This window comes from Lichenostomus cassidix, chromosome 5 (assembly GCF_008360975.1).
Source record: "Lichenostomus cassidix isolate B80296 chromosome 5, HeHo_3.0, whole genome shotgun sequence".
In the NCBI taxonomy this organism is placed as follows: domain Eukaryota; kingdom Metazoa; phylum Chordata; class Aves; order Passeriformes; family Meliphagidae; genus Lichenostomus; species Lichenostomus cassidix.
The window spans coordinates 22985025-23125151 of NC_139486.1; the positions used below are offsets into that span (position 1 = coordinate 22985025).

General features: G+C 50.0%; 4 protein-coding genes across 11 annotated transcripts in view; 3 read left to right on the forward strand and 1 right to left on the reverse strand.

Annotated features, from left to right (window-relative positions):
* Positions 1 to 18964: 18964 nt before the first annotated feature.
* LTBP2 (latent transforming growth factor beta binding protein 2) lies at positions 18965 to 92106 on the forward strand. Of its 7 annotated transcripts, none has more exons than XM_085061782.1 (35): positions 18965 to 19754; positions 27784 to 27854; positions 33584 to 33827; positions 52187 to 52368; positions 53800 to 53970; positions 55531 to 55731; positions 56071 to 56339; positions 57875 to 57977; positions 66653 to 66727; positions 70880 to 71002; positions 71400 to 71564; positions 72365 to 72595; positions 73137 to 73159; positions 74845 to 74884; positions 75273 to 75356; positions 76385 to 76510; positions 76706 to 76834; positions 77248 to 77367; positions 78292 to 78411; positions 78620 to 78742; positions 78928 to 79053; positions 81382 to 81504; positions 81796 to 81921; positions 82018 to 82140; positions 82375 to 82506; positions 83679 to 83804; positions 84581 to 84724; positions 84999 to 85190; positions 85302 to 85382; positions 85970 to 86098; positions 86334 to 86474; positions 86717 to 86884; positions 87385 to 87648; positions 87876 to 88025; positions 91217 to 92106. In XM_085061782.1, the coding sequence occupies exons 1-35, from the start codon at positions 19303 to 19305 to the stop codon at positions 91381 to 91383; spliced, it is 5244 nt and encodes a 1747-aa protein (XP_084917908.1). In that variant the 5' UTR covers positions 18965 to 19302; the 3' UTR covers positions 91384 to 92106. The 7 variants fall into 7 exon arrangements, with proteins under 7 accessions (XP_084917908.1, XP_084917909.1, XP_084917913.1 ...); XM_085061783.1 differs by having other exon boundaries at positions 75276 to 75356; XM_085061787.1 differs by lacking the exon at positions 78928 to 79053.
* A 1204-nt stretch (positions 92107 to 93310) lies between these two features.
* Positions 93311 to 94858, reverse strand: NPC2 (NPC intracellular cholesterol transporter 2). Its single transcript, XM_085061791.1, has 4 exons — positions 94693 to 94858; positions 94504 to 94611; positions 94138 to 94310; positions 93311 to 93530 (listed from the first exon to the last, which is right to left on the reverse strand). The coding sequence occupies exons 1-4, from the start codon at positions 94775 to 94777 to the stop codon at positions 93444 to 93446; spliced, it is 453 nt and encodes a 150-aa protein (XP_084917917.1). The 5' UTR covers positions 94778 to 94858; the 3' UTR covers positions 93311 to 93443.
* Positions 94859 to 99005: 4147 nt separating this feature from the next.
* On the forward strand, positions 99006 to 100493 carry ISCA2 (iron-sulfur cluster assembly 2). Its single transcript, XM_085061790.1, has 4 exons — positions 99006 to 99157; positions 99322 to 99490; positions 99643 to 99758; positions 99949 to 100493. Exons 1-4 carry the CDS (start codon positions 99072 to 99074, stop codon positions 100121 to 100123), a joined length of 546 nt encoding a protein of 181 aa, XP_084917916.1. The 5' UTR covers positions 99006 to 99071; the 3' UTR covers positions 100124 to 100493.
* A 36362-nt stretch (positions 100494 to 136855) lies between these two features.
* Positions 136856 to 140127, forward strand: part of SYNDIG1L (synapse differentiation inducing 1 like) — an 18713-nt gene continuing 15441 nt past the window's right edge. For both annotated transcript variants that reach the window (XR_014852546.1, XM_085061792.1), the window contains exon 1: positions 136856 to 137665. The gene's annotated coding sequence lies outside the window, so the exon portion shown is untranslated. The remainder of the gene's footprint in view (positions 137666 to 140127) is intronic.

The following is a 140127-nucleotide window of genomic DNA, read 5'->3' on the forward strand; positions in this document are numbered from 1 at the left end:
TGAAGCGTGAGGTTGCCTTGAGATGAGATGGTGCTGCTTTTACAGGAGTGGGTGAAGAACTTCAAGGAAATAAAATTCCCTGCCGTCCTCTTGGAGGATGATGAAAGTAGCTGTGGGGGTTTCAGGTTTGTCTGAAGAAGTGGTTTGCTGTATAGAAGGTAACTCAGATTTGCAGAGGCCTTTACTGCTGGTATGGAACAGACTCAGAACCCCACTTAGGGAAAATTGGTGGCCTCTTCTTGTCTGTGACTAGAGCAGTCAGCAGGGGTATTCAGCCTTCTCTCTCCTAGGCCCTTTTATTTTGGGAACAACATGCAATACACTGGTAGCAATTGTCTGTATTGTTGTATCTAAAAATTATAGGCCAAAAATGTTGCTTTGGTGTCTTCTAGTGAGACTTTGAATGGTTGCCTTTGGGCTCACCCATTGAGAGCATCTCACTGACTGCTGTCTTCTATGCTCACCAATGCTATCTTGTTTCCCTCTGCTCACTCGCTTCCTGTCCATCTTCTGTTCTTTCTCTCCATCTTATTCCCCATCCCAATGAGCCTATGGACTCTCTGTGTCCAGATGGTGCATAGCTCCATGCACAATGGGGCCCTGTTTCAAGATGGAGGCTCCTAGTGCTACATAGTATTGCTATTAAAAACCGAGGGCTTAGTTATAGATAGTCCTCAAGCTGTCCAGGTGGAGGGACTGGGCAGCTGCTGGCTGACTTGTAATGAATCTTTTCGGGTTTAGAAGACTTCCATTACATCCTCCCTGGAGCCCAGGTGTGCCTCACTCCCTGACTCAGCTTCGTGCAGCTCTCCTAGCCCAGCCATGCTGCCCTGGCCCTGGGATGCTCGGGGTGCCTCCCTCGGTGCAGGAACAGTAGCCATCTGGCAACCTGTAGTACCGTCAGACCCTGACTGCGGCTGGTTGGCCACCAGAGGGGGACCGGTAGTCGACTTGAGCTGGTCCCATTTAGGAGTGGCCAACTTCAGCTCTCTTGAAACCATGCATTTAGGATTACAGTTGTCTGGGTTTGTTGGTTTGTTTTTGGTGGTTCGTTTTTGGTTTATGGTTTGTTTTTTTATTTGGCGTTTTAATTTTTGGGGTTTTTTGTGGGGTTTTTTTTGGTTGTTTTGTTTTGGGGTCTTTTTGCGTTGTTCTTCGGGGTTTTTTTGTTGTTTTTTTGTTTGTTTGTTCAGCGGACCTTTTAATCTAGCAAACAAATTGGCTGATAGAGTCACTTGCTGTGCTTCTAATCCCCGAAGTGTAGTGTGTGAGAAGTGAGCATCTAGGAAGCATCCCCTGGTTCTGCACAAATCCCTGTTGTACCAGTCCCCCTTGCCCTTTTGTTTTCCAGCAGGCAACGCATTTAAAATGCATGAAAGGAAGTTGGATTTACATATGTATGATTAACCTGTAGCATTCTCTCAGGAGACTCAGTACAAACAGCTTAGTAAGAATAATGTGCTTAATATGAACAAACAACAGCAGTAACACTAACCAGATTAGATGTGCTCCCTCAGGCTTTGAGGTTAGTCATCAGTATGTGAGGAGAGAGGGAGTTTTAATGCATGGACCAGGAAAGCAGAATTAAGATGGTGCACAGAAAGAGCTGATATATTTTTTTTAGGACTCATTATAGCATAATGGACTTTTTTTTATTAACTGCAGGCACCACTAGCCTTTCCAGAGAGCCTGGGGGAGTGGAAGTTGACATGAGCTTGGATGAATTGCAGTCAGTGACTGGAACAGTGCAGCAGCTCCAGGGACTGGAGGGAAAAAGGACCCTGTTACCACCCTCAGGGGGTAACTGTCCTGAAGTGGTCCCTGCACAGGCTAATGCCTGCCTTGAATACTCTTTGCATCAAGTTGTTTTTGAATAGAAGTGGCTTGGGTCAGCTAACCTCACACTTTGCAGTTAGTGGTGTCAGTAGCCTGTTGGCAGTGCCTTTGGAAGGTGCTCTAAGAATGCATTTCTAGGAGCTGGTTCTGCTGTGCTTCATCCCCTCTGGTTTCTCTTCCTGGGCAGGGCTGAGCTTCATTTCAAGTTTGAAGTGGCAGTGTCAGAGGAGCTGCATAACAAACACATTACTGAGGTGTAATGCACTTGATGCTGGGGAGCTAATTCAGGCCTGAGGTTCTGACCTTAACGAGGCTGCTCCCCAGCAGTGTAGGGAGCAGAGGGAAAGGCACCAAGTCGATCAACAACAGCAGAGGATAGAAAGGTGGTAAAGACTCATGGTGATGGGACTTTTGATGTTAGACTCAAGAGGCATTTTTGGATTCTAGTGCAGCAATGCTTCTGGGTCAGAAGCATCACTCTGGCTGCATTTCTCAGCTCCTTAAGTGCTCAGTTTAGTGCTGGGGATTTAGGATTGCATGAACAGGTAGCCCATGGAGATGGACACAGGAAGAGAGTTTGATATAATGTTGTGGTGTTGAACTTTATAAGAGACTGAAGGAAACACACAGCTCCTCATGCCTTTGTCATGTTGAACAAGGTCAAAGTGACAGCCGGCAGGGATTGAAAGGCAAAAAGCACGTGGCTAATCAAAGCTGTCTGCTTCACAGATGGACTGAGGAAAGCATGAGTTTTCCTGCCTATCCTCCTAAGGGCAGATAAAAGAGTGTGACATGCATGTGGATAATGAAAATATCCATGGCTAAATAAGATTTAATGCAAATAAACGTTCCTGCTTCAGGGCCAAAGCCTGTCTCTGACAGACAGGCGTTAGAAAGGAGGTTTTTTCCTGCTTTTCTTGAAGCTATCCACTATGCTGTGCTGGATGCTGACCTGGAGGAGTGTTTGGCAGCTGGTGGCCCTAGGCAGGAAGAAGAAGGTAGAATCTTCTTTAATCTTGTCATAGATATTGTGCAAATTAGGGTTGAGCCAATTTAATATGTGAGTAAGGAGCAGGCATATGCTTCACAGAACAGGGTGTTAATGTCTTTCCAGAAAACCCCCTCCCATCTAGGTGAGGGCCAACCTCAGCATCCTGCCGTGTCTCTTAAGAGGGGCTGCACGGAGAATGGGCTCTTCCTCCTGCCCTGTGGTCCCAGTGCAGTACTTACCATGTTCCCAGTGGGTGTATCAATGTAGAGCTCCACCAAATATGGTGAGAAGTCTTTGACATGTTTCCAGAGTATTTAGGAGTCTGCTGTTAGTCAAATTTCTGTACTGTTGTTCTGTTTGCTGGATAGCTAATTTCCTTTTCACCTCTCTGAGTTGTTGTATGAGTGTGAGGTGATGACAAAACCTGAGCCTGGAAGAGAACTGTGTTGGGGTATTGCATCAGGGAGCCCCACACCTGTGTTTTTACATGTCCTGGAGCTGGCAGACTCATGGCAGGCCAACATGTGCCCCATGCCCTTCTTGAGCTGTTAACCCTGCTTCTAGATACAAGAGTACCTTTTGTCCTCTCTGAACTCAGCCTAGCACAGGTTTGAGGAGAAGGAGGGTTGTCTCCTGAAACTCATCCTTGATGAGCCCCATGGGGAGGTGGATCAGCTGTAGTTTCTTCTCTGCCTCCTCACCTTTGCCCCTCTCCCTGCATTTCATCCTCTGCTTTGTTCTCTTCTGCTATTGCTCCTTCCACTGTGCCATTATGGCAGTGGAGAAGACAAAGTACCCTGATGAACTCTGGTTTGGCCTTCTCCCTTCTGCCCAGGGAGAGTGCTCTCCCCAGTTTTCTCTGGGTGCCTTTTGCCTTTCTAATCAGTCATGGTAATTTACCCTGGCACTGTTTGGCAGGGGCTGTACTTGGCATCATGAGCAGCCAGGGTCAGCTGTCAGCCTCTGAGCCATGAGCCTAATGCAACAGAACAGATGTAGGTATTTTTTCCAAATTTTTCCTGGGCAGCAGGATTAAAGTCTCTGTTCTCAGCTGGGGTCCCCGGTGTAGTCACTTCCCTCTGTGTTACACAACACCCTATTAAGAAGAACAGCACAAACATGTTCGTTGGAATCCCTTCCCCCAACCCTACAAGGCCAAGGAGCAAAAGTGAGGGAGGTTTCCAAAGGCTGAACTGTCTGTTTGGTCCAGGAACCCTGGAATAATTCTGCCCAGCTATCCCCCTGTGAGAGGGCCCTGCCGCTCTCTGCCGTTGTCCATCCTTGTGGTGCCAGGGGTAAGAGGGAGCACAGTGGGTGGTGGTGGTAAAAGAGCAGTGGGGTCATGTTGTTCTTACATCCATCTGGCTGTGTGCAAACCTGAGTGAGTACTGGTGCAGGGAGAAACTATTGTGGCAGCATCCCTGCCAGGCCTGGTGTCTACACCATCCCACTGAACTGAAGGCTTCTGAATGTGCATATGTGCATGAGCAAGCAAGCAAACAACAGCACATGATGAGAAACCCAAAGGGGTTTCTTGGTGCTAGCAAGGGAAAAGGGGTAATGTGCAGTCCATGGTCCAGACTTGCTAGAATTTAAAGATGTCATGTCCTGAGAGGATCTGTCTTCCAATTGCAAAAGTACTGAGAGAGCTTGCTGGAAATGGAGGCACTATGCTCTCCATAGATAATCCTGAAGTGGCTGGCCACAGAGGGACTGCAGGCACCCTTGGTGAGCAGGAGAGGGCTTCCCCAGCCGACTAAAGGGAGCAGTCAGGTCCATGTGAGCACACGAGGATCTGCTGCCTCTGTGCACCAATTACTTGCTTTAGTGACAAAAGACCATAAATGAACAAGGGAGTTAATTAGGTCTGCAGCAGGACAGGTCTGGAAGCCTGCAGAGCTGAGAAATTTGGAATGGGTTCAAAGGCGCAGGGGGGGGAGAAGGCTCTGGAGGTCTGGGTAGCAAAGGTTCTGCTGGTTTTCCCCCTCAGGGAGCACCGAGAAAAAACGTCTCTGACCTGAAGGATGGTCCCCAGGAGGGGGAGAGACCAGCTCCTGGCAGCATCTGTTTGTTCAGGCCTCCAATGAAAAGACTTAAACAGCTTGTTAATTCACTCCTTCATACAGCTGCAGACCCTTCGTCATTGCAAGCAAGCCTCCGGGGCAGCATGTGCAGTTGTGAGCCAGCTCTTTCACCGTGGTACTCTGTGCACTGGATGATCCAGTGAGCTGTCAGCAGGGCTGAGGGGCATACTGCAGCTGTCTGGCCCATGTCTAGTAAAATGCTTGCAGCAGGTCCTTTCCATCTGCTTTGGCCCAAGAGTGACCCTTGCAAACCTCCTCTCCCTTGCAGTCACCTCAGCAGATGGTGGGAAGGCAGATGGAAAGAGAGAAATCTCTGAAGCTGTAGCAATAGAAAAGTCTGATCCCGTGATACCTCTCACCCCACTACCCACAGGCACTGGGTTCTTGCAATGCCACCTTAACCCCCTGAGCCATGATCTCTGTTTCCGTTCTCCTACCCCTTCAGCTCCCTTCCCTGGACCTCAGTGGAAGCTCTGGATGGCATCCAGTTGGAAGAAAGCCTGCCCCAGCTCCACAAGCAGAGTGAGAAGGGGAAGCCATGTTATGAGGGGAACTCACAGCATGACAAGAGCTGAGGAACACTTATGCTCTAGATGATGTCTTGGGGTCTTGGAACCTATGAGTTTGGGGCTGGGGGTGTTCAGCTGTGGTGAATTGTTGCAAACCACTTTGAGCAGCTGCTCTCTTGACTACCCCCTCTTGTACCCTGGATACATAAATTCTGCTTTGGGAGGGGGGCAGAGGGTCCTTTCCCTATCCACAATTGTAGCGGACTGCAGGAATTCAAGGACGTGGAATGGCACACTTGGCCCATGGGAACACTGGAGGAAGTTCCAGCTCAGCAAGGGTGTTGAGGACAGCTGAGTTGTGTTTTTCCTGCCGGGCTGCACCAGCTGCTCTGGAGTCAGGAGTCAAACCTGGTCAGTGTTCCAGACTTTTCCTTCACCTCATTTGTTAGTGGCTTCAGATGCAAACTCAGTGGCCGGTATGTGGAGGCCTGGTTGGCTTTGCAGGGCTCCTGTCCAGCTGCCCTCATTCAATCTGCCTCCCTGGTGGGTCTGGCTGGATGTGAGCACTGCAAAGGTCTTGGAGGGAATGTGTGGGGCATCCAGGTTACAGCGCTGTCACCTTCCTCTCCATGTGATGTCAGTGGTTGGCTTGGACAGAGGACAGGGCCTTCCCAAAACACAAGTGATGTTGGTGCATCCAAGTACAACACAGAAGTGGAAGGGTTGCTCTGCAGAGGCTGTTCACCCTGCCTCATATTAGTACGATGCAGACAGCTCATGAGAGATGACCCTTCCTCCTGCAAAATAGCTTGTGTAGGCAGTGTGGACAAGAAGCAAGAAACAGCCTGAAAAGAAATAGCAGGATGGTGGAGAAAAGCTTGGAAAGGTCACTAGGCCTGCAAATGCAAAGAAGTCCAGGGGCCATGTAGAGGGTTTACACTGTTCTGTTTGGTACCATGCCCAGCTTGAAGCTCTAGCACCATTTAGTAGGCTGGACCAGCCTTGACCTCAGTCTTTTTTGGCTGGATGGAAGCAGTTGTCATCATATCCCAAGTACAGTATCATTGTCACTTTTTAATTCCTACAATGAGGTGTTGCAAACAGATATACATGTGTTGTAGCTGTACTTTAGATTTAGACTTGTCTCTGGGGACAGGCAGTGATAAGTGTTAAGAGCTGTTTAGTTCCCAAACTCTTGTATTTCTGAACTGGTTTCTAACAAGAGCAGAAGTCACAAGGCTGGGTAGGAGGCTGTGTTCCCCACCAGAAACATTCTGATGGGCTGGGAAGGGATCCTAAGCTGGTGATGCCCTCCCAGCAGCTGGGGTTAATAACCAGGCTAAGGTCACTGATAGTGTTACCTGACAACTTATAATTGGGTTTGCCCTTGTTCAGTGCCTGCCCCTGGGATTTCCTCAGCAGCTGCAGGGGCAGATCGAGGTCTGTGGACACAGGTCCCCTGTGGGAAGGGGCTGCTGTGATAAATGACCATCAATGAATAAGAGGAGAAGGCATAGGAGGAGAAAGCTGCTAAGGCTTTAACTCTAGTGAGTGCAGAGGTTCAGCCTGGTTCAGATCTGCTGGCAGGCAGGGAAGGGTCCTTGGCCAGCCAGAGTGTTAACAAGCCAGAGGTGAGCTGCGTGATCAGGACATCAGGATGTGTTGCATAAGTCAGACTTAAAGTGCCAGAGAAAGCCTCCAGGGAGATTAAATGTCTTAAGTGTCATCAGCTCTGCAGAGATAATGAGAACCAGAAAACATCAGGAGGTAAAATGGCACAGATCTGTGAAAACAGGCTTGTGGGCCTGTGATGTTCATGGATCTGTGTGCTGACTGCAAGGGCTGGTAGGGAGGGTGGCCATGGGATAGTCTGGTGTTTATGTGGGGGCTGAAGAGTTAATCCTCCTAAATCTCAGAGGCAATCAACATTGAAAAAAGTCTTCCTCCCAAGTGATGTCCCCTGCTCCCCACCCCTACTTCTTCAGTTGCCTTGAACAGAAGGGAAGAAACCGAGGAAAAGGCAAGGGCTGGATCTGCTATCACTGTGTTTGCATGATCAGGGAGAATGAGGGGGACACTCCTGTTTTGCTCCAGGCTTAGCCTCTTGACCAAGGCTTTGTAACTTGGGGGTTGAGGGAGCCCCTTGGGACTGGAGCCAGGAGGTGCAGCTAAAAGCATTGTGTGGGTCCATGAGTGTCACATTCCCGAGAGTGGCATCTCCACCTCCTCTGATGGTGACCAAATCCCTTACAGCAAAGTTCGTTGATGGCCACCTGTGTTAGAGGTCAGAAAAATATCCTGCTGGAGCAGGTTGCCCAGGGAGGCCGTGGAGGCTCCAACCTTAGAAGAGTTCAAAAACCCAACTGAATGTGACTCCAGCATCCTGGCCTGAGCAGGGGGCTGGGCTCCTCTCCAGAGGTCATATCCCATGTCAACCAGTCTGTAAATGTGAGGGAGAGCACCAGGGGATGCTCTCCACTGCCAGGACAACCTGCTTACTTGGCAATGGCTGGGAGGCTCATAGCTGGCTGAGGCAAGGGCAGTAGGAGCTGTTTTCTCCTCACCTCCACTGTGAGACTGCTGGGGTCCTTCACCACTCCCTTGCCTTTGCCAGTCTTTCCAGGGCTGTGGCTGAGCCTTGCAGGGCAGGAGCATTCCAGGGCACGGCAGAGTGCTTTTGGAAGCCATCTGAGCTGCTGCCTTTGGGCCCCACAGTGATAAAACTGACTTGCTTCCACTCCTCCCAATGGGAGGCAGGGCTGTAAAACTGGAAGTTAGGCACCACCAGCCACCTGGCTGTCTTTGGCATTAGGCCTGAACTGGTGAGGGTGAGGGCAGGGTTATTTCACAAAATTGTGTTGAAGTAAGTATCTGGTGGGGTTTTGTTTTCCTAGCTGCCTCCTTGCTGGTGCCCTGAAGGCCTGTGATAAGGGGCAGATGTTTGCACTCGTACCTGTGCCTCAGGTGCACGCCTTCCTCTGCCCACAAAAGCTGTGTTTCCAGCCTCGAGAGAAGCTCTGGGTTGGCTCTGAGATCTCAGGTTGGATTAAGTGGCAAACACAAATCCTCAGCTTTGGGAAGAGCACACTTGACCTTTGCCTCAACAGAGTTATGCTCTCCCTTGGGAGGAAGCGTTGGCTCAGCTGCCTAACAAAGTGCTGGCTGTCATGAGCAGGACCTGCCTGCCTTGGGGGGGGAGGGCCTGGGGTGGGGGTCAGATTTATGCTCCAGAGGGGGAGGAAGAGATGGCAGACCCAGTGACCTGTAACCTTTGAGCTGACCAGCTCAATTTAATGAGAAATGCAGCCCTATGCTGCCTCCTCTCTTAGTAAAAATACACCATCTGGAATGGTCTGGGCAGATGGGCCCACTGGCACACCCAGAGTCAAAAGGGAAATTTGCTTGGCAAGATCCAAATGAGATTTTGAATTGCCTTCCCTTATTTTCCAACCTGTTCTTCTCTGTTATGTCTTGCAGTGCCTCTTACCCTGAATTGCTGCTAGCAACTTTGTAGGTTCTCAAGTCCCTTGGAAGAAGTATCCAGTAGTGAACTGGGCCCTAGCATGGACTTCAGACAATGTTATATGTGCTCAGTGGTAGGAGCAGCTAAACTTGCTTGTTCACCCTAAGCAGTGACCTGTGTACAGCTCTCACTTTAATTCAGGTGTTTTCTCCTACGGTATGCCCTTTGTTCTATATAATGTGACTCACTCTAGTACCAGAGGGACTAGCAAGGTATATGGGCAAACACAGAGTGGGTGTGTGGGGTGGTCTCTTTTACACTTTTTACCCAGGTTTTTAAAACAGATACATAAACACAAAGAAACTGGCTGAGTGCAAAGCAGTACAGAAACATATTTGTATCTTCGTCTCTACAGGTACAGTGTTTGAAGGTTTGGGATTACCCCTGACCTTCACATCTTTTTCTCTCCCCAGACACCTCCACTAAATCCCCTTGAGCTTGGAACCACTTTGAATTTGTGACTCTAAAAAGGTAGCTCAATATTACTGAGAGCATGTGGGTTTGGGAGGGAAGAAATTCTCTGGGGTGGAGCTGATGAAAGAATCCACGTTTGCCCAAATCTCCAAATGGCTGTAAAATAGTTATAAATACATTTACAGTCTATTGCATTGCAGAGAAGTGAGGAGACTGATCCAGCTTGAAAGAAATTTCTCCTTCTGTGCCACCTTTGCTAGTCCCTATAGGTATTTGTGCAGTGCTCAGCCACTATGTTAGCAGCATGATTTCCTGTTCGGAGTGATGAGCGCATAGTATGGCAGTCAGTAGTGCAGGACAGGAATGTTGTCTTCACCTGCAGGTGGACTGGCAAAATACAAGGAGATGAGAGGGTTGCTAATCAGCTGCTGATTAACTTAGCCCCAACCATCTGAAGATCTTGTGGAAAACAACCACTTAGCAAAGCTCTCCTGCACGCTGTGGGTAGAGCTGCCTCCTGCCCTATCAGCTTTACAGGTTGTCTGTGTCTCTTGCCTCTGTCACTCACAACCCAAAGTATCAGTTGTGTTTCTGTTGATGTGGGATGACTGGGAAGAGACCAAAATCTGTAGAGTATGTTACTGAACATTTATGTGGGAGGTCTGTTGTTAGCACCGGTGTGAGTGCTGCACATCTGAGAAACAAATACGAGAAGGACTGTGGATATGAAACAACTCAGGGCAGTAGGCCATGTTCCTCCCTTAGATCTGCTTGGGGCTGACAAACCCATTAGTGGCAGCTTGATGCTGCTGCTGATCAGGACTTTGCTGAGACCAAAATCCCTGGAGTCTGTTGGTAGCTGAGCCGTGCACAGGACCAAGCTGATGGAGTCAGTTACCCCCTCCCAACCCATATGGTGCAGATTCACTATCAATTTTCTGAGCACGAGGAGTTTCTGGGAGATGGTTGGCTGAAGTCTAGGTTTGATGTAGCTGTGTCAGCAGGTTCTGGGTTGGGAAGGGCACTGGATTTCACTTCCCTGTTTCCCTCCTAGAGCCTTGCTGACACAGCTTCCTGGACCACTAGTGTCAGGAAGAGGCAGTTCAGTTTCTAGGGGAAGGTGGGGGGGAGGAGAGGCTCAGCCCAACCTGCATGGGGCGTGAGAAGGGCACCAAACCATCCTTGTAGCCCAGCTGCTTCCTCCACTAAAGCAACGAGACAGAGTTTCTGCCATACCCAGACTGTTTTGGAAACACGTTGATAAACTTCCAAATGTCTATTTTACAATCCAGATGTGCTAGCCTTGGCTGTAAACCCTCATCTGAAGAACAGGTGTGCTATAATGTTTCTAGCAGTGGCTCTAAAGCCAGCTGGAGGCTTGAACTGAGCAGGGGCCAAGGGGCTGATGCCATATAGGATATGGATACTAGGCCAGGGACAGGTGAGGCAGAGAGCTGTAGGTCAGCTGTAGTTCATGACAACTCAGAGTCAGAATGTGAGGGAAGAAAGGGGCAAGCTGGAATATCCCTCAGCCCCCAGGCTCTGCTTAGCAGCACTGGAGCTATTGCAGAAGAGGCGGCCCTGCTTGTCTGAGTAACACAGATGCATCCCTCAGTGCATTGGCCTTGGTTGGATCTGTCCTGCTGAGGAGGCACAGGGCTAGAGTTGGCCACCAGCCTCTGTGGTATTTTCTGTGGTTTCTCTTGACATTCCCAGGAGCTCTGTGGTCTGGGACGCACTGCAGGTCAGATCACCTCCCTGCTGGCATTGCCATGGGAATTGAAATAAGTTGGGCAGCTGCTTCCTTGGGCCAAACTCCACATGCACTTTTGGCGTGAAAAGTAGGTGTCCCCTCTGGGCTGGGAAAGGTGTCTTGCTGGGCCTGGACCTGGTTTCTGGGCCTGGTTTCTGAAAGCTGTGCTGGGGAGAAGCACAGTCCCAGTGGAAGGACTGGTGGCAGCAGTGGGTTACCAAAGAGAGGCACCAGCTCTCTGGTGTGGGAAGGACAGCCAGCCCTAGGTGCAGACTGACAGGAAGCCTGTAGATGGTGGGGATGAGGCAGGGCACAAGGTGCTGATACCACACCACCTTAGCTACACGTGATACCTGCAAGCTCAGAGATGACATCCACACTGACAGCCTATTGCTCTACTCCCCAGACCCCCAAACACATAGGATTTCAGCTCCACTGTCATGTCACTTGGTGATTTGTGTAGCCTAAAGCTTTTGTCAGTGATGTTCATACCCTCCATAGTTTCCACAGATCCAGCCAAGGTTGCAGGGAAGCAGACCCTGACTGAGACCAACGAGGCAGGCAGTGCCTGCCATAGGAGTAGCTGCCTTTGCGGAAAGTGGGCAGCAAGGTTGGGTTGACTTAGTCCCATCTCCTCAGGGGCCAAGAGATCAAAGTGGCATTGAGAGAGACCCCCAGAGACAGCACTTTTCCTGGCACCTGGGGTGGCCCTGGCCATGCTCTGTTACCAGTCAGGAGCCTTCAGCATCCCTATGTCCCTTATAGTGGGCATAAGACTAGCTAGTGCTGTTGCTTCATTTTCATCTGCTCCCAGATTGCACTTCTGGCCAGGGAAGAACTTTCCTGCTCTGTACCCCTGTCTGCCTTCCTGCTGCTCCTCTGCAGCAGGAGCTGCCTGTAGACCAGCCCAGCTTGCACAGCCTCAGAGCAGGCAGTTCTGACCTGATGTTGCTGATGCAAGGATGCTCCCCAGAAATATCAAGAGCTCCCCACCTCCTTCAGCCCTGCCAGCCTCCAGGATGTGCTTCCCTTGGCTCAGGGATGCAGAGGGCCAGGCTCTGGGAGGGAAGAAGCAGAGGGTCTCTCCTGCCTCGATGGTGCCAGCTGCTTTCTTTAGCTGCCACCTCTGCTGTCAGGCTTGCCAGTCTTGAGAGAAGGCAGGTGGCCACCTGTGCTGTTGGCACTGCTTTGTGCTTGAGCTGTGCAAGTCTTCCTTGCCTGCTCAGATGGGCTGAAATGGGGAAAGGGGAGAGGGTGTGAAGGCAGAGGCATAGCCTGAAAATGCATGCCAGAGCTGAGCACAGAGGTAATTATCATCATCAGAGACCATTGTCCCTGCTTTTATCTTTAGCTCCAAACTCCTCTGGGAGAGGTAGAATTATGAATGCCATCTCTTTAATCATGTTATGGACTTCTCTGTCTGGCGTGGCCCCTGTTTGGGTGGGAAGTGGATGCTTCCCCATCTGAAGCTCCTTGCTTTTCTCAGATTATGACCTGATGTGATGTGGCAAGAAAAAGGGCTTTGCTCATATTCCCTGCAGTTGACCTGCATTGATTTCATCATTAGACTCTCATTCATCATTATTCTTATTTCCTGTAAGAGTGTGGGTCCTTTCTTAAGGCTGTGTGCCACACCTATGTGGGTGACAGTAGAGTCAGCATGGCAACTAGTGAGGGAGACTTCTGTAGCTGTGATGTCACTGGAGAGCTGAATTCCCAGCCTATGAAGTAATAGCTGGGAAATTGGGTACTCAGCCTAATCCCAATAATTACCCAATGGGACTGTAAAGTGTCAATGCACTAGTCTGTTGTGTGATGACTAACTATTTAAGCTCTAACACATGCCACCAAATAATTGCCACTTTTTGCAGTTCCTCAAGATTCACTTATTAATAAGCTATTAAACATCCCCTTGAAATCATTGCATTGTAATGAGCTGAGGTCACTGCTCACACAGCCATTGCAGTGCCCAAACTGGTAGGAAAGCACCTAAAATCCTGTGATGGGAGTGAGCTTGCAATCTCAGGATGGCAGAGTAATTAAACTAATATGCAGATATAACATCAGCCCCACGAATCATTCTTATTTCAGCATCTACCATCATCAGTTTTAGTCTGCAAAGCTGATGGGCTGAAGAACTTAAAGTCCAAGTTTCCCATGCCCTGGGCAGCCAAGATGAGGGTCTTAAGGAAGGAACAACAACTTGAAGGAAATTAATCATTAGTTTTTAGGAAGATTGCTTTGGAATCAGATGCAGGAATGAAACTACTTTAATCCCAAACACTCTGTAGAATTCAAAGTTTGATTCAGGTTTGCTTTTTTTTCTGATCTCTTTGTTGTTTAGAAGTTCAGCATGGGAGGAATTTCTCAGGAAGAGCTTCTTCAGCATAGTCTGGGCATTGCCTGGTTTCTTCTGTCCTCCTGTCCTCACTGTTGGGTCAACTGGTTTGCGTCTCTTATATTTTCTACAGACACCAGGAAGGGAAACTTTCCACTCAGGGGAGCACCTCAGGCTCCCTGCATACCCTCAAGATGCTGTTCCTGCTTCCCTGTTCCCTTCCAGTCTGACACATGCTGATGTTCAATAGCTGCCACAGGAAGAGCCCCCTGGCATTGAGACCCCAGTGAAAAGGGCAAGAGAAGGTTATGGAAATTCATATTATCAGGGCCCTTTTCACACTGTTTTCAGCTGTGCCCTGACCATATGGGAAGTGCTCCCTCATCTTGGGTCACAGCCCTTAAAAATGGCAAGATGTTCTGCTTCCTTCTTCCCTTTCCCTTTCCATTTCCATTTCCCTTTCCTCCCTTAGTGAGAACAGCTGACTAATGAGTGGAGCGGCTGAAGTCCCCCATCAGGCTGATGTCCTGAGCAGACTTGCTCCTTCAGGGAACATGTGATGGAATGGATTTCCTGGACAGGGCAGCCTCTGTGCACCTCGGGCATAATCAGGCTTTCCTGATTTTTGGGCCCCATTCACTGCCATGTGCAGTTCCAGCCACAGGTATTGAAGAAGCAGAGAGGTCAGACCAGCCTCTTGGGAAGAGGGAAGATTGCAGTCGGATCATTTCAAACAGGACTTCATTAATTATAAATGGACAGACTCCCTTGAGCTGCTCTAGCTCTGCATGAGTCACATGCTAACTGAGCATTCCTTTTTTTTCTCCAGAGGAGTTGCCAAAGGGGCTCTAAATAGTGTGATGGATCAATAAGGAACCAGCTGTGCTCTGCAGCCAGCCCAACCAGGGCCTTTCTACAGCAGTAGCCCACAGCAATCTCCTCTCTGCCTCACTCTGCACTCCCATCCCTTGGGTTCTGCCATCTGGTCCTGCTCTCCAGGTTTCTTTTTCCTAGCGGCATGTCTTTGTTTTCTCTTGTAATCTTTCTCAGCATGTGGTCTTAGCCCTTGGGTCTCAGCATGGAGATATGCTTAGACAACAGTATGACCAAGAAATCCATTTTTAGGACACCCAGTTGCCTGGTCTGCGCCTCCATCCCAGAGATTGTCCAGGTTAAATGGAAGCAGGAGGAAATAAAACCAGTGAAACTTGGCTTTAGACTAGGAATTGCTGGACAATTTCTCTTCTGTTTCCTGACAACAAACTACTGCTTGCACAGCTCTCAGCTGTCTGCTGGCAGCCTCCTCACAGGGAGAAGCCAGGATGTACCCCAAGGCTCTGAGGGATGCACCGAGAGTGTGTAGAGGTGGCTGGAGGGCCAGGGCTGTGTGTCTGGCTGTAGTGGCTTGCCTGTTGGGTGGGAATGTCTACTTCCCTGGGTGCCTGAAGTATGAATGTGCTGAGCTGTGCGTATCTCATGGCAAAGGCAATGGGTGGGAATGCCATCCATGGAGGATTTGCTGGCTGTGTTCGCAAATTCAAAAGCTGCTTTTCCTGTCTCTCTGATGCCCAAGGTTACAGAGATCCTCTCCAGAGATCTCTCTGTACTGCTGCCTTGAAATTGTTTCTCTATCCAGCTCTCCATAGCTGCCATGTTCTCCCTCCTGGTGTGAGATGGCTCTTTTCAGAGAAGCTGTGAGTTGTACCTCTACAAGGCTGGCTCCATACCCCGATTTTTAAGCCAGTGAGGCTGGCCAACATTCCCCTGCCCTTGAGCCCTGAGCAAGGGGAGCACTCCTTCCTCTGCGGGAGCTGCAGGCAGCTTCTGAATCCATGGAATGTGTCCCATCTGCAGTGCGTTACGGGTATGCTCGCAGCAGAGGAAGAAGCACATGTGGGTTGTGAACCCTTCTGAAGGGGAAGAAAAGAGGATAATTAATCGAAGGGATACAGTGCCAGGAGCCACATCTGGGGGCCAACTGGCCCTGGGAGCATGGCTCCCAGGTGTTACCACCCCAAGGGAATTGTGCAGAGCTGGTGTGGACCCAGTGGGTGGGGGAATGAAGGTGTGAGGGGGCCTAGCACAGAGGGGCCCTCATCCACGCAGTCTTGAAGAATCTCTTCTCCCTATCCTTTGAGAGGGCTCAAGATGATGTGACTTATGCTCATCTCTCCAGGTCACAGACCACTCTGACCCCTCTGCCTCTGGCCCCATGGCTTTGATCCTCAGATGCCCAAGCACACCACCCTCTCTGCCAGAGGTAGGGCAGATGACAAGTGTCATCAACACAGGCCAACCTTGCTCCTCTTCTCTGCAGTGTCAGATGAACCCCTTGCTTTCTGAACTGGCTGCCAGGTCTGCCTCATTCAGCTCAGTGCCCTGGCCCTGGAAAGCATGGACTTGGAGAGGTGCTAAAACTGTCTGCCCTCAGCCTCTCCTCTGGTGCCATTTCTGGTCTGCCTAGAAGGTCACACGGTGAATTAAGGGAAGTGAAGGCAGCAAAAAGCACTTTGAGCTGCTTGCCTGAAGGTCACGTCCCCAGAGGAGCCCTGTGCTCCCTGCTGCTGCAGGCTGGGCTGTCAAACCCTGCTTGCCGTTTTATTGCCCCATCCTCTCTCTGCTGCTGATCTCTCTTCCCAAGTGTGGGCTTGACCTCAGCAGCAAGCAGCCCAACCATCCACACTCTGCCTGTGCGAGTTCCTGAGCAATGAGGAAAGCAGCTCATGTTTGCCTGCTGAGCCCCCACTGAGCCACATGCTGAAGCCCAACCTGCACCAGGACTCCCCCCACACCCTGCCCTGCCCCTTTTCCAATGGGCTTGTTTTTGGGAATTGCAAAATATGAAATGAGCCTTGGCACACCTGTGCGTAACCCCTGTGCCCACAGCTCCTTGTGCCAGACAGCCCACAGATGGGGGTCTTGGGGGCCACTGCCCTCAGCTGGCCCCTGCTCTGCTGCAGCACTTCTGTCGGATCAAATGTCATCAGCACATCCCTGAAAAAGCAAAGGAGTGTTTGCATGTGTAAGGCTGTTAGGAGCTCAGTGTCCAGCTCCAGGGGGTTACTGTAAACACGGAGCTAAGCTGATTTGAGAAGGCATGCCAACTCCCTGGGCCAGGCTCCATTGCAGCCGGGGCAGCTGCAAGAGGTGCCAGGGGGCCTTTGATTGCTCTGTTGGGTTTGCACATCTTGTTGCTCAGCCCCGTTAGGAAGGCACAAGCTCCTGCAGTCCCACTACCATTGGGGCCCCGAGTGCAGGCTCCTGTGCATGTGTTGTCCCCTGGGGATGCTGCAAGCCGTCTTCTTCTCTGGGGTGATCCAGCACCTCCAGGAAGGAGGAATCCACTTGTGCCCCCTGTACTGGGGTCTCCTGCTCTAGCTTTGAGCACTATCCTGGCTCTTGGCTGCTTTGTTTATGACTTTGTTTATGGCATTGATAATTTTCTTGTGTCAGGTTTAGGCACAAGCATTCTTTCCACTGCTGCATAAGAAAGTAATTAGGTGAGGATGGAAAGGACATTCTTTTTCCTCAGAACAAAGAAACAAGCCACGGCTGTTACTGGGCATTGCTCATGACATCCACAACCATGCGAACTCTTGTCCAAGTGACTGTCTCTGCCCTGATAGGGCGGAGATGCAAGCTGATTGCATCCCAGGAAGTGCCAAAGCACCCTCTTGTATTTCTGCTGCTCTGTAAGCCAGCTGCCTGTGCCAAGGTAAAGCCCAAACCCACTCTGCCCATGATTCTGATCACACTTGCTCACCTGCAGAGTTACCTCCCATCTCCCTCACTTGCCATCCCCAGCCAGAAGGGATGTGCTGAGGTCCTGCTCCACTCCAGACCCAGCAGGCTTTCAGGGGAATTCATTCCCTGTGCTTCTGTTCCTTTCCCAGCTCCTCTGCATGCCAGAGGATAGGCAGCAGTGCTCCCATCCCAAGAAAGGGGTGGTTGTGGTCTGAGAGAGCCTGAAAGTCAAGGGGCAATGAGAAGAAGAGAGATGGAGCCACTGGTTTCAAATAGGAGAGGCTTTAGCACAACTCCTGGAGGCTGGAGAGAAAGAAGTAGGGGAGCTGGACAGAGCCCTCTGCCACGAAGCTATTGGAAAACAGACAGCTTGGTGAGGACCAGGGAAGGTGGTGCCCGTGGTAGGAGAGGCTGTAGGGAGAGGAACATCAGTAAGATGAGGTGCTGTAATGGGCTAGGGGAGCAGTGGGCACAGAAGGGGAGCCAGTAGTCTATGTTGCAGTCACCCCACACATCAAAAGGGAGAAAAGAAATTAGATAAAATAATGGACTGATATGACAATTTGCCTTTTAAATCCAGTGGCTGAGCTGCAGTATCTAGCTGAAGTAGCCCCTACCCTGCGGGCTGCTGTAAGACATAAAGGTACACCCAAAGGATCACTCTGTGCACATGTGGAGTTCCTTGTGTTCTCTTGCAAACATCCAGCTGCCGCGCTCAGAGTCGCCACAGGACACACTGCAGGGACAGAATCCAGTGAGTATCTCCTTCCTGTGAGCATTTGTGGTATTCTCCTCTGCCTCTTTACATGTAGAGATGAAGCAAGAGGCCTTTAGCCACCCACCAAGCTCACCAATGCTTCTGTGTGCTGGAATGAGCCCGCCCCAAATAAAGGACAGTGTTTTCACTACAGTGGGAGGATTTGCTTCTTACCCAAGATGGCCAAGAGCAGCAGAGAACTGTAGAGATGTGGCAGAGCACAAGGTCAAGCTGATGAGTGTGTGGCTGGAATGGGATTTGTGCCCCCCTGTTCTCCCTCCTCCTACTCTTCTCTCAGCCCTTCTGAGCACATATAAAGCAAAGCAGTAATTTCAAGTCCTCCCTCGACCTCCTGGTACTCATGCAGAGACAGATGCAGGGAAGGCTGGACATCTGCTCTAAGCTCCTGGAACATGTCTCCTGAAAGATCTCTTAGGGTGAAGGACCTGGAGCTTTTATGTGGTCTTTTTCTGGACTGGACCTATACAAGGAAGAGTATAAAGCTCTGAATTGGGTTGAGAGGATCTAAGAGCCAGCATGGGATGGCAAAAAAGGCTCGTCCCGTTGCCATGCCTTTCTCCTGACAGATGCGATCCAGAGCAGCGAGAGGGCTAGTGGTGCCGATGCAGCTCCAGAAGTCCCCAGATACTGAGGGTTAGCGGTGTATTCCTCTGGCATCCCTGTCTTCTGCTCTGTGCACCTCACAGCCGGGGCTGCTCTACCTTCCGTAAGCGTTCCCAGCCGCGGCGGGGCCCGGCGGGTTGCTGCGGGCCGGGCGGCGGGGCGGGCTGGGGAGGCTGCACGCCTGCTGTTGGGCCGGCGGCGGCCGGGTCTCCCTGGCCAGGCAGGGGTTAAGGCTTCTCTGTTGTAGTTTGTTTCCCTTTGCCAAAGTGGGTGTTGCTGGAATGTCTCCTCTCCTAAGAAGGGGGGCCGAGCCGTGTCCTCTGGAGAGGGGGGATGTCAGCATCAAAAAGACACAAAGGGGGAGGTTTCCAAAAATAAAACCCTCCATCCCCTCCAGGCGCTGCCAGTGCCAGAGGCAGGCGCGAAGGTGCTTGGAGCTGCCTGCGGAGCGCGGGATCTCGCTGGCAGCCCGGCGAACGGAGCCGGCCGCCCTTCTCCTCTTCCCCCTCCTGCGGGGGCCGCCCGGCAGCCCTCGCCCCTGCCTCAGCAGTGCTCTCAGCGCCCCCGGCCCGGGTGGGCGGCAGGTCCCGTCGGAGTCCCGGAACGGGATGGGGCGGTGAGCGGGGGGCGGAGAGCCGGCGGTCCCCGCTGCCCCGCGCCCGCCGGGGAATGCCAGCCGGGCGCTGAGCGCTCAGCACCGCCCGTCTCCCCTCGCCACCGGCTGATACCATGCGGGGCGCCGCCGCCAGCCTAATCCCGCTCACCTTCGCTGTCCTCCTGGGTTTTGCCCGCTGTCGGCCGGACTCGGCGGCTAGGCTGGAGCCTGGGACCGGGGGCGCGGCGCGGCTGCGGGGCCGGGGGGCTGCCCTGGAGGCGGTGGGCACGGCGCACAGCCTGTCCCCGGCGTCCCGGTCCCCTCCACCGTCACGGCCCCTCCCCGCCGCCCTCCACGTGGACCGCGGCTCCGCGGCCGCCGCGAGGAGCCCGAGCGGTGCCGACGGCCGGAGGCAGCGTCCCGACCCAGCGTCCCGACCGCGGGGCCAAGCGGGCGATGCCGGGCTCCGTCCCGGCGCGGGACAGAGGAACAGGCAGGACTCCTCCCGCCAGCAGCAGGGCAGCGGGTTGAAAGCTCGAGTCGTGCCCCGGGCGATGGAGCCGAGCGGCAGAGGCAGGATGGCGGGGTAAGTGCTGCGGCCGGGGGGATCCTGCCGGGGGTGCGTAGCGAGAGCCCCCGTGTCCCCGCGCTGGGGAGCCCCGGGCGGTGGGGCCAGGTCCCATCCCGAGCCCCGTGCTGCGTCCCCTTTTCCATCCCACGGGCGCTCCCGGCGCTGCCACGTCCCGCGCGGGATGCCAGGGCAGTGCTGCCCCGCGAGCGGGTCCGGAGCGGCGTGGGAACCCAGCCACTCGATGCTCGCTGTCGTGCGGCGCGTCTGTCCCGCACTTGCGGCCGCGCTGCTCCCAGCCGCTCGCGGGTGCGTGTGTGTCGGTGTGCACGCAGGCGTGGCGCGTAACCTGAGTGTGCGTGGGACGCCGGGCCGCCGTCTGCCAGTCGGGGGGGTGCGCGCTTCAGGAACGTTCGGATGTAATGCCCTTCTCCTGGCAGATCAGGGCTGGCAGACAGCTGTGCGGCAGCGGGCAGGGTGTCCCTGCTGCCCTCTGGAGCTACCCACTGCCGTCCTGGGAGGCACGCACAGTGGGGGACTCCCGAGGGTGGTGTAGTATGATTTTAGGCGGTGGAGAGGCTGGAGGGGCTTGCTTGGCTTGCGGGACGGAGTCTGTCTGCTGCCACTCTTACTGCAGGTACCTGGCTTCTTGGCTCCTTCCTCCCATAATGGGCCCCTTGTATGCACTCCACGCCGCAGCTTCCCATGGCTTCAGTTGGCTCAGCCGGAGGAGGCTTCCTATGACTTGCCTGGCAGGGCTGCTTCCAGCTCCACTCTCTGGCTACAGCCCTGTGGAGGTGGAGGGGATATCATATGGCGAGGCCAGCTGCTCTGTTGTGAGGGGAGCCTGTGAGCGGGATGTCTGGCCCAGGGCTGATGTACTCTTCAGCCCAGGGCCCCTTCCTCTGCAGCTCCCACTCTGCTCCCCTGTGGCCGATGCCCTTCGAGATTCGCTCCTCTGCTACCTGGGCAGGGCTACCAAAACCATCGCACAGGATTTTGACCAATGTGTGTGGCAGTGTGTGTCTGCTCTCACGTGAGTCTTGCTAGGGGGATAATGAGGGCAGGCTCTGGGCTTACAGCCCGCTGACATGGGCAGAAATGTGTTCTGCTAACATCTGGTGGGGAGCTTCACTAGAATACAAAAGGTGTGTCTCTGAGTTTTCTCTCTCCCATACTCATCTCCTTGCAAAGTTTTGACACAGAGATGTTTTCTGTGCCACTCTGTGGCCTTTCCTTCAATAGATCTACAGAAGCACCAAGTTCACTCTCCTTCCATTATGTTTGATACATAAAGTATTTATCACTAACAGCTAAACATGTAGGTCCTGAGTTTACCTAGTCCATTATCATGGCTTGTCAGCCACCCAGAGAGGGAGTCTTGGGAAGATCCTGTCCAGCTGAGTCAAATTTGGACTTTTTTGGGCTCAGAAAGATTTTACCCTTTCTGCAGTTGGAATGTGTCAGTATTGCATTGGGATCACGTAGCAGTTTGGTTGAATTTGAGTCATCTGATACGTAGCATATTTGTTTTCAGACTGCAGCTGCCTCTGGTGACAACAGCTGGCCTGCGCTGCTATCAGAAGCATGTGGGCAGCCCCAAGGTTTACTCTGTGTTCAGAAGAGCACTGAACCTTTTTTGCAAGTAGCTTTCATCCCTTAATCCAGGGTGTAAACAGGGTTGGTTGGTCCAGCACTTACACAAGGTTCACCTGTTATCATCCATATCAGGGTGCCATTGCCTCCAAGCTTAGGGGAAGGAAGAGCTGAATCCTAGTGCTAGGTTTCTCATGCAGGCTCTGCTGCACTTTCTGCCTCTGTTCTGCATTGGAAGATCCAGGCTGGGGATAGATAGCTTTCTCCAATCTCCAAGAACTTCAGTTCTGGAAAGTGCCTGTAATGGCTTTCTGTCTGTTCTGGAGTCCAAAGTGGCACTTTTGAAGCCTCTCTATGACCTACTGTCTTTGGAGCTTAAGAGAAAGCCTAGCTGAAATAATTGTCCATGTGTAACCACATGGCATTGCTCCTCATGGGAAGCTGCTGCTGCTGCCTCCAGCCATTCTGTAAGACTCTGGCCTTCCACCTCATCCATCTTCTTACACCCCTTGCTGCACCAGACACGTTTTCATCCAGGAAACTCAGGGCCCCTAAAATATTTCATTTTGTGGTGTTTTATTTTTTTGCCAGGTGGGATATTTTCTGTTCTGCTATTTACACTGAACTCCTGCTAGTCTCTTATATGACAATCTTCATTTTCCCTTACTTAGGTAACTTTGCAGGCGCACTAAACCCCTGCTATTTATTTATACAATTATTTTGGTTTAAAATCTCAACTCCTGCATGGGTTGCCCTTCCAGATTCCCAAGTCAGAGCTCTCTGCTGGTACCTCCAGGGGCCCTGCAGAGTTTTGTGGTTGAAAAACCCATTTATTGGCACTATATGCTTTTCTAGATAATTATTTTCTCACCTTGTCTGATAGCTGCATAGCCAAGATTGAGTTTCTTTCCTGGAGACTCTTTGGATGTGTCTGCCACCCTGTTCATATCTGACCTTTTTGCAGGTGTGATTTGTACAAACAATTCCATGAGTACATCCAGCTTCAAGACTTGCAAGAGCTGGGTTTTAGTATTTTCTCCAGAAGACTCATTCTGAGGTGACTTTTGATACCTCAGCAAACATCAGAGAAAATTACTGATTTCTGACACTGAGGAAAGCAATCCAGCCTTTACAACATCACTGCTTTGCTGTGCTCAGCTTAACATGCCTGTTTCTCCAGCTCCCCTAACTAGAAGGATTTTCCTCTTGAGTGTTGTGGGGTAGGGTAGTCCTGACACATGCCAACTATGACTGTGCTTGTGTGCTGGACACATCCCTAATTTGAGCTAGCCAGTCCTGCAGGGAGGACACTGTGGGCATCTCCCTCTACCTCTGAGTCCCTTGGGATGTGTTCCCCCCTTGTTCCTCTGCCCCATGGCTGGGAGGGTGGGTCACAGTGATGAGGAAGGTGGGTAATGGGAGTGAAATCTGGGGAAGCCTCTACTTCTTGTACCTGCCTGGACAATTTCGAGTGCCATGTGAGGCATCCCAGGTAACAAGCAGAGAGTCACACACTCATTCTTTCTCCTTCCCATTTTATTTTTGGGCATTCTACACCCCAGTTCATGTTTAACTGCTGTTGTAGACACCATCTATGGCTGTATAATCCTGCTTTACACAGGCTTTGTGTCATATAGGTTCTTGCTGCAATGTGTTTATAGGATTGCTCAGGAGCGGAGGCAGTTAATGCTGATGTGGACTTGGCAGAGAGTTTTCAGTGACTCATCGATGCCAACAGCCTTTTGCTAATGTTCTTCACTGGGTCTGACTGCAAATATTTCATATGCATTTGGATGAAATTCACTTTCCTGCAGTAGAAAGGCAGACCTGATGATCTAATGGTCCCTCTGGCCTCCTGTGAGGATGCTGTAAATGGCCTGAATGGAGTCAGCATATCTGGCAGCATAGAGTTCTGTGTGAAGCTGAAAGATGATGCATAGATTGCTGTTAAAATAAGTGCTGAAAAAAAGGGTTCTACTGAATGCTTCAGAAACAGTATGTGATCATCGCTGTAAAAGCCATGATCTTACTACCGTTTGCTTGTTTTCCCTCCCTGCCTGTTATGGTTGCTTGGTTCTTGTTTAAGATAACACTGCAAGATCTTGCAGGCTGTTCTCATCCTGGGTACCTCTGCACAGCAAGAGTCTGATTCTGATGGTGGCTTCTGGCTGCAGCAGCAGAAGGGATGTGTCTTGCAGCAGCTTCTTTGCTCAAGTCGAAGGTTATGCTGGTGCATCCAGTCAGGGCTATGAATGGTACTTCTGAATGCAGGGAGGCTTCATGGCACTGGCTTAAGCTCTGTAGGGAGTGTCAAGGAGATGTCTATCCAAGAAATGGAGCAGGTCAGTGAATACTGCCTGGGAGATCCTGTGCACCAAGCTCAACATGCCAGGGATTATACCCGGGCACAGATGGTGCTTACTAGCCATAGAGTAAAGAACAAGCTTGTTTTGCAGTTGCTTACTGCTGCCTGTGCTCTTTGGAGACCTCAGGGTGTACCTGGCACTTGAGGCAGAGGCTGAGGTGTAGATCCAGTGCCCCACTCTGCATTTTTCCAGAAATGTATTGAGCTATGTCTTAAGGTTTTCTCTGGCACTGTGGCTATTTAGCTGTCTGAGCTATTCCATGCCCTTTCTCTCCAGAAAGGGGAAACTGGCTACTGGAAATGGTCTTTGTCTGCTTTGGTCTGAGCTGGGCTGGGGACTATTTTGAAAGGTGCTCAGTGGCCCATGAGCCCTGTAGCAGTACAGTGTTACAGGCAATCAAGTCTCAGTGCCTTTGAATGTTCCCAGCAATGTTTCATTTCCCAGGATACGTGCTAAGTAACCTGGCTCTTAGGAAGGTAAATACATTAATTAACCTATTCCACTGCTAATGAGACAGAGATAGGAAAGACTGATCATTTGCTGAAGGCTTGTTTCGGCATCAGTATTAGGGCTGGGATTAGGACATCCCACAGAGCATGACCTAGGATGAGGTTCAGTGGAACTTCGGCTTGCAAGACCCATGAGAGGACATGTCTTCCCTTCTGCTCTGATCTGGGACTGTGTTGAGTTTCTTTCCAGCTGGGAGAGCTGCTGACCCCTCCACATGCCCACCCATCTTGTGGTCCTTCTGCAGCCCAAGCTGCCCTGGATGAGGGTGAGAGTCACGCTCCCATTTCCTTGCTGCTGTGCTTCCTGTTCCAAGTGAGGGATTAGCAGGAGAAAACCTGGATGCTAACCTCAGGCAGCTGCTGAATGCTTCAAAGTTGTGGCTTTGGCTTACGTCATTGTTAGGTCTGCCATGGGCTTGGTATGTCATGGCACCCAGCAGGTCCTCTTGCTGGACAGCTCTGCCCACTGCCTTGGAAGCCCTTGTTCCCTGTGTGATGAGGGGTGATCAGAGGCTGCTCAGTGCCTGCAGGTAACTCCTCAGGAGTCACCCCTGTTGTGGTGGCACCAGACCTGGAGGGACCCTGCCACTTGTTTTGTTCTCCAGAAGCAATGCTGGATGGACAGGCTCACGGCTGGACATGCCCCACAGGGATCTTATGCTTAAGCCACATCTTTGCCCAAAATGTGGGTGATGTCACCTGCAGCAGGACAAATGGATCTGAAGGCCACCACTCTCTCCCAAGTGCCATCCTGCAATGTTGTAACATGCCATGCTCCTTAAACCTCATGGGATTAATTCTGAATTAATTGTAAGGCAGTACAAACCATATGGTGTTCAAACCAGACAAATGACAACAAAATGCTATAAGTAGAACCAGACGTGCTCAGGACTGGGTCCCATGCAGCAAACCTCCCATAGCTATTGTCCTGCAGCTGATGCTCTTGCTTACCTGTGCTTCATGCTCTATGAGGTCTTGCTCACTGGGCTTTCATCAGGAAATAGCTGTGGTTCTTCTCCACCCTCCAGTACTACCTACGTATCTCTCCTTCCAACTTCTCACTTCCAGTCCTGGAGGTCCTCCCTGCCTCCATCTCTTCCCATTCTCTCATCCAGGAGGTTATGGTAGGAAGGGACATTCCCATCCAGGTACTCCTTCTGCCCCTGCCTCTGAGGGCATCCCTGCCAGGTTGTGTTCCTCAGCATGCTGGGCTGTCCTCCCTCCAGGAGCATCGCTCTGGCTGGTGCTGGCATCTCCCTTCACCTGGGGCTGGCAACTCACGTCTGGAGTTGGCAGTGACACGGAATGGCTTTATTAATGAGAGGTTTGTGCTGAACCCAACAGGGCTTTCATGACTTCAAGAGTGATCTTGTCTGCTCAGGCTTGGACCCCTGTCTGTTTTAGCCTTGTATCTTTCTTCCTATGACCTCTGGCTTGGTGTTGGCATTGAGAGCAGCTAGCAACATGCTCCCTCCAGCATGCCTGTGAGAGCTGTAGATAAACTTTAATCCCATGAAGAACTAATAGTGTGATTCAAGGCCCAAACAGCTTCTCTGGAGAAGGTAGCTGTTTTACCTACAAGAAACGTGATTATGTGAGTAAGTTGAGGTGGGAAAGGGCAAGCCCTTTGCTCACTGAACAGACTGAATGTAACTTACAAGGTGTGTTTCACCTGTGCCAAAGGAAGAATGGGAGCTGTGACAACCTAAGCAAAGATGCTTACGCTGCTGCTTGGAGTAGAGTCTCTCGCTGGAACTTAATTACCCAAAGACCTGCTCCAGCTCAATGGTTTTCTTTTTTACTAATCAGGACACCTTAAAAAAGTTTAAGGCCTTGTGGACTCTTACGCAGTAAATAAAGGAAGGGTTTTTTCATTGGATACTTTCTGGGGATGTCTTAAAGAAGGGACTCATACATCTCTCTGGGTTGACAGACAAAATGCTGGAAATCAGTGCTCTTGCCCAGCCAGAGCAGAAATGAGTGGCTGCTAGGATTACTTTGGCTTGTTCTGCTTGCAGGAAGTCACATCAAAGGAATTTAAGTGCTTTCTTGCCGTAAAAATCTGCCCAGGTTAATAAAACGTTGATTCTGAAGGACTAGATAATACTTTAAAAATTATGTGGCTTCTCAGACCACTCCTCTTTTCCACATGGAGCAATTGTACCTCCACAGGCACCCTAATTTGTGAATACCAGGATAATCCTTGGCGTACCTGCCACCCACTGTCCTTGGCTCTCTTAAAACATGAGCCCCCCAGCCTGAGCCCTGGCAATTCTGTGGTCTCATCTCCTGCCATGTGGATGCAGGAGTCAGGAGGATGCCAGTTCAGAGCAGGATCTCTCTGACCCTGCTGTGTTCATGTTAAAGTCAATCCAGAAGACAAATGTGCATGTTTCCGTGGTTCCTGTAAATTCTTTCAGCAGCTCCAACTGCCTTGTCCTTGTTCTATTTCCATTAGAAATAAACCATACTCCCCACTTCATTTCCAGAGGCTTTCCAGAGCTTTCAGGCTGTCTATTTCTAACGTTTTATCTTTTGACAACTGTTCTTTCTCACCTACCTAGACATGCAAAAGTTACCTATTCCTAAAATTGTCCCTCCATGATGAGTAATACACGTGAAGAGCACCTTGGAACTTGTTATTCCTTCTCATTATAGACACTTAAATAGGATATGTGGCCAGGGGAAGCAGTATTAGCTGCCTGCTTGGGCATTGCAGAGTACCTCTTAGAGGCCCAGCACTGTCTCTGATAGCTGTTTATTGACAGTCATCCCTACCTGAAAACACATAAGAAAGTAGGGGCGGGGGCAGGATGTAATTTATGTAAGGGCAGTCAAAAAGTTGCTGCAGCAAAATCCTGGATTCAACAATCATGGAAATTATTTGAGCATCTTGGAATTAGTGTAGCTCTGTGCACATGAGGTAGACACAAATTTCATGGCACCAGAGAGTCCTCAGCCCCATGGGTCACTGTGCTACAGGCAGATGACAAACGCAGGACTGGGGTGCTTGCAAAGGGAGAGCAAGCTAGGGAGTGTCCTAGCATGTGACTTCTGGCGTGCCGTCCCTCCCAGGGCAGGGCTGAGCAATGAACAGCAACAGGCGGCAGCAGTTAGGTGGAGAATGAAGTGTTGTCTTCGGCTGAAGCAACTTGGGACATCTGCAGAGGCGAGATACTATGACCGAAGTTGAAATTGGGCCCAATTTACACCCCAATACCATGAAGAACCATGAGATCTTTAATGATCTTTGGCTGCTGGCCTCCAATTGCTCTCAGGAGGAAAATGGTTCCTCTGAGTACTGTGCCAGGAATCCAGCATAATGCCAGTTCAAAAGGGAGCTGCTCTCTGAGGGATCGCTCACACTGCAGCATTCACAATCCTTGGGGGTTTCTTTTCCAAGCACTTAAACAACTCAGCCCTTGTCCCATTGGTTTTGATCTCAGCTGCTGGTCCATCTGGAAGGAAATATCAGATGCTGCAGGAAATAATTTTATGGGTGACTCAGAGGTGATGGCTGCAGCAAGACCTCAGCTTCCCCCTCTCCTAACCACGCTGCTTTGTCTCTCTGCTTAGGCCAAATGTCTGTGGCAGACAGTGTTGCCCTGGATGGACCACAGCTCCAGGCACAAACCGCTGCATCAAACGTGAGTATGACAGTCTCAGCCAGTGCAAGTTTCAGGATGCACCCCTAAAAAGTGCTTGAATACTGCTGTGACCCCGCACACATCCCATGCACTGTGCCAGGGCAGGAGATGAATCATGGGATCTGTGCCGTGACCTCGCTGTGGGACTGCTGGGCTGTGGGTCAGCTCTTCCTGTCTGCTGCCAGAGTCTGAGTACGCAGAGTAATTGTGATTTTATTCATTATAGTTATTAGTGTCCACCCATGGCAGGATCTTGTTGGGGCAGGGCATTGCAGTGGCACATTTAAGGGTGAGTTTTGAGCCTTGGGCTCTCACTTGTTCTGCTTGGAGCAAAGATAGGTCTGTGAAAGTCCCAGCAGTTGGAAACTTGCAGAGTGCAGCTCTTCTCGTGTGGGTGAGCATTGCTGATGCTGAGGGGGAAATCAGGGCTGCAAATTCTCTGAGTGCTGTTGAGAAAAGCAATTAATGGATTTGGCACAAGGGCTGGGATGGGTGGGGCTGGAGTGTGGAGCAGCACGTAGGATGTATAAAATGGAAGTGAGGTGTAGGGCAGTCTTGCAGTGTAAAACTGCCTGGCCAGGGCTCTCCTGCCTACCCACAGAGGAAGTATTAAGTGTTCTGCTCATCCAGGCGGCCCTGGTACAGCCCTGTGGGCTGAGATAATTGTGGGCTCCCTGACAGAGCACTAGAAGAGAAGATATTTGGGAAGGCACCAGTGCAATGCACACAAGAGACAAGTGAACTGTCATCTTCATCCTCGGTAGCTCCACAGCCATAGACCAACCCCTGCTGTGATCCCTGTCCCTGAATAACAGGGTTGCATCACGCAGCTCATCTGTGGGCCTTCCCAAGGGACTGCTGGCCCCAGGCACCTGCCCGATCCCGGGGAGGTGTGGGGCTGCCTGCGGTGCTCGGTCAGCTGGGAGGGCAGGGAGCGAGCTAGGTCGGAACGCCCAACTCAGAATAGCCGAGAGCATCTGCCTTCACTTGAGTGGCAGCAGCTGCCCAGATGTTAAGCAGGTAACGAGGCTCATCTTTGTTTGCCGCGGATCTCACGGCGCTTTGGCGTGCTGGGGTGATTGCATTAGCAATCGCTGTTTGGGAGCAGGGGGCCAAGGGCTGACTCACCTCCCTTCTCCCTCTCCCCCTGCCGACAGAAGCCAAACGGTAGAGAGCGTGCTGTGCTGCCAGACAGTGTCTGTAAACACAGCGCGGGGCCAGCCATGGCAGCATCTTTCTCTCATTAGGGATTTTGGTAGGAGCAGTAGATCTGGGCTTGCAGCCACGCAGGCTGCCTAGTGATTGCTCAGGTGCTGGGCCTTTGTTCCCAAGGATTCATTAAAAGGACAGTGTCAACGTGACTGGGCCTGACAGTGTCCCCCCGACAGGGGATGGTAAAGCTCAGGCACGACTTCGGTGGAGACTGGTGATGTGTAAACATAATTTCATTCCCAGCTACCTCCCTCTCTGGGCTTTTCTGCTGGAGTTCAAGTTGCTGGAGGCATTCAGCTGTTTTTAAAGCTGCCAAGGCAAGCTGGACAGCCCATCCTAGTTAAGTTTCTGCACTGTAATGCTGTTTCATGTCTGTTCCCATGGTCTTTGATATGTGGCATATCAGAGAAGTTAGTGGGGTAGAAATGCAGCCAGAGGGAACCTCTTAAGAGTGCTGAAGCATGGAAGGAATTGGCATTAAGGTGTTGGACAGAACCTTGGGTTTCAAGGATTTGAGCGTGGGTACAGGAGAGAGGATAGGTCAAATTGTTGACATAGTCTGCTACATCTCACCTACCAAGGGTAGTGGTTTCTTCCTTCACCCATGCTGTTCTAGGCACTTTACTCTTTCAACATCCCTGCATATGACTGAACTCCAGCCACAGGGAAGTGTCTCTCAGTATGTTCCAGATTTGAGGACCAAAGTGCAATGAGGACTTGTGGAATTTCCAGACAGTCTGTGATGGGGAAGATGAAAAAGAAAAGTATCTTTCCCTGCAACAACATCTCCTGGGAAACTGGAAACGAGCTAAGGGAGTTTAGGAAGAAGATCTTGTCTATTTGCAGTCGGCTTGATTCCTACTCACGCACTGCCAGGTCATCACACTGAGCTGCATACAGGGGCTGTATGTTGTGAGGTTCCAGAGATCTTCTTACAGAAGGGGCCATTAGGGATAGTGAGCTTCATCTGAATTTAGGCCTGAAGGGTTCAACCTCCTGCCTGTTTAACTTTGTCCTGGAGTGAGACTTATGTCTCATTATATCTCATTATCTCATTATGTCCCATTATGTCCTTCGTTAGGTGGAAAAGAAACCTGTATACACAAGCAGGCCAGAAGCAGCCTTGCACTGCCCATGTTTTGGGGGCTGCAGCGACTGCAGTGTACATTTATCAGTAATTTAGCTGTTGCCTATTGGCTCATCATGCTCAGCCTCCCCATGTTAGTTTATTGGCCTCCACTTTCATCAGCATTATGCATTATGGTTCTTTGCTGCTTCCAGAGATGGTATCCTGGGCTGGGCTGGGAATGCAGCATGAGCTTTATTTCTGACATGAATATTTTAAAGTTTAAAAGCAACATTTTTAATCAGTGTGTCAGGAAGGACTAAATGAACAAATGCACTTTCTAATCTTGTACAGATGGTCTTGCTGTTAAGATGGTGAATAAAGGTGCAGGGATTCCAGGCTGAGCTGCTGGCTCTGCTGTGGCGTCACAGCGTGACTTCAGAAAGTCTCATTAGCACCTGGGGCTTTTCCACATCTGCAAAATGACATTGACATGCCTCTTCTTTTGTCTTTCTTCTGTACAGTGGCTACAGGGTCTTTTGAACCCTGGCTGTTCTTCATTGAAGTTCCATTTTCTCTCTGTTATTCCTGCATTGCAGTTGATCTACCTGCCTGTCACTCTGCACAGATCTCACTTGTGTTAAATTGTCCATCCTTTCTGGCTGTGCTCACACAGTCAGATCTATAAGTTAGAACTGAGTTTACATACATGACTTTTCCACGAGAAAGTGGATTAAATCACCCCAGTGGTACAAGTCCTTCAGCACCTTTCCAGTTTTCCTATGGAGGGCATAGCTGATGGACAGGTTTCCCTGCATTTAAATGGGACTGCACAGGAACTGCTTACAGTGAAGATCTACATCACTCTCCCCGGTGAAGAGCATGAGCAGAGCTGCAGGGACCTAGCAATCAAATGTCACCTTGCATGTCATTGCTCAACCCTGGGCCGGGTATGCCTGCAAAACAATGCAAGGCTGAACTTGGTGGCATTCCCCTCTGACAGGCCTAGCTGGGTGGTCAGAATCATTCCCCAGTCATCCCTGCTGTCTGACCTTGCTGGGAAGACTTACCTCACGCACTGAAGACTAGACAGCACCAGACTTGATCTGTAAGGGCACTGCTAGATGTTCTTGAACAAACTAGTGTTGCTATCAGTGATACTTCAGCAGTGCTCCAAGTCTTATCCTTTTATTAAGAATTCTGAGATGACTATTTTTGTTTTCCCTAATTCCCAGCTCCTGGAACAGGTGATGACATGAGACTATGGTGAAAAGAAATGAGTGCCTGTCATCTTAACAGAAACTGTTTATAGTACCCTGAGCTGGGGAACAGCATCTCAAAGTAACCCCTGAGGTCAGAAAACAGAAAGCAAAGAGAAAGATATAAAATACATATATATATTTGAATCATCTTGTTTCTTCAGTCAATGTTATGATTTGAGAGGCCTGAATAGTGATTTCATACACTTGTCACTGGCAGTGCTGCCACTGACCAATATGCTCTCCTTATATTGCATAGCTGAACTGAGTGAAAACCAGCAAATTTTAAAGCTCTTTCAAATTCTTCCTGAGTCTGTAAAGGCAACTAGGAAGAGGATTAATCCTAGAGCTGAAATATTTCAGCTAGGGCAGCTCCCCATCCCTCCTGCTTGAAGAAACAGGAAGAATAATCCCATTCCCATCTTCCTCTTCTCTGTGTAAACTGCCTTAGTGGCTTTTTAGAGTGCCTGGTCACTTATCACCACTTCCCTGCTGAAGAGTATGGTCTAATGTAACTATGTTGGTGGGAGTGGTTGTGGGAACTGCTGTGGTTCCAAGTCCCAGCACCGTGGCTCTGCAGTATTTCAGCATGTGAAGTGGTTGTTTTCAATGGCAGGCTTCCTGGGCTGGTGGCCTTTGTTAAAGCAGGCATTTATTGGGAGATAACAGTAGGGACTGGCAGCCTATTTAAACCACAGCTGAGTTTTGTATTGTAAATTACATCAACTTCTGGAGTGCCAGACTTCCCAGAGACGGTTAATTCCTCCCTGACTAGGACCTTGTCCCTGTTCCAGAGACTGCAGTGTTGGCTGATTTATTTTACTGGGGGATTTCATCAAAACCTCTGGCTTTAACCTATACAGCCCTACGTGACTTGGGGTCTTCTTTTCCTTGAGATCTCCCTCACTTCCTGAGTGTTAACATGGTAATAAATGTCACATGAAGCATTCCAGTGAACACATCTCTGATCTAGTTAGGGAAAGCTGATGGCAAGCTAGTTTTGGGATGAGAGAAGGGTTGTGGGGGCTATACTGCTGTGAAAGGAATTCAAGTGTCTGCATAACCTAACTTCTCTCACTTGATGACAGCAGGATGATGTATGGGTGGCACACAAGGGAAGAGCTGTCTGTATGTTTGTTGTCCAGAAGCAGTGTTTCTCGCAGGCGTGTTTGTATTTTACAGAAGTGGAGACCACAGCTAGAAAGGAAGGGACATGCTCATGAAAGCCCAGCAGCTGTGTGTGAACATGGTGGGATGTCAGATGCCCCTGCCGCCTCCCTGGGGCAGTCCTGGTAGAGTGGCTTTCAGCAGAAGCAGTGGCTTCATGGGTTGAAACCCATTCACAGGGTTTCCATGTGGCTGGAGGCTGAGGTCCACCTTGTGTTGTCCTGCAAGGTTTCATTACCCTTTGACCAGTTGTCACCTTCTTTCTTTGAAGGACAGCACTGTTTTCCAGTGCCTTTTCAATTACCCTTGCTCAGAACAATGAGCCTGGTCCTACTAGAGCAAGCTGTGGTTTCCTGGCTGCCACTGCCTGGGTTATAAACCCAATTTGGCATCTGTTGACTTGGGAAGTGTTAGGGTCCAGTGTACAATTAATAGCACTTTCCTCCTGGGGCACAAACTGAAGCTGATGTGCTGTAATTAGGAACACACACAGGCTCAGAGGATGATTTAGGCGTAAGGTTAATGAGCTGTAAGTCCCCATAGCAGTGGAGGAATTTGAGCACAGTGACTCCAAAATCAGCTGTGGAAGGAAAGCTGGAAAGCACTGGAGGGGACAGGCCAGGGGCACTGTGCAAATCAGACCCCAAAACAGACTAAAGGTAACATGCAATCGCTTGCTTTGGGAATTAGGACCTATTCCTGTCCAGAGCACTCTGGGAAATGCTGGAGGCCATGTGCTCTCTATAGGCCATGCTACTAATTTCTGAATTTTCTGTAATGAGTTTTGCTGGGGAAGAGCTCTGCAGAGACCAGTGCGGAGAACGGAGGTGGCACTTCCGTTGTAACAGTTGTAACTGTTGTAACACCAAGTGTTACAACAAGGCAGCAGTTGTAACACCAAGACTGTGTAGGTCACCTGCCTGCAGAGATGAGATAGGACTGTCCCAGCTGTGCTGCCCCAGCTGGGTCTCACCACCATGGGGCTAAGTCCTGAGTCCGCTAACTGCCTTTCTGTGTCTCCTCAGCTGTCTGCGACCCACCATGCCAGAACAAAGGCTCCTGCAGCCGCCCCCAGGTCTGTACCTGTCGCTCAGGCTTCCAGGGCTTCCGCTGTGAAGAAGTTGTTCCTGAGCAGGAGTACCACCCGCCTGGTGCCGTTGCTGCCTTCCAGCCCCGCACAAGCTCCCTCCGGAGGAGGACCAGCACAGTAGGGCAGGATGCCTCCCTGCAAGGGGCTCAAGCGCCCATCCCACGGCACGTCCCAGCTGTGTAAGTCAAACCTGGTTCCCGGCAGGATGCTCTGCCAATCCCTCAGGCAACTAACACCCTGCTTAGCTGGGCCACAGTCTCTGCTTCATGAGACCAGGCAACTTGGCTCCTGATGAAAACTCCTCCATGGGCTGTAGGAGCTGACATAAGGGGGTCAGCTCCTGCTGTCCTCCAAGGGACTCAGTTTGTATTCAGCACTTTGTCACAGTCCCCTGGCACACACAGGAATGGGACAGACTAATGATGATCCCATGAGGAAGGAGAACTGTGAAGGCTGTCAGTTTGCCCTTGTCCTGTTGATGAATAGCCTTCATGGTAGCAGCAGGGAGTATGGAGGAGTGGTGGGTAAATCTCTTTCCCAAGAGGATATGTTTAGAGCAATATATCCAGATAGTACACACAGAAGAGTACATAGATCTGAGGTGTACTTTTAAGTGCTGCTATTAGCAAAGCAATGACACTCAGACATGTCTCCTGGCAGACTCTAGCAATTGTTGAGCCATTTGCTCTATATTTTGGAGCCATTTTGCTGTGGTTTCGGTCATTTTGGTACCCAGATGGGTGCCTGCATATTGGGTACAGAGACAGAGCTGTTTGAGCTCAGAGGTCTATGCAGGAGGGACTGTGAGGAGTGTGTTAAGCTCAGGAAGACAACTGTGGCATCATCTAGTCTTTTGGGTGAGGAAGAACTTAGCACTTCAGTACAGCTGCCTCAGGTCAATGCTGAGATGCTCCTGTACCTGAGTTACAACTCCTCCACAAAACTTTGTGTTTTGTGACATCCTGCTTTAGCTTTTTGTTCAATAAGGCAGTAAAGATGGGAGGGTCTTTCCCTGATAAGTATTGCTACTGTGCCAGCAGCTTGGTGAGGATGGAGAGTTAGGAATAGTGCCTGCTGCTGTACAACCCACACATATTGTTTGTTTGAGTTTTTTTAAATCATCTCCACTTTTCTGTAAGTATCTGTGAACATAGGAGCAAAGTGTTAGGCTGCATCACCCCTAAAGGCCCCTGTATTTCTTGGAGCTGTTCACTCAGTTTCTGGACCAGAAAGACTGGGTTTGTTGGTAGCCACCAAAGCAGACAATTTTCTCATGGTTTCCAGTAGAAGCCCCTAAATCATAGTCAGGAAGACATTACAGCAAATTACAGGTGCTTAACCAGGAGGTAACTTCAGTTTCTCCTTTACTTCTCTGAACTTTTGACTTTCTCTGTCAACATCACTTGGAGCCACCCAAGGAGAAGGCAATGTGGCCTTTGTTTTTCTGTTTTCCTGCAGGTTGTTTTCAATGTGCCCATTGCTCCTACAGTAGCTATTGCCTTTCTGTCCTTTTCAAGCAGAGGCAATGCATGGGCTGGAGACATTTCTAGACTCTTGGCTGTCAACAATTTTGAAGAGGCTCAAATGACTGGCAAAGATTTTACTGGCACCAAGTAGTTCACTGAAGCTGACATATCTTGGTGCCCAAATGGAAGACTATCTGATAGAAACCAAATTCAGGAAAGGCAGAGGTGATGCTGACAGGGAGAGGTGGCCAAGCCCCTGTCATTGCTGCTCTGAGAGAGGCTTACTGCCCAAACTAGTGCACAGCCCTTGCACGTGCTTGCAATCCTGGGCATTGCTGACGAGTTTCCCTGCAGTGATGACCTCCTCTTACCCCTCTGTGCCACCACTCTTTGTGGAGGGCCTGGAGGGGAGGGAGAGCAGTGTCCTTGGAGATACAGCACCTGTTGAAGGCTTTCCCAGTAAGGAACATGACCTCAGGCTCCGCATAGAGGACGGAGGGCTGTGCAGGCACTGGCAGAGCGTTCTTATCCAGTCAGTCAGACATAGTGTCTGCTGATTGCTGAATGCCCAGCTGCCCAACGTACCTTAAATCCTCTGGCACCATTCCAAGGAAATAGGACACCATTAAGGGCCATGCTGTGTTGTTCCTCCTTCCCTCCCCATGGAAGCCATAGGACGTCACCTTATCCTATGCTTCAGCAAGAGAATTTGACTATGGTCTTTTGCAATGGCCACTGGTAGGACATGAGGACATGTCCACTACTGACTGTCTTCTGGAGATGTCCTGAAAGATTTGCTGAGGCCACTGTGTGTCTCTCTGAGAGGGACACCCCTCTGGGTGCTGTGCTGCCCAGGCAATGTTTAACAGCCCTGCTTGGCAGGCAGGTGGAGGGCTGCCTGCACCTTGGCACTGGTCTGCATTGAAACGCCTCTCTTCAACCCATGGGTGTTCTGTACAATTCAGTCAGCTGGATTTTTTCTGCAGTCTGTGGACCTTATAACATTGTGTGGTACTGCATGACATAAAAGTCATGCTGCTATTGAAGAGCTGTTTCCCAAATGGTTTTGAGTGTCCCTCTCAGCATGCCAACTTCTGGGCTAGTTGCAGAGCCTATAGGAGTGAGCATCTGCAGCCAAAGGCACGGTCTTGGCCATGCCCTCCCATTTCTTCACTTGTTGGTCATCATCTGGTCCCTGGGTGAGTTGGCTCGGTTCAGTAAACCAGCAAAAAATGAATGCATCAAAATAAAGGATAATCTTCTGCCACTTCAGTGGGCTAAATTGGCTTATTGGAAGATCATGAGACCACAAGAATTGGACAGAATTGTAAATCTAGCAAGTGAAGAGAAGGAAAGAAGGGGAATCCCTTTTTGGTGGTGGGGAAGTCACTTCTTAGGTTGGTTATTTGTCTCATGAAACCACACTCTTAGACTTGACTGAGCTTGGAGCCTGCTTTTTGCAGTTACATCATCTCTTTCTATTCTACTACTGAAGTACTTTCTGTGCTTCTGCATTAAACTTTCTTCTTACAGTTGGACTGTAGCAGCAAAAGCAAGAAGTTTATTTTAAAAGAGCTAGGTAGATCTTGCTCATGTTTGCGAGTATGAGAATTGGTTCTTAGGCACTGTGAACTCAGAGTTCCGTTTACTAGAGTTCAGTTCACTGTCAAGTCTGAGAGGAACAGCTTGTGTTTTCAAGTCCATGGTGTGCTCCTGGATAAAGGTGGGTTGTGCTGATGGACACTGACTTTTTCCAGTCAGTCTGCTGTGATTCCACAGGAGCTGGCTTACTTCTCTGATTTGCCAATAAGGAAGAGGTAGAAGAAGCTCTTGGGTGGCTCAGTGGATGGAGGACACTGGTGATTCCAGGTCAGTAGTTGTGAGAAGACTCTGAGTTCCAGGACAAACACCCAACCTCCCCGTACATTTGCATTGCTAACAAGCAGGAGTTGCACAAGAGTGGGAGCTTATAGAACTCCAAGCCTTGTCTTGCTGTGCCAAGACAGGAAATCAATCCTCACATGAGTGAATTTGCATTCTCCTTTTGTTTATTTGCATATATATTGGCTTAGTTTGTGTTTGTACACAACTAATAATCAGAAGCTCTGAAGCCATGCACTAGAACAGTACTGTATTAGATTGCCTATAAACATGCAACAAACCCCATGAATCCTCCACAGAGACCTGGTCTCTAAGCACAGATCTCTTTTGCTTTCAATGTGTTCTGAAGTGAGTCTTCAGACAGACTTAAGAGAGCAGCCAGCTCAATTAGCTGGGAACTGCCTTGACCAAAATATTCCCCACTTACCTGAGTGGTAGGACTGCATTAAAATGGCTTTGTATCCTCAGCTTGTTGAACTTGCAGCTTATGATGACTGCACCTTCACTGTGAAGAGTAGCCTGGTCTGGAGGTTGGAAATCTTTGGGAGTTTGTAGGAGCCCATAAATTGTTGGTGAAGAGCACAACCAGACAGCTCTCTGATTTCATGGTTCTATTTCTGGTACATATGCTCAGGTCCTGCAGAGCTCTGGAAGGACAAGCAGCTTTCTGTGGCTTCCCTGCCAGGAGAGCCCAGGAAGTGCAGCTGGGACAGAAGGAGATAAGTTACTGTCAGTCCTCTATTCTCAGTGAGAAGTGGCAGCTCCTTGAGCAACAGGGCTGTGCCAGTCATACGCAGCTGGTTGTACTAGCTGGTTTGTATTTTCACCTGGCAGGTGTGATGGCTAGTGAATAAACCTGTGGGCATTTCCCCTGTAGCTGTCACAGATCCATTCCCGGGTGTGCTGACAGTCTTGGAGAGATGTGGATGTAAACAAGATGTCAGCTTGAGTGTTGTGCTGAGCAGAGGCATCAGTGCTGTGGTGTTACATGTAGCCATCTGTGTCTCTATTTGGAGAGGTACTGGGTAAGAACCACTCCATCCTTGGCTTGCCCATGTGGTGCATTATCTCTTCTTCCTGGGACTAAAGAAGATGATGTATTTAGTCTTACTTGAGCTCAATTCTTGCCCAGGGAAAGATGTGGCTAGGAGAAGGACAGCTCTGGGTCTACTTTGCTGACACCACAGCTGGTGATGCTCAAACTGTCATATTTTAAAATACAGGCTACACAATGAGTATCACTTCCCAAATCTTTTCAGCAGTCTGTGGCTCAGTGGCAGTTTGGAGTCAGGTGTCTGAGGGAGCCTGTGGGGACTTGTTAGCTGCTGCAGAAGCTGAGAGGCCCCCATGCTGTGCTGGTTGGAACAGTGAGTGCTCTGGAGACCAAAATCCTGGGGGGTGTTAGAGGCCCTCCCGGCACGGACTAGCTGCAAATCCTCCCTCTTCTTGATCTCAGCCTGAATCTCTGCCCGGAGAAGCAAAGCCCTGATGGATGATTGTACGGGTGGAGTTGCACCTCAGCCCAGAAGCTGAGCTAAATGGAAACAGCTTTGTTTTCCTAAGGATGGAGTATCAGCAGAATTCATGTTTATTTAGCAGGGAGTGGAAGGGGCTTTTTCCCTTGCCCCTTACCCTAAGGATGGATGACCAGATGCTTTTGACTCTGGGCAGTGTGTGTGGTGGGTCCTGTTGCTGTCACCTGAGAAGGTCCCTTCTGCAGAAGTGTTGTGCATAAATCTACAACCAGCATCTGTGCAAGGGAGCTGTGCTGCCCGGATGGGATGTATGTGCTGGATGACAGCTGCCTGTAAGCAAGGCATCCTTCTTCTTCACAGAAAAGAAGGGATGTCTGGGACCTGCAAAGCATTTCCCCAGTAATGTAGGCAAGGGAAAAGGGCATAGCTGTGGTGTAAGGTGCTGAGACACTGTGCAGACAGCTTAATGCAGCTAAGCTCTTGAGGGCAGGGAGCTTCCTCTGAGAGGGTTCTGTTTAGGCAAGGCAGTTGCTGGGAGTTGCCTGGTGTTTTCAGGATGGAAAAGGAAGAAGGCTGAGTTGCAACATGCCCAGCCTGCTGACTTCTGATCTCAGACCCTCCTCTGCAGCACCCTGGAGGAGACATCTCCTCCCTTCCTGATGAGAGAAAGGGCTATGTGCAGCCCTTGAGGAGCTGTGGCAAGCGCTCCTGGCCTGGGAACACTGGGAACCTCATGCCAGCAGGAAAGCTCTGCCAAAATCTCTGTTCTCTCTCCTGGAAGCAAAGGATTAGAACAGCAGGGAGCAAGCAGACGGGAGGATCTTGGGTGTGTAGCAGAGGTTGCTGGATGGAGAAAGTGTATTTCCCCCTGTTTGAAAATTGTTCTGTTTCATTTGAAAATCCTGTTCTGGTGGTAGACAAATATCAAGCATGGTCCTTTGCAAAGAGGAGTGGAGCCCATGGGTGGATGCAAAGCCATCTGCCCTGGGGTGGCCACTTAAAACGTGACATTGAGAACTGTGGCTTGGAAAAATCAGCTTGATGAGCTTGTTGTCATTGAGGACTAGCAGATAGAACAAAAAGTTCACCGCAAGGTCACATGCTTTTTAAAGATGCTGCTCTAAACAGAGGCAGATTTGTCTTAATTGTTAAAGCAGGAACTGGAGCCTCCTGTCTTGCCAGCTTTGAACTTTCCACTTTTATGAGAAAAAAAATGGAGCTTGCTTACTGACTTACTTGGGTTGTTGATGAGTGTTCAGGACTGTTTGTCCATGATACGTATAGCACTAGGAGGAGGTCTATACTAGCCATGTACCTATTGAATGCATGTTCTGCTCACTTTTGATTGTCATTCAGCTCACATTTATGAGTGTTACAATTTATTAATATCCAAATATCAGAGAAAATAAAAGCTGGCCCTGGATGAGAAGTGTCCCCCTGTTCAAGTGCATTCCTGCGGCATAGGCTGTGGCAGCTTTCCCACTTCATTTGGTGTGGGACCAGCCCAGGAGATCTGTAATGCATGACATTGAATTCCCAGGGTAAAACACTGGTGCCACTACAGTACCTTTATGTTTGTTACTTGAATAGCACATTTTCACAGTGCAGATAAGCCCTAATGGCAGCTTTCTAAGGTGCTTCCCTTTGGCAATGTTGTTTTCACAAGGTGGCCAAAATTTATGTTTCTTGACCCAAAGCCAACTTTGAGTAGATATCTGAGACATTGTTAAAAAATTGAAACTAAAAAGCCAGTGCCAGCCAGGGTGAGAATATATGAAAAGAAAAATGTCACTTAGGACAATGAGCTCTCCATCAGATCCAGATCTCAGCCCCTTTCCTGCTTTGACTTAATCAAAAGTTCTTGGCAAGCTGGCTGAGAAGTCTAAGGGAAAAACTCCAGCTACTCAAGAGGAGTGTAGATGCTATTTTTCTTATATAAAAATACTCCTATTTTTAAGTTGCATGGTATACCTTTTCTAGCCTGGCACCAGATAGAGTTGCTTTACTTTCTCGTGTTTTAAAGCTGTCAGCACCATTCTGGTTTATATGTTTTATGTATTTACTTTCCAGGGGGTTGCATACCCTTCAGAGCAGCAGGAGAATAGCCGGCTTTCAGACCCCTTTTTTAAACTCCAAATATGGTCTTTACATTAGGCCTGGTTCTTCTTTACCTCCTTGGGAGCCACTCCTATAGCTTACTGCAGCCTTTAGGCAGCTCAAATGCACTTTTCCTTCTAACTGAAAGAAGAGTGCTGCTACTGTCAGCTTAATCTGAGACTCCATGCAAGAGAGCAGGGTGCAGGGCAAATACATTGTACATGTGGTAGGTAAGGTAGTACAGAAAATCCAGTTTATAGCCTGTTTTATACACTATACATATATCATTTAGGACATTTATGACAATACAATTTATATAGCAGTTCTATAAAAAAGAAAGTTGTTAGAAGAGCACTAAGGCTACATGATCAAATGAAGGGGAGAGTTTTCCTAATGCCTGAATTAGGATTGTCATCTATCTTGCTTTCAGCTCCCTTGTGCATCTGGATTACTGCAGTTTCTCATACCTGACTGTGTGTTGCCTTTTTTGGTTTAAACTGGTACTTCAGTAAAATCAAAGCTGTTCTCTTTAGTTATGAGTGTTTTCCATAAATCACCAGTGCTAGCAGGAAACAAGGGATTAATTGAAGTTGATTTGATACAACAAGTGGTTGAAATGAAGATCTAGTAGTCTCCATATAAAATCTACTTGTTCTCTGTATTAGTTTGAAAACAAACCAGTGGGAGATTGCAAGTCAGGGTTAAAATATAATAGGAAAATAAAATAATTGCAACAATAGAGGGAAAAGCACTGACACAGTCAGATACAACCTGACACCCTGTTAGGGTGGTGGTAGCAGTCCAAATGAAGTAGTTTAGTGGAAGCAGCAATCCTGTGAAGGTCTGGTCTCCAGCTGAAGGTCCAGTGGTAGCTCTTGTCCTCTGGGAACCCAGTAGACAGGGCTGACTTGGGCAGTTCCAAGGCCAGGTTATATCCAGGTGGGAATGCTTGGCTCCTCCCTCCTGGGTGGAGCATCTCACAATAGGCTGAGATAATTCCATGAGTCATGTGGTGGGTTCTTGATGGCTCATTGTCTGTTATCAGGGTTGAGTCACAGCAGGAGATAACAGCTAATGGCCCACAGCTGGTGGTAATAGAACACTAAATACATCTATATTGTAACCTAGGATATTCTCTTTTCCTTTCTTCAGAAGCATCCTGAGAAATGCTACCCTGAGTGCTTGGTGCTTGGTGGGATTGGTACCCTGCTCTCCACACCACTTCATTTTTTTCTCACCTGAGTAAAAGATCTCATTTTAGGCAGAACATCTAGGCAGGAATTAAGAAGACATTCCGGCTGAAAAAATATTATCTGTTACAGCTGAAGGAAAAATATCCTTCATGGGAGGAAGAAATCTGGAAGGAAAGGCTGAGATTTTTCAGGGTAGAGGTGAACAGAAAATTAGGCAGCAGAGGGTAATGTGTGTGGTTGCATATGAGTGGTGTTTAGGACTTTGGAAGCAAAAGACCCAAATCAGATGAGTTTTTTTCCTGTGCACCCCGGGGTCCTGCTCTGAGTCAAGATATTTTTTATTGCCAGAAAAGATCCTGACAAATTTGAAAGAATTCTGAGAACTGCAACAGGAGGGAGGGAGTTGAGGGAAATAGTTAACAGACCCACATCTGCAAAACTGAGCCAAATGTTGGCCTTGGAGGATGAGGAACATACTTGGAGGCTGAGGCTATCAGGAGGGGGCAGAGTGTATTAGGTTGCCTGTAGCCTTGGCAGGGTGGCCATGGTAATTTTTCAGTATTATGGCTTTCTAAAAATCAAAGTGCCAAACTATTCCAGGGATGCAATGACAGGTTGATAATGACACTGGAGCTTTGCCTTCTCCGTGACTTTGGAGCTGTGCTGTTGCAGAGCTGGAGTCCAGGTGCTGCCAAAGCAGGCACAGCACTCCACATCCCTTCTCAATGAGGATTCCATGAAACCTGTTCCTCCCTGATAGTCCTGGGTGTGGGTACTAAAGGCGACGTGGGAGAGGTGTAGAGCAGATTCATGGTCATTTCATGGCCATGGTACTCCTGAAGGTGCTGGCTTTGCCATCAGGCATTGTGCATACATGACCAGGAGAGCTCCTGGTTCCCAGACAGCCACTAGTCTTCCAGCTAGTGAGCAAGTGGAGGGATGCAGCCAGTGCAGAACAGTATAGACTAAAAATCACCAGGATGCTGGTTCCTCGATCCTCGGCAGGGATGAGACTTCAAGATTGTATAGCAAAGGTTACATCCCAGCACAGCTCTCATGGATTGAGTGCTGCAGGTGTGAGAATCCTGTGTGTGGCTGGGGATGGAGAGATGTGAGGAGACATAACAATACTGAGGTAATAGATCCAAAGGCCAGGGCATCCTGCTGGGTGTTTAACCATTATTTTGGCTTAAAATATGTCTTAGATCTACAGTTTTCCCAGGATGAAAGGGAGACCACCTGCTGTAGATGAAAAGCCTTCACTTCTTCAGATGAGAGCACTACACACATCTCTTCACCCTGTTGCTCTCATGCTGTGTGTGTGTATACAGCCACAAGCTCTTCACCCCACTCGCATGCCTGGGATCAGAGAGGCTTTGCTAGCCCTCTCCACATCCTGTGTAGAGCAGTTGGCAGGCAGCTCCCCCCACTCGCAGGGGTGCATGTGGGTGCAAGGATGAATAGGCTAAAGTGTTTTTTCAGGGCTTTGAAGCTGGCAGCCGTGTGAAGGGGGTGGGTGTTGCTAGTCGACATGATGGAAGTGAAACTCAAAAGTACTTGTCACTGCGTTATGGGGGAGATGAGTGACCTCCCCACAGCCAGTGTTGGGCTTTTCTCTGGCTAATGCCTCTGCAGCAGGTTTCATTACATGACAGCTAGGCCCTCAGCTTGCAGCTGTTGTGTCCTGTGGAAAAAGAGGGCCCTTTGAGATGGAGATCTCAGTGTGCTTGTGTGCACAAGCACAGGTTGATATGTTGTCCTCTCCTCTTGCATGCCATTGCCCTGAATACAGATCCTTCCCTGACAGGTAGGACCCTGTACTGGGGAGCACAGGGAGTAGGAGAGGGGCAGAGGAGGCACTGCTGTGGTTGCTGGGGGGGTTGAAACCTCAGTGGGGTGGTCACATTGCATGACTGACAACCCAGCTCTCCGACTATGCCAGCAGCTTATGCCTGGGTTGTGATGGTGCAAAGGCAGCAGCCATGGGGTGCTGTCTGCAGTAAGGTGGTGGCATTGATGGATACCTGCATGTGATGGGAGCTGTTAGGGTACTTCTGGATGGGTCTCTACTCACTAAGGTGTGAGACTGGCTATGTGATTGCATTTGGCAGATGTGCTGTGCCCATTGATTGAGCTGTTCAACACCAGCCCAATGGTATGCAGCAGGGGAGCCTACTGAGGCAGCTTTCTCATTGTCATTGTTTCAGCCCAGAGCAGTGTGCAGCTGAGCACCACAGGCCAGCCTGGGCAGTTCTGCTAGAGAACTTGCCTGGTCTCCCTCACCATCTAAATCCCTGTTTTAGCCTCTGGAGTGTTCAGGGTTTGGCCCAAATGTGGCATTTGTAATCAAGTAGCCTGGCGTGGTTCCTCTGCTGGCTCCACTTGAAGCTGAGAGAAGTTGCAGACTGCATTTTTATTTTTCTGAAAGACATTGGCCTGCACTTTAGCTCTGGAGACAAGCAGATTGCAGACAGCTCTTTATCACATTTGGCATTTGGAAATAATGATTCTGGCCATTTTATAGGTCAGCACTAAGGTCTGATATATCCAGCCATAAGCACGATCTGCAGCTCCTGGTAACCAGCTGATCCCATGCCCTTGTGCAAGGCATGTTTCTGCAGCCTCGCTGGGCCAGGCAGGTGCTGTCCCCATGCTTGGAGAGCTGGACTTCTTCCAGGGAGTCAGTTGCTCACTGTCTAATACATGAGAGCAAAGACCTCTCAACAGAGTGGCAGGTGGCATATGTGGCACACGTGGCAAGGGAAGGGCATTTAATGTCAGCAGAGAGCTGTACGGAGGCATGTGAGCAGACACTTTGGCTAAGGAGCAAATTGGATCCCAAGAGACTGGTTAAAAAGAACCTGTTAGTTGTCTGTAAGCTTAGAGGGGTTCACTTATGTTTATGTTGTGTGGGAACTCCTGAGCAGATAAAAATAGAGTTCACAGCCCTCTCCCTGTTGGTTGTCACACAGTACATGGTAGGCTGGCAGCCAGCTAGGATGGCTCTGCAGCACTGGCACTGCTTTGGGGGGCAGAAGAAGGAAGATACTAGGCTGCTGGTGGTGGTGGAGTCTGAGGTTGGTAGCATGGGCCAGACAGCTGGTGACTTTGCTGTCCCAAGGACTTGCACATCTGTTGCTACAGTTTGTAGTGAGAGATTCAGAGAAATCTTGGCCAGCCACTGGGACATCTGTCAAGTGGAGCAGGTAGCTGGAGTTACCACTGCAACATGGCACAGGTGAGAGCCCAAAATGAGAACCATGTGGGCTCTGTGACAGCTTCTTAGTAGCTGTGGTGAGGGATAGGGGTGTCACCTGGATGCTGGACTGACATGGCTCTTGGCATGTGCCAGTGGCACTGAGTATGGTGTGGGGCAGGGAGCCTGACACATGTTCCTGGCCCTGCAGCCCCATTTTGGGAGTGCTGTTTGTGCCTTCTGGCACAAAGGCAAAGTTTGTTGTCACTGACACTCTGCCAGCAGCAGCTCTAGAGGTCTTGAAGGGGAGGGATGATCTGGATGACTTGCACCTTGATGTTCCTGTGATGGTCCAGGTGTCTTTTGTCCTATCTTGCATGACATCTGGCTTCAGGTGTCTGTGAATCTGGCACAAAGGCATTGAGTGGTTATTCCTGCAGCCTTCATGGTGCATAGATTCTATTTGGCTCTCCCAAGGAAGTCTTATGCCTGTGGGATGCTGGTGGCTGCTTCTCCTGTGTCTCCCCTTGCCTTCCACCATGCTGGGGAGCAGGGGCTTCAGACTTCAGTGTCTCCCTCATTTGAATGGGAGGTATCAGGGCTGAAGACAGCAGCAGGAGGGACAGTGGGAAGCCTGAAGCAGGCAGGTTTCAGTGGTATTTCTGCTGTTCCTGGAGATAATAAATTGAGATAGGATTTATGGACATAATGTGGGTGGGCTTGAAGTCAGGTGCCTTGTATGGTGTGGTTTCCCCCCTCCTCCCAGAGTCTTAACAGAGCTGTCTTCCTTGTCAGCATGTTTGTGAGCTAATTGATAATAAACTTGAGTGCACTCAAAGCAGTGGCTCTCCTGTGCTCCAGGGCCTGCCGATTGAGCCATGAATCCTGTCTGCCTGCTGAGGAACCTGTTTGGAATCCAAGAAAGGGGAAGTTTCTGGTTTGTGGTCAATTTTCTGCTTTCCGAGGCTGGCTGTTTCTCTTTCCCCCTGTAGACACAGATGCTGGTGTTAAGTCTGCCCATTCTTCTGCGATGCTTTAGTGGAAAATCAGCAACTGCTGAGCATTACAAAGGGGGAAGTGAATCACTGATTTTGGTCCCTGTGGCCCCAAGCAGGGAGGGCATCTTGCCAAAGGGACAGGCAAATGGACAAGACAGACACCAAGTATATTGTTCAGTGCTTAAAATCCAGGGGAGAACCTGCCTGCTGTCCTGGCAGGTTATCAGGGGCTGGGCATGGATCAGTCCCTGTCCTGGCTGAGCCCTCTCATCTTGGCAACACACATGCAGGCTGTGCGCTAGAGGAGCTGGGGAGGACTTACCAGTGCTGCAGTGGCTCCCCTCCATGGGTCTCTGCTCCCAGCCCAGTGGACAGCACGTGTTCTTTCCAGGTGCCTGGAGGCAACAGTTGCATCCCAAGCAGCAGGCTGGTTATATTTGGAGAGATGGAACTTACTGGGCCCTGGGATGGGGGTTTCTGGACCCTGGAAACATGGTTTCTTCTCTGAGGGCTGATTATCTTCAGCTTTGTTTTGGCCAGAGCTATTGTTGCCCTCCTGAGAATTGCTCCTTAGGTCTCAGTAGTCTCTGTCATGTCTCTGTGATGTTCAGCATGGTGAAGATTTGTTTCCAGCTGGAAAAGTGTGTTTCCAATCCTCATCTTTCCAGCCCTTGCCTTGTGTGGGGTTAGTGCCCCTCCCTGCTGACCACACTGCCCAGGACTCACTCTCTCCACAGTGCCTCAAGCCATCCACCCTGCTGTGGTCTGTCAGGCTTTGGCTGGGGAGAGGGTGAGGCGGGCTGGATGAAAAACCAGTAATACTCTTGTGGTACTTGGCTCTGCATTTCCTTTACACAAATAGAAAAAAAACACCATTTCCCAGCTCACTAGCAATCTGGCCAAAGTCAACAGCTGGATGAAGAGCGGCCGATAGAAGCTAAATCCAGGAAAGACTGAGGTGTTGCTGCTGGGGAGAGGGAAGTGCTTTGAAGAGTTTGCCACCTTTGCTTCGAGCTCCAAGGAGGATGTCTGGTGTTAAGTCACTGAGAGAACAGTTTGCCCACCTGTATTCCCTCTGGCTTTTGCCTACCCAGAGAACCATGATCATCAGAAGTGATCAGAGATTTGAAAATGCTTTCCATGTACAGTGGCCTAGGAAAACAGTATTGTTTCTGGGTACCTCGGTCTCAGAGATTTAGATTTGGTTATTGTGATTCTGCGTATCTAGTCTTGAAATTGCAGGCTTTGAAAAAAAACCTGTGGTTGATTCAGAAAACAGGGATCTTCCTATCCATCTGTGCAGTTGCTGGGAGTCTTCCAGCTCAGTCCTCAGTGGAGTGACAGGAAACCTGCTCTGGTCAGGGAACAGGCACCTTGCAGGTTCACCTGGGGCTCACAGGAGAGCCAAGATATCCAGGACATACAATATTTTTGTACCTTCTCTACACTCCTGTGACTAAAGTAAATATAGAGCAGAGTACAAGTGGTACCAAAATTCATTGAAGATAAAACGTTTACGCACGGAAGTACTGTGGCAATGTGTGGATCCCCTTGCTGAATGAAATACAGGTGTTATTTGGGTCCTACAGGGATATGTAGGGCTAGAATGTAAGGGACTAGACCTTCCTTAGTTCTTTTGATTTCTAGCGTGTGCCCTTGGGCTTATCGGGTGTCCAGGTCTTTGACCTGCACCTCAGAATAGGGCAGCTAAAAGTACTTGTTGGGTAGTTTTGAACTCTTGCAGCTGTGGGTCAGCCTGTCTGCACAGCTCCCTCCCATCCCAAATCTCTTAATTTTTATTAGCATCTAATACCTATAGTTATTTCCATGTGAGGGTGACTGAGGTCTCTCAGCCACTGACCTTTCAGTTGGTAGAAATCAGCAGGAGCACACATATCAATGCTCCTGGAAAGAGAACTCTGCTCCCTCTGCCTTACGTCCTTGCCCATGTTTTCCACAGAGACAAGTGCCACAGGACAGCTCAGAAGGAAAGATGTCCTAGGAGTCTGCATGCTGATTTTGCCCCACAGGCTGTGCCTGACACAGAGAAAGTTGTCAGCCACTTTGATGGATGAAGAGCAGGGAAGCCAGCTGCTTGGCAGTCAGTTGTCTGTAAAGGAAGAGACCACTGCCTCTTGCAGAGATCTGTGCTGGCCATGTGCCTGGCTGGAGGAATGGAAATAATACCATGTTGAGGGAGGCTGTAAGACTGAATGAATATGAAGCCCTGGTATTTTAAGTGCCTGGAGCATAATGCTTCAAGTGTCAGGCTCTTCTGCCTCTTCAGTGTCTCTTCTCAAGCAGCTGGAGGCGTGGAGAGTAGTAACACAAGCTCCACACTCTGCTGATTTGGAGCCACCCAATCTGTTTTGCATGCTCACTTTTACCTCTAGGACAGCCACACCAATGAGAGAACTTGTGGCAATGTAGACCCCTGGGAACTGGCCCAGCTCTATCCTTAAATTTATTAAGATACATCAAATGGATAGGGATTGCTAATGGCTTCTGACCAGATCTGTACTGCTGTGGTGAACTCTGGCTTATTTCCTGAGACACTTCAAGCAAGCCAGTCCCTGTCTGCCCAGCATGGACTGACTGAAGGTTTGGAGGGAAGAAGCTCTGTTTTATATTCCCTGACCATGAGCCAGCTCCTTGGCATGACAAATTGAGATGGAAAGATGCCTTTTGCCATTGATTTCTGTTGCCCAGGCTAGAATGGTATTACTCAACTCAGCCCACAAATCCCAGTGCTCCTCCGCCTAGAATAGAACCAAATAAACAAACTAATTCAAAGCAAATCTGACCCCCCCTCCCTGCTTCAACTCACACTGGAGTGCTTTGCCAATAGGATCTCAGTAGGATGGCTTTTCCTCAAGTGTTGCAAACCATGTAGTAATGTTCCTACTCTGTTTTTCTTTTGTGAAGCTGACACTACCCCTTATAGTAAGGTTATGTAATCCCTTTTTCTTTGTAATTGAAATGCTAATGGTTATTTTATTTAAAGCACTTCACATGTTGCTGTTTTGGGGTTTAGTGGGTTTTGTTGCAAAATTTGGTACTCCTGGGAATGACAAGAGATGTTCCCAAAGGCAAAGGGTGGAATTCCTTCAGGCAGGCAATGGGTAGAGCCAAGCCAAGATCTGCTACTTGCACATAGCATGCTCCCTGTCTCAAGGGAATAGCCCTCCCTTTTTCAAGCAGAATAGCTGGTATTTCCCTGTGTTATGCTACCAGTCACCTTCACCTTCTTCAGAACTCAGGGCCAGCACCAAGTCATTGCTAGGGCAATGCATTTCTTTTCCTCAGGGTGCTTCCATCTCTGCAGTAAAAGACCTTGGAACCCTCTCCATGTTCACCCATGGGACTGTGCTAAGGATCTCTCACTAGAGATCGGAGAAAAAATGTGCCTGAGCTTCTAAGGCTTGATAGCTCTCCCCTAGCCTCCCTAGAGTGCCACATGGCTTTTCCTTTGTCACTAACAAAACTAGCAGTAGCACACCCGGTGACAAAACAGTACATAACAGGCATCAGAAGTTCCTTTTCTGGCTGCAGGGCTGAATTAGTAGCTCAGAAATGTATGGGCAGGTCATGCCTGGCTGCCCTGGCCATCTGGTGTAGGTGGTACTCTGCAGAATCTCAGAGGAGCTTCTGAAATGGAGTGGGGTAGAACTGAAATAAGGTTCACTTCAATTATTCTGGCTACCCTTGCTGATTATTGAAAAACAAGCATTGTTTGCTGTCCTCATCTCAGTTTAGATCTTGGTTTTAACAAGACAACAAATATTTTTGTCAGCACACTTTCCTCTCCTGAAGAGACAATATGGGGAGTTTGGGAATCCACTGCTGAGGTTTTGCAGAAGGAAGACAGCTATACTGCTGCATGAAGGCATGTTTTCTAGTACAGAATAATTTGGCTTCAGTTTGCAGATGTTGTTTCATGGTTTGCCTTTCTTGGTTAGATTACATGGCTCTTTACACCTGGTGTTTTGTTCCTGTGGAGAAACCTGTGCCCTGTAATCAGAGCACCTCTTCATCTTCTTTATCCTAAATTGAAGAGATTGAATAAGTCTCTTACAGAAATGCATTTTCACTAGCCCTCCAATTATTTTTGTCATGTTTTTTCCTGTGTTCTTTCCACTTTTTTGACATCTCTTAGAAGATGTGACATACTTTACATCAGAGCTAGGATGATATTGTGGCATATATACACCCTATTGTGATGAGGACGTGTAGGGAGGCAAAAATATCTCCCTGCTCCTGCAGTGTTTCAGTGTCCTAATGTCAGGGCATTGAACTGACAGTTCATATTTAATTGCTTGTCATTAGCCCTGAAATCTTTTCAGAATTGCTGTTTTCCAGGATTGTCTCCGACTATCTGCAGCTGCTGCCTGCATTCCTTCTTCCTAGAAGTGTAATCCTGCATTTGGCTCTATTAAAATCTCATGTTGCTTGGATGTATTTGCCCTCCACAGAGATCCAAACTGCTCTGTTGTGATTGTTCTGTTCTCATCACGATACACCACATTGCAAATTTCTGTGTCAGCAGCACACATTATCAATGTCGATTGTATGTTTATTTCGAAATAAAAATATTTATTTCCAGATGAAATTCTTGAATCATGCCAGGCCTCATACTGATCACCCTGGAACCCATCTAATTCCCTCTCCAGTGACAACTACTTTTTGCGTTCTGTTACACAGCCAGTTTGTTATTAATTTTGCATGTGCCTGATTGACATCGTACTGCCCTGTTTATTTTCTTATTGAAATACCATAGGCTCTCAGCTTGTTGGTTTGCATGTGTCTAATTCTATCAAATTAGGAAAATGGACTCCTTTGACAAGAGTGGTTCTTCACAGACCTCCTTGACTTGACCTCTCTTTTTTTATTCCTTTTGTTTAGTTCCCAATTAATTGACCTGTGCGTCATCTTTTCCATTGTTCAGGACTGATTTCGGGCTTGCTGGCTGACAGTTACCTTGGGTGTTGTTCTTGACCTGCTTGAATACCAGCACAGCATGAGCTCCCTTTCCATCTCCCCAGATCTTATTGTTATTCCAAGCTATCCAAGGAATGTCTGCAAGGCAGAGCTGCTGTCAGCCAACTCTCATTGAATCATCCAGTCTTGTTTGGTTTAGAAATTTGTGTTCCCTGTAGACACTGTAACATATCTCCTGTGCTGACTGTGACAGGGAAGATGCAAAAAACCATAGAACGGGATAGACCTCTCTGGGCACTTCAGTGGGAAAGAGCTGGCCTCTTTGCCCCAGCCATTTAGTCAGAGATCGAAGTGTTGGACAGGATGCACAGAAGAGTTGTCAGTACTGAGGTTCAGTTACAGAGCCATCCAAGGCTGGGACGTTCAAATAAAGCAGCATGTGGGCAGCCAACCTATTTTGGCCTGTGGCTGTACTAAGTTTTCTTTCCTTGCAGATGGTGCAGGTGAGAGTAAGATACATTTGTTGGAAAGAAGAGCACCTTCTTAGAGGCTTAGTGCTGCAGTCAGTAAAAGGAAATAGGAGCAAGTGCAGTAGATCAAGATCTTTAACACAAAGAGCTCTGCCTTCTGGTCTACATGGCTTTATATAAGAGAGTGTATGAAGTGTGACCTTGAGAGCTTCTCCATGCTTAGTCCCTAGAGAGCACCAAAAGCTATAAATGCAGTTAGTGCAGAAAGTCATAACTGCACTTACAGACTTGAGTTTTTGGTCATTCTCTCTTGTTTGTGACTCTCACGGGCCAAGTTTTGTTTATTTGCTTGCTCTGGCCTCTTTTCTGACTGTCTTACCGTTCTTTTAATGATTGTTTGGGGCTGGGAAGGCGGGTCCTGAGAAAGCTTCCATCATAAGAACAAGTGTATTTATAGCTGCTTACTTTTGCTGTTATCAAGGAACAGACCTTGAGTGTGATGGGCAGGCAGAGGTTCTTCAAAGCTGCTGAAGCATCCCTGTGGAAGGACAGCCTGACGTGATAGTACAGAGAGGGTACCTTGGTGAATACTGTGTCCTGTCAGGCTCAGGGCATGGCCATAGTTCCTAGAGTGAGACAGTGCCATGGTGATGACTGAAAGCAGGGGAGGAGTGGGATCCTGCTCAGGTAGACAAAGCTCTGTGTCCATGTGGTGGCTCAGGCAGCTTGGCAGTGAAGGTTGCTGCAAGGTACGCTGGTGGACAGACACTGTGAGTCAGTGCGCTTACTCATAGGCATATTGGTTAATTTTTTCTCTTCCATAGGATTCAGAGCAGAATCGGCTCTCCTGTCTCCCCTCAGCACACAGGGTCATCAAGGACTGTCCGGCGCTACCCAGCCAGCAATGGCCAGCTCACCTCTAATGCACTCCCCAATGGGAATGGACATGAGCAGAGCAGCTCTGGCCCACATGCAGTTTCCCAGGAGCACACCTTGTCTGCAAAGGGTAAGGCTTCAGGGCTGTCTCCAGCCCACTTTTTTGGGGCTTCTTGTTGGGGTGTCATGGGAAAGGGCAACTTTGACTGGGGATCCCCAAGAAACCCTGGACTCCCAGGACTGTGCTGGTCAGTGGGATGAAAAGGGAAGGTCAGCATGGGCATTGCTGGGCTTGGCAAAGAAAGGGGCTCTACTGAAGGAGTACAGATCAGGGGAGCAAAATGTTGATGGCGTGAGACAAGAGCCAGGGAATATGACAGTTGCATCTCAGAGATGTTGAACATCACCCCAGCACACTGTCCAGCACAATTTCCCTGAAGAGAAATTGCCTCTGTCTGTCGGAATGGTGTCTCCCAGTTTACTCCTCAGTCTGAGCAACCCTCAAGGTCAGATTGTGCAAGCAGCACAATTTCTTCTCTTTGGCTGCCACCTTGATGCCTTCTGACATGAGCAGGGATTAGGCCAGGCTGTTGGGACATGCAGATGCTGAGCCTCAGTGCTTTCCCAGCTAGGACAGATGCAAGTTGTCTTCTGCAGCTTGGCTCCCCCTGAAGCCATGATTCCCCAAGAAGACACCATGTGGCACCTCAGCTGCTATGTGTAGGGCTGTGAACCTGGTTAAAGCTGTAATCTGAAAGGGGGGCTTGAAACAGGGAGTGGGGGTTTGTACACATCAAGGGCAGCACTTCAACCCAGCTGGGGTGGGTTGAAAGGCTCTGGGGTCAAGCCATCTGGTTACACAATAATTCTGTCTGTTGTCCATTTCCACAAGTCCCCAAGAACTCTGAGTGTGATTTCCCATCGTATCTAATCTGAAGATGGTGAGGGACCAGAAGAGAACCATAGATAACTGCAGGAGGTCAGGGGACGCTCGTAGGGAGACCTGATGCTCTCTTTTTTAATGCCAGTGTGTTCATGTGGGAAGACTTCCAGTGGTTTCAGGGCAGCCAGTCTTCTTCCAACTACTGATGTGGCTGGAGAAGGAATATTGCTTAAAGCAGAAAAACTGCCTTTATGATAAAGTTAGTGCATGTGTGTCCCTTCACAGTGTTATGCCACTCCAACTGGGCAGGCAGAGAGTGCTGCTTACCATTGTTCATGTGTTGACAAACTCTTACAGATGCTGGAGCAGAAAACAGGCTGGAGTGAGCAAGGGGCAAGGAGAGACAGAATCACAGAATCACAAAATCAGCTAGGTTGGGAAAGACCTTTAAGATCATCAAGTCCAACCTAAGACCTAACACCACCTTGCCAACTAGGCCGTGGCACTAAGTGCCACATCCAGTCTTTTCTTAACACTTCCAGGGATGGTGGCTCCACCACCTTGGGGAGGGACATAGTCCCCTCTTTGCTCTGGGAATGCTTTGGAGCTTGAGCTGCGAATTACAGCTCCCCAGGCCTGGAGATGCTGTTTCCACTTAGCACTGTTTTTCTTTCATAGGGGCCAACCTGACAGAGAAGATTAGGAAGATAAAAATTGTCTTCACGCCCACCATCTGCAAGCAGACATGCCAGAGTGGGCGCTGCTACAACAGTTGCGAGAAAGGAGACACCACCACTCTCTATAGCCAAGGGGGCCATGACCATGACCCCAAATCTGGCTTCCGCATCTGTGAGCACCCCTATGCCCTCCACCTACTTTCTTGCCTGCTTCCCCACTCTACTTTTCCTGCTCTTCCTGACTCTACAGACTAAGGGCTTGGGCTGCTATAGGGAGGGGAAGAGATGGCTTCTCTCAGTGTGTTGGAAGATGTCTTCTGGTGTCTTTGGGGCTCACTCTGTCTCTGGGGGAGGAAGACAGACTTTGCCTCATTGCTCTCTTTCCTGGGCAAGCAACTCCTGTTTCCATCTCACCCCGGGTAGAGGGGATGCATGTGTTTGAGTTAGGCCTGCAGCCAAGCCTCACCGCCCCCTTCTTCTCAGAGCCAGCTCACTGCTTTAGTTGGCATCCAGTCTTGGGGCTGACTTTCATCACCTAATTTCCTCCTGTTCTCTCCTTTCACTCACGTGGCAGCCAGGAGAGCTGGCTGCAGGTTGCAAACTTATAAACAGGGCTTGCTGAAACCACTGCTCGCCTTTCAAAGCCGCAGGGATTGCTCACCAAGTCACTGGGATATCCACCTGTGGGTTGTCTTGGAGCCAGTTGGTGGGAGCAACATGCTGGACCTGTTGAGACTTGTCCTCTGAGTGTCTCTGTATCACTCAAATTCTTCCAACGCTGAGAGAATGAAAATCTTGGTGTTGTGGACACTGATGGAGGATTGTGTTCACAGGAATTTCTGCCTAGATCCCAGTCCAAAAATGTTTCTCCTCCCCCAAAACTGGGTGCTGGGCTTGAACAAATGAAACTGAAACAGGGTGGGTGTTCATCCCCTGAGATGAACCTGACAAGCCATCCAGGAATGTGGAGCAGCAGTGTCTCATCTCACACTGATATGAGTCAAGATAATCGGTCAAGGAATCCCATGCCTTGCTTGAATGTAGTGCACACTGAGATGACCTGGGTTGCTCCAAGCATCTGATGAGGTCAGAAAGGACATGACTTCGGTTTCATCTGCGGATGCTTTTTCTGAGTCTGTGCAGATGAATTGCTCCTGATTCTTTTATCCAACTCCACACTTCTCCCACTTGAACTGCTGGCAGGGCCAGGGCTGGATGTGAGACAGGCTCTGAGGATGTGGCTCTCTGCCTGTTCTCTCTGTCTGCCTCTCCCATCCTGCTGAGTTCCCTTCTGGGCTGGGAGTAAAACCCCTGCCAAGTGGGGAGGGGGCGATGCAAAAGTGAAGAAATTGGGCAGACTTGGTTACACACAGCTGCCACAGCTCCTGACCCACTCCAAGAGATCCTGCTGTGTCAGCAACACCACCTTGGCAGCCCCCCAGGACATGGGTGCCCTAGCCTGGCCATCGCCCCAGAGCCCAAGGGAGGGCTCATCTTCTTCAACTCATGACTCCAGTTGTGAGCAGAGTTTGGGGAAGATGGTGCTGCCCAGCAGCGACTTGAGCCTGCCTCCAGGCTGCAAGTGCTGACCCCATCCCAGTGCTGGGCCTGGTTCTTGGGGCGTCATGGGGTTAGCGCTGGCCAGGTCCAACTGCCTGGCGTCCCCCAGCTGCCCTTGGCCAGAGCCAGTGTCTCAGCTCCTCCCCTAAGCAGACCTCTCTTTGCCTTGCAGACTTCTGCCAGATCCCCTGCCTGAATGGGGGGCGCTGCGTGGGCCGGGATGAATGCTGGTGCCCCTCCAACTCCACAGGGAAGTTTTGCCACCTGCCAGCTCCCTCTCTGGAAAAGAAGCAAGGAGGCAGAGGCCCAAAGACCCCAGCTGGCAGCTCCATGAGGCACTCCACCTATACGCTGCCCTTGTCCAACCAGCTGGGTGAGCATGGCCAATGGCTTCAAACCCTACCTTTTACTCCTATTTGTGTGCTTCTCAGATCTTTGTTAACAGGCCTGAAGAGGCCACTACCTCCTTATGCTTGCTGTTTCAGACCAGGTTTTTAGAAAAGAGGTTTCCCTAGTTTCTTGTGGAGGTTTTGGTAGGTTTGTCCTGGTTTTGGGCCAGAGAAATATTTTCGCTTAGATGCAGTCTTCCTCTAGATTTCTTGGTGGTCTCAGTTTACTCTTCCTGCCTTGTGACTTTGCTCATGACAAGATGCTCTTTGGGTGCCAAATTATTGCCAGATTGTCACAAATGTGGTGTAAATTCATTTTCCAGCTTCCCTAAACCCTTCTCTGGTGAATGTCCACATCAACCACCCTCCAGAAGCCACTGTGCAAATTCACCAGGTGGCCAGGGTGCGGGGTGATGCGGAGGTGTCAGAGGAGAACAGCGTGGAAGCAGTCCTGGTGCCTCAGCTGGCTGCTGTGCCCTGGTACACCTATGCCCATGGGAATGGCAACAGCATTGCCACTGAGGGAGGACAGCAACAGCAGAGAGCCCCGGGCCTGCTGGGGAGGTGCTTTCGGGAGGCTCTCCATGGGCAGGTAAGAGGCCATCTGTCAAGCGTGGGAATATTTCTTGTTCTGGTGAAGGGGAGCATTTGCTTTTGGGGTACGAGGGGTGGCTTTATTCTGTGAAGCTGTTCAGTGTCAGCATGGTCATCATGGGCACAGGCAGCAATGTGTCAGTACTTGGGAAGAAAAAAATTCCTTGCTTTAGTCTAACAGAGAGACCTTGCTGTCTTGCCCTGACCAGGCTGTGCTCTGGGGCAGCACAGCCCAGACTTGATGGCTTTCACACACAGTCTCATTTTAAAAGGGTTCCCTATTTATAGCAACATTTACAGCCACGCTCTGCGATTATTGTAGGAAACGTATAAAACATAGGAAAATTCCTTTCCCTCTCAGACGATAAATGGAAGTCTGATTTCCATGGAACGATGCCTTCCTGGAGAGCTCGACTGGGGCTTGGGAAGCAAATGCACGTGAGGGACTTTCTCACCCTGTCCCACAGTCATCGTAATTTCTTATTTTGTCTTTCCCCATATGTTTCTCTTGCGTCACTGGAAAAGCATTGGAGGTTTGTGGCACCCACAGGAACACCTGTGAGCTCCCCCAGAGCAGTTCGTGCTCAGAGAGACCCCCCAGCCTGTCAGTCTGGGACTCAGCCCCATCCCCTCTGCTCCCCAGCCTTTTGGGGGCGGGGGGCTGCTCCCAGTTCCCATCCCATCCTTCAGTCACTCCCATCCCAGTTGTTTCTAGCAGGAAATATTCCTAGTCATTCTCTAGTGCAAAAATAAATGAGATCAGAACCTGGGGCTGAAAAAGCCCTGTTTCTCTGTGGGGAGATGGCAGCTCTGTGACCATGGGAGCAGAAGATGATGATGCATGGAGAGATGCTTATGGATGCCTGAAGAGGCTGTAAGAGATGCTCTGAGGGCGGCAGGGGGTACCCTTGCTGTGCTCACACCTCACTCAGCTGGGGTGATGCCGTGCCTGGGAGAGGGTGAGGAGTTCGGCGGGGAGTGCCTGCCTCTCCCTGCTCAGCCACAGCCGAGCCGATCGGTATGCGAGTGCTGGGCAGGCGGCCACGCGTGCCTGGACAGGGGCCAGCTCCAGCCTGTGGGCCCAGCGGCTCCGCTCTAATGGGGAAGCCTATAATCCAGAGGGCCTTGCCGAGAGTGGGGGAAAAGAGACTCATTCAGCAGAGGAAAGTGCCTGACAGCAAGCTCCCCGCCGGGCTGGAGTGGTGCACCCATTTCACAGGCTAATCAGCCAGGCAGGGGGCTGATCCCGGGGCTTTGCCAAGTGATGTCATCTCTGGTTCGTCTCCTCTCTGTTTGATGTCCCCTTCCCCTCTGAAGGGTGCAGTCAAGGGAGGTTCTGTCTGCACAACTTTTTACTGTCTTAATCCACATCCCCAATCCCTCTGTGTGTCAGTGGGGAGCTATGCCAAGAGGGCCATGCCAGCCTTTGACCCCAGACAGTTGTTCTCTCTGCTGGCTCTGCTACTACTGTACCAGCTGGACATATATTTCTTCTGCATCTCACAAAAGCCTGATCTGCTCCTCTCTCCGCAGTGCACCAACCCCCTGCCAGGGCTAACCAAGCTGGAAGACTGCTGTGGCAGTGTGGGGCTCTTTTGGGGTGTGGACCAGTGCCTGGCCTGTCCCCCCCGGCCAGGTAAGTACTGCTGCTGGCCAGAACCCAGGACAGTGTGAGGGACAACCTGCACCCTCGATGCAAAAATGATCTGGCTGCCTCGTGTAGCTGAGGCAGGGAGCAGAGCTGCAGGTCGTGACAGATGTTTCTCCCTGGCCCTCAGGGGAGATGGGCAGCATGATCCTCGGGGATGGGCAGCATGTCCCAGGTGAGTGTAGGGTCATGCCAGCTGCTGCCCCAACCCACCAGGGAACAGTGCTCTGGGCTGGGTGCTGGGCCCAGGCTCATGTGGCCAGCGGTTCCCACCATGCCAGCCCCACTCAGAGGGAGAAATAGGAAAAAAAGCAGCTGTGGTTTTAGGAGGTGCAGTTCTAGGTTGGAGGAGGAGCCTGCAGACTCAGCCCTATAGAGTTACGGGCTTGCTCTGGGCCCAACACGGGTTTGGCAGGGGCTCTGGAAATAACACTACATCAAACAATTGGCAGGAGCACACCTGGGGTCTGTTCCAGGGGCACAGGCGTCCAGCTCTGTTTCTGATGCACTTGGGAGCTGGACAGACTGATCTAGCAGGGGATGGGGATTCCTCATCTGCTCTGCTCAGGGTGCGTCATGACAAGCATGGCCCCTTGCACCATGGCCCCATCCTGTGTTGTGGTGGAGAGGCCATGCAGAAGGACTCCTGGCTGGAGGAGAGGCAGTCCCATGGGCACAGTGGCTCCAGCATCCAGTGCTGACTGGGTGTGGTGCAGGGTAAGGTGCACTCATCTAGTGGAATGTGGGCAGGGAGCTGCTCACCTCTTCCCTGCCTCCCTGCGTGCCTGTCCCCTTTCCTTGCTGCCTGACTGCTCAATCACATCCCTTTACTGGATCAAAGAACTAAAGAAAACAGACCCCATTGTTCAGGAGACTTTTGACTCCTGAATAGAGTGTAGGTATCCCAGGTGGCAGGTTTTGCAAGCAAGTGTGGTGTTGGTGACTCCTAGCTCTGCCCAGAGGTTGTCCCACTCGCTTACACACACATTCCCGAGAGCTGAATTTGCATCTCATTATCCTGCCTCAATTTGATTCCTCCTCAGCCAGGGGTAGAGCTGACTGGAGCCAAATTCCTTGCAATCACAGACGAGGTTGTCAGCGTCCTGGAACCCAGTCCAGATCTCGGGAGCTCTGATTGCTGTCATCTTCCCAAGCTGCATGGCTGTGCCGTGGCCTCAGCCATGCTACTGCTTGCCTGCCCTCATCCATGTGCCAGCCCCAAACAAGTCTTGGGCATATGTGGTGTGGGGGTGACCATGGGGTCTGCAGGTTCAGAACACACAAGGAAATGCTGCACACAGGCCTCACCCCCCTCTTCTTTGTCCCTGACCTTCACAGCCCCAGTCATGGCTTTCTCCTCCCATTTCCACAGCAGTCTCCCTGTTTCTCACCTGTCTTTCTGTGATCCCTCCATTAGAAAGCAGGGGGGCTGCTTAATACCTCAGTTAGGCTGCAGATTTCTGCAAAAACTCTGCACCTCCTTTCTCCTTCTCCATGCCAGGATGCGAGGTGATTGCAGAGAGTGCAGCCAGAGCTGCAGCAGTGATTTGCTCTGTTGACTCAGAGCTTCAAAATGCATCTAATCACAGACTTCTAAGATGTGGAAACACACACAAAATACCCCCATGTGCTCCTTGCAGTCAGCCAGCAAGTAGAGCAAATGCACTTAAAAGATGACTCCTAGCTGCTAGTAGGTTCCACTTACACAGCTCACAGCTCAACACATGCCCTGTGTCCCAGAAGCAGTTGCAACTCAAGGCAAATTGTCACTGCTGGTCTTCACTGAGTGAACAGATGCTTGTCTGGCTTTTTTTTTTTTCAGATTAATTCCGGGGATATATGGAAAATGTATCCCTGTGGGTCTTTTGTATTCCTGTGCCACAAGAAATTCCCTCTGGCTTTGGGTGATAAAGTTCCTCCTTGGAGACCTAATGGCTCTTGTGATTTTGGCAGGAATTCAGGCTGGTTGAAGGAGCCATTTTCATCCTGTTCAGAGGTGTGCAAATATCTTACTGCTTTGGCTACCTCTGATTGACTGCCCAGTAACCAGCCCCCAGTGCAGGAGACCACACAATGCAAGTGCAAGGAGCTGTAAGGCAGACACCTGATGGAGGCAGCCTAAGAGAGCCCAATTGTTGTGGAGTGTGAAGCCCAGGTGGATGCCATGCCTTTCTCTGGTATGTTGTCTTCACACACATACTGGTAATTGACCCCAGAGTGGAGTCAGGGAAACAGTCCCTTCTCAGTGACCTTACTTCTTTAACAGAGCCACCAAGCACTGTGACCTCTCACTGCCTTGTGCCTTGTCTGCCAGGGTTTCCAGTTCCATGCCAGTGTGAAGGCATTGTTCCAATGTTCCACGTACTTCCTGCCTGTAGACCACATCCCACACTCACATTCCTTCTGCCTTCTGGTCTTGCTGGCCTGTGCTGTGCTCACTCAAAGTCACTGGGCTGTAGTTCAGTGATCTGGTGTCTCATGCACAGAGATAACATGTCCAGTGGATGTTTCCAGCTTTCTTCTTAGCACTGTGCTCTTCAGAGAGAACTCCTTGCTCTCATGTGTCCCAGGGAAGCATGCACCAGAGCAGACTTGACAGCACTGGGAATTTAATTCCAGCGACTAGAGACAGAAATGGCAGAAGCTAGTTCAGTGTAAACACTTACAAACGTACAGAAGTGCAGCCAGGCAAGAGCTAGACAAATGGGGAAGTTGTTTGGATTGACTGTCTGCCCGAGACACTGATTGTTAGTAGAGTCTGGATATGTCCGGATGTCTCCATCGTCTGCAGCTTTCATGTTTGGTACGTGTTTGTGTGCAGAAAGACATCAGAGAAGAAGAATAGGAGGCAGGCATCTGTCCGAGCAAACTTACCATGACCAATCCTTGCTATTTTTTATGTTTTGCTCAGCATCAGAGAAGCCAAGGCACTCGAATGCTTTGTCTGCATCCTAATGAGACCATGTTAAAAGCTGAGTTCAAAATCAAGGGTTGACCTGGCCAGGAGTCTCTGTAGCAAGTGTTACTTTAGGCTCAGAGATGTGCTCCGGCTGTGTGGTTTGCTGCTGGGGGGCTGTACATTGTTAAGCCTCTTCAGAGAAGTGGGCACAGAGATGTGTGTTCAAGCAGGCTATAGTAATAGTTTCTGGGAGCTGCTGCTTCTACACAAGTGAGAACTAAAGATAAGACCCCCATGATATGCCAGAGACAGCCGTGGGAGAAGAGGGAGAGCCTAGAGCTTGCTCCATGAGCTAATGGAGCAAAGGCTGTTGCCTGACTCATGAAAGAAAGAGATGAGCCAGAGGCAGGGCCCTGGAGAGTGCCAGGATACCTTCATGGTGTCATGCAGCAGCAGTCCTTCAGCTCTGGCCAGAACTGGGTGTATGAAGTGTATTGTGTTGCAAGTTAGGATAAATCAGACGGAGACATTCAATGACCCTCCTGGGTCTTAAGTACTCGGAGGAAGCAATGGAGCACAAAATGAAAGGCTAGAACAGAAGGGTAGGAGCAAACAGGAGCTGGAAAGAAAAACCTGAAGACTTGATGGTAGGAAGAGAGAATTGGAGGCTGATGAAGCAGCTGAAGTAGAGACACTAGGATGTGGCTGAAAGGGACCTCAGGGACCAGCATGGTAGTTGAGCTGTGCTGGTGAGGAACCTGCGCTGAAGCAGTGTCCTGTCCCGTGGCAAGCTCAGCATGTGGGGCTAGTAGCAGCCACACTGCTGGGCAGAGCTACTCCTGCTTACCTGCCAGACCACTTGTTATTTTGGGGGATACAGTGGTCTGTGGAAAGAATATATTTGAACAAGGTTAAGAGATGGTCTGTGGAGATTAAACCCAATGAGACTGGAGCTACAGGTTGACACAGATGCTATGGCAAGTATGGATTTGGATATTGGTTTCCCCAAAGCCTTGGCCCTTCTCAGGCACAGGGGGATAATGGAAACTGGTAGCAGAGAGTTCTGTCCAAAGGGGATCACAGCCCTGATCTTCTACCGCCTCCCTGTCTGTGAGACCACACACCTCTGGAAGCAGCAGCATCCCAGGAGAACACTCATACAAGTAGACACCATCTCCAGTACTGCCAGAAGCTAAAGCTCTCACCTTTTTGTGCCAGTTGGTGGACTTTCTGGGTGCAGGAATAAACCTGCATTTTCCAGGTCTTGATTTTTCAGTGCCCCCTGTCCCTTATTTCCAGCTGCAGTCAGCCTGAGCATGGGTTGGGCTGTGCACCCACTGGTTGTGCTCACTGCTGATCTTCCTGGGCTACTTTCTCTCCTCCTGCCTACGTGTTTTAACTGCATTAAAAAACAAGTCTTTGAAGGCTATTGTTTTGGTTTTATTCCCACTCCCTGTGCTTTTTCAAGTTTTTTTGTCCTAGAGAAAAGTCTGAATTTCACTGGAAAGTTGGATCTTGTAATGTCTGGCTTGGCATCTGCAGCACTCCCCTAACAGACCTCCCACTGTGAGAGGGGTGGCAGCTCATCCATGGAGCCGTCATGGTCAGAAATGCTGAGTGGCTCTGCAAGCCTCATGCTCCCCTGCACCGTGCCTACAGGCATTGAAACAGTCTCAGCTGAAAATTGAAAAGCCCTTGAAAATCAACCCCCTAGTCTGCTCCTGTGAAGACATGGGGTAGGATACAGTAAAAAAGCCCTGGATGTATGGGAAGGAGGCCATGGAGGCCCCTGTTACCATGTGCTACAGGGATTCTGTGTAGAACAGTAAAGATAGGTTGGAGGTGGGGAAAGAAGCTGAAACCTTGGTAAGGTTGTGTCAGTACCACAGAGAACAATGCTGAACCTGGGAAAGCACAGCATTTTCAGAAGTGCTTTGTTCTGCACAATGCTTGTTTTACTCATCATTCATGTACAGCATTGTCATATCAGCACACCCCAACACAGTGTTACAAAACTGGGGGTTTTTAGGTTCAAGGTGTCTTGTCACAGTTGGAAACCACCTTGGGAGCAGAATGAGGACCTCTGTTGAAATACCCAATGGCAAACACGAATTAGAGTATTTTTCCTTCAAGCGTATTTTTCACCTTGAAGATCTTTACTGATCATGAGTAGAGGCAGATTTGTATCACATATGTAGCACTGGTGCATGACCTCCCCACCACTACTACCATAACCTTTGTTGAGGCATTGGAGAAAGTCTTGTTGGAGCCTGCTTACAACAGACCATCCAGAGAAGAGCAGTCATGACAGACCTGGACAGAAGGATTTGTGTCTTTCCCTCTTGTCCATTCTGCCTTAGAACTGAGCTTATCCACACAGCCACAGCCTACTTCTTGGTGTGGCACCTCTAATATATCTTTGGAGGCTGCTGTGGGGTCCAAGCTGCTCTGCTCTTCTGCTGGTGAGCTCAGCAGCTCAGGTCCTCTCTGCCTCTCTGCAGTGGAGGCTGATCTTCTCTACTTCAAACTAAACCAGGCTGAGGTTTGGCTGAGTCTACCACCCCCACTTCTCCAGATGTCATGAAACCATTCTGGCTCCTCTCACCTCCCAGGTGCTGGAAAACATAGGACTAGCAGAGCCACCACAGCTACCCTCAAGGTTTCTCAGAGAGTTGGTGTCTTTACTATGGTAAATGGAAACAGTCAAAATGAATGAGCTGGCTTTCAGGAAACGGGCATTTCCTCACTTCTTATCTGACCACAGGCTTGCTTCTTCCCCTTTTAACAGAGTGATATTGTCTGGACTAATGCAATGTATTATCTCATCCAACAAACATTGCCTCACTTCACACCCTTGTTGCTACCACCACTAGGAGAAGTTTTCCTCTTCACCACCACCCTGAGCTTCTCAAGAAGGTTTTTGGGGAGTCAGGGCCCTTGGGTGAAACCTCTTCTCCTGGGAAGTGATGAAAAACTAGCCTAATTGCTTAAAGATCATCCTGCTAGGCTACAAAATCCCTCTGCTGAATTTTTGTGTGTTCATTTCCTTTCTTGTTATGCTCTACCTGAGTATTTTTCTAGCAGGGGACAAAGGTGCTGGTGGGAGTCCTGGGCTGTGGCTGTTTCACACTCACCTCCTTTCTGAGCCTGTGAGCTTATTGCAGGCATGCTCCTTTGTATGAGCCCAGCCCTGACAGGGATGCCTGGTGCTTGCAGAACTTGCGGAGAACTAGATGGAGTAATGAGGAGAGCCAAGAGGGACTTCTAATGTGTAGCTACCTGGTGACCATATTGCTTTGGCACAGTGTCTGCAGGGCTGAAGTGCCCAGGAGGCAAGGCTCTGAAATCACACCCTTGACTCAGGAACCAGGGCGCTCTGCCCTCAGCAAGCCTGAAATCTGTCTGCCTGACAGATGCAACTCAGCTGCTCCATCCCTAGCCTCAGGCTCTGGGAGAGCCCTTCCTGGAGAGAGTGTAGACAGACACAGTAGACTGTGGCCTGTTCAGCTCTGGATGCTGACAGATTTCTGCCCTTTCTGATCATTAGATCAGCTTTTTCCCTTTGTTGGGTTCCAAAGGAATAGCCTCCTACCAGCTGCATGAGAGAAGATTGGATGCTGATCCCCTTTGCAGGAAACCTAGGTGTCCTAGGCTGTTTCTTTTCAGAGGATTTTGGCCTTCTCTGTTGTAATTCGGCAACATCAGAGCTTGTGGAAGGAAATGGTCCTCTACTCAAGAAACCAAGCATAAAGCTGAGAGTTAATAGCTTACATCCTCCTGCAGCCACACACTGTCTTCTCTTGTGGACAGGTCCTGGCAGAAAGTGAGCAGCCTCCATCCAGTACTTCAAAAATATCTTGGTTCCCCTTGGTACAGAGAGATCTGCTCACATTACATTACAGTTATTCTTGCCAGGGAACATGGGTTTCTTTGCAGAGCTAATACATTTGTCCATAGCTTCACAAGTGATTTGCTGATGTAGTGAGCTGCAGGTTTCTTCAAACTAGAGTTTTATAAGTGCTAAGGTGGCACAGACCCACACACTCACCTGCCCACCACTGGTATTTTCTGCCTTGCCCTCTCCCCAGCAGCATCTGGCGGAGGGATGCTGCAGAATCTGTTTCTCCGCAAAGACTTTTCAGAGGGGGAGCATGACTCTGACACATCATCACTGTTTGATCTCCAGCACACTTGGCTTCCGCTCAGAGGGCTTGCACATAACAATGGTGCTTCGTTTGAGCGTCTGTTATCACATTGTGCTGAGGTTGACAGATGCTTCCAAGCACAGTTAATGCCTGCCGGCAGCCCTGAGCCCACAAACTGTGGTGTGGGATGATCTGAAATCCCACCGAGGTACTGAGCATGGAGCCCATAAACCAGAGGTTTTTTTGCCATCCCTGAAGGTTGGAAATGTACCCAGAGATTCCCAGTATCACCAGTAACTCCCTCATCCCTAACATCCAGATATTTGTTAGCACCGCCTGCCTACAATTCATGACTGTTGAAGGGGGTAAATCAATTTTTTTGTCTTTGTCATTAATTCAGCCGCTGAGGATCAATGTGCACATGGAAAACCTTGTAGCTTCATTTAACATCCCTGAGGAAACCAGGTTTTCTATTCTCCTTCCTGGTACAAGCTGGTAATGACTTGTTCTCCTGTCTTTTATTTCCTAAGTGCTTTTATTCTAGGAGGTTGGTCTCTAACTTTTGCCTTTCAAGAACTGTCCTAGAATGGCTTTAAATTGCGTTATGGAGTTCAAATGTTCAGGACAAAGAGTTATGGACATGCCTGCCCTCTGCCCCAAGAACGTGGTCTTAAACTTTGCAGGCTTTGTGGTCTTAAACTTCACAGACTTTTGCTGTGAGGATGGTCTCAATTTGTCCCTGGTTCTTGAAAGCTGCAATGTGTTAGTAACCTGCCAGGCCCTCAATATGACTATTGCCATGGAGGGCTTTCCACATATGACACCAGGGAGTGAGCTACTGATGCCAGGCAGGAGGAATTAAGACTGGTTGGAATATGGCTGGATAGTCACTTAGCTGTTGCATGCACTCCTTGTTCTCAAGAAAAAGATCCAGAAAATTAAGAAGAAACCCCACCCTGGGAAAATCCCAACCCTAGGCAAAGTACCCTTGTTCCTACCCCACCCCATGCTTACTCACTTCCCAACCCATCCACTCTTAGATTCCCCTTCCCTTGCTCCAAAATACGGTGCCTAAATTTGACTTCCATTGAATTTATGGGCCACATTTTACTTGCCTTTAAAAAATTTGGAGAGATTTAATTGTGCGTGTTTATAGACCATTTTGAAACCCACAAAACTATTTTAAGCAGAAATCTGAATTTTTCTTTGATGAGAGGGATTGGGGCAGGAAATCACATGCAGTATAAAAAGAAATGTAATAAACAGGGCCTGAGCTGTTACTTCAGCAGCTTGTCAAAGACCTCAGCCATTCCTTTCACTCTGATCCCCCTTGTCATGTGCCTCCTGGCTATTCAAACTGACCTAAAAGGAGATGAAGTGACACAGTGATAGATATGAGGCATAGGCAGCACCTCTGGGTCACCTGTTTGGCACTTGCCAAGAAGCAGAAGACACTGCATGGATAATGTGACTGCTCCTACATTTGCCCTGGGAGTCATCAGAGGCCTGTCCAAGGCAGGCCTAGGGACCCTTTCCCCTCTGGAAGGAGAGCACAGAGAAGGGGGGACACTGGTGGACTCTACTGCCAGTGTCCCACACTGTTTGCTTTTTTTTCCCAGCACACCCTGTGATTGAAAATGGGCAGGTGGAGTGTCCCCAGGGATACAAAAGGCTGAACCGGAGCCACTGCCAAGGTAAGTATGTTGTTTTCATCTTTCTCTCTCCTTTGTGGCTAGCACAGGTTTTTCCCATGAGAAGTTTTCTTGTGTTTTGTAAATAAAGATAAAGTTTGGATGTTGTTGGAACAGTGTCCCAGAACTTGGGCCGTGCAGGCCTGGCCAATCAGGCCTGGGGGAAGGCTTCTGACTGACCAATCTGGGTGACTTTTGAGAACTCTATATATGTGATGAAATCAAAACAATAAAGGTCATTCCTTCTTGCCACTGAGAACTGATGCATTCATTACTCTGCTAGCTGCTCAACAGCGACACTCCTCACATCCACTGTCAGAATTGCAATTATCTACACAAAATACATTTATCTAACTCCGTGGTATAGATCTGTAAAGAACCTGACTTATAAAATCTCTGTGCTTTCATCAAGAATGAAGGAAAACCAGGTAGCACAGGACTACATGACTCAGCTGACAAGCACAGTGGGCACATAGTTGGGCCAGTACAAAAAGCCTCCCCTGTTAAGTCCTACTGACCCAGTAAGAACCTGTGTGTACACTCTGCTAAGTGTGAGTATAAAAACACTTCTTCAATGGTCTGAAGCAACAGAAATTCTGTTGCCTAAAAATATTTGTGAAGATTATCAGCTTGTTCAGTTGTTAATTTACAAGTGGGAGAGTGCCATAAAAGTGATGCCTTCTGTTCTGAGCATGTCACTTGTCCACACTGCTAGGCTGCCCTGCCTGCCCCAGGCTGCCAGGATCAATATATTTCTCACTTCCCATGGTCCCTCAATTCCGTATGAGGAAGGCACCATCTCTCCCCTTTTCTCTCTGGTTCATGTTTATTTGGCATCTCTTGGACTTACACTGCCTGTGTTTTTCTGTGCTCTGACTAAAGAGGAATTTTATTGTTCCTTTCTTGTGATTCATGATAAGCTGAGAGGTGTCATCTCGCCGATGCAGGGGGGAGCAAACCCAGGGCTGGCAATCCAATGATTCATCCCTTTTAGCTGGGACTTTCCACCATGCTTACTTAATTAATGATTCAACCTACCCACATTGTCCTGAGGGAGAACTTTCAGCAACACAACAACTATACTGCCTGGTGCTCAGTTCTTGTCCCTTATGTGGCCACAGACTGGGCTATGATTATGAGGAACTACCCAGAGACGTCAAATGAGAGTTGGAGGAGCAAAGCAGCTGAAGGGACTCATGTCACCAAGCAGAGACCTGCAGTGCCTGCTCTGGATTTGTTTCCTCTGTTGATCCGGGAGGAACAGAGGGAGATGACAGTGTGGATTTGGCTAGGAAGATGTTTTTGCACAGGAAAAAGCATGAACCAGAGATTTGTGCCTCTGCATGCTCCTTTGTAAGCTGGATTGGAGAAGTTCTATTCTGCAGACACTACTGCTTCAAGGTGCTATTCCCATTTCTACTGTTGTAGCAGAACATGTGTCACGAAGCCCAGCACCTCACTTTGGGGCCCAGAGTGAGCAATTTGGCAGATAGATGTAGGAGAGGCTATATGGGGCCTTCTTTTGTCAGCTTAGGTAGGAGGGGAGACTACCTGGCTTTGCAGGCTATTGTCAAAGCACTGTGACTGGAGGAGGACCCTGGCAGAAGCCCACTTTCCTTTGTTCCGTATGGACAAAAAGGGTTGTCTCTGGTGCCTTCCAGCAGAGGAGCAATTGGTTCACCTCTGCAGGATCTCCTTTCCTTTCCTTTCCTTTCCTTTCCTTTCCTTTCCTTTCCTTTCCTTTCCTTTCCTTTCCTTTCCTTTCCTTTCCTTTCCTATGTTGCTTGCTGCATCCCATTGAGCAGGAACAAGGCTGCAAGGAGTCTGAGTTGAGAGTGCCTGTCAGACCCAGCCAGGGAACCTCCCAGTGTGGCTGGGACTAGCAGGAAGGATGGCACTGGAAGAGATAGTTTGGTTGCTAGACATGAGGAAAAGAGATCTTGGAGGCTCAGGGACAGGGAGGTGTGCATGCAGTGTAGTCACTGCCCAGAACACACACTGGCACCTTGATGTCCTTGGAGACCATATATATATATATTTGATGTCTGTTGCTGACCTGAGTCCTTTCTGCTGACCAAGCACTGGGGTAAACCAGCCTGCACCTTTCCACCACAGGCTGCCTGACGCAGTGTGGCTGTTTCTGAGGAGCACTAGCAGGCTTGTGTGGGGTGGGAAGAAGCAGCTGAGGCAGCATATGGATCTTGGTTTGTGGTCCCTGAGGCCTCTTCTTGTGGGCTAGCCCTAGCCCTGGTATGCTGCAGAGGGTAGGAGTGTGTAGCTCTGAGTGTACCTGCCTGCTTCTGTTCACAGTGGGAATGTCCACTGTGGCTGACAGCAGAATAGAGGGGGTTGGATTGAAGCCTGGATGTGGCCCTGTGTTAAATTAAGCCTATGAAGCCTTGCCCTTGGTGCTTGTTTGTTTTGTGCTCTCATTACTTTAATCCCTTCAATCCCTTTGTTCATATGGAGACAAACGCTTTGTCCAGTTGGTCTGTCATAATGACATAACACTCTGACCGTGCTGGGGAGTGACAGGGATGAGCCATGAAGCTCCTCCAGAGAGCCCTAATGTATTTTCTGAGTGGGGTTCCCAACATATTTGGGGTTGGCCACTGGTTGTTCTCATGAACTCTGTCCTTAGCTTGGTACAGAGCAGGAAACACTGTATTGCACAGCCAAATCCTTCTCCCTGGCCTGCTGCAGATTCCTGCATCATTGGTACCTCTAACTGTCTTAATTTCTGGCTTGGTCTTCATGGCCCTTGTATGTCTCAACTGTGTGTGGAGCAGCTGGTGGGATGAATGGGGGAGTTTAAGAGCACAGGACTGAGGAGGACCTCTAGGTCATTAAGTCTGAACTTCAGCTGTCATTGCTGGCTGTGTGTCTCACAAGACAGCCCCCCTCCACCAAGCAGTAACACTTTGGCTCTGAGGAATAAGGTAGTGCTGGGAAAGCTGTTCCTGAGTCTTTGACGCCTTCCGTCTTGAAACAGTCTCTAGAGCACCACTGGGTTCTCTGAGGGCACTTGAGGTCTTGCCAGGCCATGTACACTGGCATTGGGACTGCCCTGTGTCTTTGGGCTAGCATCATCTTGGCATTTCTTGGTCTTGGCCGCTCAGAGCTGTCCTGTGAGCAGTGAGCGGGCCCAAGTCCCTCTCACTGATGACTTCACCTCTTAGCTTGAAGTATATGTTCCTGTGGTTTGTCTCAGGGTGGTGCTGAGGTTGATCCCAGTCCTGCTGCTGTGTGTCTCATCCAGCACTTTCTGCACTGCTTGTGCTTCCTGACACAGCACATTTCATCAGCATTCCGACTTTTCTGGGCCAAGCTCTTTAGTGAAGATAGAAAGCGACATTATTCCATGAGGATGGCTTCCTCCTCACTCTCCATCTGAAAATTGCCCTCAGCTCCCCTTAATGCACTTTTTGCCAATTCCTATCTTCTCTGGCTTAGTTCATGCATTCTTACATGGTGCTGTAGGAAAGCCTTTACTGCAGGCCAAATGGAAGAGCCCAGTGGTGTTTCCCTGAGATACACCAGCTTCCTGGGATAAGCCCAGCTTCCTTCCCAAAGACTGTGTCTGATGAGTGCTGAGTCAGGGGCAGAGGCAGAACTTGAGGCAGGGTTTGAGCGTGGTGACTTCCCACTTGCTCACCCTGTCCTTAGAAGAAGGCACAGCGAGCCATAGTCTGGCCCACCACCCCTTTGCCTCTGGATGGGATCTGTCAGTGTCCTCCCTGCATGCTGGCACTGAGTTTCTCAACAAGAATCCTCCTTGGATGATAGCTCCGTGCAAGCAATACCAGGAATTGGGAGAAAGAGACATAACTCATCATTCCTGGCTTACAAACAACCATGATAAGAGTAACCCTGACAGAGCGGCTCACCATAGGGGCCACATCTGTTTTCCACAAGGCTCAGGAAGCGAAGCAGTCCTCCACAAGCCATCCTGCAGCTGCGTCAAGCAAGCTCTGCAGATGTGGGACTACTGTCACCACAGATGTCCCCACCATGCTCCTTGGTGCAGAGGCTGCCTCAGACACCTGCCCAGCTGAGACCCCTTTGGTTTGTAGCACCTGAATGGGAGGCACTGGGTAGGGAGTTTAGTTCACCCTCAACTTCCTCGCATCTCACAAGGCTCTCTTCTCTCCACAGATATCAATGAGTGCTTGATGCAGGGCCTCTGTAAAGATGCTGAGTGTATGAACACCCGTGGCAGCTTCCGTTGTACCTGCAAGCCTGGAACCATGCTAGACCCATCCCGTAGCCATTGCATCTGTAAGTGCTCCAGGGAACCCCACAGTCTGGGGAGGGGCCTGAGCAGGACTCCATGGCTGAGTGGAGGCTACAGTGTGCTTCATTCCTCCTTTGAGTCTGCCTGAGTGGGGCTGTTCTCCACTTGTGTGCAGGATGGGTCCCAATCATGCATTATCATTCTCCATGGACATTGCATGGTCCCTGCAGAGGCTGCAGGGAATGTGCATGTGGTGTGGCAGCAGAGGACACAGCCCCCTGGGATGAGAGAACTTCCACATGAGCTGGATTTTCTTGGGGAATATATTGTTGGGGAAAAGGCCCAGTGGCTGATGGCCAGGAAAGAGCTGAGTGTCTCTTGTTCTCTCTCTGGAGAGCTCAGAGCTTGACCTCTGGCACTGACAGGGCTGTTGTGTTTCAGCGGACAAAGCAGTGTCGATGGAGCAGGGGCTGTGTTATCGCTCGGCAGCCGGCGGTGTGTGCACCTTCCCCCTCTCGCACCGCATCACCCAGCAGATCTGCTGCTGCAGCCGTGTCGGCAAGGGCTGGGGGGACAACTGCGAGGAGTGCCCCATGCCCGGCTCAGGTGAGACGTGCCCACTTCAGCTTTGTTCTGGTTAGACTGGGGTTTGGGTTTGCCTGAACACTGACAGCTGCAGGACCCAGAGCTGAGGAGTGCAAATGCTGTCCTGTGAGATGGGTTCAGCAGCCCGGGAAGCAGACCTGGATAATACTGGGAAGATGGAAAAGGCCATGATGGGAAACCACTCTGTACCAGAGGGAGAACATAGCCATGTCTGTGCCTGGCTTTATTCAACAGCCCTTTTTTCTTGCACATCTTTTGCTGGGAAGAAAGCCAGGGGAAAATTAGTTTGAGTATCTCAGCATGGGGTCAGGTGGAAGGGAAAGCACAACAATCCTCAGGGGTCAGAACAATGTTCAAGTGGTTTGTGCAGAGTATCTTGAGTGATGTGCAAAGTGCTCAGTGCCAGGGTACTCTGGGTTCACTTTTACCTGCTCCCTTGCTCACCTTGGACCTTCCTGTAGCATGATCTCTTCCTAGAAGCACTGACAGTGAGAAGGGATTTAATTTTGGAGGTCTGGGAATGCCTGTGAGAAACCCACCCTGCTCTGTGAGCACATTCCTTCTACTGGAAGCATCCACCCACTGCAGCCCAGATGTGTTTCCTTAAGAATTTAACCCTTAGAAATTGCAGAAAATTTTAGGATGGGGGAAACTGGCACCTGCATTCACATACATGCCTGTCCTTCTTCACTCTTGTATTCCACTGTCCCACTATCATGGCTGGTATGGTAAGCCAGGTGATCCCTCCACCAGCCTCCAACCTCTGCTTTCATAAGTTTTGATTCTATTTTCTTTCACAGAGGCCTTCAAGGAAATTTGCCCAGCAGGGCATGGCTACACCTACTCCAGCTCTGATATCCGACTGTCAATGAGAAAGGCAGAGACTGAAGAGCTGCCCTTCAGCTTAGAAGAGCAAGGGGAGAACAGCAACTGGACTTTGGACTGGACAGCAAGGAGACAGAAACTGCAGGACAGCCTGCGTGGCAGCATCCTGGAGGCATTCCCCTACCCTGGCACCTCAGCAAGACAGGGTAGTGTGTGGTCTATTGCTTAAAGCTGCTCCATCTAGGCCCCTAGCAAGGGTGGAAAACTTCTCAGGTCCTGTCATAGGCCACAGATGGACCTCTGGCTGAAAAGGGCTCCCTACATCTGTAGGACTATAGTGTGCCTGAGGTATGAGGCATCAGGTCTTCAAGCCTTCGGAGAGAAGGTTGAGTGTTTCAGGGTCCTGCAACCTCATCTTTGCAGTTGGTGCTGACTGGCCAGGCTGCCTCCACCAGGACCTCAGGCCTGCGTGGCAAGCCTGGCACTCCAGTCCTTGGGCTTTTGTCCAGACCAGCTGGAGGGCAGTGTGACCAACTGCTTGTGCCAGTACTTTCTGGAGCAGAAGCTCCTGGGGTCTGGACAGTGCCAGGAGTCCAGGTGTGTTGGCTTTGGGAACAAGCTCTTGCGGAGAAGTGTGAGGGACTGAATGGCAGTGTCTTAGAGGTGGGTGACATTAGGGCAGTCAGGGTTTGAGGAGGATGCCTGTCTGTCTTCTCTCTACTCACCATGCACTGTTTCCCTTTCCAGGTGAAATTTCCCCTGCTGTGCAGGTGAGTAAGGTTTGTCTTGCTGCACCTCAGTGCATCCATGGTAGCTTGGTGGACTGGAAGGGGGACATCACAAAAATTAACTGAAAGAGGGGAGATTTAGTTTATATATTAGGAAGACATTCTTTACTGTGAGGATGGTCAGACACGAGAACAGATTGCCCAGAGAAGTTGTGGATGCCCCAGCCCTGGAAGTTTCCAAGACTAAATTCGATGGGGCTTTGAGCAACCTGGTTTAGTAGAAGGTGTCCCTACCTATGGCAGATGGGTGGAATTAGATGACCTTTAAAGTCCCTTCCAACCTGAAGCATTCTATGATTCTATTCCTGCTCACACTCTTTCACTGTTCAGCCAGGCAGGTGTGTGAGTATGGCTCCAGCCATATCTACACTGCATCTCACAGGGATTGAAGCTCTGGACAGGAAGGATTATCCAGGATGAGCTCAGTCCTAAAGGGCAAAAGGGTGAATTACAGCAAGCATCTATCCCACTATAAAAGGACACCAAGGAGAATTTTGCTTTGAAATTCTGGTCTGTGCTGCAAATTCAAGTTTGCTCTGCTTTCACTGACTTCAGTGATTATCAGCTATACTTACACAGCTGAGGTTAGAGTGCTCACTGTTCAGCCTGACTGTAGGGCTGATGGGCAGCAGGATAAGAGGAACTGCTGTGGTCAGCTTTGGGCATGCTCTTTTCACAGACCCCAGTGTCCTGCTCAAGCCCACCTCACAGCCAGCTCTCCCTGTGTTGAGGTGGGTGAAGCAAAAACACCACTGGAGTGGTCAGGGCAGGGGTCTTTAACAGTGGCTGTGTGAATTCACCCTGTCTGATGGAAGCAGCCTGGGGAGTGATTTTCTGTTTTGCTCTCCTAGGGCTGTGTTTCTTTATTGTGCTCTTTATTGTGCCTCTTGAACCCTGCCGTCAGCAGAGGTTCAGCCATATCTCTCCTGAGCACCTCTGTGCCCTCTTGCAGTATCAGCTCATCCTTCTGACATACATACAGCCCCTCTGAGGGAAGGGACAGCACTGCCATTGTCACTGCTTCATAAACATGAAGTGACTTGGCTGAAGTACACATGAGAAATCTCAAGACGGGGCAGGAATTTTAACCAAAGCTTGCAAATGTGAAGTCTGGAACTTACATTGTTCAGCTGCTTGTTTTCTTCATCCATTGTGGAAAGCTCCATGGAGCACAGACTCAGGACTCACATTGTGCTCCAACATTTCCTTTGTCAGCCATAGGTTTGCCAGGAGGGGATGCTGAGAAAGAGCTCCTAGCACAAAGCACCCTTCTAGTAGGTATCACTCTTGAGGCAGATCAAAGCAGCAGCTGTCTTCAGCCTTCCAGAGCTGCGGGTGACAGTGGCAGTATTTACCATGCCTAGATGACCTTTCTGGCTGCCTTGATCAGGTGTCTGCCTGAGTAGCAGTGCCCTGGGTCTCACCTGCACAGTGTGCTGGCATGTGGTGGCCCCTGGGGCATGGTCTTAAGTTGTGTTTTGCCTAGGATGACATGCTCAGGACAGAGTAGCCCTGCCAAATGCACCCAGCCAGGGCAGTTTCTCCTCCTAGGACAGTGGTCTTGGGGAGAAAGAGGACCCAGTAGGTGGGTGGGAAAATGTCTGAGGGATGCTACATCCCAGTTCCATGCACAAGAATAGAGGTAGTCCTATGTTTCTGTCCCTCAGGGCACTGCTGATGCCACTGCAGAGCCTGCCATGCGCAGAGGTGAGTGCCAGGCTGGTGGGGTGGTGGGGTGTTTGTGGGGAAGAGAACGGGACAGTGAGGAAAGTGGGGAGGCTGGGAGCTGCATCCTCTGCATGGCAGCCCCCAGTGCTGAGTAGGACAGGCTCCTGGATGGGCTGGCTGTGGGGCAGGACCCCTATCACACTGGGTGGATGATGTGGGGCTGTGGGAATGTGGGGAGGTAATGAATATCCAGCAAGGTGAAGGAGGCTGTGTTAAATAGTAAGATGATGGAGTTGCTGCAACCACCCTGCAGCCCCTTCCCTTGTTCTCTTTTGCTGCTGTGGTTGCCAGGACAGCCAGCACAGGTAAACCTTTGGCAGGCACGTCTACCTGAAATCAGGGGCTTGAGTCACTTCTCCTTCCACAGCAGAAGAGGAATTCTGGCATGGTCCTCACCAGCCTGGCCCCACTAGCACCTGGGATGCTGCTGCTCCAACACAGGTGCCAGCAGGTGTGTGTGTCCACCATTCTTGGGGATTTCCTGCCTCTCTTTGCCTGGTACTACAGGGAAATTATGTCCTAAGGTCTGCCCAGGGGCTCTCTCCCTTAAGCAGTCTGTTAGTCATCCCACATGCCTCCCTTGACTTCCCAAAGAAAAGTCCCTGTCGTGCCACCCTGGGGTCTTGTCCCAGCCTGGGCCCAGCTGCTGCCAGCCAGGGAAACCTGGCCAGCCATGGGGAGTCACAAGAGCGAACCTGTATGGGGAACAAAGTGCTTGCATCTCTCAGTCCCTCCCTGGCTGCGGTGCCCTTGCAGTGTTTGCCGAGCGAGGGGGATCTCGCACCCGCCCCGGTGGCTTTGGCCCCGTGCCCCTCCCGTGGCGTGAGCTGACTCATCGGGAAGGGGGAGCGCAAGGGGAGGCATGTGGCTCCCGGGGCGGCTTGTTTACTGCGCCGGAAACAAGGGTACTGTTGTTCCAAGGTTGCTTAAGTGTCTGGGAGTGTGGCCCTTGCCCTGCGCCGGGGGCTGGAGCACCTTGGGGAGCAGGCCTGGCGGAGGCACCTTGCTGAGGAATGCGTCTTCCTCAATGGCCTTTTGTTTGGGGTTGGGCTGCCCCCACCCCGGCTGGCTCTGTGCCGAGGGGTGTGTGGTGCCTCGCTGCCCCTCCACTGCTGCTTGTGCTCGGCTTAGCAAGGTGGTGCGGGTCGGGGAGCCCTGCCGTGACCCTGTCACAGGTGTCAGGTTCTGCTACCAGTCCTATTCCAAGGCGTGGGGTTGCAGTGCAGGTGAGCAGTACAGGGCACTGGGGCATCCCAGCTGGGCTCAGGTCAGAGGAGCCAGAGGAGGTGGCAGGGTCTGTTGTGAGCTCCCTGCCATGCCGTGGGTGCAGGCTGCCTGAAGAACAAGAGGAGCAGGCTCAGCACCACTCTCCAAGAAGGGAAAAAGCAGCCTCCTGGTATGGTGGTGGGGACAAAAAGCAGCACTAGATTCCATGCACCCTTTTGGTGCTGCTCCCAACCCTGTGCTCTCTCCTTGCAGCGGTCAGTGGCTGTGCCTCTTCACCCCTTTCCTGTGGAGCTGGTGCTTGTGTTCTCACCCCCGAGGGATACAGCTGCTTGTGCCACCCTGGTTACACCTTGGACTCCAGCCGCCTCCGCTGCATTGGTAGGTTGGCAATTGATGGTTAGCCTGCTCTGCCTTCTGGGTCTCAACAGCCCAATGCATCTTTCAGGCCCTTGGGGGACTGTCTTCTGTAGCTCTGCTGAGCCCCTGCCCACCTGCTACACTGCGGGGCTGGCAGGGGGCTGGCAGGCAGCTGCAGCTGGTGACTGCCTGTCTTCCTTCCCTGCCTGGGCATAGATGAAGATGAGTGTCTGAAAGACCCTTGTGCTGGAAAAGGTCGCTGCATCAATAGTGTGGGCTCCTATTTCTGCCTCTGCTACTCTGGATACACCCTGACTGTCTCAGAGGGCAAGCAGAGCTGTGAGGGTGAGTAGTGTTCACCTGGCACAGGGCTGCCATCTCTCCAGATCCTCCTTGTTCTCTCATCCTCACGCTCTCGTGAATGTGCACATACACATGCACTCGTACACACATGCACACCTGCACACACTCCCTTCCCAGAGGCCTGCCCACAGACAGCTTGATCCGTGGGCATCACTCTCTGCTGCTTGCTCAGGGATGGGACCTTGCCTGTGATGATTCGGGCAGGAGTCTGTGATGCCAGCCCTGACCACTGCTTCATGGCAAGGGCAGTGCTAGGGCAGATGGGGGATAGAGGAGACCCCCAGCACAGATCCCTTGGGTAGAGCCAGCTGCAGGTGGAGCAGGTCCTCTCCTACACCCAGCCTTCCTGACACTGGACGGGGAAGACTTAAGACTGTCTTCCCATGTGTTGCCAGATCGAGATGAATGTGAGCAGCCTTCTATCTGCCGAGGACAGCGGTGCATCAACACACCTGGCTCCTACCGCTGCCAGTGCAAGGAGGGCTTTACCATGGGCCCCAGAGGACAGTGTGAAGGTGAACCTTGCTGCTCCCACCTTCCCTGCCCCTCCAACCCACCCTGTGCATGGCTGAACACCTTTCCTCATCACTCTGTGTCTCCTTCTGGAAGGGAGGTAGGACACCCCCACACTTGTCTGTGCTGTGCCCTCCTAAGGACTGCCTGTCTTCTGACTGTAGTAGGAACAGGCTTTCCTGGGCAGAGGGAATGGAGTTCCCCCAAGATTCTCTCCCACCTCTTCATGGAGTTCCCCAATGACCAGCCCTTTCAGGCTTCCCATTATGGGAGGACATGCCTATATATTTTCATGCCACCTTGACTCTAGTGCTGGCAAGTAGAGTTGCAGGGAGAGCAGGCTGCAGAGACTCAGGCCACCCATTCCCACTGCTTGCCATTCAATGGCAAGACGTGGGCCCTTCACAGCTTTCATCCTTGTGAACATATGATGTGCCTGATCAAAGATGCCCCTGTCCCAGTAGCTCAACTCCATCATAGAGTGGGAGCCTATTTTAGGAGGCAGTACAGGAAACAGGGCATGCACAGAATGCTGCTTCCCCCACACGGCCTCCAGAAAGCACTTGCCTTAAGGACAACTGAGCTGGAGGTTGCATCCTAATCATAGTTATGAAACGCCCTGATGAGACAGCCCTGCACAGATGTTCTCTGATCCCTTTCTCTGCCCATGCACATTCCTGGCCTTGGCAACATCCTGCAGCAATGAGTTTCGTTGCTGACTTACGTCAGCCCTCAGGTGTGGGTGTAAGATCCTGAGGGATAGGTGGGGCCATAAGAAGTTTTGCCTAAGCCCATACTCATCTCAACCCCTATTGGGTATCACTGTGCCCTGGAGGGAAACTCTGAGGATCCAGCTGGAGAGGATATGTTGGAGATTGATGCACTGTTTACCTTTGGGAGCCTGAAAGAACTGTGTTTCTTGGCAGATGTCAATGAGTGCGTGGATCCCAGCTCTTGCCCCAGTGGGAGATGTGTCAATACGCTAGGATCCTACAAGTGCGTCAGCTGTGGAGTTGGCTACCGGCCCAGGAATGGGAGATGTATTGGTGAGAAACTTGGGCTGCCTCTGGGCAGCACTCTTGCCCCCCCCAGCAGCGCTCCCTGTAAGCCTCAAAAGGAGCAGGGGCACAGGCACGATCCTTCCCCTGCAGGCAGCCAGCCAGCTTGGCCACGGCTTATTGTACTTGCAGCCTGTGTGGAGGGACTGCCCTGAGCACCCTCCCATACCATATTGCCTTCTGCTGTATCACACAGATGTGGATGAGTGTCTTGTGGAGGGGACTTGCGCTCATGGACTGTGTATCAACCTGGATGGTTCCTTCCGCTGTTCCTGCTACCGAGGCTACGAGGTAGCACCTGATGGGAAGAGCTGCCAAGGTACTAGGGAGCTACAAGTCCAGACACTCTGAAGTGTCCAGAGGTTTCCCTTGGCTCTCACTGAGCACTTGGCTCTGCCTAAGTCCTGGGCCCATGCTGGCTGGTTCCCCCAGCACAAGTGCCCCTGATCATGGTTGCTCTGCATTTTTTCCACTCATCCCACTCTCCCTTATGTGTTTATACAGATATCGATGAATGCACAGCCCAGGCTGCCTGTCCCTCTGGACTCTGCCTCAATACTGAGGGCTCCTATTCCTGCATGTCTTGTGACATCGGCTATGCTGTCTCCAGAGATGGCAGCATGTGTGAAGGTATCCCTTCCCCAGGAACAGAGAAGCGGGTGCTGGAGGAAATGAGGGAAGAGACATTGCCATAGCTGTGGTACTGGTGGGGCAGGAGGACTTTAGCTTCAGGATCCTTTTCCAGCTCTTTAGCTTCCTGTTCAGCAGAGAGCATGAAAGGCTGCAAGCAGATGTCACTTGAAGCAGCAGGAAGATGATTTTGCTCACACAGGAAAGAGATGGGGAAAAGACTCATGGACTAATGATTATCTAGGAGATGCTAACAAAGGCCCGTGGAATACAGGAGGCCTGGAAACATTGGCAGAGTTGTGTGTGGTTTAGTTCAGAACTTAGTGCCTGGGAGCATATACTTAAAATGTAGGTTTTCAACAGGAGAAATCTTGGGTCCACAACCTATGGAGAGACTGTGGGCACCCTGGTTGCATCATTTTTCCGCAGCCTCTAATGTAACTTGGGCATGTTTAAAAGGGAAAGCTAAGATCAAGGGCTCTGCTGTGCCAGGTATGCTGGCAGGGAGTTAACAGCAGCATAGATTTGTGTTGGTTGCAGTGCTGAGAGTGCTCAGTCCCAGCTTTACAGCTCAACTGCCCCAGCACAAGCCGAGAAGCTCCTTCTCTGGTGGCTGACCCCGGGGGATATCTTGGGCTTGAGATGGCTTGATGCAAATTCGATGTTTGGAGCAAGGGAAGGGAAAGGGCAGAGCTGGCAAAGGTATTTGTTTAAAGAATGGCCACGTGCTGAGAATTTATCTCTGGAGCACTGCAGAGCTCTGCAGCCTGCATGTAGCTGGCAAATGGAAGATCTTGCCTTTGATGTGACTCTAAGAAGTATCCCCCTGTATGGGGGCCTCCAGGGAGGGAAGAGAGGGAAGTTTTCCACCCTTAATTCTCTGTTTTGGTGTCTGAGAAAGGCCGTGTGAAATGAGCTTATTTTCCATTTGATTTTTGGGTGTGATGGAAGAACTGTGTTTTGATGCCAGACATCTGCCCTCCCCTTTTCCCAAGACTCCACGTGAGCTGCCCCATCTCAGCCACCTTGCCCCGGCCATTTCACAAGGGCATCTTATCAGGGTTCAATACTGTTTGGGTCACAGTGACCTGATGGCAGGATGGCATGTTCCTCCCTGCCTTGGCTGATGGCCTTGTCCATGGATTTAGGTTTCATATTTGAAAAATGATAAGGGTTTTGTGATAGTTTTTTTGTAAATAAACTAGGTTTTGGTTCCTCTCCAGAACGATTCAATAATACTACTTGCAACCCTTTGAGACTGAAAAGCTGGGAATCCTGCCCTGAGGCAGTAGGGAGTGATGATGCTCTTTGTGCTGTGGCATGCTCAGTGCTCTGCAAAGGGGAAGATGTTCCTCCCTACCCTCAGGAGCTGCCAGTCTCTTTAGCTACCAGCAGTGCAGTGTTCTCCAGTGCTTGCACTTCATCTCAAAGCCCTCTGTGGAAGGGAAGGTCTCCTTCTCTCCTCTGCTATGAGCAAAATCTTCAGAGTGCCAGCAGACTCTGCCAAGGCCTGGGGGAGGGGAGTTGGGTAGGAGAGGATTTTTGGGGAGCTCTCCAGTTCAGTAAGAGCTGTTGTAGGCCCCTGGACAGCTATTCCACGAGAAGGATGTTGTGGGCAAATCTGGCAGGTGGGAAAGCAGAGCCTCAGAAGGTAGGGCTGGTGCTGCATTGGTTTCCTGATGTTTGCTCTTGTGAAGTTGGCTGAAGAGAGGATTTGTCAGCAACTGTGACTCTGCATTGGCCTCTTGGTAGTTTCATACCCAGAGCAGAGTTCTGCTGGAGATGGACACTGGGGTTAGCAGTATCCTTGTGCTCACAGAATCACAGAATGTCCAGGGTTGGAGGGGACATCTGGAAGTCCTCTCATCCAACCTACTGCTCAAGCAGAGCCACCAAGAGCTGCCTGCCCAGGACCACATCCAGATTGGTTTTGAATATCTGCAAGAAGGGAGACTCCACAACGTCTTTGGGCAACTTAGGCCAGTGCTCAGCCACTGTCACAGTAAGAGAGTGTTCAGGCAGGACCTCTGGTATTTCTGTTTGTGCCCCTTGCCTCTGGTCCTGTCACTGGGCACCACTGACTTGGTGCTGGGATAGTGTTTATCCTGGTCACTATGATGGAAGGGAGTCAAGAATCTGGGCTGAATCTGCACATCCTGGTATCGGGGAGTCTCTGCCCTCTTCTCACTGTGATGGGATGGTCTGGGAGGGCAGCTCAAACCCACTTTGCAGGCCAACAGCTGGGTGATGGCTTCTCTGGAGGGGGATCTTCCCCAGTGGTGGCAAGAGCTGGGGCCTCACTCTGTGCGGTGCCCTTCCTCTTGGCAGATGTGGATGAGTGTGAGGACCCTGCTGTTCAGTGCCTGGGGGGAGAGTGCAGAAACACACCAGGCTCCTATGAGTGCCGCTGCCAGACTGGCTTTGAGCTCATCAATGGCACCGTGTGCGAAGGTATGAACCCCATCCGTGCAGCCTCTGGGTCCAATACATACTGGAGCCTCCTTTCTCAGCAGGGAGGATGCCAGTGCCAAGGCAAGTGATGCCACTATGCATGGCACATTCATAAAGCTGTAGTCAAATTCAGGCTCACCATGGACAGGGAAGATCTCTGTTTCCATGATGAGAAAACCAGGGGCCAGGAGCCCTTTGAGAGCAGCCTATAAAAGACTGGGGACAGGAATCCATTGGTGAAGGATGTGCCCCAGGGCTGAGTGCATGGTCCTGATTCTGCTCCCTCTGCAGATGTGAACGAGTGCCTGAACACTGAGATCTGTAGCCCCAATGGTGAATGTCTCAACAGTCATGGATCCTACTTCTGCATTTGTGCTCCTGGCTTCTCAAATGTGGCTGGCGGAGTCAGCTGCCAAGGTGAGTTGGAGGGTGGAGGGACATATCTTAGGTCCTGCTGTCTGCTCCCTGCTCTGCTGTGAGATCCAGGTTGATGTTTTTGTCTTGATTTCACAGATGTGGATGAATGTGCAGACAAGTCCCGGTGCTCCCAGGGCCAGTGTCTGAACACTGAAGGCTCCTACAGGTGCCTGTGTGAAAATGGATTCAAACACTCCCAGGAGACTGATGATTGCGTGGGTGAGAGCTCATTGTTGGGGAAATCAGCCTCCTGGAATTTGAGGGGACGAATGCAGCCAGTGCAGGGGGAGGGCAGTTCTGCTCCCAGCACCCAAAGTTGCCAGTGACTTGCAAGGAGGACTAGCACTGGTTCAAGGCCTCTGGCCAACTGAAGCAGACAGTTGCTTCAGTGCTGCAGTGAACAAGCAGGGTACCCATCTGACCATCCTCATCCCCTTGCCCTCCTCCCTGCAGACGTGGATGAGTGTAAAGAATATGGGGATGCCATCTGTGGCACGTGGCGGTGCCAGAACAGCCTGGGCTCCTATCGTTGTATCATGGGCTGCCAGCCTGGCTTCCACTGGACCCCCTTGGGTGACTGCATTGGTGAGTACAGCCCCGGGTCTCCCTGTCCCTTGCCCTGGCAGGAACAGGGTGCTTGTGGGACATCTCTGCCAGAGGTATGGGGGAGAAGGAGGAGGAGGAGGAGGAGGAAATGTGTGGTTGGTGGAGAGGCAGATAATGCTGAGAGTTTGTTTTCTTGGCTGCGCTGCCTGCTTGCGTCTAGACTTCTCTCTTCCTGGCATCTGGAACAGACACCGCATTGTGCTGCTTTCCGCTCAGGGAGGGTCCTGGGCAGGTTACAGCCATTCCAGGCTTGGGGCTGGACTGCAGCTCCCTGTAAACTGTGCTGCTTGGGGCCAATGCCAGTCACCTGCCTGGCAGGCCTGGGTGAGGAGAAAGGTTGCTGGTACCTCTGTGTACTATGCTTGGGAGTCTGGGTTTGAAGCCCAGGCTCCAGCAAAGAGGAAAGAGCAAAGGGGTTTTGCAGTTTTTGAGGCTCCTGCCAGCTCAGGGAAAGTTGCAGCAGGGAGGAGCTGCTGCTAGCCACTGGCTCTAGACTGCACTAATATTCAGCCTTAGCATGTGGAGCTGCTCCTGGCCTCAAGAACTGTGGGCTGTGGACACACAGCTGCTCTGACTGCTTCAATAAAATTTCTGTACAGCAGTTGGAGTGGAACAGGATGCAGACAGCAGGGCTGTAAACCTGCCCTCTGTAAGCAGAGAACCCATCTGTGATTGTCCTACCCCACAGCACTATAGCACTTGGAGAAGGACCAGGTCAAGAAGAATGGGGCAGGAGGGTATCATCCTACATCTGTCTGCCCTTGCCCCAGACACTTCATTTGCATGCTTGTATCTCCTGCCAGTGTGAGCCTGTAGGCTCTGTGTCTCTTCACACCTCTGCAGGAAACTGCTGCCATCAGTCACCCCTGCCAGTCACATCCCATATGCTTTCCATCAATTTCCCATTCCCACCTTGTCCCTATTGCTCTATTCACATGGCCTCTTTGCAGCTCTCAGTGTTGCAGGAAGCTTCTCTTAACATGCACACTCATAGCAAGGTGAGTGACTGGAGCAGCTAGACCCAGGACCTCACATCAAGGAAATGCCTGTCCCAGCACTACATCTTGGGGTCAGAGCAGAAGGGCCTGAGTAGGGGCGTCAATTGGGAGCAGTGGGGTCGAGGGCAATTCCTGTTCTTGGCTTTGCTGCAGACATTGATGAATGTGCCAACGAGACACTGTGTGGGAGCCACGGCTTCTGTGAGAACTCAGATGGCTCCTTCCGCTGCCTCTGCGACCGTGGCTATGAGAGCTCACCCTCTGGGCACTACTGTATTGGTGAGTCTGCCAGGATCACTCTGCCAGTCAGTAAGGGAGAGCCATTGGCAGATGCCAGGCTGACATCCCTGATGTGTGATGGTTTCCAGACCACAGACTGAGACTGCAATCACACACTGAGAATCACACACATGGACAGGGCAGCTCATGGAGTCAAAACTACCCCCTTATCACAGCAGATCTTTGGGATTGTAAAGGACCAGGGCTCTGAAAAAGTGTTTCCCAGTGAACATGATGCCCTTCTCTGCCACATCTGTCCAGGTGGAAAGGAGGTCCATGGGGGATGGAGGCATTGAAGGTGCTGGAGAGGTACTTCAGTGCGTGCCCATAGAGAACAAGCAGGGTCTATTACGAAGAACATTTTCACCATGAAGACAGGCAGGCAGTGGAACAGTTGCCTATGATGGATGTGCAGTTGCCATCCTTGGAGGTTTTAAAGACCCAACAAGAAAAAGCTCTGAGCAGCCTGGTGGGATCCCTTAACTGACCCTGCTTTGAGCAGTGGGTTGGACTGGAGACCTCCAAACCTAGATGATCCTGTGATCCAGCAACCCACTGGACTTCAGCAAGCTGGAGTTCAGGCGCTGAATTCACTGAGAGCATGACATGAGGCTCCTGCTAGATTTGTGTTGTGCCACAGTGTGAACACAGCTCTCAGCTTGTACCTAGCAGCTTTCATCTCCCTACTGCAGGGTAGCCTCATGCTGCAGACCATGCACAGGCTGCCCATGCAGAGGCAGGGCTCCCACGGCCCACTGCTGCCCCTTGCTTTACAGATGTGAATGAATGTGAACTGATGGTCGCTGTGTGCGGAACTGCACTTTGCGAGAACGTGGAGGGATCCTTCCTGTGCCTCTGCCCCAGTGACCACGAGGAGTACAACACAGAGGCAGGGCAGTGCCAGCCCCGAGCTGCCATGGGTGAGTAGGCAGCTAGGATAGAGCATGGGTGGCAGCTAGAGCAGGAGCATGGTAGCTTTGGCTGGGGTGAGATAAAGCTGAGGGGCTGACAGGGCTGTACATGCCCCCAGCAGATATGGGCAAGTTTTTGTCTGGGGAGAGCTCAGAAGCCTGAAACTGAGGACCTAGGAAGGCCACACTGCTGGTGATGGGTGTGTTCTGGGACCTCCTAGGTATGGGATGCTGCGTTGGGGCACCAAGGACCCCATCCCGTCCCTGCTCTGCTGTCTTCTAGAGGGCTCCGACACACACGCAGCCCACCTCTCTGACAGCGCAGAGCGCAAGCAGTGTTACTACCACATCAGTGATGTTCGCCTGTGTGACAGCGTCCTGGCCAAGAACATCACCAAGGAGGAGTGCTGCTGTACTGTGGGGGCAGCATGGGGTGACAACTGTGAGACTTACCCCTGCCCCATCCCAGGCACAGGTAGGACTGTGGCCTCACCACACCATGCAGGGCCAGTGCTCTGCCTGCCAGCTCCACCTTGATTGCACTAACGAGTTGCTTCTTTTCTTTCCTTCTCCATATCTTGGTCAGTGGAGTACCAAGAGATCTGCCCTCTTGGGAAGGGCTACATTCCCCAGGAAGATCTGCTCTCAGGCAAAGTCTCTTTCACAGGTACTAGCACCATTTTCTTTCATTTCTTCGAGGGGGAAGAGGGAGGGTACTATGTAAAACTCTGCATGAAAATGCATCAACAGAACTGTCTCCCCAGGCGTGTCATGGGGAATGCTAACATCCTGCTGCTGCTTTCCTTCATCCAGAGAAATCCCAGATTGCCAGTGTCATTCAGCTGGAAGAGCCCGTCTCTCCAGTCCTGCCTCATTACTGGCAGTGATTCGTTCTTGGTGCAAATCTCTCATTATGAACCAGTGATGGAGACCATTAAGACATTTCTTCCAGTTACTGATCAAATCTCCCATTGGTCAGTCTGTGGCACTTCACCTCCAGGGGGGTTGTGTTCTTGAGACACACATGAATTTCCTGTTTGTTCCATATCATCCCTCGTCCTGCTCTGTCTGTGGGTGCTTCCCCCTCTGCTCTCAAGCATGGGCCCTGTGGGAGAGGTGGGGGGCTCACTCTGGGACCTGTCAGTGATCCATGTAAAGTGCTGTGATGGCTTTCTGCAGATATAACACCCAGCCCAACTTGCTTCCATGGCTCTGCTCCCTGAGACACTTGCCCTCCCTCCATCCCTCTTTCAGACATGGACGAGTGTGAGATATTTGGCTCTGAGTTCTGCCGCAATGGACAATGTTTGAATACGGTGCCAGGCTACAAGTGCTTCTGTCGTACAGGATACTTCTATGACTCCAGCAGGCTTGAGTGTGTTGGTAAGATGGCCTCAAGGAGCAGTGGGCACCCCACTGCACATGGAGAGACAGCCATGCTGCTGCACCCAGACTTGTCCCTGCTGGGCCAAGTCTAGGTTACAGGCTTCCTGGGACCCTACTGGGGAGCAAGAGGGGAGGTGGCAGGAGCCCCACAGGTCCCTGTTTGGGCAGGGAAAGGGTCACATTGCTCATGTCTGCCAGCCTGAAACATTGCCCTGTCCTTGTGTGTGGGCAGATCAGGATGAGTGTCAGAATGAAGTGTACTGCATCAACGGCGAGTGTCTGAACACAGAAGGCTCCTACCACTGCTTCTGCAGCCTCCCTCTTGTGCTGGATGCCACCGGCAACCGGTGTGTGAATTTCTCCAGCAGGGCAGGTGAGCCTGATCCCCCCACCGCAGCACACCTTTACCCCACACATCCTGCCTCATGGCTGGGTCCTCCAAGAGGGAGCAGTGGGTGGAGACTTGGTATCTGGCTGAGGTGTGCGAGTACCAGCACAGGGTCCAGCCAGGGCAGGGAGGGGACAGGAGGGCACATGGTCATCCCTCTTGGGTCAAGATGCACAGGCACTCTTCTGGATGATTTTCATGGCATTCTTTGCTTGTGTCACTCACAGATGCCTCAGAGGAGTATGAAATCCACCTGGATGTCTGCTGGCAGACTGTTGCCGACTACATCTGCCAAGACCTGCTGCATGGCCAGCAGACCACGTACACCGAGTGCTGCTGCCGGCTCGGTGAAGCCTGGGGCCAGAACTGCGCACTTTGTCCCCACAGGTCCTCAGGTAAGTGGGATGGCATGGGCAAGCATCTCCCAGCAGAGGTGGGAATGGGCTGGGCCTCCACTTGTCATGTCATGCAGATCTGCTGCATAAGGTCTCTGCATTGCTGGAACCAGCTCAAGGAGGAGTTAACCCCCCCCCACAACTTCTCCAGTGCTGAGCTGCACCAGCGGGTAGAATGTACCTGAAACTGGTATGCAGTGAGTCCAAAGTATTTGAGGGCAGAGTTGCCTTGTGCATCCCACTGCTTCTGCCCAGGTTAGGAGGTGGTGGCAGCCAGGCATGGGAGCACCTTGGGAACTGGGGTTCCTGCTGCTCAAGGACCTGCTGGCCCCAGACACGAGCTAGTCTTCTTGATGATCAACAAACTACAGAGCTGCAGCTTTGGAGGGCACTGAATGGAGGCCTGGCTGAGCTGACCCAGTGTGGATGCACACCTGCTGGCCATATAGTGGACCTTGAGCCAGGCTGTACTGACCCTTCTTTTTCCTCACCACTTGCAGCTGATTTTGCTTTCCTGTGTAATGGGGCCAGCGAAGACAGTGAGAGAGGGGCTGAGCTCCGAGAAAGACCTAGGTATGAGTATGGACCAGGCCTGGAAGACCCCCACTATGGCCTTCCCAGCCCCTATTACAACTATTTGGAGTCTGAGTACGGAAACCCCGACGCTGGGTTCCCTCGGAGGGAACCCAGCAGTGAGTTTCATGGCAGCCCTCTCCACCATGGCCCTGTGCGGTCTCCATCCCGCTACCTGCCCAGCCAAACTGGTGAGTATTGGAGACACAGAGAAGTGCCTTCCCACCCAGACTGTGTCTGTGGTGACTGCCTGGAAGTTCCCACTCTGGCCAGGCAGCTCCAGGTTGGAGCAAGCTCTGTTCCTGGCTGTTCCAACTCAGTCTTGGCACCACCAGCACTGTCTTGCTGCATGCCCGATGTCCCCTTCGTGGCTGGGCTGAGGCTCGCCCTGCTCTGACCCCACCTTGCCGCCCTCCAGGCCTCTACGAGGGCTTCGAGGGGCTGCAGGCAGAGGAGTGCGGGATCCTCAACGGCTGCGAGAACGGGCGCTGCGTGCGCGTCCCGGAGGGATACACCTGCGACTGCTTCGACGGCTTCCAGCTGGACATGACCCGCATGGCCTGCGTGGGTGAGTGAGGCCCCGCATCCTCTGGCCGCGGCTGCTCCCTGCCGGTGCCAGCCGGGACGGCAGCACGAGCAGTCCCGCTCTCCTTCCCGTTCCTTCCCGTGCGGCTGGGAGGACCCTTCTGGAGGTTCAGCCACTTTCTGCTGGCGGCTAGGCAAGAGCAGCTCTGGGCATCACCGAGAGCAGCTGATGTCTCCCGTCTTCTCATACCACTCTTGTACATGACAAGCCATTGTTACTGTGATTGATGTCCTCTACATTCACCACTGCCCTGGTGAAATTACTCTCTTTCCACCCTGCCCTATGAGACATGATCTCCAAGTCTTCTCTCTCCATTTTCTCTACATCCCTACGCCATGTCTCCATCCTTTTCACATTATATCTCTCCAAGACAGCTTAGAGCTGAGGCACTCAACAGAGCAGACAAAAACCTTCTTTTTCCTTAGGCGTGGCACTTGCTCCAACTCAGGACATCCTTATTGTACAATACGATGGTGCAGCTTCTTCATACAGAACCCATGGTCTCTACCACCCCAAATGCAGCTGTGCAAAAATGGCTCTCTTCTGCATTTGTGCACTGTTTCCCTTTCCTTGGCCATAGTGCTTTGCATTTGCCTTCAGTGAATTTTGTCTGGTTGAATTTGGACCATATCTCTATCAGAATAAGTTTGAACCCTGCAAAGTACTTGCAGTCTGGTGTCGCACACGTACATTTTATAAGCATGGTGATTCCTCCTTCATCCACCCTAGTGACAATTTAAGTCCACCTTAATGCCTCCATTTGCATGGAGTAGGGGTAAGGACAGACCACTGCAGGCTGTGCTTTGAAGGGCTTTTATTGTAACAGCCAGGTATTGCTAATTGTCTTTGGAGTGCAGCTCTGCAGTCCATTGTGCAATTGCCACAGTTTAATCTGGAGGGTATTTTCTCAATCTGTTTGAGTGTGTCATGTGAGAGTGTGTTGAAATCCTCACCATGGCCAAGGCACATCATATCCACCACTTCTCCCTTATCTGACAGGCCAGTTATCAGGTCAGGGAAGAGAACCAGATTGGCTTAACGTAATCAGGCCTTTACTGATCTGCACCAGCTACTTAATGATCCTGTTATCCTTTAGAGGGTTAGGACCTAATCACTCACAAACCTGAACTGCTTAGGGGTATGGGGGTGAGCAGACTGTAATTCGTGATTTCCTCTTCTCTGTTTTTTAAGATGTTTACAAGATTTATGCTTTGTTGCTTCTCTGAGGCCTCCTTTATGTTCCTGTCTCATAGAGAACTGTCAGCCTTTCAGGGACTGCAGGCAGCAATAAGCATGTGAACTTGTGTTGCCGCAAACCTTTAGCAATGTGGACGTAACTGCTTTATATCTGATTCTTGAACCTCTCTATCACAGTGTGGCCTTCCCCTCCCTGTGCTCCTGCACTCTTGTTTAAACACTTCAAACGTGGTCTGTGCCCTGTCTGATCACCATGAGTGTTCCTATGATGGCTGGAAAAAAGCCTGTATTAGCTGCTCCAGCCAGCTCGACTGGCTTTTGTTTCCTCTGTTGATAAGAAGTAGACTGACATTTCCCATTGTTTCCTGCTAACATATTTATGGAACCTTTGCTTGTTGCTTTTTCTATCCTGAACTAACTAGCCCTCATTTTACACTGGAGACTGTTTTTTTCCCCTTTCAGTTCTCCTACTTAGTTATCCCCATGTTTTTACCTTGCTGACCTCAGGCCTTTAGAATACTCCTGCAGCTGCTGCAGCACTTCCCCTCTCACTTCCCAGTGGGGACAGCTTGCTGTGTGCCCTCACCCCTGCCCAAGTGGGCAAACTCCAGCACTTGGTGCAGACTGCTGCACTACTCTGTTGCTTCTGGCTTTTGGGTGTCTTTGGGCTAAAGTGTCCTTGTTCTACTTCTCAGTTTGGTGGCCAGACCAGCCTGCCTGCTCTTTCACCTTTTACTTTCCCTTGCTTCTGAGGCTGCAAAGCACATCACCTTTGATATGCCTAACTTCTACTCCTTGGGCTTCTGAGCAAGCCATCCTGTTGATGGCAATGTCTGGTCCTGAAGTTTAGTGCACATCCACAGTGTCTGTTTAACAATTGGTTTGGCTGTGTGTGAAGACTACCGTGCTCCTCAAGCTCTTCATGTTTCCCCTTCCTTCTTCCTCCTGTCATTGCTGTGCTTTCTCTTAGCTCCCTGAAAGTTTTGCTTCCAGCATCCCTCCCTGGGGTTGCACTTCTCTTTCTTTGCCAGATGGTCCCATCCACCTATGCTAGACATAACCTGAGGTCGCTGGGGTGGCAGAGCATTTTGGTCCTCCTGGAGTCTGTTGGCTACTTCTGGGGCTTTCTCTCTCCCTTGGGTGGCCAGCTGAACCCATCAGCTCTTCCCCACTTCCTGCTGATCTGTGGGGCTTGAGTCTGGAGTTTGTGGTCAGAAGGGTTGGACCTGCCTTGGTAGATGAGAATTTGGGCTCTGGAGGTCCTGTGGGTGCAAACAATGTTTTTGGGGTGTACAAGGGTGCTCTGTCCAGCTCATGGTGCCACCACAAGTTGCTCTATCTCAGGCAGGGTGTCCAGGTGAGTGCATTTAGCAGAACAGACCTGTCACAGTAGGCCAGGTGCTCTAGGGCTCACGTGCACACTCCAGCCTGATGAGCTGGCCGACTGAGCTGGCCAACTGAGCCCTTTGGCACAGTTCGCAGGTTAAGAAAATAAGCCACTGTTTGTGCAGCACGAAGTCCCTCTGTGTTCTGGTCCTGGAGATAATAATTGGTCTCTCAGGGCTGCCATCATTTTCCTGGTTGACCTTGCTGGATCAGAAAAGGGTATTTCCAGGGCTGGAGAAGGCCTTTTTCCCAAATCTTATCACAAGGCTATCACAACTTGTTAAACTGCTAACCAGAGGGTGTCACCAGCTGCAGATAATGGAGGGGCTCTTACCTGGTATGCATGGGCCACAGTTCAGTACTGTGCTAGAGGATACTGGGGGTGCCACCCTCTGATACTAAGGATGCTCTGCAGATATCCTGAGGGCATGGGAGGCTGGTGGGGTCACTGTGGACATCCTGGAGGTACCGGTTGGGGAACAGGGCAGGCAGAAACCGTGTGGGAGGATCAGGGTGTATGGCAGGGTACATGTCTGTGGGCTGGGACTACTCACTGTAGCACCAGCTCAGCCCCATCCTTCTCTTTGCAGATATCAACGAGTGTGAAGAGGTGGGCAGCCCTGAGCCTCTCTGCCGAGGTGGCACCTGTGAGAACACAGAGGGCTCCTACCGCTGCCAATGCTTGCCAGGCTACGTGGCCCTGGCCCGGTCACACCACTGCGTGCCCCAGACAGCCCAGAACCCAGCAGCTGCGTAGCTCTAGGAGAGCAGGGGTGAGCGTGCTCCCCTGCACGTGGCTCTGGGACCTGGGAGCACAGAGGAAGGCCCCATGGGGCTGAGGGTGCTTTGAGGCTCTTTGTTCCTTCCCCTCCGAAGTGCACAACTTCCCTGCCACCTCTCTCTACAGGTCAGGGCTGAGCCCCCAGCCTCTGCACCCCTCTTGGCCCTGCCAGCCCCTGCTCTTCCTGCAGCGGAGCCCACCCCAGCCCTCAGCACCTGTCACCTGGCCCTGTGCCACAGAGGCTCACAGGACACCTTCCCCTGCCACATAGCCCCAGCCTCTCCCCCCTCACCCTGCCAAGAAAGGGGGTTTATCTCCCTGCCACTGCTGCACTGACCTAGTGACAAGCCTTACCCACACTGCAGGTGCTGGCCCCACTCCTTGTGAAGCGTCCAGCCCCTAGGCCAGCGCTTTAAGAGGGGGGTTCCACCCCAGCTTTCTAGAGCTGCTGCCTAACCATGGGGCAGGGGAGAGAGGCCTGAGGAGCTACAGGGCCAGCTCTCCCTGTGGCCTTTAGCCCCACACTTTATGCCCCATACTGGCTGGGCAGGGGGAGGGGGAGGAGGTCCAGCTTCCTTTCTGTAAAGTTGTTGGTGATTCTTTTTTTTTTTAACCGAGTCTGCTGGAAACTTCTCTCATGTTGTTAAATAAAACATTTATTTTGGGCTCCTGTGGCCCAAGACACTGGGGCTTGTCAGAGCCGTGCTTGTCCTGCCTCTGCCAAGGGCAGGGCCATCCCACTTGTAAGCCAATTCTTAGTCCTCTTAGTTGGCACATAGCCTCCTCTTGCTCCCCAGCCAGAGACCTTTGCCAGGCCAAATCCACAGCCCAGTGCCAGTGGCAGGAGCCAACTCCAGTCCCAGCAGACAGCATGGAAGTTGTAGCTGTTCACACCCTGCCTTCTTCTCACACAAGGGGGCTGCAGTTCCTATTTGAGAATGTGTAGTTACTACAGTTGGTAAGAGCTCTCTGGCAGCTCTAGGAGTTGTTTTTCCAGCCCCAGAGCCCTCAGTACAAAGACCTTTACCTATGCTGTAGCAAGCAAGGCTATGTTCTACCACCACCTCTTCAGGGAGCCTTTGCAAAATTTCAAGCCTGCATAAGACTAGCAAGGCAGGAACACAGCCAAACACTGCCAGCTGGATGCCAGCAACACAGATGCTTGGCTGCTTCCAGGTCACCCACACTTATTCCAGCATACCACTTCTATTCATGCCTTCAGGTAAGAAGTAAGACCAGCCAAATCCCCAACTAGAAGACACCTAGCCACTCTGCTTTTCCTCCTGCTCCTCTTCACTCACAGAATACAACACCAGCAGATTTTTTTATAGCCTTTATTAAAAGGAAAGTTATAAAAAGAGATTCAGGAGCTTGCAGCAGCTCCAAGTTAGTAGTAGTGCAAACCATTGGTTAGAGAAAGAATCATCCCTGCAGAGACACTGAACACCATTTGGCTTTGCATCCAAAAAAAGGAAGTTTTCCCAGCTGGAGTCCTGCTGGCTTGAGCGGGGGCCCAGGACAGAGCAGGCTGTCAGCTCAGGGAAAGACTCCTCTCCTTCCCTCTGCTTCAGCTGCATGGACAGCATATGTAAGTCCCAGGGGCATCCCAATCACAACAGAGCAGGAGAAACACGGGAGGGTAGATGCAGCCGGCATTCTAGAAGAGGCACTGAAGGGTTACCAGGTAGCAGCTCAGACAATAGCCAGGTTCATCGCTGAGAAATTCCTTTGTGAGGACAGGCAGCTCCATGTCTAGCAGATAAAGTGCCTCCACAGAGCAGCTGGAGGATGATGCTCAGTCATTCCTGCAGCAGATACTCCTGCCTCTTGAGCTGTTAGGAGAACACCTCAGGGGTGTCACCTAAACACAGGAAGAGTGCTCTGCCCATGACTGATCTTGCAAGGAACACAGTGTTGGCTGCTCAGAGGCTGCAGAGCTCTGAACGAAGCAGTAAGAAATGCTTATTATATAAAAGAATTTGGCCTGTGTCGTTTCTGGTTTTCCCCTCCCCAAGCCCTACTAATAGCAGGGCTCCTCAGCTGGTAATCTGCACTGGTATCTTCCAGCAGAACAACATCTGGTCCTGGTCATCTACCAGTTCCCACTTCACAATCAGCTTAATCTGAAAGAGAGGAGCAGAGGAAGATGAGAACATGCAGGAAATTTTAAGGCAAGGGCATGGGGAGAAAAGTTATCACTTGTGTGGAACAGGGAGATCCTAGGAGCTCTGCACAGAAAAGACAAAGCTGCGGCATTGCCCTTGGGTGCAGTAGGTGCACCACGCTCATGCAGTGATTCCTGGAGTACAGTCTGTGCATGACACAGGAGAGCTCCACACACTGCACTCAGATTCCTACTCCCTGAGAAAGTTGTATGGAAACACCCTACAGCATCCCCAGTTGAACTGCTCTCCAGAGTCAAGCATCCCCCGCCTGGGAGCATTCAGCTGCACACAGCAGGCTCTGTTGGGAGGCACAGCACAGGAAGACATTAAGAGCAGCTGAAGCCATTTCTCAGTAGCTGAAGCCAGGCTGCTTCCTTTGCTAGGTCTGTCCCAAAGTGGGAACTTGAAACTAGAGTCATACAGCAGAAGGACCACCACCACACTGTCTAAGGACTCTACTCGCTCTCACCAGAACAGAACAAGGTGTCTTCCCTTAAAGGCAGGTGGTAGGACTACCCCAGTAGAGGCAGTAGCTGAGGAGCTGACCCACTGCCTGCATACTTACACTTGGGTACTCGCTCTTCACAGGGAGTTTGTTCAGGTAGCTGTAGGAATGGCCCTTCTGAATGGGGCACTGGATCCCAGACTTGCATCCATCGGGCTCAGGAATAGGGAAGGGTATGTCCACGTGCAGCATCTCCCCGTACACCCTTGCTTGACTGCCCTGGCTCTCGATCTCTGCGAAACACAGTGAACACATGTATACCTCACACTCGGCCCTTTACATACCCCAGAGGCTGCAAGAGCACAACTAAGGGACACTCTTCCTCCCACCCAGACCCTTCTCCAGCCGCCTTTTTCCCCTCCCAGCAGTGGGACACAGAGGGGATCACCTGCCCTTGCCCACTCCCGCCGGGGATGTGCTCCTTACTGCTGGCAAAGGTGACGTTGATACTGTAGGATGTCCCCTTGTGGAGCAGGCATGGCTGAGTGGGGCAGGGGCTCACGTTCACCTCCTGGATGCTGCCGTCTACGGAACCTGCAAGGAAGAGTCGGGATTACCGGGCCGTCTCCGCCCGCTGCTGCACTCGCCCCGCGGCCGCGGGCCGGAGCCACTCACCGCAGTCAACGAAGCGGAGGGGCTCGGCCAGGGCGGTGGCGGCGGCGCCCAGCGCCAGGAGCAGGGCGAGCGGGGACGGCACCATGGCGGCAGCGGCAGCGGGCACGGCGGCAGCGGCGGCGGCTCCGCGGTGTCACATGAGCGCGGCGGCCCCGCCCGCCGGTCAGCTGGGGCGAGCCCCGCCCGCGGGGCCGGGCCGGAGCACCGTGCGCTCCCGGGGCTGGCCAGCGGAGGGACCGCCCGCCCCCGTGGCCAAGGGCAAGGCTGCAGCCGGGAAAAGGGCAGTGGGAGCGCCGCTTGACAAGGGACGACAGGACAGCCCGGGAGCGGTGGTGGTGTGCTGGAACTACAGCCCTTGGGCAGCAAGCCAGCCAGACACTGTCTCCAAAAGCTCTGGCACTGGACATCTCCACTCTTGGGCTGTCCTGGGACAGTCAGTGTCAAGAGCAGCAGCAGGACAGGCTCAGATACAGGCAGTGCCATGGGCCGGGAAGCTCTTTTGCTTTCTCTACTGAAAGGGGAACAAACATAAAGCCTAGGAAGCTGCTGTAGTAGCCTAGTCCTTGGCCTTGTTCATTGCATATCCCTTACCTCGTGTTCTGCATGTTGAAAGCTGTTTGCATGAGTGCCAAGAGTTACATCTGCTGAGTACCTGGCGTGGCTGCCACCTTTCACAGAACACACACACACACGTCAGCCCTGTTTCTCAAACTTGTGAATTGCCAGAGACTCCCTGCTTTGTGCTGTGGATGCCAAGGCAAACCAGACAACGCTTCAGAAAGCATCTGACCCAAGCTAAAGTTTAAGCTTCTAACCAATTTCACATGGTAGCAAATTTTAGCCTTCCTGGGGTCATGTCAGAAACACAGTAGAGAGGCACGTGAGTGCTGATATGGTAGGAAAGCAGCAGAGCTGACGCAGCGTCCCCACTTCAGACCTCTATCCCAGTGAGGCATCTGCCTGCTCAGCTGCAGCTGCACAGCCAAGTGACTCAGAGATGGCCTCCCACACTTTGCTCAGGCCCTCTGCAAAGGGTGTCACTTCAGAAAGGGATGTGGGGCTTTTTTATGTTGGGGTTTTTTTAAGATTTTGAGTAAGCATTCAATTTGCAGAGGCATGCATACCAGGGTGCTTACAGCAGCCCTATGAAATAAAAAAAACCCACCCCCAAGAAAACCCCTGCTGAGACTAAGCCATGTATTTAAGTCCACCTAGCACACTTTATAACTGACCCAGATAAAGGCTTTTCCTTGCACATGAAAAAACATGCCCTTCAAAAGGCTTCCCTTATCCCCATCCTTCAAGCCTTACAGATGGTAAACAAAGCTGCCTATCTGACTGCCAGGAACAGACCTGCAGTCAGGTCAGAGCAACACCATAAAGTGCCATCACACATTCACAGGATAAGCAGTGCTTGGAATTTGCTTGGGAGCAAATTCCACAGTCCATTTAACCAGGATGCCTTCCTGTGAAACCACTCACCATACATCTTTGCTTCACAGATGCTTTTACACAGTGGCAGTGACTACATACATACAAGTCAACACATATTTCAAAGGCTTCGCACTAAAAATGATTGAATATAGAATAAAAATTAACACGTCTGTTTCCCCTCCCTGCACCCCAAACTGGAGTAATACAAAGCCCAATAAATGTAAGTCTGTAAATTTATAGCCAAGGCCTTTACAGAAGGAAGAAGCAGAAACCTTCTGCCCAAGGTTTTTAGCTGATATCATACATTACCATGGTGTCAGTTTTGCAATAACAGCATTAAAGCTTAAATTCCTCAGGGCAGAGCAAGGATCTTGGGCCAAACAGACCTTGCTTTTAGGCACATGCCCCTCTGACATCTGATAACAGGCATGAGCCTCCACGTCCCCTTGGAACCAAACATTGCATAAGAAAGATTCAAATCAGCTTTGAGCTGGTCTCATTATTTTGCAGATGGAGGTCCTTTCAGATTACCAACATCACAGGGAGCTTATGCTGTGGTGCAGAAACACCAGGGGAAAAGGCTAAGTAAGCTAGTAGACAAATTCTTTGCAGCTAGACTGATACTCGAGTTCTTAATTTCTGTAGTTCAACCAACTCTATTACACGAGGAAAACATCTGAAGTTCCACTTCATCAACTACCTACACCTGATTAATCCAAATCCCTCTAACAGCACTGCACTTGCAGCTCGGTAAACAGATGTGCCTGCAGGCACTACAGCATCAGTGAATACAGCAGGCAGGTTCTCAAGAAAATCCACATACAGAGACTAATCAATTTAACTGTTCTTTCAGCCAGAACATGCTCCTTTTGCTACACTTCGTCGGAATTCACATTTAAATTCATCACATCTGCTCTTGCATTCAACACCACACCAGAGGTTTTATTATCACCAGTTTCTGAAGCACTAAAACAAGCTTAGTTTCCCTTCAAAATAGATACAAGATGATTTTAGCATCATATTGCAGAGAAGAGAGCAAAACATCTAGAGAATTCAACTCTCAGACAAATCTCTTTAATACAGTGTGCTTAAAGAGAACTAAAGGAACTCTCCAAACACAGGCACCACAGACCAGAATAAGAATGCGAAGTCAAAACACAAACTTAAAAGCAGATTATGTCCAGCTATCAGGAACAAGATGACCAACGAATTCAAAGCCCAGGAAGGAAGAAAAACTACACTGCAAAACTATACTATAAAAAAAAGTAATCAACCATCCCTGTACATCGTTGACTGAAGGACAAAAATGGCCAGTGGTAAGAGATGCAAGGGAGTAGCTGTTCTCCTTAGTTACACCCACCTCCCCTTGTCACACCAAAAACTTGCCCTGAGCACCTGAGTCTCTCCTCAGCACAGTGGATTATTAATTATATTATATTAACTGTGAGTGATCCTAGCTGGCCTTTTTCTCATTCTTTCAGTCTGCAGTAATCATCTCAGCAATGTCCCAAAGACCCTTGGAGCTATTTGCGACACTTCTGTCACTTAACACCAGTAAAAATGAAGGCAACTACAAATTGTCTGGTTTTTGGGGCTACATCCATTCTCTGAAAGGTGTTCAGTGAATACAGCCACAACATGGAGAAATGCAGCAAGATCAATCCCTGAAGGAGTGAGAAAGAAAGCCAATACAGTATGGAAAGAAATCAGGCATCCTCGCCTTTTCTCCCAGGAGGTTTTGATTCCCTCCTCTAAAGTCGTCAGTTTTTGGGATGCCACACTGGTAATAATCGAGAAACACTCCAATATGCCTTTTTTTTTTTTTTTTTTTTTTTTTTTATTAAACATTCAGTGTTCCAATATGCCTGATGAGGATTCATCAGCTATTGCAGGTACCACCCCATTTTATTACATTAGTACCACCCCTGCTGGGACCCTGCCTGTGGTACTTTTCCTGGCTTTATTCTACAATCATTAGAACTAACCCAAGAGTAAGCAAAATTAAACAGCCCAAACCAGTCTTTATTTACATGCTCAGGGTGCAACAAATAAGCAAAAGCACGTGGTTACAGAAGCATCACCTTGCTGGGAGCAGGATGGTGAGACCGCAAACTGTGACAAGGTCCTGAAGTCCTCTGACGGTGAATCACTCCGTCCTGCTGGGATGACAGGTTTTCTTCCACCAGTCTTCCACACAGTCACTGTATGACTCTCCACAGGCCTGGCTAGGGCTGAGGAACAGGATTCCTCCCCCAGAAGCACATGAGGAAGAAAGAGATAAAGACTCTTAACCGCGTATGCACGCCTGATCGACCAGCCTGGCCACTGTCACATGGCAGACGATCAGGAGGAGTTTAAACCACCGTGGGAGGGAAACGTGTCCCGGCTGGCCGCACGGGACTGCCTGGGGTGCCTGGGGTGGGGTGAGCCGTGCCGGGGCTCTGTTCCCAGCCTTGCTGCGGTGGGAGCCGAGAGGCGGTGCGGGTGTGAGGCTGAGCGCAGTGGGCAGCGCCGGGCAGAGCGCTCGAGCGACCACTGGCCTCCGCCGGGATTTCTCAGGTGAGCCCCACCCCGCTAAAGGAGAGCAAACCAAAAAGGCTGGGATCATGGAAAAACCCTAAAAGCCCTCAGCCCTGGCCCCGTGTTTGCTCTTCTACTTGCCCACCTCCCCTGCGGCGGCACCCTGATCTTCTCTGGGTTCTGCTCAGGATAAACAACCTCTCTGCTAATCCCAGGACAGGCACGCGCTGCCGGACAGCCCTCGCTGTTTACTTTATTACTCTTCACTGCTTCACGGCTGCGAACACGCCCAAGAGGGAGCGGCGGCTCCGAGCGAAGCTGCAGCGCCTGTAACGCGTTTGCCGTGGCCGCCGCGGTGGCACAGCGCCCGGCGCCCGCCCGGTGTGGGCGCGGCCACTCTCGCCCGCCGCAGCCGCACTTCCGCCATGGCGGCGGGGCGGGGCTGGGCCGGCATGGCGGCGCCGGTGGCGCTGCGGCGGTTCTGGATGTTGGCGCTGGGCAGCCGGACGAGGTATGGTTTCCTTGGGCACTCGGTTCCTTGGACCCTCCCTCGGGGGCACTGGATGTCCCCGCTGCGCGGCAGGGCGTTGTGGCTGCGGGGGCTGGGCTCGCCGCTCGCTGCGGTGGCGCGGCGGGGACCCCTCTGAGCTCCCCTCTCCCTTCTCCCCGAGGCAGCCGGTGCCCCGCTCCACCGTGCCATGGCCGAGCGCTGTCGAGGCCCCCGGCCGGCCCTGCCCGCGTAGCTGGCTCCCCGCTGCGGTGGGCGTCGTCCTTCTCCGAGCCGGGCCCGACGGAGAACGACCCCGGCGAAGGACAGGTGTTCCTCAGCGAGAGCTGCGTCAAGGTGGGGACTCGGGGAGGGCCTGGGGTGTCGCTGGGAGGGTTTGCACACTGCCTGGCCTGCCGTACGTACCCCCTGGGTACTCGGGGGACGTTTGAGTGTTCACCATTTTGTTCAGCAGGCCTTTTAATCCTCTTCCCTTTATTTGTTTGCAGAGGCTGCTAGAGATCGCAGAAGGATCAGAATTTCTCAGGCTACAGGTGGAAGGAGGTGGCTGCTCTGGCTTCCAGTACAAGTTTTCCTTGGACACAGTTATCAATCCTGATGACAGGCAAGGATGCAGGGGCCTGGTGGTGGTCAGGTGTTACTGTTCTTCGCAAAAATGGCAGGAGGGGTACGCATAAGATGATGGTATCTTGCACTGAAGGGAAGAAGCCCATGAGATAAGGAGTATGCTCAGGCTGTACTTCTCTGTAAGGTCTTTGGCACAGTTAATGGTTAAATATGCTGGTTTTTTGCAGGGTGTTTGAACAAGGTGGTGCCCGTGTGGTTGTGGATGTGGACAGCCTGGCCTTTGTAAAAGGTTCCATGGTGGACTTCAGCCAAGAGCTGATCCGAAGCTCCTTCCAAGTGGTGAGCAACCCCCAGGCAGAGAAGGGTTGCTCTTGTGGGACTTCCTTCTCTGTCAAACTTTGACTGGACTTGCCATGGATGGACACCATTTGCAGACACTTCTGGCAGTCTCCAGAGGGTTTATGTTTGTTCTTTTCCCAACTGCTCCCTCTCATCTCCCTTACCCTGTGACACAGCTGTTACACTGTGTGTGTGTTTGCACTGAGCCTGTCTCCAAGACTTTTTGGCCTTCCCTTCAGAAACATGAAGTAACCATGAGCACACACACAGGAGCATCTTCAGCACCTTGTGAACCACTGGCTAGGTGGTACTGACTTGCCTGCCCTGTCCTGAATGTGGAACTACTTAACTGTCTCTGCAAGAGAATGCTGTATATATATATGTGTGTGTGTGTGCATTTATTGAAAGTTCTTACTAAAAAGACTCTATGAAATTGATTGGTATTGCTTGTGCATTTACATGCAGGTAGAATCTGGATTCTTTCAGGCTACTGTTGCTTATCCCTTGTCTTCCAAGTGAATGGGACTTGCAGTCTTTCTCACATGTACCTCCCGGGTTTGCTGGCTGTCCACTGAGCTCACAGTGGGCTTTTCCAGATACATTGCTCTTTTCTTGCTGAGCAGGATTCTCTAGGTCCCAGGAACTTATGGTGGCTTTGCTGTAAGTTCCTGGGATGATGGTTTTTACTTTTCCAGAGTAAGTGAAACCAAAAAAATTCAGGTAGGAAAAATTAATGGCTTATGTCTTTTATATAAAAAAAAAAGAAAAAGCTTGTCTATATCTAAAAAAAATAAAACACACAGCTCTCTATGCTCCAGTGCTATTTTAGGCTGTTCCGAGCCTGACTTGGAATTTTAGGTCATACAGGCACTCAGGTTTCGTAGTGTGTTTGCTGCCTGCTTTTGCCAACTGGAAGGGAAGTTAAGATGATACAGACAGGAGGTCTGGAGTACTGCTTAAGGTACCTTTTGACTTAAAGTTGTCTGGGAAGCTTTTCCATAATTTGCTTTACTGTTAAGTCTCTGTCTAACATGCCTGTTTTGATGAAAGACTGGGATAGCTCCACTCCTTTCTAAGGCTCCCATGGAATGGGAAATCTAGAAGTTTCCAGAATAACATCCTTTTGATTAGTCATTTTCTATAGTTTTTTATCTGTCACTAGATGTCTTTTAAATTAATGATTCACCTGCTTCTGGATGAAAGGGGAGATGGGGAAGCTATTTTTGTTCCCCCTCTTGTGTTTTATCTGATCATAACCAAATTGTTTAAGACTGAAGTCTTTCACGTGAGTGTGGGAGCACTGCATGACTTTGGTCTCAAGGGAACCGCCTGTGGCAAACTATGAGCTTTTTGAGACTCCATGCCACAGGCATTTTTTGTTGTTAAGCTTCCCAAATGCCTTTTTAAACTATTTAGTAGTTCCTATGTGCAGCACTATTTTGCCTTTTTATTTCTAGTGCTCAGAGTTGATAGCTAGGTTCAGTTTCATCAGTAGGTGTTACAGGAGCTCATATATGATCTGCTTTGACTTTGTCACATAGGGATGCACATGGATAGAACATGGAACAGTCTCAGTTTAGCCCTTTCCATTTCCTGCAGTCAACAACATCTCCCTGGTTATGTTGCTGTCAGAGAGAGATGTCACATTTTGTAAAAGGGAGTAAAAGGATCTGGTTAAAAGACTTGTCTAAACCCCTGCAGAGTGTTTTAACCCTACCCTTATGCTTCCAGATCTTGAAGGTGATGTCAGCCAGAGCTGCCTTTGAAAAGCATAAGACCTTAAAGCTTGTGTAGGGATATCTATAAGTTGGCCAGAGGAATTGATTTCTGAACCAGGAATATCCTTTCTTGATCGACTTCACACAGACTGACCTAGGTCAACTGTCTTTTGGGGTCTTTTATGGGAAATAAAAGTGGAGCAGTAGTGCTGGAGATGTAGCAAACCAGCAGCTGCCAAGGCTTTTTTCCCCTGGACTAAAGCCAGCCTTCAGGCCCTGTAAACATGCAGGCTTTGTCTTGCATTACTGTTCTAGCTAAATGTAAATATGCCAAGTCTGTTCAACCTAGCCAGGTTTATTTGCCTTCTCTTGCTCTACACCAATGCAGTAGATGGAGCCAGTGCTGTCCAGGTGAAGTGCTGCCCCTTTCAGAGGGTCTATCTCTCCTTCGAAGGGACTATGCAGAGGATAAGGCTTTGGTCCCACCAGTGTCAGTTGCAGCGCTGCTGTGAGGCTCACACGTGTGGTTCGCTCTGCCCGCGGTTCTGGCAGTACTGCTCTGACTGCGCTAGGTGGACCCCTTACTCCTTGGTACTCTCTGCACTGGATATACACAGGCATTCTGGTGTGAGATTGGATCTGCTCCATGCAGGACCTAAGAAAGAGCAAAAGTTTCTTAGCAGCTGTCTGTTTTGGAGGCAGGCTGGAGCTGAGTTTATCTGGTATTGCTGCAGTGTGGTCTTTAGCTCGGAGCTAAAGGAGCTCCAGCTTTAGCTAGCAGCTGGAGATATTCCAGCCCATACACCATGTTGCTCTTGGCTTCCTAGTCCTGCTTCCTGGGAGAAGTGTAACCTATTGCCCAAAGCTACTAGTTTTCCAGTTCCTATTAGGGCATGGGTGCAAAGGGCTGTTTGTCACCTCCAGAGTTGTCCTGGCTGTTTAGAAGTCTGTCAGTACCTCAGAACTTCTGTCAATGCTAGGAAGTCAGCAAAGGGGCTCTTGTTGACAGAGGAGTACAAAGGTGATCTTGGTGAATTTTGTCTTCTGAATTTTGGCACAAAAGGCTAGATCTTGGTTCCTGCTGAAGAAGCCAAATCTGTCAAGGTTTGTGCACTGAATATGTGACAAAGACAGCACCATGCTGTAGGCTGTGGGGCAAGACCTGTGGTGCCAGGAGAAGGACACAGAAGATTAGACAGGGGGTTTGGTTCTGCCTGGACCATGAGGGGCTGCCAAGGGGGTCTAGTATGAGAATAGGTGGGAGCCCTTGTATTGAACCACTAAGAAGAAGCTGGAAGGGCTGGAGGTACCGCCTTCGCTTCATGGCAAATGAGAAGCTGCAGTGGAAAATCTTTCTCTGCTCCCACATAAAGAAGGAGGATTCTCTCAGTTCACCCACCTGACAAGGAATGAATGATCAAGAAAGATATTTATGGAAACCTTAAGATGAAACTTCAAGGGAAAAGGGCACAATCATCAGTGTCACCAACAAGAAGGTAGAAGAAGATAGAATAGAAATTCTCCCTTTGGTGAGAGCTTCTGGGAGCTCTGTAGAGACTTGTTGGTAGATGACCAGCACATCCTCAGCTTGTGACTGGCTCTGTTCTTCAAATTTGGTGTCTACCATGGCCTATTAACTGAAGGTGCGACTTCAAGGCTTCAAGCCAGGCAGTGGTAGGGAAATAGCAGATCTTTGTTATGTCCCTGTTTTCATGGTTTAGGGATATGTGTAAGAGTGCTGTGCTTGTGTTGGTGGGACCTTGTGTGATATAATTTACTACGAAGAATATTTTGAGGTGAGTGGCTACAATAAGACCAATGGCCAATCTGAGGTGAACATCAGGGGAATAACTGTCCCTCTCACCCACAAATTTTCATCTGCAAAGTTTCACTAATCTCAGACCTTTCTGTTGTGAAATTACACATCTGTACAGAGCTGTTGGGTGAGTCAGGAAGACAACTAAGGTTGAGGAACCAGTACCCTCTGGGTGACACCCACTGGGGCTTCTGCTTCTCCCACATAGTAGTGTAATTTCTTGCCACCTTAAGGCCTTGTCTGAATCCAGCACCTGGGGGAGGAATCACTGAACGGTGGAGGAGGCAATAATGGGAAAGCAGAAAGGCATGAAAGAAGGCTTCTCTTGTCTGTGTCCCACGCTGTGATGGCACATGCTTTGTATTAAGACTGTCTTCAGCCTTACAAACATTTCAAACATCTGGTGGCAGCTGCAAGTAAAAACCCAGTGTTTTTTAAGTTGAGTTTTTACACTGTGAACAGTTCCAGTGTTCACACTTTAAGCTAAGACTGGTCAGTGGAGTTTATTGTATTATAGAATATTCTGAGTTGGAAGCGACCCACAAGGATCATTGAGTCCAGCTCCTGGCCCCACACTAGACAGCCCCAAAAGCCACGTGTACCTGAGAGCATTGTCCAAATGCTTCTTGAACTCTGGCAGGCTTGGTGCTGTAATCATTTCCCCAAGGAGCCTAATCCAGTGCTCAGTCACCTGCTGGATGAAGAATCTTTTCCTAATACCTAACCTAAACCTCCCATGACAAAACTTCATGCCATTTCCTTTGGTCCTGTCATTGGTCACCACAGAGAAGAGGTCAGTGTCTACCACTCCTCACAAGGAAGTTGTAACTGCAATGAGGTCTCCCCTCCGTCTTCTCCAGGCTGAACAGACCAAGTGACCTCAGCCACTCCTCAGATGGCTTCCCCTCGAGGCACTTCACCATCTTCATTGCCCTCCTTTGGACACTCTATGATAGCTTTATATACTTCTTACATTCTAGTGATCAAAACTGCACACCGCATTTGAGGTGAGCCCACCCCAGTGTGGAGCAGAGCAGGACAATCCTCTCCCTTGCCTGGCTGGTGACGCTGTGCCTGATGCACTCCCAGACAGGGTTGACCCTTCTGGCTGCCAGGGTACTGCTGGCTCATGTTCAACTTGCCATCAACCAGGACCCCCTGGTCCCTTTCCATGCAGCTGCTCTTGGGAGTTCGGACAAAAATTCAGAGCAAGTGTGCTGTATATCCTGATGAACTGCTACAACACATGCTTAAGGATTGAACAAAACATTGTCTCCACTGGCAAACACCACCATCAGATTCATTAGCAGAGAGCATGATAGCGTGTGCAGCATTTTGATGCTCCATTTTGTTTGCCTGTTTTCATGCACACCAGCCAATGATCACACCATGCTTCTCTGGAATGGGCCATAGCTGTCAGAGAGACAAGGAAGGGATAACCTTGTATAATGGTGTGTTTGATACAACTGCCAGCCAGCCTGGATAAAGAACCACAGTTCAAGGACATGGAGCATTGGCAAGAATAAACTGCAGCCACCTGTATTGTATCAAACTTCTATTTGGGAAGCTTTTTCTTTTTTTATCCTTTTTTTTTCTTTCTCTCTTTTTTTTTTTTTTTGAGAGTATGAGTCCTTGAACCAAATGCCATTAGGGGCTAGGTAGAGGATTAATGGTGCAGTTCAGATCCTGCTGGGTTCTAAGGAATATGTTTGCTCTGCATGGTTTCCAGGATTAGGCTGCAACTGGCTTTGATCTGTGCAGATACCTGCCCACGAAACAGCTCAGTAGATCATGAACTTGGGGTTGGTTTAGTATCCAGCTGTGGACAGAAATATTGTGTGAGTCAGCTGAAGCTGTTCATGACAGTGAGATGGGCCATTACTGCAAGCCTGTGATTCCTCAACCCATGGGGAGCAGTTTGTGTGCAGTTCTTCCTGCCTCTGGCTTTCCCAGAACTTGTATGGCTCTTAATATTTCCTGCTTGAGCAATAAGAGTTTATGGTCCTAGTCTTTGTTGTTGATTAGAACCCAAGTTTGTGCCCCTGTTTTAATCAGTGCTCATTTACCTTTGGCATCCTTCAGAGGAACAGAATGGTATGTCTTTCAGTTGCCATGGAAACAGTGAGACTAAATGCACATTTCCATGGCAACCTGCCATTATCTTCAGCTCTATCTGTGGGTCTCATTTTCTGACCATGGGGGTGGGGTGGTGAAAATGGAACTTCATCTCTTAAAAAAAATTAAAGAAAGAAAGATGCCACCACCACCACCATCACCATCACTTTCCTCCTCTGGCTCAGGCTTGGGGCTGAGAGAGGTCCATGACTACTGTCGCCATCCCATGCACTGAGGCCCCAAGGTATTGTCTTCAGCTTCTTCTCTCCTTCACCCTCTAAAAATAGAGATATTCAGAACAATTTGATGACAATGTTCCAGCACTTCTCTGAATTCTTTTTCCTCAACTAATGTTCCTAGCAAAGGCCCTTGAAGTTAATTGAACTTTCCAATGGGTTCCAAAGGTCAAAGTGTCCCATCTTCTTTTGGTCCAAAGGGCCAAGGGTTAATTACAGGATCTAAGACTCCAAGGAGAAGAAGCCTTTATCTGCTACAACTGGAGACACCAGGGCACATCACATTAACCTCAGGAGTGAGGGATGTTCTTGCAAGGGGGCAGCTTGGACTGTTGGAGGAGGCAGCCACTCATCAAGAGAGTTAGGGATCAAAGGCAATGCTTTTATTTTTGTGCATTACTCAGGGGATACAGGGCAGAGAAAACATGTATATGCTTATGATGGGTCTAGCAGTCCACAGTCCCGAAGTGCTTTTGGCCACTGCTAAAATTTCTGCCTTCTCCAGCCCCTGAGTCAGGAAAAGGACAGAATCTGCTGTACTTTGAGCAATTGCACACAGCTGTTCCTTAAGCCTGTTTTCATTATTTTTGTTCTAGATGGCTTGACCTTTAGCTAATTCCTTTTATTCATGGTCTAATCTTGGTTACTGAGGGAAAAAGCTTGTGTCTTGCACAGTTCTAGCCTGATGCAATACAGTTACCCCGGGAGAGGATGTGGTAGACCTCTCCTTCTACATCTGCCCCATGCGTCTTTCCCACGTGCTGAAGCAGAGGATGATAAAGCTCTGTCCGTTCAGGAGTTAGCATGGAGGGAGAGGTGGTCTTCATAACAGGTCAGCCAGGTAAGGCAGGTGCTGCTCAAGCACAACTGTATTCCTTGCTGTAGCTGATCACACATGACAAAGAGCTGTCACAGTCAGCCTGGGTTTGTGTTGTTTCATCAAGGGGAAGAGGAAAGACCAGTGAGTCCTCTACATTGCTGAACTTGCAGGATTTCACCCTGGAAGAATTACCACCTGGACACACTGCCAGGGTTTATTGGGAGCTATTGCTTGAAAGACACTGAGAACGTTCTCTGAGGTGAACTCCTCCTGCGCTGAGGTGCTGAGCACTGGGACAAACTCTGCATGGCTTGCATGGGCAGAAGGTTGCTGGAGGATGTGCTGCTGGTGCTGGACCAGGCTGGCTTGGCCCCATGAGGTGGTAGAAGGTACCGAGGAAGGTTTGCTGTATGTTCTGTGTGCAGAGCAATGGCTGCCCTCTCGCTGCTGTGGGGCCCTAACCTGCTGTGCAACAGCCCAAAAGCAGAAACAGCCTCTTCCTGCTGATGTCTGCTGTGGGCTGCCAAGTTTGTGCATGGGCTAGGACCTACAGGAGGTTTGCATGCTAGCTCAGTTGTAGTTCTGCAGCCACTGCTCAGAGCCGCACAGCCAGGATGGCTTTAGGCGCTTCCCCTCCTCTCAACAGCAGCTGAGTGGGCATTGACTGAGAGTGTCAGGGATCCCTGTTCAGCTTCTCCTTGGCACCCTGTGCTGTGTCCAGGTGAGGGTGGCTGTGCTTTGGTCAACATGTTGGGAAGCCTGTGTGGCAGGCTTCCCTTCACCTCCCTGCCTGTCCATACATCATTGCCACAAACTTCAGACATGGAAGATTTGTGTTAAATATAGAAACTTTTCAGAGAAGAGATAATAGCATTTGGAAAAAAAATTCAGTAGCTGCCTTTGGTGACAAAGGCAGACGTAATGGGGCAATGCTATTGTTAGCAGAACTTTATCTACCAGTGTCTGCAAAAGCTTAGTGGGGAGCAGGAAAGCAGTAGGACTTTGTAGCAGATCCCTTGGACTCTTAATAAAATGCTTCTCCCTGCTGCCAATGTCCTATGTTCTCAGATAACAGGCACAGGCCAGAAATAGGACTGCCATGGTGAAAGAATTTACTTAATCCTCTTCAAGCTAAGCAAAAATGTATCAGTGAAGAGCCAGTTCACAGGGCAGAGCTGAATTACAAGAAAGAAAATTGTGTCTGCAAATCAAATAGAGCTCAAAGCATTGTGAGAGAGCAAACACAGAACGGGCTGGTTTGGGAGAATGGGGAATAGCCTACAGAGATCCTTAGGGGTGGTAGGCAACAGGAGGTATATGCTGAGCCTCCCCCAGTTCTGCTATGGAAGCATAGATTGGTGGGTGGATGAAAGTGGGAGCACACTTACAGCTGCCCAGGTATTGTAAGAGGCAAAAAACCCTGGTAAAACCCAGGAGACTCTAAGAATACAAGAAATGGTGAAGGGTTGGTGTGTAGTTTATGTAGACAAAAATGAAGGGGATGGAGGAAGAAGGAGCAGGCAGATAGACCAAGGGAATGAAAGGCCTGAGCAGAGCATGTGCCCACGCCTGCTGGGCACCTGGGCCCCACTGGCCTGGAGAAAAAGCAGCAGATCTGTAAGGCAAGGGTGCACAGAAGCTTAATCATTGTGTTTCATGCTTTGAAGCAAGGGTTAGTTCTACAAAGTGGTAAAGGCTCTTGTTGTAAGGATTTGAGGAACAGACTTCTGCTGCATGAGGATGCCTGCTTCTACAGTATGCTGGGCTTTGTGGGTTGATGGCCTTTTGATCTGTGCTGGATGGGAGAATTTTACAAGGCAGGTGAGACTACTCCATTTGGGAGGACTTCCTGAAGAATGGGCCTCGGGGATGGGCAGGAAAGTCCTAGCTCCCCTGGAGCTGCACCAAACACCAAGTAGTTTAGCAGAACAGTTTACTGAGAGAGTTGTTTATCCCAAGACAAAATGAGGGCACACCGTGCACAGCGTGTTCTATGCTGGGCACCGAAAGGTCTCACTCACTGCCTGAGCTCCTCACTTAATGATCAGATGTGAAGGGCTTGCTACACATGACCTTGCGAGCTACTTCTTGCCCAGAGGGACATAATCGCATCCTCGCAGAGAAGCTGATTTGTGCAACTTCTGTTGGAGTCTGTGCTCCTTTTGCCCCCTCTCTTCTTGTTCATGTTTTCTAGATACATTTGATTTATACGTGCTCATTCCCTTCCTCACAGGAATGAGTTTTGGTGTGTGTCAGTTGTGTGAGAGAAAAATTTATAGAGCAAGCTGCAGAGGAAAGCAGCTGGGATCTTTCTTAGAAGAGCCGCAGTCGTTAATTATAGGAGTCTAACTAAACCTCAGCTCAGGCAAGAAGCATTTTCTAGATCTCCCTGCTTTCTTTTGTACCTTCCTGCACAAGTTGTCACATCAAAGTCAGGATTCAGGAACGAGTGAAAACAACACCCACCTTTTTACATAAAAAAGGGATGCTGAGTGCCAAGGAGCAGCTCTCTTTCTGGCTCCCTGTTCTCACAGACTGGTGTGAGGGGCACTGCACCACTCCCCATCAAGGGCTGCGGACAGCATTTGTCTGTCCCTTGGGCTTGCTCACACTTTTTTCCTGCCTCAGGCAGTGTGGTGATTCAGCTGCTACCTTACTAAAGCCTCTCAGGTCTAATCTAAACACCTGCTTTCTCTCCCCAGCTCAGTTCTATGCAGGCAGACCTGTTCCTTGGAACAGCAGGTTTCCCGAGAGTACATTTTATTAGTGGAGTCACCATAGGGCTAAGCACCCAAACATCTTCATGTGTGTATCGCTGGCAGAGCCAGCAGGAGGAAAGGATTTTCTCTGTATTAATTTACCCCAGGGGAAGAGAGGGTGGAGACATAGCCTGGAAGGTCTTAAAAGCCTAATGCTTCCTATGCATGTGCCTCTCTGATATGTTTTTGGCTGATGATCCCAGTACAGTCCATGTGATTCAGAGACTGCCTACCCAGATAACTTGTCTTAACTTGGCCGACTTGCTTGCAGCCCTTGGTCATGTCACCTCATGATCTGTAATATTGAGATAAGAGTGCTTGCTGCAGCAGGAGTCTGTCTGCATTAACAGCTGAGAGATACTAAGAGAAAAGAAGGCTGGGAACATACCTAGGGTAGATAAAGCTGGTTTGGTCTCCTTGCCAAAGAAAGTTGTTATATGTTTTCCTCAGTTTCATAGGGTTGCCAGGATGTGTGTGCCTAACCAAGGGCACTGTCATCAAAAACTGATTTTGGTGCCCCAGATGGATGTTCATGACCTTTTGCTGGGGCTTGGACAGGGAGAGAAAGGAAGGGAGGCACTGGTTCACTAATTAAGGGGTGTTCTCTGTCTGCTGTCTTTCTGCTGCTCAAAGGGGGAGGCAGAACCCGTGCCTGATGAGAGCGTCTTGCCTGTGCCGAGACCCCTCTTAAAAGCTGCTAAATATTGAAAAAATAAGCAAGAAAAAAATTCTGTGAGCGCTTTGACAGTCCTCACAAGAAAGTGAAACAGAAGAGCCTTTGAGCTGCACATATAAGAAAGGCCGCTGTACATCGGTGGGAAGAAAGGCTGGTGAAGCTGAAATTTGGCAACAGTTCCCAGCTGGCGAGGGAGGTGCTTTTCTGCTGCAAGCTCCTGTCATGACTGATGCAGAGACAGAGAGAAAAAGCACAGAATCCTCTGTAGGCAATAACTAGCACGTCAACCCCCCCGGGGTGTCAGTGGGATGGAGAGGCCGAGCCAATGCTCATCCTCTGCCTTCCAGAGGGGGCTTGGCCCTGGGTCACCCCAGCAGAGGTGGCCAGCCTCGCCACATCATGCCTCCTCCTGCGGGACTCCTTCCCACTGCGGGAGCCTCCCAGCCAGGCAGCTTTCCCGTGCTTTGCATCCCCCCGGGTTTCCATAGCAATCGGTGGTGGCAGCTGTGCGGGGAAGTCAATGGAGGGAAATGAGGGTTTCTTCCCATCCTGGGCCAGCTGAGGGTTAGGAAAACAGGACCATCCTGATGCTTCTGATGAAGGTACCAACACCCAGGCTGCCCCAGTTCCCCCCCAGACAGGACATGGCACAAGAATGTGATGGGAACGCACATCTCCCAGGGCTCTGCAGGGCAGGTTTTGGGGGACTGCGTGCACCCCAGAGCCATCCCCACACACACCATACCCGGCTAGAAAGCTACTGATGCTGAACTGATGCCACCCCTCATTTTATGTCTTCTTCCATAGTTTCCATGAAAGGTCTTTCACCCCTCAGCCTGCACCATTTTCCCCCCTCGGCACATTGTCAGTCAGTGAGGTCAGAAATTAATCTTCAGCTTTAATGGAAAACATTTTGGAGGGAGGCAGGGAGCGTGGAGAGCGGAGATGCAAAGCCAGCCTTGAAAGCATCATTTTCATTTCCACGATGGGGCAACAGGGCACTGAAGTGAAAACTCAGGGAGTGAGAAGAGGGAGAGGAATACAGGTATTCAAGACAGAGCTCCAGCAGAAAGAGAAGGAGCATCCTGGGTAAGCTCCCTGTACTCTTGTCTTCATGGGGAGACTAAATTTCATCATCTGCAAACCATCTCCACTCCTCCCCACACAGATAGGAGGGAGGGAGAGACCTGCCCTTTCAAACCAAATGGAAAACTTGAGGGTTTTTTTTTTGCAAAAAATAAAATGAAAATGTCAATTTGAACCCCAAATGTTTCATATTATTTAGCTTAAAAAAAACCCAGAAGACAGGTTAGTTTTGAAATGGAACTGTCATGTTGAAAGAAAGCCAAACTACTTCATTTGTAAAATGTCCAAACATAATGTTTTGACATTTTCAGGAAAAATTTGACCCATACATTTTCAGACATATCTTGCTACAAATGTGTCTGAAAAGTTGGGCATCCTGAAAACTGCATTTTGAGGCAAGCTTGGCATGTACCAAGCATGTGTCACATCTTCCTGGGCACAACCCAAGCATCTGAAGCACAGCAGTGCTGGGCAAACCCCGGAGAGCTGCCCAGGAAGCATTCCTGCTGAGGTATGCTTGACATAATTTGGGCAGGTCCTGTTTGTGCCCAGCGCAGCTCCATGTGGCTGCTTTAGTGTTTCCCCCTGACCCAACTCCCACCAGCACTTGTTTGCCTGCAGTGGGAAGCATGGCACAGGTACATGCAGGCTGATATGCTTGCTCTGCCTTTGACTCAAGCCACAGCTCTGCTGTAGGGGTGAAAAGTGGGAGCCTGATTATATTCAGCATGTGATAGGGGGGAAAGGAACTATAAATAAGCTAGAACCATCCTTCAATTGTTCATGCAGCATGGGGAAGGAAACACAGGAGTTTCTGGCATAATCATGTTCATAATCAAGGGAATTTTTGGGGAGCTTGAATGCAAGGTTTATAGATTGGAGAGAGGGGAGCAGGCACAGACACCAAATGCTGTGTCCTGCATGGCCTATTGAGAGATTTATGTGCTTTTCAACAGCACGATTAGATGTCAAGAGGAGATTACCATTTACAACACAGTGTACCACTGTACAGTGAGACCTCTGGTTTCACACAGCACCTCTGTGCTAGGCACCAGCTGCAGTACAGCTTTGACCGCCTACACACATCTCACCAATTCCCACGCCAAGCCCCAGCAGGTTAGAGAGGGTAAGGGCACATATCTAGGAGGGGATACCTCAGTTGCCCACGCCAGAAAGGGCTGGGCTGTCTGGGGCTTGTTTTGAGCTCAATAAAGCAGACTTTTACAAGATATGTCCTTGAGCTGGGAGGGTGACCAAGGTGGTGCCAGGCAGAACCCTCTGTCTCATTTCATGGCTTACATAGCTTAGAGCTTGCCCATTACAATAACTTGTTCTGCCACACTGTGATACCTGAGAGTCTCTGACCTATTTCCATGAATTCAGCATTCTCTTGTCTTAACTGCTTCTTCTCCTGCAGCCTGGAGGAGGGAAAGAGAGGCTTGCCAGAGGAAGTGTGAGGAAAATACATCTACAAAGGTAAGAGAGAAAAAAGCAAGTGGCAGTTGTGACTTGAGCTGTCTGCAAATCCCTAGAGGGACCAGAGGACTGCTGAAAGCATCTCCACTGAAGCAGCTCACTCCTGAGAATGCCTTGTCTCACTGCAACAGGCTTGACACCAGCAGTCCCAGACCAGTGCCCTGAGGACCTCTCAGCCCTGACAGCTGCCAGAGACATTTTCCTTAAGCCAAAGCAGGTTTCAGGGTTAATATCCTTCCCCTCTGGGGGGCTGAAAACATTCCCCAGGGCCTGGTTCCTCCAAATTAAGCCATACATAGCAGCAACAGATAGTGATAAAGTTTTGTCTCAGGGCACAGGTCTTGTCTCTGTGTCTATTCCTGCTTTAATAGAAAATAACTCAAGAAATAGAGCTGTTTCCTGCCTGCAGCTGGGGACGAGGCTCCTTGAAGCAGCCAAGGACCATGGATCAGTACAAGATGGCCAATGTGGCAGATGGGTAGTCCAGAGCAGACAGAAGGAGCTGCACTCACTGCCCGCCTGGCTCCCAGCACCACTGCCTGCAAGCTTTTCAGAAAAGAACGCTAGTTGTTCTGACATTCGGAATAGATTAAAAATCGTTACATGTTCTTCTGGAGCATTTCAGAAGGTGAAGCTATTGATTTAAAAACTCAACATCAGTTTTGTAAGAGAGTTGAAACCTCCCTGGTTTTCACCTGTGAACACAAGTGCCTGGCTCTGGCTGACAGCAGGAGTACATCTATCACAACACTCTCTGTCCCTGGTTCATCTCTGCCCTGTGCATTGTGTGAGGGAGCACTGAGCTCTGCAAAAGCCTCTCAGTATGTGAAGGATGCTTGATCTCTTGCATATTGTGGATCAGCTAGGCACTGGTGTATTTTGACCCAAAGCCAGACCAATGTGAAGCCGCTGGTCTTTGCCACTTGCTGTTGGGAGCACTGCAGATGCTCCTGGATCCCAAGGGTGTGCCACCTTAGCCAAACCACTGCCATTTCCTTCACAAGGATTGCCTGTAATGCAGGATACAACACTGCCAATATCTCCTAGTTGCATATTCCCAGCTTACACTCTGGCAGGCTAGAAATTATTTTTATTTTGTAAGTAAATAAAAAAATATTAAAATCTATGAAAAATAATTTTATTTGCAGCTCACAGAAATATCTCCGTAGACACTAGCCCCAAAGGAAGAGTGTCAAACTCCATGATCTTATGGAGGAGGTTGTGAGGACAGTACTGTCTGCATGACAAGTGTTTGTGCCATCAGGGAACAAGTGGCCCAGTCCTCAGTGCTCTAAGTATCCTCTTCTCTCCCTTCACTTTTTGCACTCAGAGCACCCTGTGTTCAAGGAGAGACTTCGCACCCACTGTCATCTATATCTCCTCCTGCTTTGTTGCCTCAACCTCAGACTCCATTTCCCCCAGCACAGTGTAGCATCCTGCCCTGGCTCATCGTGCTGATGGCAATTAATAACTTCACTGGTTTCACTCTAAGTACAGGCAGAGGTCCTCCTCTTCACGCCTCCTCTTCATACCTGCACACCCACCTACTCCAGCTTTGGTTGCAGAGTTGAAGTGCTGCCCAAATTTTCCCCGCTTGAGCTTTGCCTTGTTGGATGCCAGGACTACTGAGACTAATTTGTTCCTGGACAGCTGGCCTCTCTGGTACGTGAAGGATATCCTGCCTACCTTGGTGAGTACATGGACTTACTGGGTAACTGGGACCACTGCTGAGGACAGAGACTCTCAAGCACACGTGCCACTGCCATGATGCGTGCTTGTGTTCTGGCCCATCCGCAGAGCTCACTGTGCTGTGACACAGCCAATTTCACCTGGTCTGTGGCAGCAAGACAGCCAGAAAGCAGGGGGATCAGTGGAGACCTCAGTTCCAAGGGAATTAGGCAATACCTCTAATAAAGACATTTTGTCATGCTGAGGTGTGAAAAACATCACAAAAGTGCTACATGCCCGACATAGGGTGACACCAAGTTTTTGCCAGCTTAAACAGACCCATGTGCTATGATGGCTTCAGCCTGACTTTGATTTTCTTTACCAGTCTGGTTGTTTTGTTCTTACGATGAAAGAGCAGAGGCAGTGACACACCAGGTACCAAAAGCACAGCAGCAAAGGCTTGGGAACCCCCTGCCCTGCAGGTGCTGATCAGGAGGATGAGTATCTCACACTGCCTCAAGCCCTCACATTGTGTTCACTGCCAGCTGCCAGCCAGCTGGCATGATGCCTTCCTGGCTGAGCTCCTCAGCATCCCTGAGCTCCTCAGCATCCCCATGCCTGCTGGGAGCGGGCAGGTCCCTCCTGTGGTGACATTAATGCAGCAAACTGCAGCGGTGCTCAGCCCCTCAAACTTCTTTCTCTGTCAGCAGAAGTGAAATGAAATTGCCTCTGCTGTTGGCTCTGGAGCGAGCTCATATCTCCTGGCCCTTAATCAGGGCAGATATGAATTTTCTTATCTATTAAGTAAAACGGTGCTGCACTTCAATCGATCCAATTATTTTTTCTGGTAAGTGTGAGTGAGGGGGCTGGCGGGGCAGCTGTGGGAACTCGAAGAGTCAGCAGTGTGCTGGCAGTGAAGGGTCCCTGCCTGGTGGGCACTTCAACACAGAGCACCCACACAGGATCAGCCAAAAACATCCCAAAGCACATGTTCTCCTGGCTCATATGACCCAGGAAGGATGGGATGGGGTGCCGTGGGGGGCAGGCTGAAGCTTGTTGCCCACCACCAGGAATCCCCCCACACCACGGCCACAGCATGTTGTTTCTCCCTTTGGCCTGGAGTGTGGGCACTGCAGGCTGTGGGCACTCTGCTTGGCACTTGTAAAGCATAGGGAACAGGTTCTTCGTCAAACATCAATCTGTCTTCAAGGCAAGCGAGCTGTCATTGAAGACCTGCCCAGAGGAGACCCATTCACCTCCAAGGGGGTGCCTGTGCTCAGCCCAAGAGCCTGAGGATCACCTCTAGTGAGCACTCAGCTGAGACCATGGAGGCCAACCCAACAGAGACAGCCAAAGTCAATATCAGTGAAGAAGCTTTGCCATCCTGGGTCAGAACCCTGCCCAACAGCATCCAAGTTACCCAGCTCAAGCATTTCTCAGTTCCCAGGAAGACAACTATTCACCTTTTCTTTCTTGCCTCTTGGAAGTCAGCAGTGGTGTGGTTAAGTGTGAGGGAGGATCAGAAAAACTGACCTGGTCACATGCAGAATTGCTGTGTGGGCATCTGGAAACTCCAGACAGGAAAAGGGGCACAGAGGAAGGGAAGGTGATAGAAAAGGAGGAAAAAAAGATGGAACCAACCAGAAGGTGGGAGACGGGACACAGAGGTCCTGCAGTAAGGAGAAAAGAGAAATGAGCCAGAAAAAAAGGTCTTGAAGGAGAAACAGGGCAAGGTAGAAAAAGAGAGCTAAAAATGAGACAAATGGAATCATCTCAGGAGAGTCCTCCCTGCATCATCCTGCTTGCAGTCCCTCTGAGGGGCAGGTCTAGCGTCAATTTGCCCAACACTGCAATGATTGCAGCCTCCTGCCATTTCCTCTGTAGCTGTCCCTGCATCTCAAAGCACTAGCCAGGAGGCAGTAAAGTCTCCTTTCTTTGGCACTCCTCTGCAGGCTGAGCAAGCTCCACAGGAGGGATACCCAGAACTTGGGCTCTACAGCAGTGAGGCTAAAGACAGGGTCAGCACTATCAGCCACTGTGGTCTTGGGTGCTCCTTGATGATTCTTATTTGCTCAGAGAAGCCCCAGTCAGGTTTTGCTTCCCTTCATCTTGCACCTTACTGTTACATTTGCCTGGGACCTCCCTCTTCCCCCACATCCACTGCATTGCTCCCCCCAGCCAGTGCTCCCCAGTTCCAGTGGCTCTGCCAGAGCCACTCCTGGGCTCTGGTCTCCAGCTCCTCTAGCCCTTATGGGATCAGGGTGCCAGTTCTCTCTGCAGTCCCCTGGATGCCTCCCAGAACCTTGCTGGACCCAAATAATTCAAATGGTAACCAAAGCCCCTATTTTAGGGAAGGTGGGGAGCAGGCACCACCCTCAGCTTTTGCTGGTAAACTCTGTATTTCCTAACAGGTGACGACAGAGGCTTCAGGTGGCTGGAAGCCAGGGACATCCCCTGCAAGAGCAGCTCCTATGGCAAACATCTTTACAGACCTCTGCGCTATTGGCAGGAACAAGATGTTTAAATGGAATGAGGGAAACAGCCCTCAATAGCTGTGCTGCCCTCCCCAAGCAATCAGACTCGGTGCTGCCTTCACCAGGTCCATGCAGTTGCCTGAGAAAGTGAGCAGCCAAAACACTGGGAAAGTAGAAATCAAGCCGCAGCTTCATGAGATGACAGCTAAATTTTACCTCAACCTTTCAATAATGACAATGTAAAGTGCACAATTATTTAATGCATTTCAGCAGTTAACATGCATACCATCCCCAGTTAATTAGAAAACTGTTTTGCAAGCTTTTGCATTAGCAGGAAAAGAAAGAGAAACTCATTTGAGGCAGAAAATTTGATCTCTATCTAACTGACAAAAATAGCAATTGACCATTTTTTCTCTAATCTTCTGAATTCCTGACTTTGAGTGAAACAAGGAGTTTTTCCTTTCCAACTGAGATTATGGGAAAGGTTTTGGGAGAAAAACCTGCCATCTTTGCTCTCTGAAATATGGCAAGTGGGTAGGAACTCTGCACTAAGCCAGCAGCTCCAGTGTGATGCTCGGCACTGAGTTTGAGTCAACCCCATCAGGGAAACCATTATTTCACATCTGTTGTTCTCAAGGACCATGAGAACAAGCACCAGCAGACCACCCTGGAAAGGCAGCCTTGCTCCTGAGAAAAGCAAATCTGGGTGATGCAGACTTTCACCATGGTGATACTGATTCCTACCACGTTCTAAAATGTTTTCTCTATTTACATGTTAGCTGCAAAGTGAATTTGCTCTTGAATCCTCTGACTGAGCACCAGGGAAATTAGTACAACAAAAATGTAGTTATGTAGAGCAGTTCTCCACTGGCCTCTCAGCCTTCCTCTGATGGTAGGCTTTGGGTCTGGACAGGATTAATTTGGATTCCTTTCCCATTAAAGAGGACAGCTCCTGCTCACCTCCTGCCCGCCAACAGCCATGCTGAGCTTTTACTCTGTGTCCTGCCTAATACTGCAGACACTGCCTATATGAAAAAAAGAGGCTGCAGAAAAATCTAATTTTAGGGAATAGGTGGCTCCTGATTTTCCGTGATGAAACTTCAGCCAAGGGTGCTCATTCAGAGCCAGGGTCATGCATCATCCCCCATCTTTTAATACTTCTGGGCACTTCACTAAAGCACCTCGCAGGGATGAAGGATTTTCTGGAAGGATGGTATAAGTGCTATAATCTGTCTTTAATATCTGGACGTGACTGTTTGAGTCACAAATGGACTTCATCACTTTTTTCCCTCGCTTTCTTTTTTTTTCCCTATTACTTTGTGGCACATTTTTAAAGCAGAAAGACCTATGTACACAAGGGAGCAATTCAATACCTTGAAACCTTAGGCTAGTTTCCCTTGTGGAAGAACACTTTACATCCTGTGCACTGGCTTTATTTCAAACAGAAACCCCATATTCATTATGAAAAGTAATCAAACAGCTATGAACTGGCTTGACCCACAGAAAACAGACGAAAAGTGATGGAAACAGCCCATTCCCCTGAGACTCCAACCCCTAGAAAGATCTAAAACACACGCATGCTTCCAAAATGTCTCTTTTTTGGCAGTTGCTGGTAAAGGTCCTTCTGACATGACATTTCAAGCAATTGTGTTTTAGAGCAGCCCAGCTCAAGAGCACTCAAGGGAGGAGCTGGTCTGGGCTTTGCTCTACATAATGCATGTGCAGGTGACCTCCTGTTTGCCAGCCTGGCAGTGCTGTGCGCATGATGGCCCCTTGATGCTGCTGGCAGGGCATCCTCCTCTGAAAGAATTGAGGACGCAGTGTAAGAGTGTCCTCATCATCAGGGAAAATGGCATGCAGAGAGCTGTGGTCCTGAATTTTGGAAAGGAGGCTTAACAAGAAAGAATTTGTTTTAATATTTAAAAAAAAAAAAGAAAAAAAAGAAAAGAATGACCTCTGGCTAGTAGCCATTCCCAGGTAATGCTCAGATTAGGAAGCCCATAGGCCTAATACTCCATGCTGAGTCCTCTCCTGCTGTGCTTAGAGGTTATTCAAGCCTAACACATATTCTTTCAAGAAATAGGATACAAACACGGTGGACAGCCCCAGCACACTGATTACCATTATCTCTGGCCAACCAAAAAAGTCTTTGGCAAGGTAGCCAGGGCTTCCTCCTGCCAGCAGCAGGGCACAGCAGCCAGCTCAGAAATGTTCATCCTCCAGCAGCAATGCTGCAGAGCTGGGACCCACATCTTGGTCAGGGGGATGATCCCCCCAGGTCTCCAGGAACCTGTGTTCATGGGCAGGAGCTGTGCTCCTCCTGCTCTTTGCAGACAAGGAGAAATGCTAATCACTGGCTTGTCACTTTGACAGCAATGTTTTCTTGATGGCCTGTCAACTGCTGATAACAGCAACATCCTCACTCCTAGCAGCACAAGTCCCAGCATAATAAATCCCATGCTCTTGTCTAAGGTTGTGCAGTGGACAGAGATGAAACTGGGTCATTGCTGCTGCAGATTTGTCAGTGGAGTTGGGGGCGCATTCAGCTGAAAGCTGGTGGCTTGTGAAGGCCCTAATCCCCAGCTTTGACAGGCCTTGTAAACTTACCACGGTATTGAAGAGTTGCTGGGCTGGGGCAGTGAGGTGTGTGAATCTCTGACAGCAGAAAGTAGACAGGAAACACAAATATCAAGGTCCTTGAATGGGAGCACAGAGAAGCGACTGCTTCTTCAGTTGCCATGATGGATGACCAGGAAGCACTGAGTCTGGTGCAAACTGCTTTGGAAAGCAGATCCAGGTAGTGGTTCTGATCACCCATGGAGATAGTGTCAGGAAAGGATGGGTCCAGCACTGGGGGTAGAGGTAGAAACAGGAAGGCAGGTGAAGAAATCCCTGCTCTACCTTCTGCACCACAGAGCCACAGGGGAAACAAAGCAGTAAAAATCAACCTGGTCATATACATTCTCACAGCACTGGGGGCTTCCCAAGGATTCAAGGTAATTCTGCTTTGGATAGGCAATGACTTTGATCAGAAACATCTCTTGGACTATGTTGTGTCCTTCCTGAAGAGCCCGTTTGCCTGTTGAGACTTCCACTAGAGTACAAGAAAAATCAGTGAGTGAGAAGATGCCCATAGACACAGAAATTAATTTTCTCATAGATGAGAGTACATTTTCAGGGCTGACAGACAAGTAGTCCAACCAGCCTTGGAGCTATGGTTTCTGATCTGTAATAAGGACTCTGAATCAGAGAGCTCTTCCCACAGTGTGTGTAGGCTATTTCTGCTCCTTATAATTGTTTCCCGTGCCCCAAGATGTCCATCACTGAGTTCATATCAGACAAGAAGAAATAAATGTAGCATCCCAGGGAGAGAGGTGGGGCTGAAAATCTAGAGCTTTAGGTGTGCAACCTTGAAGGAAAAGAATGGATTGTGTTATAGCTTCATACACTCTACCTGCTTGTACCAAATAAAAGAACTACAAAACAAGATAAGCCCAAGAGCTGTAAAAGCTATGGAGAGACCCATACATTCAGGAGAATAACCTCTTTTTTTTATGTATTGGTGCAAGTGGCCTGGATTTCAGCAGCACAAAGCTGTGGTAAGCCTAGAAACGAGACACCAGGGAGTGAGCAGCATGGGTCTGTGCTTGATGTTTAAAGCTTTGAGAGGCTGGACAAGAGGGAATGTGTTAATAAATGGCTAGAGCCTGACAGATATAAAATAAGGATCCTGAGAGCCTAGATTCATCCAGACCCCATGCAAAGAGCTGTAGCTTTTGAATTCACAAGCAGAAGTATCAATTTATAACTTTTTATAGAGAATTTCATCCATGTGAATGAAGCCTCTAAACTCCAGTGTTTGCTCTTATTCCAGAAATACAAGTTGTTTGAATACACCTTTTTTTCCACAGGGATTCCTGATATACAAAAGAAAATCTTCTTTCCTCTATTTCATTTCTCCCTACAAATATCAGGTAAAGCTAGCGTGAATCTGTATCACATGGTTGAGCCAGCACTGACTTGCTTTTTTGAGTTGGCCCTCTTGAGAAGACACTAAATTTCTCACTCATTATTGCAAATGGACAGAAATGCTGGGTCTAGGTGTCCATCCTTGACTGGGTATCCACACCTTTGGACCACTGCCACAAAGCTGGCAGTGAAGTTTACCCTCCATCTTCATGTTACGCTGAACCCTTGTAGAGAGCTGTGCATGCTTTCCAGAGAGGAAAGAAAACAAAGTGGTCTCTGTGCTCCTCAGAACCAACACAAGAACAACCGCTGGCTTTGTGGATCTCTCACATGGTGGCCAGGTGCCCAGTGGCACTGCAAGAGGAGTGGTGGGGACATACTGGAAAGAGGAGGCCACCACATTTCAATGTGGTGGTGTCCTGGACCAGGTCAAGAAGTTTTCTTTCCATCTACTGGAGGCACTCACTGCGAAATGTGTCTGACTCAGCCAAAACAGCCCATGGGTGACAGCAGACTTCAGTCTGTAGCACTCAACTTGGAAACTGTTATGAAGACAAATGGTACACATCACATCAAATCAGCACCTTTGCAGCTAGCAGCGGCTTAGCAGAAAGATTTGTTCAAACAATGAAGTGAGCCCTGTGTTCTTCAGAAGGAAGAGCATCTGTTCATGAATGCTTGACTAATTTCTCATTATCTTATCGAAACAGCTTATACCACTGGAAAAGCATCTCCAGCATGGCTGATGTTCAGCCAACAGTTGGTTACCTGCTTGATTTACTGAGATCATCAAGAATGACACAAGCAATATAAGAACAGGTGCAGGTATCTCACGAGGAGGGTCAGGCAAAAAACACTTGAAGAGAAGAGGTAACTACAACCCCCTCCTTTAAAGCAAGGAAAACAAAATGAACAGGAGGAGACCTGGTGGCTCTGAGGGCCTGACCTGTAGCTATGGCCATAGCATTTGCTATGCCAGGGTCATATCCGTTGCTGATTTGCTCATTTGCTCCATCGGATTCCCTGCTAAAGGGCTGCTCCCTTCAGCTCTCTTGAGCAAGCTGAGTGCTCCTGCCAAGGTCCAGCCTTGGCAGAGGCTCCCAATGAGTCAGTCCTCTGCCACCTCAGCAGCAAACTGGAGGCAGAAAAGTGTCAAACTTTAGGCTGAATTTCACACTGCAGACTCCAGGTTTGAAGTGAAATGTTTGTTACTGCTCCCACTGTGAGAGTCAAGCTGAACTATGCTTGGTCCCTGGGGCCAGGCCCCTTGAGTGATATTTTCCATCACAGCATAAAGAGAAAGCACTCCACTTGTGTCCCTCTCACTCATTACAGAGCCCAATGATTTGTTTCAACTTGTCCATCTGTGCCACAGAGATAAAGCAATTTGCCTATCACTACAGAGCACTTGGTGATGGCTGAGTGGAAAGCATTCCGAAGCCAGCCCTCACCTTGCTCCAGCTGGAATAGCACAGCTCCCCAAAGGAGCTTGGCCAGGGGAGCTGACCCTTTCTGACACCCTTCGTCACTTTTGCATCTGCTGGCATGACATGGATGCTCCCTGAGCAGGCTGGATCTCTGCTGCTCTGGCTGTAGGAGACCTGGAAAAATGAAATATGTCTGGGGTATGAGGGGAGGAGGGAAGGGACAGGTAGGGAACTGATGCCTGCTATTTTCACTTCTCAGGTCTTTCATCATCATTATGGTTGTAAACTACAGTTTACATTGTTGTGGTTTAGACACTGGCCAAATGCCAGGCACACACAACAGCCAACTCACTCACTATCCCCTGCCACAGCTGGGCAGAGGAGAGAAAAAAATTAAACGAAGGGTTCATGAGTTGAGATAAGGACCATGAGGAAATACTCCAAGGGCAAAACAGGCTCAATTTAAAAGTTGCAAAGTGAATTTATTACTAACAGTCAGAGGAGGATAATGAGAAGTAAAAATCAGCCCTTAAAACATCATTCTTTCCCCCAATCCCTCTCTCCTTCCCACTGGCAGTGCAGCGAACAGGGCGTGGGAGTTTTTGGTCAGTTCATCACTGAGATCTTCTTCCGCTGCTCAGGGAAGGAGTGCTTCCTCTGCTGCTCCATGGGGTCCTTTCCCATGGGAGACAGTTCTCTGTGAACTTCTCCAACTAGTTCCAATCTCATGAGCAGCAGTCCTTCCAAAACTGCTGCAACATGAGTTCCTCCCATGGGCAGAGAGTCCTCCCAAAACTGCTGTGGCGTGGGTCACTTGTCCACAGGGTGGAGACCTCCAAGGCCAGGCTGTTCCATCTTGGGAGCAAGGCCTCTCTCTCCACCAGGTCTCCCACTGGAACACAGCCTCCTCCAGGCATCCACCCACTCTGGCATAGGCACCTTCCCACAGGCTGAGAGTGGATCTCTGCACCCCCATGGACCCCAAGGGCTGCAAAGACACAGCTGCTTCACCATGGTCATCCCCACAGCCTGCAAAGGAAACTTGGCTCTGGTGCCTGGAGCACCTCCTCCCCCTCCTTCTCCACCGACCTTGGACTCTCCGTGTTTTTTCCCTCTCCTGTTCTTACCTCCTTCTCTTCTCTGGCTAGGAAAAAAAACTGTGCTACTCCTTTGTTTTGGTTTTCTTCTTAAATTTGTTACCACAGAGGTGTAACCAACATCTCTAATTGGCGCAGCCTTGGCCAGCAGCATGTCCATCAGAGCCATTAGGGATTGGCTCTGCCAGACATGGTGGAAGCTTCCAGCAGCTTCTCACAGAACCCATCTCTGTGGCCCCCCACTACCAAAACCCAGGCCACACAAAACCAACACAACCATTTACCAAGAGATAGAAGTAAGGAGATGTCACTGTTGAGCCGCTAGCAGAGAAGGAAAGCTCCGATTCTCAGCGTGGCACAGAAAAAGGTACTTTATTGTTTGAATCCAACATATATAGAGAGTTTTCAAAGGTCACTCAGATTGGTCAGTCAAAAACCTCCCCCTAGGCTTGATTGGCCAGGCCTGCACTGTCCAAATCTCGAGACACTGTTTTTAATAACATCCAAACTTTATCTTTGTTTATAAAACACAAAAAGAATTCTCATGGGAAAGACCTGTGCTAGCCACAAGGAGAAAGCAGAGGGGAGAGGCTGGGGAAAGAAATCAAGACGAGGTAGAGAGTAAGAAATAGGAGAATTATGGATGCAGTTTAGCACAAAGAGGAACAGCACCAGACTTTGGAAGCAACAGAGGAACAAGGGAGTGATAGAGAGAAACAGAATCTGGCAGGGCAACAGGGGAGACAGGAGAACAGTTCTGAGGGAATTGGAAAAAGCAGAAGATGGCTGCTTCCCTGGTGTTCAGGAGTACTGATGGATTATCAACCAAGGGAACCTAATGTATTTCATACAGCAATATTTCATAGCTGGGAAAAGTAGGTGATGTTTGGGAGAAGAGGGAGTGGGGACTGTTGGCAGCCTTCTTTCTGGCTTCAGACACCAGTGGCACTCTTAGAGATAAATCTGGGTATCAGAATGCAGGGAGAGAGAACAGGGATTTAGGAGTCATTCAGCCTGATGGGACAGCTTTAGAAATAAATATAAAGGAATTAACAGATGCAGAGAAACACAAGGGACAGTGAAAAACTGTTCGTTTAACATGTAGCTGACCAAGGCTTCTCAGAGGTCAGGCAACCACCTACAGCTGCAGCCTGTGAATAATGCACTGATACTTATTTGATGAAGAAATATTTTTTATTTATATGAGCCTCGTAAAAATGCATACAAAATTACAGCATCTGCAAACACAAGCAGAGAATCTAAGTTGCCTACACTGAAATTAAAGTGACCCAAAGTGCTTTGGTTCACATCTGAGGGCCAGAAAATACTATGATATCTGGGGTTCAACTCCTGACTGAGGTGACTCATAACTTTTTGGGGACAAGTGTCTCTAATGCTGTGACTTGATCACAGCCTTTGGCGTGGAGAAACACCAATCTCTCCTGCTGTGCTGTGGTCCTTGCAGAGTTTACTTGGCCAGCTTCTTCCATTTCGTTTCTCCCTCTTCCAGCCTCCAAGATATTTTTTCCTTTCAGCAGGCTTTTTATCCTACAGCTAATGTCGGAGCTGTGTGCACTGGCTCTCCCTGCCAGCTGCCTGCTCACTGGCAGAAGGAGCTGCCTCTCCAGGCAGGTAACAGCAAATCCTTGGGGTGTTCTCTCAATGGCTTGGTGAGTGTGGGATTTGAAGGCTAGAGCACCATCAGATGCCAGCAGTTAGTCACAAGCAGCCCATGGGGCTTTGCACAGGTGTGTAGTGAAGTGCAGGCTGTGGTGGGGATGAAGGTCGCACTGAGTGAAGTGCAAAAACTAGGGCTGGTTTTCTTCAGTAACATGGTGACTTCTGGATTTCTTGGGGCATCTTAGGTGCAAGCAGAAGCCAAAGTGCCACAAAGAGGAAGGAGTTGCACATGGTTTCTTAGCTGAAGGCAGGCAGTGTGCTGGGGGAGGGTGGGCAGCAGCCAGCCAAGCTGCCTCCCATGTTTGCCTGTCACCCTTATCCTTCTTTCACAAAGGCACTGAAGTCCACTGGCAGTCTGTGAGCTGGATCCAATGTCTGGCATGCTTCCAGTCTGGAGAGGTCTTGGGAACCTGAGAACCAGCAGATCTCCCTAGGTAGATGCTGTGATATCCCAGTGTCAGGGGTGCAGCTGACATCCTTGGAAGGGTCACCTGTGACAGCCCCCACATCTGGTAAGGAGCTGGGGTATCTCCCTCAAAAGAGCGTCTTTTGCATCCCTAGCCTCAAAGAGTGATGCAGGGTGGATCACCATCAGATCCCCAGATGAGCAGGACTGTTGGTTTCTCCCCCTGAGCAGAACAGGCAGCTGCTGCTCCCCACTGATGACTGCGCTCTTTCAAGGCTTTTCTGGGAGAGGCTTTAGAGGATGGCAGATGGACACAACACAGGCCAGGATAGCAAAGGTGAGCCCTGCAGCATCATAGAGACCACACTGCCCTGTGACCACAGTATGGCTGTGGGCTGAGCTGCTGGGCATGGCAGCCGGGGGAAGCACCCATGAGCAAGATCATGTCTGTGTGGATGGACACCCGAAGGAGGTTGAAGGAAGAAGAGAGGGTGAAGCAAAGACATTAGTTGGGCACCTCGTAGCATTTGTAGCTCCATGCTGCATTCTTCACCTGCCCTCTTTTGCCTCAGCACTGGGACCCGTGGAAAAGTCAAGGAGCTGTGATAGAAAAAAACATGGGGAGCTGGAGGTGTTCCTACCAGCTCCACAGCCACTCACACCTGGGGAGGTCATGTTCCCAGTGGGCTCCAGTGCCAAGTTGTCCTTCTCAGACCTGGCCAATTTACAGCCAATTTAAGCCAAGCTAAGGCATTCCTTAGCTTCTCAAATAAGGCACTTTTCCTGACTGGTCCTTTATGCTGACTTTTTATACAGCTCTTAATGAATTTCAGGGTTTGCCCCTTGCAAAGGTAGGATTAGACAGCACTTTAATGAATATTAAGAGTAATACCTTTAATTGAAAGATAGGCTCCATCTGAGGTGAAATCTTGGCTCTGCAGGAGTCAGTGAGAAGCTTGCCAATAATTCATTTGAGCCAGGATTGTACCCATTAGAGTTCAGGGCAATTTCAGAGCTCTGGTTACTCCACAGGTTTAAAGAGAAAATGCCACAATTTGTTGTAATAACACAGCTCCTTTTAATGAGCAAATTAAAGGAAGTTGGTGTAGAACAGGAGGGAAAAACAGGATGGCAAGGAGAATGCTAAAAAGCTACCATACCAGGAGGGTGATATTCTTCTGGTGATGCTACTCACACTGCAACCCAAGCTTGAAAATTGAGTGAGCACCTCCATCCATCCTCCCTCCCTCACCTTGCACACCTAGCTCATGTCCAAGTTATGCCAGTTTGCTGTGCCTGGCCTTTCTAGAGCCTGGCTTGCTCCACTGCATGGACAGCTCTAGTGCTTAATCAGGTGCTGGTCAAAATCATGCTTCCACAGCCTCTGCTTTGCAGCCCCCAACCATGCTCTTTTATCTCTGCCTTCTTCAGCCCACTCCCAGTGGAACCTGCTTCTGTCTCCAGGATGTGGTATCAATGGCTTTCTCACTTGGCTTCTTCTCGAATCAGGTTTTAACTTCTCATCCTCACGCCCTGAACTTCATCCTTCTTCTCTTTTCTGTTTAGCTTCTGACCACTCTTCCTGGCCTCCTGACCACTCTAGCTCCGAGCTTTCCCAATGGCACTTCTGCTGAGGCTGGCTTTCTGCTGTTATGTGCAGCATCCCAGATATGCCCTCTATATTTCCCTTTTTCATGTCCATGCAATACCTGCTGCCAGCATACTGCCTGTCACTGACATATCCGAGCATTAGAAAATGGTAATTATTTCAGTAATTACCATTACAAATTACATTGCAGCTGGGTGAGAAAAAAGAATAATACCAATCATGCAGTGTCTTCAGGGCCCTGCCCTTCTTGCTCCATAGCAGCACTGCTGAAGGAGCAGAGGGGGTGAGGTGAGGACAGAGGTTTGACAAGATTTGGCAGGCAGTAACTGTATGGACGGAGAATGGGACTTTAAGACATCCACAGCAAACATTGATGAAGGCTTTAGGGACTAGTGAGGCCAAGTCAGTCAATCCACTGCTTTACAGGTGGCAGAAGTGAAGATGATATGATAATGAAGCTCCAGCCAGTAAGCCAGTGCTCTGCTGCTTCAGAAAAACCTTCAAGGCACAGTGAAGAAGCCCTGTGGAGAGGGAATTACAATAATTGAGCCAAATGGCCATGTGGGTGTTTACTGCTCCGGCATGGTCATCAGGGGGTGCAGTAAATCAGGGTAAAGCCTGTGCAAATTGCACTACTGGGTGAAAACAAATAGAATGCACTTTGGTCCCCCACCTGCCCTGTTTGCAGAGCCAGCAGAGATGCTGCAGGACCCTGATGCTTTGAAGGCACACTGGTATGGGGTGCAGGGCAGTGATATTTGGTTGTGAAGAGCCCAGTCAGAGCAACTTTGCAAAGCTGGCACATTGGTCTGGAGCAGAAGCTTATTTTTAAAAACATAGCACCTTTGGACCACTGAGAGATGCTGCAGTAGGGAATGTTGTCCAGCCACATGTCCTGGATGTGCTGCTATGAGATGACCCTTGTTGGGACACCTGAATCCAGAAGCTACATGGTCCTTTTGGTGCTCAGTCAGTACCTGCTCAGGCCCAGAGCTGTGGCCCAAGCCTACAGGGTTGCATGTGAGGATCTCACCCAGCTGGTGCAGGGAGGTGGAGGAAAAAGGCAAGCAGGCAGCCCTTCAGGGCAGCAGTGATGCTGTTGGCACTGATGGGTTTGACATGCTGCATTAGAAATGCACCAGTGGCTTTCAGAGAGCAAGAGAGGCTTGTAAAACATTTTTATTTCGTATTCTCACCTTTTAGAAATGTGTTTATGAGATTGTATCTGTAAGTGTCTCGCAGGTAACAGTATCTTAAGTCAATTGATTATGGCACAGTCCCTCCAAACTGTACCCATTTATGTCATAGCCGAGCACATTCAACACTTGAAATACTTTCCCAGTTATAAATTATCTCTAGTCTGAGGCTGAGGCAGTTATTCATACAGCTAAATCTATAACCCTGAGAAGTGACCCAAATAAAAAACAAGCAGCTGTACTGACTTTGTGCTTTTTTTGTGTATGGACAGTTTGCTTTTACAATCAAGCATCCACAAGAAAAAAAATATATTGGCCACTTCTTAGATTCAAGGTCCTCACCATGGCCTGCCTGCTTGTGAATGTACTTTGGAGCTAGTGTGACTCAGTGTGGCATGAAAGTGCTTGCAGGTGCTGCAGCCTTGTCACAGGTCCAGCTTCCATCCACAGGGGGATGTCCTGGGGTTAGACAGGCAAAGCTGAATGGGCAATTTATATGACTGCTGTTTCCCTCTGGACCCCACTGCTATTGTATTTTTGTCTCTATCTCCAGTCAATCTCACTTCCTGAGGTTTGTAAGACTCTTCCTCCTGTTAATCTAGCCTCTATAAGGTATTTCAGCAGCTGATGTGAACGATTATTTGCCTGCTATGGATTTCAGATGGTGCATCAGTGCCCCTGATAGCGCTTGCTCTTCAGCTGAGTACTGTCCTTGTCCTGCTGCAATGATTCACAGGGACCTTCAAATGTAAGCACTTATTTTTGTAGTTCATCTCTTTTTGTTTAAATATTACCCTTTGAGATGCACTTTCTCTTGCTTTAGTCAGCCAATAGGTGGTATATTTTGTAAAGTTTGATAATAATCTTTTTGGCTGATCTGTTTCTTCAGATAGGAGGGTAAAGTGTGTTTAGCACTGCAGGTATCTTCCAGATTGTATTTTTTCTCTTCCTGCAATTTGATACAGTAAATCCAGCATAACTCTCAACTACTCTGCTCACACCCAGATTCAATGTTGGAGGACAATTTGGTTATGAAAAGTGGTTTTAAGCTGACAGGCACAAGATTTAGCAGGGCCCAGAGCCTGCAGGAACCATTGCCCTGAGAACACAAGACTCCACAGATGTCCATAGGAAGTCCACCTTGCTATAGTACATCTGCCACTACTCTGCACCAAGGTTTCCCACCCATCTCTTCAAAGCCTTATCCCAGGACAGGTCTGAGCAGGAAGGGTCCTTCCCAGCTACACAGAGGTTTTCGTACAACCTCTTGTGGGATCCTGCCTGTGACATTCTGCAGGCTCCAGCAGTCACTTTAGGACAGCTCATTGTAATCCCCCACAGAGGACTGCATCCCTGAATGGGTGTCATAGCTCTGCCAGTAAAAAAACAACGCAACCGTGGCCAAGTGACATCAGTTTTGCTTCAAATCCCATGATGGCCCCCCGGGAAGTGGAGTTATGCTTGACACCTTGACACCTCTCCTGGCCAAATGTAATGGACTGAGCCCACAAAAGCACAGCTTCTGCCCTCAGAAAACTGCGGTTGTCCTCAATGAGTTGCCACTAATTCATTCCCTTAATCCCCTGCATTTTTTGCCCCCAACTCATCCATCTTTGTATTGCATCTCTTCTGCAACATTACCCTTTCACCCCAAACTCCTCCAGCCTCCAGAACCCTGTTTCACAGGGTGAAGGGTCAGTGCTAGCTCTGATTCCTGGCATGTACAGACAAACAGAGGCTTGGTGACACACAGGCTGGTCTGGGTGGTGTTGGCTGAGCGGCCTGGGCTGCAGGAGCTGTTGTCTGTGCCTGACTAGCACAGATTTGCACATCAAAAATATTGTTGGCAGGATGCTGAGGAGGCCATAGGGTTACAGAAAAGGAATCCAAGGTCTGTCTGTGGAGAGACAAAAATGGAAATTTTGACCTTGTCTGAAGATCAGAAACGGGCTGAAGAGCCTGGTTTGACATTAATGAGCTGAGAGTAGAAGAATGGCCTCTCTGAAGGTGCCTGACCTCAATTTATCTGTTTTCTCCCTATTAAAATCATGGCACTCCTGGGGATGACAGCTCCAAAGCCCATCTCATTTTGTCACTTGAATGAAGCTTTTGATCTGAGAATTAATAATAATAATAATAATGTTGTTGTTTTTGGTGTTTTTTTAATATTTGAAGGCTGATAATGCCTTTGACACTAAGACAGAACTTACGAGCAAGACAAGTCCCCATCCCAAGGTTTTGGGACCACAATTCCAGCTTCCAGTTAGTCACAGGACATCAGAATGCTGCTCTTAATGAAAAACGATATGACGCATATGTGGTATGAGTCATTATAATGTTAACTACAGTTACTTCAAGCCCAGACATCGCCAGAATTGCTTTCCTCCCTGAAGATGATTCATGTGCCTTGTGTGACAGTTCAGTCACTTTTTGCTTATTCGAGTGAATTTCAATACTTTTTAAGGGTTTGGGGGGCAAAGTCCTTCTGTTCCTGTTTGCTAAGTTGAATTTCCTTAATATGCTCACAGTCAGTTTCTCAGAGGTTTGATACCAGAAATGAGGAAACAAGGAGCAAACAAGAGATTTGCAGGTCTGTGTGCAGGGGGTATCATCAGGAGCCTGCTCTGGTGCAAGGTCCACTCCCCACTACAGCCATGAAGTGGAGGATGCCCTAAACTGCTCATGAGTCAAGCACAAGCCCCCAGGAAAGGGCAGAGGGATGCTAAAGGGTCTGCAGGACACTACAGGATCCCAAAGACAGGGATGCAGCCCACCACTACCCCTCTGAGCCAGCAAGGGACTGAGCACAAATGGGGAAGGTCCCTGTGGTGCTCACACAGCTGCTCCCTGATATCTTCATCCTAACCCTGCTTCCTGCCTTTCATCTGGGGCTTCAGCAGCCTGGTAAATCTTCATTTCCAGAGGCATTGCCTCCTGCTAATAGCTGAATCAGGAGGTCCCCAGGAATCTCTCTGCCAGCCTCTAAAGAGGGTTTATTCAGCAATTAGTCAGTGGGAGACCTGCTATCATGCAAGTGATGGCCACCTCAGGTAGTAGCTGTATTTCCTGGGCTTGGACTTAAACCCTCTGCCACTACATTGCAGCATGGAGACAGTCTGAAAGCCCCCAGCTGCTGTGGCTGACCATGTCCTCACAGGCACAGGCTGGGACACATCCTCGCTCAACATGGCTCTTTTTTGGGGCAGAGCGGGACAACTCTGAAAAATGAAAGGGAACAGAAAAAATCAATAAGTAGAAGAACCTTTAATGAAGTGAAGCACCACAGTCTAGGCCCTTGCGGGAGAACAGGACTGAACCCTGTTGGCTGAAAGCCAGCTGTGGGACATGAGGAGTTTTCTCTTTGTCATCTCCTCTCAAAACATGGCTCAATCCTGCAATTTTCTCCAAGGCCCTCCAAGGCCCTAGGGACTAGTCTGTACCAGTAGCAGAACCAGCCCTGGTAACAGGAAGGCTGGATCACATCCGTCAGCCACTGACCTCACTTCTCTCACAGTCAGAGATGGGCAAGATTTGCCAGGCACCTGCCACGGACTTCTATTCTTGGGAAGAATTATGTCAAAGTGAAGTCTTCAGTTTATGACTTAAATTCAACATAATAGGATGCAGATGTGCACAGACAGGCCTGAAACACTCTGCCCTGTCCCAAACACATCTACATTTTTAGAGCTGAAGCTCACAGGGCTTTTTTTGGTACAGGCTACCTACATGGGAGTACAAATTTGGGGTTGTGTGGCTTTTCCTCCTTGATTTTCTTTATAACTCAGAGTTTTACCTTCAACAGTTGCAGAATTACAGTGAATCAGGCTGGAAGGACTGTTCTGAGGTCATCCATGGCAGACAAGTAGTCCCACCAGCTCAGCATTTTTAAGAGAGTGTTATCATTCGTGGCCAGATTTACCAAAAAGCTCTGGCTGCGGGTGAAAACAGCCAAAGCATATGGAGCAGCTATTCTGGGTTTAGAGCTGCTTTGCTTTTCCAGAGCAATGCAAAGCAGCTAGACAGCACATAGGGTTCCCTTCCATATCCCACTCGTCCTCCAGATGTCTGCTATTTCCCTGAACATATCCCCTACATGACGTGAGTGCACCCATACACACCACCTCCTTCTCCCTCCTTGCCGCCTTCATATCCTTGAACATCCCACCCTGCTGCCCTGCTCTCCCAGCCTACACCTCAGATGGCTCTGGTCCAGGAGCATCAGCTCTGATGGAGACATTTGGAATTCATGGAGGTCTCTTACCCTCATGAGGCCTTGCCCTTTTCCATAATGACCTCCATGCCCTGTCCTTCCAAGGCAACTGTCCAGAGGAATGGGACTTTCTTATTCTGTGAGGAGCTGGAGATTCTGCCACATGCTTTAGGCATCCAGCAAGACTTGCTGAAGCAAGGAAAAGGTCATGCTGAATGTCTATTCACAGCATGTCAACTGGGAGCTTAATTACTGCAGAATTCAGGTGCTTGGAACAGCTTTTCAGAAGTTCCTCCTTCCCCCATCCATCGTGTGCCAAAGAAAAGTGCCTAACACCTGAATACTGCTCCAGCACCACTGACAAGGGGTAGGAGGCTCTTTCTTTGACATGACAACATGAGACTCTGTCAGGGCTGTGGGTGATGGGGAGCAAGGGAGGGATTGGAAGGGATTCCCTGTGGATTTTACTGTACTGAAGCATTTTAGTCTTCAGCCTCCTCAGAAGACAACATTTGCTAAGAAGGAGAAAAATTACACTGATTCCAGAAGGATGTTATTCAAATGTATAGCAGACACAGGCTTCTCAGGAGCTTTAACTACATATGCAGTTGGAGTTACCTGTGTTATCAGGTGCTAATCACATTACATCAGAGGCTTGACAAGATCAAATCAAGTTCCCTTGATTTCGTAAAGGAACTGCATCTTATGCCTTGTTTACTGCTGCTTCTTAAATGGCCAGATTTTCTCATAAACACTTAAAAATCTTCATTCTGTCCCCCAGAGCTTAGTGCTTCACTTTTATAGAAGACTTATTTTTTTTTAACTGTATTTTTCAGAATAAATGATCTGAATCTGTCCTCTAATTGAAAAACCTCAACTTATCCATAACAGCTGAGTCATTACCAACACAGTACTGTAATATTTTTATTATTTTCTGTATCCCATTATGAAAGCAATCTGACAGCATGTTCAGGGTTTTTTTTCCTCACCACTGTACATTAACCAGATGGTTTTCTCTCTATTGTCCGCAGATACACCCACATATTTTTTTTGCCTTCGTGCTTCCAGTTAATTTAGAAATCACTAGTGATTATGAAGCACTGAAGTTATTCCTTCCAATATGTTTCACCTTCCCCTTGTCCACGCTTAATTTCTTCTCCCATCACGCTGCCCAATTAATTATCTTTGGCTCATCCCTCTGAAGCTTCTCCCTTGTCTCGAGATTTCACTAATCTGATCATTTCTAATAGCTGCAAATATAACTTTAATCTACTTGGTGCTCCCCTCAGTCATCATAAATAGGTACTTCAAATCCCCCCACATATCTTGCTGGCACAAAGTGCATGGAGTGCTTCTGACAAGCAGGTCCTGCCTGATGTCCTCTGGTCCTGCTGATGCAGCTGCCTGGGCAGCAATGGTCAGTCATCTCAAGTGGAGTTTGTTTCCCTTTCTTGGTGTCTTCACTCTCTGCTTTTGTTTCTTTGAGGATGCCCTGCAGCTGAACCCTCACCTCTGTGGAGGCCTTCCAGTTATGGGGCGTTTTAGTAGTGTCTGTCCCTTTCTGGCGCGAAATCTTTCATCTCGGCACTTCGCTTGTGATTGTTTGGCAGGAGTTCAGGCTTTTAGTCTTGAGTGATCTGAGGTTTTTTTTGGCCGTCAATAAAGTAATGTTACCAAATTTGTCATGGCATATTTATCTGTTGCTATGTCTGTAGTTAAATGAAGCATGTGAAGCTCAGGACGTATTGGCAGGCAGATTTTAGTGTTTGAGAGAACGTAATCAAAAACAAAACCCCACCTTCCCATGCCAGGCAGGCCTGAAACACAAGTATAGCCTTTTCCTCTTGTATTTTATGTCTCCAGCAACATTTTTTCTAATTATTTTTTGAAGAGGGGCATAATTTGGCTGATATAAGAGGTCCAATGGGATAGAGCATCAGCTAATATTTAATGTAATGAGATCTCATTTCCTTCTGCTGGATGGGTTCTCAACAGATTCTCCCTTGCAGCTGAGAGCAAAGGGCCATTTTGATATCCATTTTCATTTCATTCATCCCAGCGGATACATAAATACTACAAGAAGTTTCAGTGGAGTGGGAGGCTCTGTGCATTTTGCTGCCTTCCCTTTGGAGTCTGTCTCTGCTTTTTCTGGGCAGGAAAGTTTCCAACTGGCAGCTTATCCTCAGTGCCCCAGAGGTGTTTTATCTCTGGCTGACTCTTCTAGGTCACACAGCCTTTTGCCTCATGTCACCTCCCAGGGACACTGCCCATCTCTAATCTGGACTGAATGGCTGCGGATATAAAAGCAAAGTTAAAGAGCACATCACTTTGACTGGTTTTCACCATACCTCCACAAGCATGTACATGTCTATGTACACATACAATCCTCTCAGAGCTGTTCGACATCGGGGAGGCTTTGATTTGGGGTTGTTCTGTCACTGTCTCATTGTTAAAGCTGGACAAACAGTGCTGCAGGTCTGCTGCTAAGCAGACTATTTGTAAAAGTTGGTGAGGGCCAATCCTCTGCCCCACCAGGCAATTGCAGCATCTGCACATTGATCCAGGGATATGTGTGTCTCTGGTGAAGGATGGAGCGGCCATCCTGTGCTGATGGAAGGAGCTGGCTGGAACCATGCAGGGACAGCTGGGGTGGAGGTGGCCATGCACACCGTGGTGGCAGGGTTCCCTCTGTGAGCCATCCTCCATGCTCCCAGCCTTCTGCATGTGGTAAATCCAAGGAAGCCCTCCAGGCCTTGGCAAGCCATGGGTAAACATGCTTCATCCAGAAACAGAGTTTTTCTTCCATGCTTCCCCAGGACAGGAAGAGATGGGGTTTTGAGCATGTGTCTTGTTTCCCTACACCTCCACAGCCCCACCATCCTTGCCAAGAGGCTGTCCTTGTGGAATAAGATCTCTTTGCCTTTAATTACCTCATGCTGGCTGGACAGGGCTGCATGGAATCTTACAACTGAGGCAAACAGAAAGGAGGCAGTCAGTGGTGACCACATCCCCACAAGCTCCCAAGGATGCAAGCAGGACCCTTATGGGGATTTTCACTCAGGAGAGGCAATTGCCACCAAACTTCTTTGTTCCCACCCATACGACAGCAAGTCCCACAGCCTCCCCTGCGTCCTCACAGGGCTGCAGCTCACCCCACACCCACACCACATGTGCATGGCCACATGTGCATGCTGGGGTGTGCATGGCCAGAGCTTTACTTCACACCTGCTGGGACTTTGCCATAGTTGGAGTCGTCAGAGCTGAAGGAACCACTACAAGTCATCTGCTCTGTCCCTGTGTCCCAAGTCACATCCTGAGGCCACTTCCAAAGTGTGCTTCTAATCTGGATTGACAGACCTTGGATGGCAGAGATGTAAAACTTCCTTTACTACACCCCAAGCCCTTTCCTGTCTGTCCCACTCCCTAAGGACATAGAGACAACTATTTCCTTCTTAGATTCCCTTCAAGCTATGCTGGTTGTGTCTGGCCAACAAGGACCTGTTTTCCCTGGGGATCATTCTGTTCATAGCAGCAGCCCTTGTGCTCTGGCCGACATCCTCAAAGACAGCTTCCCTGCTGAGGCCATCAGCCTGGAGCTGGCATTCTGGGCTCAAATTCTCCCCAGACCTGCTGGGGATTGCCAACAGTGGGACACACAGCTTACCCCCAGGGAGGTAAAGATGGCCACCTGTCACTGCTTCTTGGGAAAACACAGGCACTGCAGTCCTGTCATTAGCCCTCATAAATCAGCCCTTTTAGCTTTGCAAAAGGGTGTCTTCTGCTACTGGAAAGATGTGCAGCTATCTGAGAGCTGGAGCAGAGGCGAGGCTGCCCTGCCAATCTCCTTCCCCAGCCACAGCCCCAGCCCTTCTGGTTTTGGGACCTTGAGACCCAAAGGCCCTGGTACATAGCCCATCAGCTGTCAGTTCAGCTCCCGGAAGAAGCTGGGGGGTGTTAGAGATAACTGTGGACCTTCAGAAAGGCACGTTGTACTGAGAATACACATTGTGGTCCCAAGGGAGCCTCAGTGTGGGCTGCAGAGGGTGACAGCTGGGTAGTATGGCTGGTGGACACGGGTGGCTCTGGGTCACACCTGAGTCTGCCTGTCACGGACTGGTCCTGGCAAAGCAGCACTGAGGATGGGTGAAGGCAGGCAGCTCTCTGCCCGCGCTCAAGCAGGTCGCTGTGGCTAGAGCAGGCTCCAGCCGCGTGTGTATCTGCTAATAGTCGTCTCGGTGCTGGGCGCTCCTGAGATGGGGAAGCTATTAGGGGATATCTAGGGAGTTTAGGAATAGCGAGGCATCGGTGCAGAACTCAGGGAGCTGCCGGAGCGTGAGGGAGCATCACGGGCTCCCCGGGACATTTGGGGGTGTGGGAGGGGGAAATGGGCGCAGGAAGAACGGGCTGTTGGGGCTGTGGTGTTGACTCTTGCTGTGCTGGTGCAAAGCCGGGTTAACTCCATTAATCGGAGTGATGCCCAGATGTGTGTGAGGCAAATCAGCCTTCCACCCTGGTCCTTACGAAGCTGGGCAGAAAAATACCTGACTGAGCCAGCAAACGAGCTGGCTGTCCCCGGGGTGCAGCCCCCAGGCAGGGCTGCCTGTTCCCTCTGCACCGGCTCGGGCAGCAAGAAATCGCTTTTATCCTTTTCCTTTAAACTCAGCTCGCTGACACTGGGTCTTTCCCTTGCCGGGGGGGTGGGAAGGGCTGTGCCCTGGGAAATGCAGCGATCCGAAGAGAAGGGAGAGAGTTTGTGCCGTGTTATCGGAAGCAGCAGGAGAAGCAGTCACGTCGGGAGCAGCGGCACGGCTCCCGTTAGCCAGCCCTCGAGCCGCTGATCGCACCAGCGGGCGAGCGCGGCTCCGCGGGCGCGGAGGTGAAGCGCGGTCCGGCCGCAGCCCGAGCTCTGCGCCGCTCCCCGCCGGCACCGCGCGGTGCCTCTGCGCTGCCGCACTCCGGCACCGGCCGGGGCTCCGCCGCTCCCGCCGCTCCCCACGGCCGCGGCCGGGCCCGCCGCAGGGCCGCCGAGCGCCCACCCGGCCACAGGCCGCGCCGGGGCCGCCGAGTCGCCACCGAGTCGCCGCCGACCGCCGTCATGCCAGCCGCCGCCGCTCCACTCCTGCCGCCGGTGCTCCAACTTGGCGGGTGAGCCCTCCTCGACACGCAGGTAAGGACCCGCGTACAGCTCTCGGGTGGGGGCACCCCCGCTGACACCCGGGTGGTCGGCGTTCCCGGGGGGTCCGGGAGCTCGTCCCCGGCGTCCCCAGGCTGCTCCAGTGGGATGGTAGCAGGTCCCCAGGGAAAAGCAGCCCCGCGCCGAGCTCGAGTTGGCCCCAGAGGGGTCAGAAAATACGCTGGGGAATGGAAAGATGAAAGGCTACAACCTGGAGAAACCAGGACAAATTACCTCGTCAGAGGCTCTGGGGTGGCCAAAATGTAAGGATTTCCACCAAAGTTTTGGAGGCCGGATATGTCGGAACAATTGCCATGACACCTTGGACTCAACCTGCCTTCGGGACTCCGTCCCCGGGTGGCAGCTCAGCCGCCGGCTGAAGTTTGGGGGTGGTTTTCCTTCTGCTGAGAAGCCTCAGCAGCCGGCTGGAGCCACGCCACTGCCAGCCACCCCTGGGATGCAGCTGGGCAGGGGGACAGTCCGGGGACCTCGGCAGAGATGGCTATTGATGGTGCCGTGACTTGTGCCAACAAAACGACTACCCTAAGCAGCACGATCTCCTTATAGCTCTGCAGATGCCCTCCCATTTTGTGTCTGGGGGGAAAAGCCACTCGTTCAGGAGTTTCAGTGGGAAGCACTTTCCTTCTCTGCCCAGTGCCTGTTTATAATTCCTTCTCCGAAGCTGCTGCGGGTTTCACAAAAACCATGCTGCTCTCTCAAATCCCATTTAACTGGGCTGCTTGTTTTGCTTCTGAAAAAGATAAATTCCCTTTTCATTAGCTTGGGATCTGCCACCAGTAAAAACCTTTTTCCCAGAGGGAAGGTAGTGCTGTATAAATACCAGAGATAACCAGAGGAGTGGGGTCTGAGCCTGCCTGCCACACACAAGGGAAAAAAATACCTTTGGTCTCTGGGGGATAGTTGCTGGTTACTTTGTAGATTGTCAGGAGAAGAAATTATCCAAGCCAGAATGCAGTGACTGCATTTCTCTGGCAAAAGTTTCTTGTGTCATAAAAACGGCTGGCAGAGCTAAAGCTTTGGGGAGCTGAATCCACTTCACTTCATCTCCCTGAACCACCGTCAGAGGCAGGTAATAAACACCATTATTAAAGAATGAGTAATTTGCCGCAGCTCCAGCATGGTGAATTTGTTCAGCAGATCCCTGCTTTTGCATGGTACCCAACTCCTTCCTGCCCTCAGCCAAGCCTGCAGACATCACCATCACTTGCAGAGAGGTGACCAAGCACTTGGCAAAAATTTGGCCATTAAAATCCCCCTCTACCACTTACAAGCTCCCTGGAGCAAGCCCCAAAGAGGCCAATCCTGCCTGGCCCAGGAGCTTATGGCAGAGCAGTCTGTGGGCCCCTGGCATGGGCATGGGCACTTCAGGGCCATTTTGGTTTGTCTGCTCCCCTCACAGCCCCTCTGCACGTGTTGGGATGTACTCACAGGTTTCCACGACCATCTTTGACTTCAACAGGTAGCCCAAAGCTCTGCCCTTTCTGCCCCAAATTTTTCCTGCTGAATTTCTAAAGCCGTGGATCTGAGCCTGCAACTGGCAGGTACTACTTGCAGGAGCTGCAACTCTATTGCAGCATTCTGGGTGGTAATTTCAGGCAAGGTCTTCAGACAGAATTTCTCTATTTGTAGAATTGGAGATGGGCAAATGATTGACTTTTCTGAGTGAAGGGCCAAGCCACAGCATTAGAGAAGAAAAAATGGATCCATTATAGCTTTCCTTCAAATTGTCTTTCTGTTGTTGTTTCTCTGTCGAGTGAAAAAGGCAGAAAACCAAACCAAACACCTTGCTCAGCCTGGAAAGGAAGGCTGCAATGATCCCCAATGGTTTTTGGGTGCATCACTTAAACCAGCTTCCTTTTGGAGTAAAACACAACAGGTATCTTTTGAAAACTGGAGTTGGTCTCAGGATTGGTCCCCAAGCTATATGTCTGGAACCTCAACAGTTGGTGTGAAAAATTGGCCCAAGGCACATCAGGGATTCTGACAGCCACACTGGTTCTGCTCCTGAGCTGGGCAGCAAATCCCTGCAAATCTCTCCTGCTCTCCATGACTTCCATGGTGGCAGGGAAGGACAAGAAGGTGATGCTAAGTCTTATCCCCATACAGCAGGGTGCTGGGAGGGAAACCCCATGTGCAGAATGTCCTCACTCAGCCCACACAGGACCAGTGGTGCAGCTCACCCAGTGCAGAGCTGCCTCTTTCAACACACTATGAATCTGGACGGGTGCAAGGAGCAACCTGAGCCCTGTCCTAGGGAGGTGGTAACATGGGCTGGGAAGAGAAATGGGCCAGGAAGAAAGGGAAAGCATCCATATAGCAAATGAAGGAGTAGCCCAGAGGGACCCTCAGCAAGGCAACTTGACAAGGTTATGGAAAAGAAAATATGACTTTGTTTTGCAACAGCTCTTTCCATACTATATGGAAAGTATATATGG

Excerpts from the sequence above, each read along its gene's own strand:
- LTBP2 (XM_085061782.1), top strand. The coding sequence starts at position 19,303 with ATGCGGGGCGCCGCCGCCAGCCTAATCCCGCTCACCTTCGCTGTCCTC. Across the intron at positions 19,755-27,783 it reads GGCAGAGGCAGGATGGCGGG|GCCAAATGTCTGTGGCAGAC; the intron begins GTAAGTGCTGCG and ends CTCTCTGCTTAG. Across the intron at positions 73,160-74,844 it reads AAATTTCCCCTGCTGTGCAG|GGCACTGCTGATGCCACTGC; the intron begins GTGAGTAAGGTT and ends TCTGTCCCTCAG.
- NPC2 (XM_085061791.1), bottom strand. The coding sequence starts at position 94,777 with ATGGTGCCGTCCCCGCTCGCCCTGCTCCTGGCGCTGGGCGCCGCCGCC. Across the intron at positions 94,311-94,503 it reads CAACGTCACCTTTGCCAGCA|AGATCGAGAGCCAGGGCAGT; the intron begins GTAAGGAGCACA and ends TGTGTTTCGCAG. Across the intron at positions 93,531-94,137 it reads TGAAGAGCGAGTACCCAAGT|ATTAAGCTGATTGTGAAGTG; the intron begins GTAAGTATGCAG and ends CCTCTCTTTCAG.
- ISCA2 (XM_085061790.1), top strand. The coding sequence starts at position 99,072 with ATGGCGGCGGGGCGGGGCTGGGCCGGCATGGCGGCGCCGGTGGCGCTG. Across the intron at positions 99,158-99,321 it reads GCGCTGGGCAGCCGGACGAG|CCGGTGCCCCGCTCCACCGT; the intron begins GTATGGTTTCCT and ends TCCCCGAGGCAG. Across the intron at positions 99,759-99,948 it reads GTTATCAATCCTGATGACAG|GGTGTTTGAACAAGGTGGTG; the intron begins GCAAGGATGCAG and ends GGTTTTTTGCAG.